The sequence below is a fragment of the Empidonax traillii genome, unplaced genomic scaffold (genome assembly GCF_003031625.1).
Source record: "Empidonax traillii isolate 1590-97213 ecotype Southwest subspecies unplaced genomic scaffold, ASM303162v1 scaffold547:size421747, whole genome shotgun sequence".
NCBI lineage: Eukaryota > Metazoa > Chordata > Aves > Passeriformes > Tyrannidae > Empidonax > Empidonax traillii.
In genome coordinates, this window is record NW_020955740.1 from 235863 (window position 1) to 380041 (window position 144179).

Consider the following 144179-nt stretch of genomic DNA (forward strand, 5'->3'; position numbering starts at 1 on the left):
GTAATTGTCCTTCTCTGGCACTTTGTGGGACTATATTTTGTGTTATGAGTAGATTTGTATATTTGTATATTTGTATTCTCAGCATCTTTAACAAGCAGTGCCTGCATTCAACTGTTTACCTTGTTAGAAATGGCAAGATGGCAAACAGGCACAACACGACATCCCCGCAGGTGAAAAGAACTTGCCTCTTCCCAAAGGACCTTGATCCAGCCACAGTATCCTATTAAATGTATTGATTGACGAGCTGCCACCTGGGTTTCAATATGATCAGATACGATCCTTCCATGCTGTCCTTGTGCCACGGCTTGATTTGGTTTCCTGAGAACACAGGTATTTCCGCACCTCCCTGGACTGTCCTCAGGAAAACGGATGATCAGTGCTTGCACACTGACAGTGCAGTGACAAAATGGCCTCTCAACTCCCTCACTTTCCCTTGTATCATTTGTTACTGTCCTTGTCTGTTTAGCGATGCATTTTATAGTGGCAGCTGATTCATTCAAGCTTAATAATGCAGCCAAGCTGCTTTCTGACATTATCCCAGCATAATCACTATAATTTCTTCTGTTTCCAATATAGGTCAAGTTCTGCCTGATTTAATAAAATATCATTTTTAAGTAAGCATCATTCATCTTAGGGTGCATTAGTTTGTTTCATTTTGGTAACTGGTCTTTATATTTTATTTTTTTTTTTTACTTTTTCAGATTTTCTTTGCTCTTTAATTCTCTAATCACACCATGGATTATTAAAAAGCTGAATCCCTGTTAAATAAGATGACCATATATACAGAAATTTCTCTGCAGTTTAATTTCCATTCTTTCAGGCTTCAGCATTATTGGGCTTGAGCAAAGAAGTGAGTTCTGATTTTCAATTAGAGGCATAGAAAAGAATAGGAAAGAAAGGGTCTAGTTGCAGTCGAATCTGAAATTGAATAGAAGTGGAAGTCATTTTAAAAATAGTTGGATTAACAGAGATGGTGTAGGGGTTACTTTATTCTATGGCATAACTTTTGGAATGTAGAAAACATCATCAGTGTTGGAGAAGGAAACAGACAGCTGTAGGTGTAGGGGATTGTACTTCTCTATTATTAGATGTGTCTGAGCCGTCTCCAAAATGACAGACTTGCAAGTCAAAAGGATTTGTAATGAACAAATTATAAAAAAATACTAACAGTTTTTGTTACTATAAGTGGCTTCAGCCTAAAAGGGGCCTCTTGGCCGCAGGCAAACGCTCCTCAGCAGATGAGGGTCCTAAATGTAAAAAGTTAGTTCAGAAGAAGCAGTTTTTCAGCAAGCTCCCAATATCTGAGGAAAGGATGAATAATAAAAATTTGGCCAGATCTTCAGCATCTTTTTGTGGGCAATAAAGTGCTGCAAAAAGATGTTGTATTTTGTATCCAAAAAAGAAATTCACTTCAAATAATAAAAACTAAAATTCTGAATTTAAATTAATTTAAATGTTAAATACTTTATTCTGATTCTACTGAAATATTTAATAAAGTGTAAATACAAAATATAAATATATTTAGTAGGTGTACTAATAAATATAACATTCTATGTAGTATAGTATTAATATTTTAATATGAGTCAAAATTATGTGAATGAGAACAATGCAATTTAAATTAAATTATCAAAACAAGACAAAACCAAGCTATTTATGACTGTCCCTTTTTGAACATGGGAAAGAAATTGGCATATTTCTGTGAAATATGGGGAGGGGGAAATCACTTTTTATGGAAAATGGATATATATATATTATTTGGCAGCTGTTTCCAGCAGGCACTTTTAAATAACACTCTGCTTACTATCTGATGACAATTGGAAGTTTAGCTTATACCATGCAAACAGATGAATACTGAAAGTAATTATTATATATTATTTATTCTTACTTGTGTGCCTGGTGCTCTTAGAGCTCCATAGACCCAGCAGAAGGTGTGGCACCCTCCCAAGAGAGTAGCTGGAAGACTTTGGTCTGTGACAAGCTTCCTATTCCTTCCAATAAAGTAAATGTAGAGCAGAGGTCTAACTCCTTATATTCTGCAGAGAACTGCCAAATAAAATTAATACAACCCTTGTCTGATCTGACATTTTCGTCCAGGGCTGGTCTGGAAGAAACTTTTGCCACACTGAAGAGCAATTCAAGATGATGTGATTTCTTACGCTGATTAAGTATTTGACATGACTACTTCAGAGAGCTACGCTTTTGAATATAATAACTATTTTATGTAAGTGTACTGTGCTTTCCAAGTGCATCCATGTGGAAAAAAAAAAAAGGGCAAACTCCTTACTATCAGGGACAGCAATCAGGGTTGTTCCTGAAACAGCAGCCACTAGCTTTTTAGTTGCCTTAGAAGATGACTGAAATCAGAATATGAGACAAGATTGCTGTGCAAGAGGTGATTTTAAAAGTAGTCAAGGCATGATTCAAATAACAAGTGGAGTGGAAACAGAGCTGTGTTATGAAAAAGAAAACCTTGAACTTTAGATTTTCCCTAGCATTTTATTTTATGCACTCCAATTCATGGAGGCCCAAGAGACTTCATAATTTCTCCAGAGTGTTAGTAAGTGGTAATAGTCCCTTGGTCTGGACACAGGCAGGAGTCTGACCTCCAGCACTGGAGGAGATGGAGGCAGGCTTCTGCTGTTTAATTGGCATTCGTAACAGTGTGCATGCAAATAGTGCTACGAGGTATCAGAAATATTTGTGTACAACATCAGTTAAATATAGAAGCCAGCCAGGTTTCTAGGTCAGACTCAACTAGCATAGACATCTATATATATTGGCCATATATATCCATATATATATATATATCCATATATATATATATATATATATATATATATATGTATGTATGTATGTATACATGCAGATATATATGTCTCGACCTGAAGATGTCCCCACTGGCAGGATGACAGGGCACTCTGAACGGGAAGCAAAAATACTCAGGCTTGCTGAGTGCCTTTGCCTGTACCCAACATCTCTTTTGTGTAGACCGTGTGGCGTCAGGCCTGTCAGAGCTGCGCACACACCAGCCAGGTACACCCATCCTGCGTGGAGCTCTGCTGAAGCCTGAGGAGAAGCTCCCATCCACGGCCAGCCATGTAGACTGCTACCCTGGTGCGGAATGATGTTTCTCAATGCTTAGGGACAAGATCCACTGAGTTGTCTTTGCTGTTCTCACCTGAGGAAAAGGAGAAAAGGGCCAGCAAGGCACAATAAGTTTTCCTCTTCTAAGATTTTCTGTCTCTGGTGCCCAGGGGATATCACCAGAGGACTGTAAGGGCCATTCATTATCTCTGTGCAAGACCTCTAGTGAAGTAGTGGGACAAATCAGATATTCTCCAAACCCTGGGGAAAGCTGCTGTAATTCTGCTTTTTTTTCTAGACAATGGTGTGGTCTTTGCTTTTGTTTGGAAGAAGCTGTCTCTTTCCACTCTGACCTGTTCATAAAAGGGGACAGAATAAACCAGTTTCAAAAGATGCTATTATTTTCGTCTTTTCCCCATTTAGGTCTGCTTTTAATATGCTTTTTAAGTCTGATAATGAGTACACTTATCACACTTCCTGAATATTTTTTTTTATAATTCACTGATTTGACCATTCTGAAAATTGCAACATTAACAATTATTTTAAAGCAAAGATAGCTGGAAAAAAATCCTGATCCATAAAACTGTTCATTTTTCTTCAGACTTTCAAGATTTTTTTTTTCCTTAGATCTCCAAGTTACCTAAAGCAACTAACTGAAGCCAAATCAATTAGTCTATTAAAAATAATAAATGAGGAAAGATCAGATTTATAACTAAATAGGCAGAAACTGTATAGCCTTCATCCCGTCTAGTAACAATTTTTCCTAAAGTAATCAGGATAAATCAAGTGAATTTAGACTTTCTTGGGGTGAACAGAGAAGTATAAATATCACTTAGACCAATGGTCATCTCCTTGTAAGGGACTGAAATGATCAAACTATTCAGACAGCGTAAAGCAAACATGTGTGCACCATAATCCCCTAAGTGCAATAAAGTGTAATAATGCTTGGAGCATATGAATTTTCACATGGAATATTCTAAGTAAGACAGAGCTGCCAGAAGCCTCTTAAGTTTAGGAGCAGTAATGGCTCCAAATTTGTATGCAATTTATTAACAGAGATACTATATTACATGTAAAAAACCTTACTGACAATAAGAACAGGGAAAATTTTAATCAAAATAATTATTTTCATCTTTTCACCATTTAAAAAAACAACAGAAGAGAAACTTGGGACTTGTCTGCTAGTTTTGCATTCATTGTCAGTGGTATTGTGGGCTCAGGCAGCGCTCAGGCAGCAGGGATTAATCAAAATGAGGCTGTTTATCCCACCAGCTGCTGAGACTCAGCCCTTGCCTCCCCCATCTTCCTAGCCTGCATCTGGACCCCTCTGACAACTGGTCCCTGGTGCAGTTGCGTGCTGAATAGCCACATGATTTCTTCTCTCATCCTTTCATCTCCTCCTGTCACTACTGAAATGCCATCATTTTTGCAATTGTGGCATTATGATTACTTTCTGTCCTCGTCGAGAATTACACTAAATGTTATTATTCCTTTGTGATAATGTCTCCTTCATCCAATTCTGAAAAGAGAGGTTGTATGGTCCACATCTTGGCCGTCTCTTATCTCTCACTGCAACTTGGTTCTCTGTAGCTTCCTCTCATCCAGCTACCTCTTCTTTCTGAAGATGGGCTAAGGAAGAAAAAGTCTGTATTGTTTTTCTTACAATTAATTCCTGAATCCTTTTTTCCTTTTCCACACTTTTGTCTCTGTTTTTGCAAAAGATTAAAGCATCTTCATTCTGAAGTTCTGCACCTCATTATGTTCTAATCAGCAACTATTATCCATGAAAGAGAAACTGGATTTTTTTCTGACTAGCTCCAAAAAACATCAGTTCACTATGCATCATCCATAAAATAGGAAGAGAAAAGCTAAAAACTAGTAAGAAAGGAGTAGAAAATAGAAAACATCAATAACTGATAGTCAAGTCACATCTAGCAAAACTTCATGCAGTTTTGATTAATCTGTGTTTAAAAGGATATGGTAAAACTTGAAAAAGTACAAAATAATATAAAATAATATTTTTAAAATCATATATATCTATAGATTCATGAATGTCACAGAGAAAATAAATGAGGAATGATTGTGGACTGTCTTTCATAGTACAGGTACTGAGGGATATCAAATGAAATGGATGTGTGGCCAGTTAAAAAAAAGGAAATACTTCACAAACTGTTCTTAAATTGTGGAATTCATTGTCACATCATGCTGAGAAGGGTGTTCAGAAAGCTGAAAGTACAAGTTTGCCGAAAAAGGAATTAGAAAAAGGATTGGAAATAAAACCTACCAAGACCATTAGACAGAAAGATGTAGTTACATCTGTCTATGAACATTCCTATGCATTATCATTCTTATTTTCTTTCCTTCTGTCTTGTTGGGATTGTTTCTCTTTTGCTCCTCTTCTCCTGCAGGTCACAGTTCCCATTGTAAACCTTCTTCACCTCTTTCTCAAAAATTCCTGGGTATTGCTTTGTCCTGAAAACTCATCATGACAGGCCTTATAATTTTAGTGTGCATGTCATAACCTGAACTGAAACATCAACCAATTTTCCTAAAGTGTCATTCTTTTTTAGCATTTGCAGATTGCTGAGAATGCCCTCAGGGATGAAGAAATGTCACTGTAACTTCCAGCTTCATAATATTATACCTACATCTCACAGACTTTCTTGTGGTGATCAATATGAAAACAGAGATAGGAGAAAGAAATAAGACATGGATGGGTGCGCTCTGTATTCAGCCTTGATCAAGGGAATAAGTTTTGCTTCTGAGTTAAAGCAGAAAAAGTAAGATGGTTATGGAAACATCTGAAATCCTGCCCAGAAAAACCTTCCTGGAGAGGAGGCTCCATGCTCATGCCAGAAAGGGATGCTTCTGATGAAGGATGCGACAACGTGGCCCAACATCTGTCTTGCGACAGGACATTCATGTGGCATCTGAGCATGACATCTGGCACTCTCCATTAAGCAGCCTGACGTACCCATCACCCAGTGACAGCACTGATCTCTTAATTAATGTGATGGGCATACATCCAGTCACTCTGAGCTAGCTGTCACTGCTAGAACAGTTCATCCAGCCAGCAGCTGGCTCTCTGCTGTGTCTGAAGTGCCTTTCTTAAAGAATACGTCAGAGCCTTCGTGAAGGAAAAAGTGGGAGAGATAAGGTGGACCTTGTCAGTGTCTCATGGGATCCAGGCTATGAGCCTGGTGAGCCTGCATTTTTGTTTTGTTTCCCATTCTATGCACAGGGCAGAGCAGGGGAAAAACTGCAAGGGCAAGCACTGACAAAAGGAGGCTTCCTTGATGTGATCAGTGAGTATCTTATGGCCAGGTAAGGCTCATAGGGTGCAATATTATTGAATCACAGTTCCCACCTCAGATTATTTGGCCTAACTTCCTGATTGATCTCGGTACCTGCTGCAAACGCATATCCTCATAAACGAGGCAAGTTATAAATATGTTTATGTGGTGAAGGAGTAGACAAACTGTCATTAGTACATGAGTGCATTGGTGGCAGAATCTTTTTGGTGGTGTCCAGCAACAGGACAAGGAGCAATGGCCACAAACTAAAACACAGGAAATTTCAACTCAACATGATGAAGAACTTAACATTGATGGTGGCATAGCACTGGAACAGGCTGCCCAGGGAGAATGACTGGAGACATTCAAAACCCACCTAGACGTGTTCCTGTGTAACCTGCTCTAGGTGACCCTGCCTTGGAAGGGGGCTTGGACTAGATGATCTCCAAAGGCTCCTTCCGAACCTTACTATTATGTGATTCTGTGATTTTTCACAATTACAGAAATTCAGATATATGCCCTTATTCCTAAGGAAGTGCAGGTATATAGTCAGCTATTTTGTTAGTAGTCTTTACTTATTATTTTCTCTCAGTGGAATCAATGTCTCTCTTACTTAAACCACCAGACAAAAGGCGCCCAGTACTGAACAAAACTGTTTAACAAGCTTTGTGAGAGAAATCTTGCAGAATATATATTTAGAAGTACACTTCCAAGATATCTAAATGCCTGGGCTTTTCTTTTAGCTTTCAGTGTGCTTTTGTGTATTTCAAGATCAAGGAGATTTACGGGATCTGAGCTCACTGAACTAGAAGAAAGGGGACAGTGTTACAGCCAACAGATGATGATTTGACTTCTGCTCATCTTTGTAGAGTCTCTGCTTGGAAAAAATGAGTTGAAATTAAACAAAGATTACTTAAAAGTATAAATTCAGCTACTTTCATCATACAGTACATTTTAAGGCCATGAAATGACTGAACATTCAAAAATAACCCTAATAAGTGCCCTTGGAAAATAATTGTATCAAATTATTAATCTACACTAAATAAATTGGTTTGACTTGTACTGCATCTGCCTGCAGCAAATGCCTACTTTACTAAGAAATTCAAGACTCCAGAGAAATGTAGCTGACATACCAGTCTTTAAGTACTGCTAAGACTACTTGCTTTTGGGAGGGTGGTATAATAGTGTCAGTGTGTTCCTGAGGTACCACCTTGCCAAAAGGTGTTGAAGCCTATTGCATCCTGATATCCAGGATACAAAAGCAGTTGAGAAATTTTCCTGGGGAAGACAGAGCTCAGAACAGACACGTAGGAGCAGTAACTGAGAATGGGAAGAAATCATGAACTAGATTTTGCCTTCTTTCTGGAAGGCAATGACATGGGTTATGCAGGAAAATCCAGGAAAACAGAATCACGGGAATGGCAGGTACAGGTTTACCCAGGGAGGAAGGAGAAAAGCATCAGGGACTATAGCCACACCATCAGGTTAGCAGCATACCCATGACATTTCTTGGTGGCTCTGAAGCTATTCAGTCCATGCCTTTGAGAAGGGCAAGCTGTTCCAAAGTACAGCTTGTGAAGGAAGGCTGAGTCTACAGAGCAGCATGATTTTCCCTCTTTAACGGGTAAGGAATTGTACTCAGAAGAGAATGTTCCCTCTGCAATTGTAGCAATCTACTAATAAGGATGACCAGGGGGAAATCAAGCCATGGAATCTTTTTTTTAAGAGTAATTACTATAAATCCAAACCCCCACAAGATATTTTTGTGTCAGTTAAGTCAGTCAGTTACTTATTCCTCATTACTTCCCAAACAGATACCAGAGAGTGATATTAATTTTTAATTTCTTTTCTATATTTTGAGCATGGAGAAGAGAATTTAAAACAAACCAAAACAAAACAACAGCAACAGCAGCAACAACAACAACAAAACAAAAAAACCCCCAACCCAACCCAAACGAAACCCAAACCCCACAAAACCTAAAACCAAACAGAAACAGCAAGGCAATGCAGGAAAATACTTCTAAAACAAAAAATGCTAATTAAATCAATAACAAAAACCCCTACTGGTCCTGATGAGACAGGTAGGCCAAATGGGAGACAGACCAATTCAGGCTATGTGTAAGGGAAATGCAGGGAACCAGTGTGTCCTCAGCCTACAGGCAGCAAAGGAAGCTCTCATCTGTGACAGCAGACTTCTCAAAGGAAAAAACAATAGTTGTATAAAATGGAGAAGAAGAAGAAAGATGAAAATGTTGTCTAAATCAGGAGAATAACACCGTATTTCCTTATGTTATTTGTGCAATCTTCTCTAGGACCAATCTTACATGTAAAGTGCTTTGAAAAGGCAGGTGGCCCAGGTGAGGAAAAGTTAAGTGGGCACTGCGGTGTACAAATGAATGGTTTGACAGCATGCAGCTAGATTATTTTGCATAATGTCTATTTTAAGCTTCAATAACTAAACTGGCCTTAAGAAGAGTTTCTCTTCTTTAGATTTCTTTTATACTAGACTCCATGTTACAGCACAACTTTGTGGGTGTAATAATTAAGTATCTTACAAATATCAATATCCCTCCAGAATTTAGTGAAGACCCAGTGCCTTTATGCCTTGTGGTTTTTCATTTACTTCATGAAATAAAGCAGACTAGGACATGACACATGAACCACTGACAGATTTACTGTGGTAGCTGAATTTCTATGAACATTCTGCTGCTTTCAGCATACACAGCTTTGCCAAAAAACCAATATCAGCAAAACAGTGCTCACCTAGCAGGATTTTTTAAATACATATATTAAAAAGAACATGTAAAAGTTGTGTTTTCTTATCCCTTTTCTGAGAAAACAGACAACAGGGAAGGCTGATACTCTGAGGTAGGAGCAGGTGCCTGTTCAAATCCAAGCCAATATACTCTGCCCAATTTTTGTAGAGTTCTGGTAACTGGATGATGCTCTGATGGAAAAAGAGTGGTAAATCTTCAGACAAACTACAACTTGAGTGTCTGACCAGTGACAGAACAAAGTACAAAGATGGAATTGATCTCTAGAAGCAGTCTCAGACAATTTAAAAAGAGCAATCCCCAAGCAAAGCCACTACAAAACGTTCCAAGGTTTGAGGAATGGACTGCCGTGAAGTCCAGTGAGCAACAAGCAGCTTTACACCGTGTAACCATGTTCTGCAGTAAACTGAGATACAACAAGAAACAGTGGCTTTATAGCTCCTGTTGGATTTAATCTCTAGGCTGGTACTGTTAGGAAGAAGACAATGCAGTAGCTGGGGCACTGATGGCAGACCTCTGCAGTGGTGATTCATTCAATGATCCACCATGTGGCAATGACACGGCATACACTGAAGAGCAGTGCTCTGGCTTGAGTTGCTGCATCTTGTCACCAGCATTGCTTTAATGCCTCTCAGGCCACATCATCTCCCTGCAAAAAAAAAAAAAAAAGGCTCAGAATAGGATTCTATCACATAAGAATGTTCTCATGTTTTCTCAGATGAGTTGGAACAGGCTTTTTAAAGAAAATGTTAAGCTTCTCTTGAAATGTAATCAACACAACACACAACAAGGTCACCTAACAATGAAAAAAAAAAGGAGTTTGACAGGGTATGCCCATCTGAATGGAAGTAACACCCATCAACCAAATTATATAAGCTACACAAAAGAAAAAACACCAAAAGGAGAACATAAATCTGACATAAAAGCTGATTTGTATTATTTTTTCATTTTTGTAAAATTGTTTTCAGCGTTACATAGAGGGAGCTTCAAAAATTCATTTCAGTTATTAGTTTTCTGTGTCTCTCTGTAGCAAGAAATCTGATTTTTATTTTGACAATGTTCTTTGGAAATGTTCCTCTTTCGAATCACGACTGCATATTTGGAGAAAAACTGGCATGCAACTAAGCTGTTTCTGACAGAGGTTCACAAACATTTTTTTCCAGATGTCTTTTAAATATCCTATTTCTAACAACATTACAAGCTATTTAGAGACTTCATCCACTGGAATTGGTCGCTTTCAGTGGTGCATCTCAGAACAGAAATTAAGTGTGCTGAGCCAGCAGCCAGTGACGTGTCCTGAAAGGGCCACTTGATGGGCCAAATCCTGAGAGCTGGAAAGCGTTTCTACATTTCATTCACTGCTGCAACTGTTCAATTACCCTCAAGTGCAAAGCCCACTTATTTTGTGATGGCTGGACTTTCAGCCTCTGCTGGGGAAAAGAAATTATATCCTATGGGATAGCAGATGTCAAACAGAAGGTATTTTTGAGATTAACCATTATTTTTGTTAATGAAAAGAGTCTGTCTCTCCTTTTCCCTGTCCCCTCAGAGGAGAGGGGAGTTTTCAGTATTGCCCCCTTTTATGATCAGATTTTGACTTCTGAAAGCCTTCTTTCGCTGCAGCTAATTGGGAACTGATCTATCTCATGTTTGTATTGATTGAATAGAGTGGGTAAACTTTCTTAATTTAATGGTGACTAAGAGACATCTGCCACACTCTATGACTAACATTATTCTGTCTTGTGAGAAGATGTGATTCCATTTCTGATCCTTAAGTAATTCAAAATACCCTATGCAGAAGATAATTTTGCCTTTTCAGTTTCTTTTTTTTCCCCTCTGGAGAGTAGCTGAATCCCTTCAAAAATGTGATCAAGGGGGCTACTTTTAACCAAAACTTAAATGAATCTGTCTGGTATCTCATGAAATGCAACAGACTATGAGTTTAAATTTACTTTGCTAACCTGTACTGCTTTGCAAGGACTACCTATTTAATAGGATTAAAATTGTCTGATACGTTACTATCACAAAAAAAAAAAAAAAAAAGAGAAAAGAGGTAAAATCTTATGAGAAGGTTTAAAATAGGTTATTGATGGGTTGGAGCCTATTCAGATAACACTAATCAATGAATCTTGGCAACTGCCAGATGGGGTACTGTATTTCCTGGTGGCTTCAAAGGGCATTTTAGGAAAAGATGCTAGAAACCAGGATGCATTTCCATAGAAAAGAAAATTATGATAGAACACAAAGATAAACAACTTGAGGAACTGTTTTTGAGCATTGTGGCTCTTCTACCTACTCATGGGCTATGTTTTCTGTCTCCCAGAAGGGGTATTCATAATCTTAGTGTATATTTGCGGCTTCTCAACAGCACCTCATATTATTATTATGATGATGTTTAATGGTTTAATAATAATATACATCAAAAATATACATAAAAATTACATCATATGGTAATTTTTAACTAATAATTCATTATAAAATATTTATTATCAAAGTTTAATCTAATATTTAATGAATTTACCACTCTTGTGTTGGAAAGGTAAATTTACAAGCTGAGACACAGAAAGAATGAGCACATTCTGCAGCTGAAGAGCCTTCCAGTTTGCACTGCAATGGGAAGATGCCAGTATGGTCTGTGGAGTAAATAGACAGAATATGGCTGTACCCATGCACTCAGGAAGGCAGGCAGGCAGGCACCTGGCTTGGCAGCTGAAGCATCCTTCGAGAAAGATCTCAAGAAAGTGAACTTGGAAATCTGCAACTCCTTACAGACCCAATTGTGAGTTGTAGGTCCTGAGCAGCAAAGTTCCTATCACTAAGTTTGGCCATCAAGCTCTGCAAACTTAATAATCTGTAATATGTTTTAATAGAATTAGCTAGCTAAACAAAGAGCCTCCAGATGGTACCACACTCCCAGTCCCAGGGACTTTCTAGGTTCAGCTCCCATGCTGATCAAAAGCTGAACATGATTTACACTCCACAGGAGACACAGGCTCTTGTAGAGCATTGGCTTAAGGACTGCAGCCTTTAACAGTGCTCCCCTGAGGTTTTAACTTACTGGATTAGGTCTTACTTGGAAGCGTGTGTGGGGTCAGCCCTTTAAAAAGTGCATTTCAAAACTGAATGGTTTTCAATCAAAAAATAAGTACAGCATGAGAGCACTCTGATTTTTGAGTGACAGCACAGCTCTGTGCTTCTGGCCTGCTGCACACATAGTTTCTGCTTCATGCCCACACCAGAGAGCAAGGCAGGACTTTTGCAGACCGTTGCAAGCATACTTTATGGACCCTCCATAAATTATTGATGAAACAGCTAGTTTTCCATGCATGCATGAGCAACACACCTTATCTTTCCCTTTGGAGCTTAGGTGAGACTTGTTCATAATACACCTTCTGCTAAAAATGTACTGGGCACGCACAAAACATGGTTTCCAAAGGTCCTTTGGCCAAAAATCAAGTGTTCATCATGGAAACACTGAGATTGTTCTGCTAAATTTTAAAATTCAGCCCACTCCTGCTTCAGTATTAGAAGTGTCAAAAATCAGCTGAAAAAAAAAATCATATTTATTTCCTTTCTCTCACGTGAAAACAACAGCTTGCTTTTTTCCTTGAGTTATGGGTTAATGTCATATTTGGGGAATGTTAAATACAAATCCAAGAAATACAGGCTTCAAACACTATAAAGCTGTTGGAAAACAGACAGCAAAAAGGAAATACCTAGGCAAGCATTTTTATTGCATCCAACATTCCAAATGCGGTAAATACTTGATGAGTTTCAAATTAAAAAAGAACAAAACTCATCTATTGTCAATGTTACTTATCAAGTTTTAGGGAGGACAAGAAAGAGCCCCACAACAACCTGCATGGAGCACTATATTATAAAGGGCAGTGCAGTGGCAAATCAATCCCTACAGAGCTGCTTTTCCCTGTGTCCTGCTGCAAGGCACATAACAGAAATCTTTACATAACAGTGTGGAGAGCAATGTAACCGGACTGGTTGTGGTCTCATAGGTTTCTTCCCTGCGAAGTAGGGGCATCACATGGGGGATATGCTTGAGAATCAGCTTGAACCATGGTCTCTCCCAGGGATGGGCCAGCCCCTCCTTGCCCTCCCCTCAGGGACTTTGGAGAAAACAGTCCACTGGCTCCAAGTCATTTTTGTCTTAAGTCTTGATGAAGCCTTTTCCCCAAGTTTTCCTGCTTACACAAGGCAGTACAATAACGGAAGAAGGAACTGGAGCCTATTGGCCTCATGCTGGATGAACAACTTGATTCTGACACTACGGATTCCTTTTAGGGGGGCATTGAGATGGAAGACAGTTTGAAATTCAGATTCTGGGCTGCACTTTCAGAGCAGAGGATTAGAAAAGAATAATTTTGAAACCTGATTAAATATTATTCCATCTCAATGTATTTGTGTTATGAAAGGACCAGGCACACACCAGAGCTTAGGTCTACAAACTCTGTGAAATCAATAGGAAGTGAGGAAGCTTAGGTAGGAGACAGAAATGTCAATATTCTGTTGGAGATAGGCCATGGTTTGATAGGGTAAAATATGGTGCAAGATGGCACAAGACCCTTCCTCGAAGACCTAACTATGACGAATAAATTACTGAGAAGTGAGAAATACAGGACTTCCCACTATCATAGTCTTAACCTTACAGATTAGCAGGGTCTGAAGAAGTGTACAGAAGGCACCTTTGCTGTAGCAATAAAAACAGAAAACTTGAAGGAAAAATAACTCAAACATTTTCTCTGTAGGCAAATTAAAAGTGGATCCACAGGTTGCCATGGCTACAAAAGTCCATTTACTCTAGTAGTGTTTTGTAGCAGCTACACACAAGTTTAAGTGACTAAGGGGAAAACAGGGCTCTGTTTATACTATTCCGTTAGGTTTATATAATTAGATCTTTCAACTGCAAACCACCAGTGGTGACTGTTGTCTGAATTGTTCATAAAAACTCAGTGGACTGATGAAACCACTTTTAGAACCACCCCGTCATATCTCTGTGCTTCTGCAATCATTTGGGATCAAATGACTACTAGCATGTCACACATGGCACTTTGCAGAATCCAGAACCCTCGTTTTGGGTTACGGTAATCTAATCAGCAGTTTCCATGGCTGGTCTGAGGGGAGCATGTATAAAGCAAGCTCTGTCTTAGACCATAAGGCAAGCAAAAACCTTAGGCACTCGGCCCTGTGGGGGAGCCTCCATAGTCCTGTCTCAGAAAAGTGATCTTACCTTCCCATGCCTGCAGAAAGTTTCTCTGCTTGTGGGACAGGCAGAAGAGTGACTTGTCTTTGTATAGACTAAGCTGAAAGAGGGGAAAGTTCCACCAACAAAAATTGAATGTGTGTGTAGGGCAGGAGACTTCATCATTAAAATGTCATGTTGGATTGGTAGATGCAAGGGTCAGTCCTGCCCCTCTCTATCAGTGCAGTAGTCTCCTCTCACAGTTTTTGTGTCCAATGTTCTCTTTAAAAAAAATGAAAACTGCACTTCTGACATCTGGCATGCCATTAGGAGGGAAGGTCTCGGCAGTGTGCATCAGGCAGCTGTGATGGGAACCTGGTTTTGGTGTAAAGTGTGCAGGAGTTGGGAGAAATTGTCTTTGCTACAACCAGCAGATAGAGATGGCTATATGGGTTTCTTCAGTCTCTGGACTTCTCCCACGAATACTTTTGCTGGGAGCCCATTGTGATAAATCTTGTTCTGTCCTGGGCTTCAGAGCACTCCTTCCAGCTATTGCGTTTTACAGAAAAAAAACCCAGCAAATTTAAAGACATCTGAGTGTCTATGGGCACTTTCATAGAATCTGGATGCTGAAGTGAATTATATGTCACCTGGGTGAACACCTCCAGCCTTCCACAAATCAAAAGTTTATTTCAATGTGTCTAGTATGAAGAACCTGTCAACATATTTAAAGTGGGGTTTTTGCAGTCTTAAAAACCATTGTGTGAGAAGGTCCACACAGGGCATTTGTATTTTTTTTTGTTTCATGGGAACTGCATATAAAACAGGTAACATTTGTGGTTTCCTACATGCCAACCAAGCAAATTGGATTCTTGAGGTTCAAGCTGGTCACTTGTCATTACCAACAGGAAAAGTTCTGCATATCCAGTCATGCCTTCCCATCAGGGTATTCTGAAGACACAGAGTGGCAAGGATCAATTAAAATCATAGCTTGGCCTATAGAGCTATGATTTCTGGTGACTAGTGAGATGAAACAAACCCATTGCAATGCCAAATTACTGGCTAAATTGGCAGAGCTTGCAATAAAATAAAAAAAAAATCAAAAATTCATTTGTATATAAGCTTAGTAATATTTTAATATAATCAGTAAGACACTTTTGAGATTTTTCAAAGCAGAAATACAGCTTAAATCTCATCCCTCAAATTACACTGGGCTGTTCTGTTTGCTTAAGGATGCACGGGAGATGGATTCTTCTCTCTGTATTTGGCTGTATGCACTGTATAGAACTTTAAAGTTTTAGTGAAGTCATTGCAATTTAAAAACACCTGAATAGAACATAAGATTGGTCTTTTAAATACCTACAGAATCCAGCTTTTATAATTTTCCATGTTGTGCTAAAGTCCTTGAGAACCATGAGAAGGACATTAACCTTCCTTTTTTTAAAGAGATAAACATTCAGTGTTATAAAACTTGTTAAATCTCTAGCACTACCAGATCTTCAGATCAACCTACCCTGAAAGTTTGCATCAAAAAATGCAAATAATATGCCGGGCCCTGCTCCTCCCCTCCCCCCCCCAGTTGCATATGATAGGTCCACAGAATCCGATTACTGTTTATTTTGAAAGCGCTGCTGTGAAAGGGTGGGCTCAATAGATGCTATCGCTGTTGGCAAGAAGGGAGGCAGGGACTGTCACCTTAATGAGTGTTTGTACAGTAACCACCACAGTGGGATGCCCAATAGCAATAATAATAAACCTTGATCAGAGATTTCAAACATTCCTGTAACATCAGACAGACCGTTCTGACTGCTGTACAACCAGGGGCCTCAGCTCTTGTATGAAATCCTTAGATTACTCCAGAGATACTTCTGAATCATGTTTAACTAACCCAGCTAGGGCACGGGTGTTTTCACTTCCCTCATTTTACTTGTGCCACGATATTGCTTTTAAATCAGTGGCAATTTTGGAAGATTGGTTACTTCACACTGTAATCACTTCAGAAACCAACCTATACGCCACGGGTGCTCACCCTGCAGAGAGCAGGGTGGACAGGAATATGTGCATCACCCCAGACCGGTGCAAAGCCTCCCCGGAGCCCAAGCCGGGTGGAAGGCCCAGCAGCCAGCGAGCATCTGATGCCGGGTGTCCCACAGTCCTGTGCTCCAGCACCTTCCCCACTTTCCTTCAGGGGCCGCCCCAGCGCCGCAGCTCTGTGCCCTATTTTGGGGCAGCGACATCAGGGCCCCGACTCCTCACTCTCTCGGGCATGATGCGCTGTGCGGCCCCGGCCGCGCCGTCGGGAGTCGGACCCGGTGGGGCAGGTCAACACCTCAGCGCCTTTCTGTTCCCAGCCGTCGGCATCCCTTCGCCACCTTCCCCCGGACAGCGGGAGCTACTGACGGACCCGCAGGCACCGAGGCCAGCGCTCCTGTCTGTGCCCTGCGCGGCTGCAGCACCGCGGCGGCGGACAGCTCCGGCCAGGGCCGGGAGCGCGTCCCCCCCAGGGCGGCGAGGCGCAGCGACGGCCCCGCGGCAGCCGGCGCTGTGGTTTTAAATGGGCGGAGCGGCGGCGGGCGGCGGGGCGGGCGGTGGGCGGCCCGCGCTGGCCCGCGGCGCCCATATAACCCCACCTCCCGGGCGCGGAGTGCCGCGGCAATTGGCTGGATGTGGTACTTGGAGATGTTGAGCTGGCTCCTTCCCCCCATGTCCCTGCACACACACAGGGGCGGGTGGTGCGGGCGGGAGCGGGAGGCAGGGCTCAGCCCCGGCGGCGGCGGCGGGGCTTCCCCGACTCGCTGCCTGCCCGCCGCCGTGCCCGAGCCGCTCCTGCTGCTGGGCTGCTGCCTGCGGCCGCAGGACCCGACCGAGCCGGGCCGAGGGGAGCGCGGGCGGCTGCTGGCGGCGGCCGAGATGATGGCGGAGGGCGGCGGCGGGCCGGCGCGCAGGAAGGCGCTGTCGCTGCTGGAGGCGGCCCGATCCCGCTACGAGAGCCTGCAGATCTCCGACGACGTCTTCGGGGAGTCGGGCCAGGATAGCAGCGGGAACCCCTTCTACAGCACCTCGGCTGACTCCCGCTCCGCCGCCTCTTCTCAGGACGAGGAGGACGACGAGGAGGACGAGGGGCGCCCGGGCGCGCCGAGCCCGCGGGGCAGGGCGGCCCGGCGTCGCTCTCCCCGGGCGTCGGCCACCCCGGCGGAGCGGCGGCGGCAGCGGCAGGTCTGCGGCGGCAGCGCCGTCCAGGGCGGCCCCGGCCCTATGGAGGAGGAGGAGGAGGAGGAGGAAGCGGAGAAGGGGGGCTGGACCCGGTCGCTGCGAGACGTCCCACCCCCTCCCTTCAAGGATGGCAGCGGTACGAGGAGGGCAAGCTGCCGGGGCCGGGGGCGGCGGGCCTGGGCGGCCATGGGGGTGCCCGTGCGGGATGCCCGGAGCGCGGCCCCCGGGCTCGGGTCGCGGCGCAGCCTTGGGACGGCAAGTCCCGCGGGCCCGGCTGCCGGCCTGGGCTGCTGCCTAGACCTGAGGGCGGGAGACGGCAGGTGCCTGCTGCCCGGTCCCTTCCAGGGAGCGGCCCCGCCGTCCGGCCGCTGGTGCCCGCGCGAGTGGGAGGGCGATGGGAGGCCGCATGTGCTTAGTCACAGGCATCGCTTCCCCGGCGGTGCCCCGAGCCCGGCAGCGCCGGCTCCGCCGCGGGAAGCAGAGAGGATGGGGTGCCCAGGCCCCCGCTGTGGTTGTGCTTCGGTGCGCGGGTGGCTCCTCGTCCCCACTCCCGGGTGGGGAAAGCCGCTGGTCAGGGCGCTGCAGCTGACCTGCCCTGCGCTGTGCAGAAGGGCTCTAGGAATGGGACTGGGATTCCCCCCTGGCTGCAAGGTTTTCTGTGCAGCCGTCCCTAACCTTAACCCTTCTGGCGTGGCTTTCGGGCAGAGCGAATACCAAGAGAGTGGTGAAATGACACGGCGCGGCGTGCAGGAGCAGTGCACAGCACGGAGATCTCCGTGGACTGACTGGTGTGGCGAGTTGCACCACTGGTTTGCCGGTAGAGCCATTATAACATATCTCTCTGCAGGCCTCGACAGCCAGGTTGACTGTGCAGTAGAGCAGCAAGGCATTGTAAAAAAAGATTAATGGTTATGAAGAGCTGGGATGTGAAATTCAGCATTTGCGTCTGAGAATAGGTCGTGATGATTGCTGTCAATTGAGTTGACAGTTTACCTGGCCTAAGGTTCCTTGTCTTTTCCTTTTTTTTTTTTTTTTGGTAGTGTTTAATTCCCTCATTTTGCTGTTAAAAATTAATGCCGATGAGTACTGTGCTAAAATTTGTGCAATGGGACAGGCAGAAGCCTATCAGAGGAAGCAGTTTGAGATTAGAGAGGAAGGTGGAGCTAGCACTGGAGCCCAGAGAAAGTTCAGTTGTGTTTCTGACCAGTGTGCAAATAAAAGCTGTCTACCTCTAGAAATGACATCTAGGAACATAAAACGTTTAGAAATCACTATTAGATACTTCTGTAAAGAGCTCCTAGGTTTTACTGAAGGGTCTTATTCATAAGCATATCTGAGGTTCTGGACAATAAGCTTCATGGTGTTATGCTATTTCATCGTCGGTTTTCATTTAATTTCTCTGCCTTTGATGGCTTATTTCTTCATATCATTACCTTATAGTAATATCCTTTTTAACACAGAACTGGGATTACTGTTTTAATACTGGTTTGGAAAAGAATTGAGTTGGTGACCTGTTAATCCAGGAATTCATATTTCCTTTGACATAAAGGAGTCAGATTTATGGTTGATGGAAATAATATAGATGTCTCTTGAGGAAGGTGTATGTATATTGCTGTAAATATTTCCCCTGGTAATAATAGATGGAGAGGAGGTTGCTGCTGCCCTTTCATTCTGTTGATCGCGATGATAGATGCTGCATGTTCTTCATAGCATGGTGATTTGGTTTGGCAGAAGTTCGGTTAGTGTCATGATTTGATATGTGTGAAACATGTACTCTTTGTGATATGTTTATTTCTGACTACTCGAATTTTAAGCTGTGGAAACTACTGCAGTGCATATAACTAAGCTCTTGTAATTCCACTTTGTAGATTGACTGCTTTAGGCCATGCGGATATCATCAATGGAGTCATGCTAAACATACTTGTACCAGCACTCTTATTGCTTCATTGGACACTGTTGTGACCCAAAAGTTTGGATCCATACCTCTTGAGGAAAAGGTCTCCACTGAAGTGAAGATAGCTGTCCTTTGCAGTGACAGCATGTCTTTCAGTCCCTAATGGGGTCAGACAAAGCACTGACAAGTCATATTCTCAGTTCAAATATGCTGGATGTAAAATGCTTTCTTTCTAGGTTCTGAGTTTAAAAGGAAGAGATTTACTTGAAACTGAGATAAAAAATATCTTTGGTTAGAACCAAAATTTCAGTGTGTTGCCTTTTGGTCAAAATCTCAAGGTTTGCCTAGTAGCAAGTACTTGACATCATCTGATGCCAGAAGACAAATGTCTCGTGAGACTTCAGCCCCACTGATGCTGGAAATAAATCCTTGAATCAGACTGGCATCAAACCCAGTGTCAACCTCTGGTTTGGGAGATTGCCCCTTCATGAGAGGGACAGTGTGGGGGAAGAAAAGATTTAAGTTAGTTAATGACAATGAGCTAAAGCTCCCATGAGAAAAAACAAAGACCCACTTAGAAAACTCATGGTCTTTTTAACTACAAGTAGGAAATATTATCACTTTTTTACCTTTTGAATAAATTACTAAATACTGCCTCTCCCTTCCAAGCCTCAATATTAAACTTATGTCTTTAAAAAGGATTATATCCATCCCTAGATTTAATCTTGAGCACAGACAAGGCTAACTGATACTTCATCCCAGAAATATACTAGAGACCCACATGTGCTGGGGGCTGCTGGCAGTGTGTTAGATGGTTCAGTATGTCCTCAATCTGCAGTCAGTCACTGCGTATATTCATGGTGATGCCTGCCTTCCTTGTGTGTCAGATTCTGACAAACTGGGAAAGGTCTGGCTTGACTTATGTGTGAGGAGGTAAGTGACTGTCATTGCAATGCAACACAGTACTGTTTGTGTCCCAGATTTTTGTTTTCTGCCCTTTCTTCGGGGGTCTCCAGTTACTGTTGTTCCGGTTCCATTTAATAAAAATAGTGGGTGCGTAGATTCCACGGGTGAAAAAAACCAAACAACAAAAACCAACGAAACAAACCAGCATTAATAGCTGTAGCTGACTTCCTTTGTTGAAATCCGAAATAGCTGTTAACTTTAACACAGAGGTTAGAACAGATGGCTTGCTGGCACTTTGTGTTATTTCAAGTTAAGCTATTCTGCGAAATCATTCTTTTAGTTGCTAAGAAAAATCCCAACCATATTGTGGTGCCCTGATTTTTAAACTGGTTACTTGTGGCACTGTGTAGTTCTAATTAAAACAGGTTGAGGAAACAATTGCCTGTCACAAATATCAAAGCAGTAATGAGAGCTCTGACATACTGGGATATCAGTAATGGATAGGAGATCTTGGAGGCAGTTACTGAAATGCCTTTCCTTCACAAAGAGCCCCTGGCTACAGTAGATCCGTGGATAGGTCACTGTGTGTGTTTGAAAGGCTGATGGCATCCATGATCTAATGTTGGATCCAAGCTTATTGATCTGGTTGTAGAGTGTGGAAAGAAGAAGAGAACAGTAATCTGACCAGAAACTGTTTGGTAACAAATAGAGGCACTATTGGTTCTGGTCTTTGGTCGTGGAGGGTCTTAGAAGGTGCAAATATTCTAGTATTGCTGCTCCTTGATTTTCGTGATTTGAATTAACTGGTCTTTTCTTCCTAGGATCCAATGCTTGCTATATCCATGTAGTTCAGTGACCAGAGAATTTGACCTCAGAGAGGTCAAAGAGCACTTCTTTATTGTTAGGATGTTATGTTATTGTTATGCTTTAAGGTGGCAACAATAGCAGGGAAGCCTAAGCAAAAGTTAATGTTGAAGTCTTGAAAGTTACAGGCAATTAGTGCTGTTGTTTTCTTCATTTTCTATGCCCTCCAAACCCTATTCTTAAGCCTATACCCAAGGATAAAAACTTAAGAATGTTCCTTGCTGAAAAAGCATAGCAGCTTCTCTTTGACTTGCATTTAGAGAGTGAAAGTAACTTTTATAGATCTCCAAAGTATTTCTCTGAAACATTAAATGTGCCGTAAGTTAGCACCTTTGAAGAATGTGTTCCAGTAGAACAGCATGCTCTCAGGAAGAGATCACATAGACCATGTTTGGCAGTCTTGCTACCTTGAAGAGGTTTAAGCAAATATTTAAATTAGATTTTAGACCAAGAGCTTGGACAGGCAGATGGAAAGGCAGTATTCCAGCAGCAGGGAACCTGGAGGAAGAGCTCTTGGGTCAGGCTGGGCCATAAAAGAGGGACATATACAGCTGCCACCTAACAGTGGTGGTGAATTGGTTCAAGTCCAGAATAGAATCTGAAGGTTTTAGTCTTACTAGATTGATGTCAATACTTAAAGATTCTAGAGGAAGAAAAGTATGAAAGCTACTTAGTCACTTAGGGCAGATTCTGCTTCAGAAATATCTGGGCCAAATTCTCTGGCTGTAAGTGGATAAAGTGACACAGATGTGACTTGTTCTTGCTTAATTATGTCGTCAGAGAACTTAGCTGCTTTTGACTTGCATAACCATTGAAAATACTGGGAAAAAAAGACATATCTGTGTAATCTGTTCTTACATTCTAATTACAAATTACTTATAATGACAGTATCACAACACTTTCAGGAGGATACAATAAATATGTCACAAAGTTGTACATTACTTTTGCAAAGCCTTTATAGGATGACTTAAAGGCCTGAAGTTTTGCTAAGTAAGTGAATTATGCAAAGGCTTAATATCTTATATGTCTTACATATAAGCCAGATGTGCTTTTCAGGAGGCTTTACTGACTTCAGAGCACATTTTCCTGCTTCCATCATGACTGAGGTGAACAAAGTATACATGACAGCCTTATTGATTCTAATATTTAGTGCAACTCAGCTATCTGTATTCCCTTTTTCCTTTTGCCCATACTCTGCCATTAAACATGCATTTGGGGAATACCCAAATGTATAGATAAACTTCACAGAAAAAAACCCCAACCCCGTTCTTCTCTGCTTTTATGACGAGAATGTGTTTTGGTCAGTACTTGAGACATGAAAGTCTGTAAGTACTGTAGATCAAGGTCTTCTCCATAGCCACCATCTAGCCTTTCACAGAGAAAAAGCATATTTACTCCTAGATCATAAAATGAGTCTTTTCTCCTTGCAGCTATTGATGGGGTCATTTAAAAGAAGTAGATCAGTTCCTACAGCCACTCATGTCCTTTTGTCAACATCCCAGAAACAGTACAGCAAACAGTTTCCTTGTCTGCATACCTTTAAGTCAATCTAGAGAGGAAATCAGCCTCTCTGTTGAGTCTAATAAGGATGCTAATAGTGGAATTCATTTGCTCACTCTACATAGACTGCTAGGTCACAGGAAGTTGTCCTGGATGCCACAGTCTTAGAAGAAGCTGGAAATGTCTTTTAGGTGTTCTTGTTCATAAGGTGTTTTGTTTTGCTCCTGTGTTCGAGCTTCTAAAACTTTGGAGTAGATGGATTTAGCAGTTTGGAAATACAAGGTACTTCCCAAAGGGAAGGTAATCATGGAAATAATTACACATCCTAACTAGAGGTCAATGGAGTATAATCACTGAAATACCTCATTCGTCTAAGTACTGTTAAAAATCGGGCATGTTATTAGAAAACAGAACAGATGGACTCAGACAAATGCATGAGAATACTATCATTTGACATCTCACTTCATTGTGGCAAGGCATCATTTTTAGGAGCTTATCCAAGATCCCACTTCATATTCCTTAAAGAACAGCATGTTAATCAGTCACTGGCTCTGTTTGAAAATGAACAAACACATAGCTGAGTAGGACTTTAAAATTAAACCAGAGTTCCTTGTTAAGTGATTGCAGGGAAATAGGCTTGAAAAGATCCTTAGCTTATTTTGGCTCTCTATAAATTACTCGTGGATTATCTTTGTATTTTCTGTGAAAACAACTAGTATTAATGTTACATGACAGAAAACATGCTCTTGGTTCTGCTTTCTTGTATAACATGAGGGATTCACATGACCTGTGTTGACAAACTATACTTACTGTTAGGAAGGGCAGAGAATAAAACCAAGCAACTTCTATTCAGCAAGCAATACAAAGCTGTAACTGTGCAGCTGCAAACTGAGCAAGTTGATGGGGCACACTGTAAGGATGCAAAAATCATGTCAGAGGAGGATAAACAGGAGATACAAAAGTGAAGAATACCATGTACTTCTGTATGGATGGGGGAATTAGCTGTGCATTGGACGGGAAGATTACTGGACTGACATAAAAGATACAGAGAGCCCGTCAGTGGGCACAAATGGAAGTGTTATTTCTAGTGAAGAAAAAGCAGAAAAAAGATGTAAAGCAGCTGCTGTTATAACTGTGATTCATTTCTGATTACATATGGCAGGGAGGTGGGTGTGTATGAAAGATTAAACTGAAGCAAAAAATGAGAATATCTTTCTCTTCTTCAGTTGCTTACAAAATTCACCTCTGTGGAAAGTCTGATCATCTTTACTTTTTTTGGAAAGGTAGATGCTGGTTAACTTCCAAGTGGGTAGCACTTGTAGGTGTGCAGTCTGGGGCCGCAGAGTAGCTGGGGTAGCTGTGAATGTGCAGCTGTTCCCATTGATGTTATGGTGCTGTCTGCTCGTGGATGTATCCTGCTGTTACAGGGCTTGGGAAATGGTAATCATGTCAGTTCATGCCCAGAAAAACTACTTTGAAAAGGTTGTATATATTGAAACTCATACATATATGCACATAGGCATATACAGTCATAGATTTTTTATGGTTGGAAATTAGCTTTAAAATTATCAAGTCTAACTGTCAACCCAGTACCATGACTATGTTCACCATTAAAGCATGTTTCAAGTGCCATATTCACAAGTTTTTTTGGTGCTTCCAGGGATGGTGACTCCACCACTTCCCTGGGCAGTCTGTTCCAATGCTTTACAACACTTTCCATGAAAAAAAAATTCATAATGTCTAATCTAAACCTCCCCTGCTGCAACTTGAGGTCACTTCCTCTCATCCTGTCAGTAGTTACGTGGGAGAAGAGACCAACCCCCACCTGGCTACATCCTCCTTTTAGGTAGTTGTAGAGACTGATAAGGTAACCCTGAGCCTCATTTTCTCCAGGCTAAACAACTCCAGCTCCCTCAGCTGCTCCTCACAGGACTTGTGCTCCAGACCCTTTTCCAGCTCCATTACCGTTTTCTGGACACACTCCAGCACCTCAGTGTCCTTCTTATATTGAGGAGACTGAAGCTGAACACAGGACTTAAGGTGAGGCCTCACCAGTGCCGAGTATAGAGGGACAACCACTGCCCTGGTCCTGCTGGCCACACTGTTGCTTATACAAGCCAGGATGCCATTGGCTGTCTTGGCTACCTAGGCACACTGCTGGATCATGCTCAGCCAACTGTTGACCAGCAGTCCCAGGTCCTTTTCCATCAGACAGTTTTCGAACCACTCTGCCCCCAGCCTGGGGTTGTTGTGACTCAAGTGCAGGACCCAGCTCTTGGCCTTGTTGAACCTCATACGGTTGGTCTCATCCTCTTGATCCTGTCCAGATCCTTCTGCAGAGCTTTCCAACTCTCCTACCCACTTGGGAACTTGCTGAGGGTGCACTCGATCCATTGTCCAGGTTGTTGATGAAGATATTAAACAGGACTGGCCCCAGTACTGAGTCCTGGGAAAGCCCACTTGGGACTGGCCATCAGCTGGATGTAATTCCAGTCACCAGCACTCTCTGGGTCCAATCATCCAGGCAGTTTTTTGCTCAGTGAAGAGTATGCCCATCCACAGCATAGGAAACCAGTTTCTCAAAGAGAATGCTATGGGAAATAATTACAAAGGCTTCAATAAAGTCTAGGTATATGACATTCACAGCCTTTCTCTCATCTACTTAGCAGGTCACCTGGCCACAGGAGGAGATCAGGTTGATCAAGCAGGACCTGCTTTTCATAAAGCCACATGGCTTACAGTGTTGGGAAAGGGGATCTAGTTTTACTTTTTCTGGCCCAGTACAGGGTAAATAGATCAACTGGACTGCAAGGTAAGAGGAGGTCAGCCCTTCCCAGAGTCAGGGTGGTGGTTTGTAAACCTCTTACTGTAGCAGATGAGTGAAAATGGACTACGTTTGGTTTGAGGTGAGAGATTCCCAAGATGATCTTGAAAAATGCAAGATGCTCTTCGATCTGTCTTGCTGGCCATGTTGCATTATGGATATAAATACATAAGTGGATATAAATTCTTATTTACCTTTTCAAAGGGCTTGTGGCTTGCTGGACTGTATTCCTGAACAGGCTCACTAAATGAGAAGACCTTAAATTGAAGACTTTCTCTCGTTTTTGGGTATCATAGTTACTCCTTAATTCTAAACTTGTCCTTTTACATTGTTTTTGGTTGGTTTGAGATGAAGCAAAATACTGTTTGAAGGTTTACACTTGTGAGATCTGCATGAATTCCCTCTTGTCACTGGCTTTGAGATTAAAAGAAATTAGGCACTAAAATTTGGGATGTGTTTAAGTGATATGTAGCTATTTTCATGGGGCTAATGTTGCAAATAGTTTCAGTCTTTTCTTTTAAGGGCCTTTAAAGAAGGAATGTGGCTTTAAGCGTATCATAAACCTCCCCCATTGGGTAAAGAGTGATGGGTTTTGGAGTAAATGACGTCCTGCTCTTTCCACTTGATGGGGTTGTAGTTGATGAATAAGGGATGACCTCTCAGAAAAGGCCTTTCTGCATCTGCTTCTGTACTACTGGGTAATGACTCACAATTAAGCTGACATTAGAGGTGATCTAAAATAGCCTGTCAAACCTCTACAGCCGCCCCCTGTCACTGTGCCCTGTGGAGTGTGAGGGCTCCCTACAGGCAGGGTGCTATGGGGGCTCCCCTGGGGGGTCTGTCAGAGCAGGGCTTGGCAGCCAGGGCCCCTCCCACCACCCCAGCAGGACAATTTCAATTGAGGGCACTGAGGCAGCCCCTGGCACTGGGTGCCTCCCTGGGGACAGGCTGAGGCTGGCTCAGGATGTGGGCACGGGTGGGCCTGGCTTGGCTGGATGCATGGCTGGGCAAGGCTGTGCCAAACTGCAGCCTGGCCCTCATGGGGTGGGCCTGATGCCCTGGGGGGTTGACGTGGGGACCTGGGCCAGGTAGGGACAGTCGGGCATGGTGGTGACCCTGGGGCACCGGCAGCAGCTCCTTGGAGCAAACTCCTTGGCAAAAGCCATTACTTTCTGTAATGTCTTTTCAACAAAAAAGGTGTTCAGAAGGAATTTGGCAGTGCTCAGTTGGACTGGCCTTCCATCCTACTTCCCAATGGCTCTGGGTTCCCCATACCCTGTCTGTGCAACTCAGGCTGTTGGTAGCCAGCTGTTCTCTCAGCTGTGGAGAATCTGGCTGGTTCCACAGAGCGACTGGGAGGTAGTGCAGTCTTTCTGTCTCATAGGTGCCCTGCAAGCTCCTTTTGGTTGAAATTACCTTCGGTGTTTATTTCTCATGTAGGAAACAAAGTACCACCTTGTGGTGGTTTTGGTGTGTGAAGCAGTTGTACAAAATTAGGATCTGGCTGAGCCTTGCGGAGGCCCACCATGGTCACTGCATTCCATGACAGACTTACTGCCTTGTTTTCTGTGCTGAATTCTTGAGGCAGCAATCATCTCTGCAGTACCTGCTCTGAGTTTCACACTGTGCTTTGTGTTACACTACATCTGTTGCAACAAACCTTGCAGAGATTAAAATATATAGCGGGGAGAAGCCTGCAGTTGCAGAAACCTCTGATTAAATAAATACCATCTAGTCCCTGTCAGGTATTCTCCTTAAAATTTTCAGAACTGCAAATGCCTTTTTGTCTCCATTTGAATTGCGTACGTCTGGCCTAGCATCTCCAGAAATGTGTTGCATAAGAATCTGGCAAAAGCTTAAATGTTCCAATGGAAGAATTTTTATTTTTATTTGAGAATTTGGAAGTTCCTTCCTGAGTGAAGCTGGGGTTATTGAATTTGTTTATTAAATGTTTTGATAGCATGAGGTTCGAAGTGACTCCATGTACACTGGAGAACAAGCTGGGAATTTCCAAGGTTCCTTATAGCCTGGAATAACCTGGTATGGTGGGCATGAGGGCATGATGCAAGAGGGAAATGCTTAGTGTGAAGGCAGCAGTAACTAACAGCAGAAATGGAAAATGGAGGGGAAGAATTGTCTAGGAGAGAAAAGAACTAGAGGTTGAAGCTGGACACCAGACAAATGTGATTCAGTGTCGTGTTGTTATGATAAGACAAACATCTTCCCCAGCTGTTTAAATGGAGTGCACAAGACTTGAAACGAGGCTGGTTTGCCATTTAGGAGAGAAAGTGTGGGTCAGCAGCCCAGGAGAGAAACACACAGTTAAATGTGAAGAGAAAGGACTGAGAAGCAGAAACTCAACTAACCTGGCCACCTTTTAGTATTCAGGTTTTAAACTAAGGGGCTGTATGGATAAGTAAGGGCTATTATAGGAAAGGGAATTATCCACCTTACCTGCTCTGAAAACTGAATATAAGGAATAATGGGTATAAATTGATGGATAATTAAATCAGACATGATAGAAACTCTTAAAAGACAATGCAGGGCTGCAGAAGATGAAATGTGTCACTGAAAACTTAAGAAGAAGTGTCATTAACCTGTTATATCTGTTGTAATAGACTGACAACCAGTATGTGTGCTCAATGGGGATAGAGGCCTTGGGCTAAAGGACTTCCTGAGGTCCCCTCTAGCACTCTTTTCCTTTGTTTTAGGTTGGTTAAGATAAATGCAAACACTAGGGAAGCTGCTGTAGTGGCAAGTTGTATGTTGGAATGTTGTAGCTTGTGAGAAAGAGCTGTGTGCTTGCAAAAGGCCGCCTGATGTGTCAAGGTGAATCTCCCTCCTGTGCTTTGCCCTGGTAAAGTGGCCCAGGCACACCTGATGGTTACTTAGGGTATTGTTTCCACCCTCACTTCTATGGTAATGAGTTGTGTGTCCATGAACCTTGTGTCTCTACTCAAAAGACTATTATGAGGCTCCTTCTTTATGTTAAAAGCACTAATCTTCTTATGATAGGGATGCCTGATATGAGACTGTACAAATACTTGTGAGATTAGCAATGCTACACTTTGGACGCAGTTACTGCGTCATCCTCTGGTGTCTAGGTTTGTACATGTCTTTGTTTATGACACTTTTTTGAGCTGTAAAGAGCTTATCTGCAACTGAATCCCAACACAAACCTCTGCAGACCATGAGAATGGATATTTGGAGGAAGACAAGCGCAAGTCTGGAAAAGACCCAGCTAAATCCTAGTCCTGCAATAACTGATGACCATGTAACTGATGTCTTAGCAAGAAAGCACAACAGAATGTCTACTCCACATTCATGTGTCTTCACTTCATGGGCTGGGTATAAGAAGGTTGTTTCTTCACTTCTTTGTGAGCATTACAAAATTATTTAATCTTCAAAGGCTGCTATTGGCACTTAGGTCTTCTTTTTTTTCCTTATATTTACCTCAAGTATATTTAAAGACATTTGATTTTTTTTTTTTTTTTTTTTTTTTTTTTTTTTTTTTTTTTTTTTTTTTTTTTTTTTTTTTTTTTTTTTTTTTTTTTTTTTTTTTTTTTTTTTTTTTTTTTTTTTTTTTTTTTTTTTTTTTTTTTTAGCTTTTCCTCTTATCTCTTTTTTCTTTCTTCTCCCCCTCCTAGGCTAAAAATAAGAGATTAACAGATTTGTTCACAATCTTTCCTTACAAGAATACACTCTTCCTCCTTCTAGTAGTATTTCTCCGTCTTTTCCAGTGTAGGCTCAACTCTGCGTTGACAAATTGCACAAGTTTCTAAGTAAGGTCTTATAGTTCCTTTTTCAGAGGTACTAATATGTCACTATCTCTACAAAAGTTAACTACTAATCTACTTAATGTTACCTAGAAAAACACTGTTTTAGAAGTCAGATGTGTATCACTTTTCTGCAGAGTAAGAGATTGTGTCTTATTAGATAATTAGAGAAAAAAACTTTCAATACTGGTTTGTAAGATTTATTTTGGCCAACAAATCCAGATATTATCTAGTAGGATGATCAGCCTAGTGTCCCTTGTTTGTGCTTTGAGCATATACTTGGTTCTAGTTCTGTGCCTTGGTAAAAAAGGAAATAAAATCTCTCCCAAAGTCACCCAGCTTTAGCCAGACATTTCCTTTAGCAGTCAAGGATCTGGATAACAGGCAACATTAATACTCTTACTTGTCCCTGCTGCTGCCAATTAACAAGTATCTAGCTAGAACAGATAAATTCAACTTTGCTGGAAGTCATATCTCAGAAGCTTACCCACTAAAAATGATTTTAAGGTAACCTGAATATGATACAAATACTATGCATTTGTCTTGATGTCCTTGATGAGTCTTCCCTCCAAAACCTGTTAAGCCTTTGAGGAGTATTGGGATGAGAGTAACAAGTCAAAATCACCAAGGCTCTTATTTCTCTTTGAAAGTCTTTGTTTTCACAGCTTAACATGTTACCTTGAACATGGATTCATTTAAGTTCTTGCTATGGGGCTCCAAGTATTTGAGAAACAAAAATATATACTACACTGCAAGATTTGAATTTTTTTATGTCTTTGTCTGTGCTACAGCTTCTGGTATCCTGTCCTCAGACTTGTGAAACTTACTCTCTTATAAACCTCAGCACTTGCTTTGAGAATGAAGCCAAAATCCTTGCCCTAACAGCTGAAACACACCTAGGTTATCATGAATCTGTCTGTCACGAAAATTGCTCTGGTTTCACTTCCTCCTTCTTTCCCTTCATCTCCCTTTTATTTGGTTAAAGAGCGTTTCGATCTTTGTGTACAAGGCACGGCTGTTTCTGGTTAAGAGGTGTGTGAGTACAGCCAGAAGTACCTAAACCTACAATCCTACTTAGACCTGGGTAAATTCAAAACACATTGAACTATGTTAAGAGCAAACAGTAGTACAAGCACCTACCTGCTTTCTGGGACAGATGGTGGATGTAAAATATTCAGCTATGGATATTTTTGAATTGGTACTGTCAAAGTGGGTACTGAATATGAAATGGTTCTAGAAATACAAAATGGACTTGACACTGTTAATGCTGTTGTTGAGATTGTAGCCGTTTTTAACTTTTTTTTTTTTCTTTTGGCTATCTCTCCCTGAATGAATGAAAATAAACTAAGTAAGCATTAGTTTCTTTCTAAAAAGAACCATTTATATTGTATGGTGAAACAGAAACATTTGATAGCATTCTATGGGCAGATATTGTAGTAGAGTGAGAGAGATATTAAAATAAAAACTGTGCCTTTTCTTCAGGTCTTTTTCTGAAAGGTTGACTCAGAAGGGGTCTGGTTATTGACCTGGAGCAGCTTGACATCGAGCAGTGCACTGCCAATTGTTCTAATGTCAGCTTTCTTCCTAAAATAAAATGGAAATGGGATTCTTTCTTTTTAAGCTGAAATGGGCAGCTAAATGGAGAATCCCTAAGCACAATACTTTTATCACAGAGGGAGCAAGAAATAGGTGTAACAAAAGCTGTTCAAAACTTTACTTCCAAGCTTTCAATTTCTACTGAATTCTTTTAATCTGTACAATAACCTCCTTCTAACCTGTTCCTCTCTGCTACAGCATTTAGTTTCTTTAATTGTATTTTGCTTCCTAGAATTCTCTGCTGTCATAAAAATGAATGTTTCTCTTATATCTTCATACAGATTCTACCAATACTTCACATTTTAACATCTTGTTCTCAGTCATTATGAAACTTCTTTTTTTTTATTCTTCTGGGCTCTGCTGGACATCATGTCTCCACTATTCCTGTTAGAATTGTGGCCAGTCAGGAGCAGGGGTCCATCAGATTTTGCTGCTTAGTAAGCCAAGCTTTTTACAATTGTGCTCTGCCCCATGTGTCAAGGAGAAGGTAAGGGTGTTCCAGATTTTAAGTTCTCACCTAACTTATGCAAAAGTAGCTGTTAGGGGTGACAGCCTTTTGAACTGCCCTTGCTGAAAGATGGCTTGCTTGAGTTCAATCCTTATTAGACACCACATTTGTAGTGAGAAGAGCCTGTAGGCTCCAACAGCATTTCCTGTGATGAAAAAGCTAGTTGGTGTTGGGAAGCAAGGTCACGTGAAACCAGACTCTGCCTGTTCTTTCCTTCATAGCGTCACATCAAGGTGACATCTGGTGCTTCTAATATAGCAAAATTATGGCTGAATGCCCCTGACCCCACTGCTCACGCCGTCCTGCTACAGCTGATGATCCAGATCTGTTTTTGTGGGAGATGCTATGTGTGAACAACTGTCACGCTCACTACAACATCAAACTTCTCTCTGAAAAGCTGGAAGGAATGCAACATGCAGCCCAACAACATCTGAGCTCAGATCTAAAAGTGATGTTTATCTGTGGGTTTGGATATCCCAGGATTATTCAATCTCCTTTTTGCATGAAGGTTGCACTTCGTGGGTGTCAGCTGCCCCTGCACAGAGTTTTGAGTTAGCATTTTGTTGTGTCTGAGGTGTGAATGCGTCTGTGCTCCTGCTGCCTAGTAGAAGAGACCAGTGGAAGTTTAGAGGCTAATGCACTAAGTAATGGGCCAAATTCTTTACAGCAAGCATTTAAGGGATATTCTCCCTTTTCCCTCACCTCTATAAGTGGGAGGGGAGATTGGGTCTCCTGTGTCTGGTTCTCTCTTGTTTTGCTCAGTGTACTGCGGAGTCCCTTATTTCCCACACACTGGTTCTAGAGGCAGGGGGAAGTGGCCAAAACCAAGTGATAATATCTATAAAGAAAACAAAATGTTATATTTGTTTAAGCAGTTTTGGTGTGGCTGTTGTTTTTCTTTTCTGCTTTGAGACTAGCTGAGCACATTTCTGCATACTGGTGGAGCTTGAATGCTTCCTTAAGAAAGGAGACAACACAGATACATTTTGTTTTGCTTAAAACAGCTATTGTAAGTTGCCTTGTTTGTAATTTAGAAGAGGGAAGAGAAAATAAGCAAGCTTTTAAACTGAAGTTAAAAAAAAAGTAAGCTTTTTTCTAAGCATAGCCTTTAAGCACATCTTTTGCTAGTCTATTGTCTACTAGTCATTACCCACTTTTTTGGAGTTATTTCTGTTTTTTCTTCAGATTACATCACTTGGCATTGTAATGATTATATCACTAAGTCATTTTTTTTGAGCAACCCTTGGCCAGAAGAAGTATGCCTAATCTCACTTTAAAAACTTGCACTCCAGTGTAGGGTTGCACTGATACCTAAGAATAATTTGATTGTTGTAGTTTAAGGTTAAATATCTGCCTCAGATGTTTTCTGCTGGGCTGGAGCTGAAAAGACCTTAGAAGAGATTACTGTTGTCAACTGACTCCCAAACTGTAGCCTCAAAAATTTCTTAGAAGAGATCCCTTTTGATGTTTATTGAAAATGCAACCTGTTTGCTTTAAATCCTTACAACAGTAAAAAGTTTGGTATCAGGTCTGAGTGGTAGAAACAAACATTAAGTTCCGTGATCAAAAAGAAAAGTCTGTGTTTCCTGAACACCACGAGTTTCAATTTACTTGCCAAGGTTTGCAAAGAGTGGCCATAATCTATGGAGTGGTAGTTGTAAGGCTCAGAACAGGGACAACAGGACTGCAGGATAAACTACAGAGCATTTTTGTAGTAAAAAGACATTCCACTCTTTTCCTACCACTATGCATATTGCAGCCTCAGTCTTGCTTTTAAGATTAATAATTTGCATGGCTGACTGCAAAATGAGTGTGTGCTCTGGAAACCTGTTTCCACTAGAGAAAAACACGAGGCTGTTACACGTCCTTTTGATTTGTGAGTGATGCAAATTAAAAAGGTGAACGTTGAGGGATGTGAACGTTGTACATTATTCTTTGAATCCAGACAAGCATATAAGCATGTGCTTAAATAAATGCATTTGTGGTGCTACTTTAGGGATAGAGTATAGTGACATGAAAACGTATACCAACGCAGAAATACTTCTGACTGATAACACCACTCCCCCGTTCTTACTAGACGTTTTCTAGTGGGACAAAGGGAAATGGCTCCCTTTTATACTAGTTTAAAACCGACAGTAGATCAGCTGAAGCTTACAGGATTTGAGCACACACTCAGCTCTCTCCTGAAGGGAGGGTGAACTGTATCTGCTAAGCTGCTTTAGTCCTGAGTGCAATTACTGAAGAACTCTAGGGCAGTGTTCTCCGAACATTTTTGATCATTCACCCATATCAGCAGAAGTCTTTTCAGCACATACTCCCAATCTATTTATATTTATTTATTTATAGATTATATACATACACCACTGAACTAATATACTTATGTGCATTATAAAGCATACACAAAAATAGAAATTAAACCGAGATGAGATAAAATTGAAATAAACAAAATGCAATTTATTTATTTTGTGTTTGTTAACAATACAAAAAAATACTTTCTTCCAGCACCCCAGTAGATTGTCTTGTGCAGCACCTCATATTGGAAACCACTGTGCTAGGGCCTATGAAAGGATCCTGATACAAAGCTCATGTATGGCCAAGCAGACAGTGCCTGGCAAGCAGGACTGTGGTCATTTGTGTCCTGCTCTGGCAGACTGCTTCAGTCCAGACTCAGAATGATAATTTCTGCAAAGTGGCTTGAATCTCTCTGCCAGGGGTACTACCAGACTCAGATGTAGCTGTGATGATGTCTTCTCTCTTCTCCCCAGATAAAATAACATTCTAGCTTGCCTAGCAGGCTTGAGGTTTTGATCACACAAGGTTATAAAAACTCCAGGCCCAGCTTTGCTGATAATCTGAAGGCTTTTTTATTCCCTGCTAAAACATCAGTGGGGGTTGTAGCATTTCAGACTCAGTAGAGTCTGGCCCTTAAGGGAGGAATGCAATAAATTCATCATATGGAAGGTAGAATTCACCTATTCAGGGCCATTCACAATAAGTAGGAAAGGAGCTGCATCAGAGATGATGGAAGAAACTGATGGGGTTGAATGAGATGCAGCAGGTCTCTTAATTTTATTTTATGAGGCATTCAACATACAGAATGAATTTGAAAGTAAAATAAAAATAAAAGAATTAAATGCTGCTTAAATTAGAGCTTTGTGAACATAAAAACAAGTGGCCAAGGAACTGGAAGGACCATGTAAAGGAGCAAATCTGTCTAAAACCAACTTTAGCAATTGGGTCCAGAAGGCTTAGGAAGCGGGAGACTCCCTGTGGAGATGTATATTCTTCTGTATTGGCCTTACTGTTTCTACACACAGAGCCAAGGGAACAATGAGAGACTTAGCAATGAAAACTTGAGGTTCTTGGATACTCCGTTCCCTGGGAGATTCCATATGCAAAAAAAGTGCTTAAAAAAGCAAATCAGGAAATGAAAGAAGGTTTGAAAGCAGGTGCAGTGCTGTTATTCTGACTGGAGCAGCAGCGTACACTGATCTCTCCCAGAAAGCAAGTTCACACCAGGGCTTCTGATGGATGAACACTGGCTAAGGCATTGTCTTAATGAGGGCATGAAGGGAGTTCTTAACTTTCTATAAAATGCAGTGGTAAAGAGACAGAGATGTTTGGATGTCAGTAGCAATAAAGGAAAAAGAATTTTGCCTTGTGAGAACAGTGACTTGCTTAAATAATCCTCAATAGTTACATAAGTGGAGGCTGTGAGACATCTAGGGAATTGAGTTTTCCTCGTAGAAAATGTTGTGGTGCTGGATGAACTCTGATGTGCTCCACACAGATGTTGGGCTCTTCCTTGCCAGCAGCAACTGGCCAAGGCAAGGAGACTTGCAAGAGCAGCTCCATGTGAGTCGTTTTACATCTACTGTGTAATTGAATTGATTTTGGTGGCCTGGCTGTCTGAGCTATACAGAAGATTACATTTCTGCCTTTAATCACTTAAAGAAATATGGATGTCACCTAACTGGTGTTTTGGTTTGAAGCCTATAGATTTAAATCCATGCTTTAAGGTTTTCAGTGCTTTCATTATGTTGAGGATGATTGAAGAGGGTGTAGGTGTGGCATGCTCATACCTGTGGATTGTAGGAATAGAGGCAGGGAATACAAATTTCAACACTTTCATATAACTGTCTTCAAAGTAAGAGAAGAGAAGCAGATCTCCCTCCCCAGTAGTTATGACATTTGATCTGTGCTTACCTATTAATTAAGTGTTCCTTGACAGAAAAAGTTTAATGGAAGAATGGTTTATAAAAGTATGACTGCGGATGCCAATGCTATGTAAATTCACACGGGTCAGTGCTTGGGAGCAAGGGAGAGAAGTGAAACAGAAACCAGAAGGGGGTTGGGACATCTAATCTTCCTTTTTGAACAGGCACAGGCTGGTTGGGCACAGGTGTGGATCTTTATTCTGTGACTTAAAACTGAATATCATACAGATGGACACACTGCTAACCAATGCTGGCCCACCCTGTGCTATCTGACAGCTATTCCTTGTCTCAGAACGTGTGGCCTTAGAAACAGCAGCTGCAAACTTGAAAAATTCATGCTAACATAAACCTCATCTCATTACTTCATTGCAAAGCCAATGGAATGGGAAACTTCGAGGTATGGCTGTGTCTCAAAAAATGCAGGAGGAAGGATGGAGAAAGCAGCAGAGAAGTGGAGCCTGGTGAAGGTCAGGGTCCGATAGCAGCAAGCAGCTGTGAAGGCTGAGAATGTGCAGAATGGAGCAAAGGAGAGCAGGACATAGGAAAATATTTTCTATAGCTTGATGGGCAGGCAGTTTGGAAGGGAAGCACCACTTCTGTCTGAGTGGCAGTCAAAATTCACAGCCTGTATTTAAATGAAAACTTTTCCAGTTATTTGTCACTGAGTAAATACACTCCATCATATCGTGAAATCATAAGCCAACCTGACACGAAAACAGCAGCTTACATCCTTTCACTTTAAGAAAATCAATCTTTAAGTAGATAAGAGCATGTAGGGCAGGACGTGGGGCCAGGATTTACAGAGCAAAAAACATACTGTGAGCTTCCTTATTGCTATGTTAGTAAAACTTTACCTTAAACATGCAGTTGACTCTGCCTGTCTGTGTCGCTGTCTATGGCCTCTAATTGTCATTGGCTTTTTTTCAGGCAGATTTTTTCAAATTATGGAGGATCTAGCTCTGGTATAGTCATCCAAAGATCTGTTCTGAACCCTACTGTGAAGACTGTGTGCTTCTTCTGTAAGAGAAACATTATAGCAGGGAAATGTGAAGTGCCAGTCACTGAGGTCTCAAGCTATAAATGTCCTAATCTGTGGTTACAGAGTGGGAAGCTATTATTTCTGTTGTGATAATGCCCAGAAGCCTCTGTAGGAATCCTTAATGTGAAGTGCTTGGCACTTTGCAAACAGAAGGACACACTTTGCAGTAGTTATTCCCATGTTACTAATTTAAATTTACCTTGCAGGTGCATGCTTTATAATTACATTTGCAGATTTAAAGAACTGATGTTTGTTTCTGTTTTATATATAGCAGAAAAATTTGTTGGCTTTGTCTTCCACTTCACTATTTAATATGACCCAGATTTCATCACCAACAACCATTTTTAAATTTTTTTTTAAATGTGAGCACACCATGAAGTTCTTTGAAACTCTCTGCTGTATGAAATCTCTGTTGCTGCTAGGTCCAAAACGAGAAATAGAAACTACTTTCTCCTTTTTTAACCTGAAATATGTTCTTACAGCAACTAATTGTTACTATATGTTTCAGCTTTTATTGTTTCACATGTTGACAGCCTCCAAGAAGTCTTGACAACATGACCTCCAAGTATAGCTGTGATCTGGGTTTCTGGATGACTACCAGTAAACAATACCAGTCCCGTGACCTCAAATCTTTTACCTGCCTAATCTCAGAATACAGCCTCTTAAGCCTGTGTTTGAAGAGGTAGACTTTGCATCAAAGCACCCCACCTGGAAGGCTGTGGGGGAAGGCATGCAATGCTTTTCTTTGCAAACCTAGTTCCATGACCTGGTTCCAGCTCCACTTGCACCCCGACAGCTGTGCAGCACGGCGTGGGCCGTGGTGGGAGCTGGCTGACGGTGCCAAGCAGCTCCACAGGCTGCACACAGCAGCTGGGCAGAGGGTGCAGGAGCCTGGGGTTGCTGAGGGACTGCTGAGGATGAGTGGTGCTGTGCCACTGAGGATCACACTCTGACTTCATGCACTATTTAGCTCCGAGTTGTGCTTCTGGCTTGCTCTCTGCAGATACAACTCCCTGAAAGCCTTCCCTGGGGGTGCAGTGGCTTGTAAACACATTGGTGTCACCCCGAAGTTAACACAGGCAGTACAGGTAATAAATCCATCTCTTTCACAGGTGATTGCCTTTTTTCTTCAGTCTTCGTTGTTGAAGAAATGCACTGATTTCTTAAAACTGACGAATTGTAGATTTAGAAGACTTATTAGGAAGTCTAAGCAGTTGGAGTGCTGTGGAGTGTGTCATGTATCCCGCGTGTGGTAAGAGGATTAGGGATGTTGATGTACACAGTATAATAGAAGTCATTTATTGAACTTTCCAGCTGCTTGCCTATTTTGAGTTGAGATGTTCAGACAGCCTGTAGCACTGGTCACTTCTAAGGGCGGGCAGAATAAGGATGGAAAAAGGCAGACTAACAACAGGGGCAGGAGTAAAAGAGCAAAAATAAAACAGAAAGAACACAAATGGATACTCTGTGTGTGTAAAGGAGCCCTGACTCTACCAAGGATTGCACATATGTGACCTCCACTTGTACCTTTTTTGTCCTAAGAAAATATTTAGACTTTCATCTCTCCCTAAGCCTAATGCACCAGCAGAGAGATGTGGCTTGTAACTCCTCGTCTCAAGGTTTTTGAAGGTGTTGGGGAGAAAACATGGAGAATATAAAGTGAGTAAATCGCAAGTTTAAAAGCAGATGTGTAATGTAGATGCATTGTGGAATGACAAGAGCTCCTTTGCCTCCTAGTCTGGGGTGATAGCAGCAGAAAAATCTTGTCTTACTGGTCAGTTCAGGAATCACAGAATCAATGAGGTTGGAAAAGACCTTTGAGGTCATTGAGTCCAACCTATGAATACAACCAGGTCAACTAGACCATGGCACTAAGTGCCACATCCAGTCTTTCTTTAAACACCTTTGGGTATGGTGACTCCTCCACCTCCCTGGGCAGTCCCTTCCAATGTCTAATTCCTTCTGTGAAAAAATTCTTTCCAATGTCCAATCTAAACCTCCCCTGGCACAGCTTGAGGCTGTGTCCTCCTTTCCTATTGCTGATTGTCTGTGAGAAGATGCTGACCCCCACCTGGCTACAACCTCCATTCAGGGAGTTGTAGCTGAGCCTCCTTTGCTCCAGGCTCTCTCATCTAGATGAAGCTCACCTAAAAATGCATGTGCACACTTTCCTACAGAGAGCAGTAAAATTTGCGGGAAGCTGGTACAACCCAAAAGAAGCAGGTTTGAAAAAGAGCCTGAATATTATTCCCAGGCAGCTTCTGTTACCAGTCGCCTTGGAAGATTCTAGGTTTTGAGCTCTTCTAGCAGGGCAGCAGCAAGAGCACCCTGCTCATCACCCTATACCAGGTGAGTGCAGCAGTACATGCTTCATTCTCTTTATGGGAAGTAGCATCGAACACACTGGGAACTATGTGCTTACCCTAACAACTACTCTCTGTCTTCTCCAGGAGGAGCCTGTTGCTGCTGGGAAGCAATTGCAGAGATCAGTACTGTAGCTACCTTAGCTCAGTTGGGATGGAAATGAATGATTGGGAGGTTCTGTACCAAAATGAATGTTCTTGCATGATAAGGTTGTCTCTAATGCTTTTCTGAACTGTCTGGATTTCTGGTTGATTTTTTTTTTTTTTTTTAAGTAATCAATTTTTGAGCAAAGCAGAAAAACATCTCCTCATGAGACTTGCTCAGAAACGGGATGTTTCAGTGGCATATGTGTGTGTTGCATGTAAATGTAGGAGCTGTGATGTGAGGGCTTTGAGCATCTCATTAGTTGGGTCATTTGCTTATTGACTTTTTTTACATAAGTGAAATGTTCTGGTGATTTGCTTGGAATGCATACTAGGCTATTTTCCCTCCTTCAAACACAAAAGCTCTGCCTTTTATGGCAGGGTCCTGGCATCAAATATTGCCAACACTTATAGAGGTGGATTTTTATTTTAAATTTCTGGGAAGGAGCAAGTTGTATATGGGTAATGGTATTTGTGAACAGTGCACTAGAACAGACCAGGAGCCTGGGACAGAAAGATGTGATGATGGATTGCACCTGCAAGAGTTGCCAGTGCAGCAGGGGACTCCCCCATGGAACCATCCCAAAGCAGCCTTCTGGGATTTAGTTATGAAGGTCACCCCGCTGGTAATGGAAGTTGTGCTGACATAAAACAATCCATTCTGCTTTGTAGAGTTATTTCGTAAATGTGCCCAGCTCTGCTTCCAGCCAGATGTGTGGCTACTGTGTGATCTACTAAAAGCTGTATTACAGATGATGGATGAAGTCAGCACGTTGATGGCTGTCTCTAATCTGCTGGGTATGCTCTGTGTCGTCTGGGCTGCCAGGAGCAGCGAGTCTGCTCTGATTGTTGAGTGCAGTAAAATGTTAATAAAAAACTACAGTGGCAAAAGAAAGTGCGCTGGACTATTTCCAAGGGAGCTGCTGCAGCAGGAGTCCCCCTGATGAGGGACAAGCATATTCAGTCTCACAGCCAAATGAATAATGTGAAAAGCATTATGTAAACTGACATAATACAGTGCTGGTTTAGCATTGACTGTGCTACTTAAAGGTGTTTGGCTTTTTGAAATTATTTTAACCATAAGACTTGTACCAGTGTTTTGGGAGGTTCTGTTGATATTGGTGGTAGGTAGGTTGCAAGATCTCACCGGAGAAATTAAGTATATAATTAAAGATGTCAACATTAGCTGCAGCGGGCTTTTTATTCTTTGTACTTGTCGCAGCTTGAAAGCTTTGTAGCTTTAAAACGTGATGGTAAACACAAAGAAATACTTTCTTAATTAAATGGTTTTTTACCACGGCTTAAATCTACAACAAGCCACACTTCCATGGAACACTGCCACAGCATGCCTCACACGTTCTCATTTTCAGACCAATGCTGTTGGTGGTACAACATACATTTGGTCAATGGGAAAGGTATAAGACCTGGCTGCTTGGTCCACTGGAAAAGCCCAGAAGTTCAATTGTTTTCTACAGTGTCTTATCACACACGGTGATCTACTGAGTGATACCTAAAATTCGTTACCCTTGGCATCCCAGTCTTCTTCTTGGGTGCCCCACTGAAGCTCTTCACCTTTTCCAGGCTGAACTGCCAGCTAGCACACAGCAGTATGGGGAAGGAGGAATGGGCAGGAGGCCTTGGTTATGACTGCGGGCCTTGGGAGGTCACCATCACACTGAATGGGAAGGTTGTCTGGTGTTGGGTAAATTATTTGTCCCTGACCTATGCCAGGTTGACCTGCTTAGACTTGACTCTCAAGGGGTTTTGCTGTAATGCTGAAGAAAGCTGGATGACAGTCTTGATTCAGTACACAGCAGGAAAACAAGCTGAATTGCAGGAAGTTCCGTGGTTTGTTAAATACTTTGTTGAATTTTACCATTTAATTTAAATTTTGCTGTTTGATTTACTAAATAAGTTCTCTATTTAATTTGTCATTAACTTAACACTGTCCGCTGTGGAAGCCAGGGACTCTTTTGACCAGAGTCAGCACATAGCAGCTGTGTGCTGGTTTTCAGTCCTCTTTCATTTGTCCTTGGATTGCTTTGAGACACAGCTCCTAATGCTCTCTATGGATAGAAGTCAGACTGCAGTGTGTGGATCGCTTTATTGCTGACGCTGTGAGGAAAACAATCCTTTTTAATGCCGGGGAGGGAAGAGAAAGTGGCCTTTCACAGAAGCTGTTTGGAACAATTTTTTTGACTACGGTTATTAGGTGCAGACGTGGAGGCATTGTCAAAGGCTTACTTATAAGGTTGGAAGGGTGCAGTTAAATCACACTTTGCTAAATAGCTTGGAATAAACTTAACTGAACCCAAATGAGGAGCAGAAGTGTCTCTACTGAGCGCCCCCGCAAAAGTGCAAAGTAAGTTTCCAGGGGAAGGTGACCTTGTAAAAACTTTACCGGAAGCTTGGACTGCTGAGAGAGAGCCCTTATGGTCCAAGAAGAGAATCAGCTTTATAAAGAGTATGTTCAGTTTCTTCTTTCTAAGCCAGTATCGTGTCTGGGAGTTGTTGGCATTTTTATGGCATCCTCATAGGTTGGCTCTCAGCTTTAAGCAACGTGACAGTATGGATCATGTTTTCATCATTTAGATTAAATTTTTGTGCTAGGCAGTCCTAAAGGAGATTAAGATTCATCTACCACAATAACAGAGGAAGACATCTACTTGCCCTGAAATACTGGTCAGAACCACAGCTGGTATAAACTAGGATGACTCCTCTGACTTAGCAAAGCAGGCCTGTCACTGAAGCTTTTGTAGCTTTTTCTAACGAAAATGAACAAAAAAATACATACAGCTTAATATCCTGAATATCCTGGATACTGCTCTCCTGTAGGAACTGGGCAGCAAGTAGCAAGTATCTGAAATAAACTGGAATAAAACTCAGAAGAGAACTGTTACGTGCACTTACTTTAAGCTGTCTTGACAGGCTTGTCATAAGGCTGTCAAACTGGCTATGGCTTGAGGATGGTCTGATACACATTTCTTCCAGGCCATTAAGAATAGAGCTTATAAAAACTGATATTCTGGAAAGTCAGATAAGCTCCAGTGCTTCCAAAGCTTACGTGAGGGAACTTAGCGTGAACAGAAATTCTGAAAAATCTCACTTGGAAAATATTAGAACATAGTTTTTGATTTTGTTGCTATTTTTTTAGCTCTTTGTATTCCTCTCTACACATTGAAAAAGATAAGTTGTTTTAACTGTCTGTCATATTTGATCAACCAACACTCTCTGTGAAGACATCATGATTTTTTTTTTGATGAATGTGTATTTTCTGACAGAGCTCTTCTGTCAGCACTTTTTAATGTTCTCTAAATAAGACCCAAAAATCCTATTGTAATTTTGCAAAGGTAACTTCTCAGGAATATAAAACAGTCTCTAATTGCCTGGACTTAGGAAGGAGAAGTTAATTGGCTTTTCAAGCCTTGGTCTTTGAAGGCTGTGCCATATGTTGGAGGAGAAAGTACCTCGCCATGGCCAAAAAATAACAGTTTCTGCATCGATTTTTCTTAGGTACGTATCTGTGTGTGATATACTTAAATGTGCTATCTTTATGGGTGACTATAAATTTTTAGATTTTTCCTCAAAGAAGGCAATAAAATTACTTTTGGATTCTCAAACTGATGCTTCTACCACTCCCGTGCATGATTTGGGAGTATTGGGATCTGCCAAGTTGCAAATGAAGTTACATTAATTTCAAAGTCAGCCCTGATTAGCTCTACACAAGGTTTGTTTCCAAACCATGCAATTTGGATTATCATACATAAGGTAATACCTGGGCTTATCAACGTAATGGGATATTTTATCATGAACCTCCACTGCATTTTGAATAAGAACAGAGTCTTTTGCACAGCAGAGCAAAAGGAGAATTTTCTTTCACTATGTTATCTTCTTACAGATCTGATTTATCTTGCCCGAAGTGACAATGCTTTTGACCTCCTTCAGAATTATATACTATGTTGTAAGCACCGATAGCTTTCCATCTTTTTATCCATCCTGTATTCTGAGTCTGTCAACTCTGAGCTACTAAATTACACGTTGGTAATCAGAACAGAAAAAGTGGAAAAGGGTAGATGAACTTGTTAAAAATGCATTCAAATTACCTAGTTCTGCAAACCAGCTAAGTAAGAAAAAAGCTGTTAATTCACTTGGAGTTCTATTTTTTTGGTATCATGTTGCTCAGTGAGGAAGACTAGAAACACTGGTGGGATTGAAGTGAGGGCAAGAATGTGACTGGTGGGGACCCACCCAAGAGAGAAGACCAGAGACTGTAGGAGGATATGGAGGGGCTGCCTGAAGGATGGTCACACAGAAGTTTCTCCTGAACCTTTTCCTAAATCTTTCTGGTCTTCCTGCAATGTCTTTGTTTGCTGAGAAGTTGAGCATGCAACCTTCTCTCGGACCCAGCAAGGATGGTGCAATTTGCCCTGAGCTGAGTTGGGCCGAAATGGGCTCTGCAATGCACGCAGCCTGACAGGGAGGTGCCAGCCTCTGCTTCACAGTCCTGTTTCCAATATGGAAACACAAATGGCTTTTCCTGTTAGGTTTTTTTTTTTTTCATTTATTTTGAGTCTGTTCTTACAATTTGAAATAGCTATGGCCCTATGGGAGACATTCCAAGTGCAAAATAGAAGATGGAGCCGACTAGTCACAGTAGCAGTAATGACTTGCAAGCTGGTTGCTGAGCACTGCGCATGCAACTTTTTGCTGGCAGACAGGGTGAGAAGGAGGAAGAGCTTGAGTCTGCACGTTGTATCATAACAGAAGTTGTTTGTTATTTTCCATGTTCTACAAGGTCACATAAAGCAAGCCCAAAGTGGTAGTGCTGGCGTGTGTGCTGCCCAGTCGGAGATTACTCAGTGGAGCTCTGACCCTGTCCTGACTGTATACAGAATACCGGGTCTAGCTGCATGTTCGGGCACTCCAAGAATGCTTTTGCACTCTGACTCTATAACTTGTATTGAAAACCCTGATTGGCTTTTAGAGCAAAAAACCCTGTGTAAGTAAATATATTCTCCATGCGTACCCTTTATGGCAGAGGAGAGAGAAAAATCTGAATTTTATGTACAGTCATAATTGTATAATCATTCTGAGAATAGGAAACTAGGCAAAGCCACTCTTTCATTTGACTGAGTAAAGCTTTGAAAAGTAAATAGTGCATGTATGGAACACTGAACTCTTTTCATATCAGTATTTTCTGGGTAAGTGTAATTTAAGTCAATGTAAAAATCTTTAAAAAGTACAAATTTGCTATTTAAGTTTCCTATGCAGACAGTTGGCTCTCTATATGGGATATATTTGTGTACTTAGATAGAAAGTCATATTTAAATAATTTATTTTCGGCTGGTCATTAACTATGCATAACCCAATTCATGTTAAAATTCAGTTCTTTCAGTGTCGTTCTTGTTATATTGCATATCAGTAAATTATGAATCAGTTGTGCTCACTTTGCCAATAAAGGCTATTTTTTAAGACAATGAGATTATACAGGGGCTTTCATACTTTTATTTAATCAACAATTAGATTGATGTTTGAGTCAGAAAGTGATTCAGCTTGCTTTTTTAGAGCTCTGTGGGTTCTGCATGACCAATGGGACACAAAGCCTGAATATTTATTTCAGGAAGGAGAGGAGGTAGCAGGTTCTGTGTGGCTGGAACAGGACTGCTGGGTAAGAAAGGATTGTCCTATCCAGTATACCTGGCAGTTTTCCATAATCACTTATCAAAATAAACTTGTGCAGCTACTGAAAATTTAATTACACCAAACTACTTTTCTGTGCTTCTGACTGCTCTTGTCTCTCTAGAGATGGAGTCCAGCATGTACCTTTTGTCCTTATCCACGTGTCTCAAGACCAGCATATTTCACGTCATAGGACTTAATGCTTTATGAATTCCTGTTTGCTATAGACAAGATTTAAAATGTTACTCCCACTCCCAGCTTCTGCTTCTGAAGGCAGGATTTAAAAACTATCTCTGCGCTCTACCTGGAAGGTTGCCTGAGCACTGGAGTTGAATTCACTAGCTGCTCAAGATTCCATAACTAGGAATACAGTCTGTGCTTTGTGTTGTTATCAGAAAGCCGTTACTGCTGTAGAATATAAAAACCTGATTAAGTTGTGGGGAAGAAGGAAGTGAGGTGCTATAAGTTGTTCATACAGAATCATTTGTAGAGCATTTTATGTCAGCTGTAACACTCAGTTGGATGCTAGCAGAACATAAATCTCCTGATCAGAATAAGAGAACTTTTTGTTAAGAGGCCTTATTATTGCACTAGCAGTTAAGGTTAAGTTAGTATATCTACTCTAGCCCCATAGTTTTCACTTGATAATGAAAACCTTCTACCGTTTAAACTGAAATTTTCTTCTCTGTCCTTACTGAAACATGGTTTGTATGGGGCTCTTTACTCTGATCTTATTATGTAGAGGAATGTACTTTCAACCAAAGTGTTTCAGTTCCATTTTCTCAATCTCACTGATTAAAATTTGAAAGTAATCTTTAAATAGATATTTTTCACCACCACACCTGTAAAAGAAAAACAAAAAAAACTCCACTTTTGTTTGCTTTTTTGGCATTCTTTGCAATCTGAAGGTTTGTTTTACTGTTTCAATGTCTTGATGCTATCTTTCTGTCCTTCTAATAGCTTGAGTTCACCGGGGTGCCCCCAAACATTAAGTCTTAAGAGCAAGTCCAACCACAGTATTTGTGTAGTTCCTCATAGTACTGTTTCATGGAAAATTTCTGCAAGCTATAGTTGTTGCTGTAACTAAGAATGTGAGCTGAGACACAGGGCTACTGGAGAATGAGACCTGGCTGACACGGTAGTGGATCTTTGGAGAGCCAGACTGTAGAATGACAAATCCCATGCTCTGATCCAATGGGAGAGCTGATGCTGAGATCCAAGCAGCCATGCAGTGCAAGGAAGACTTGCTTGAACTAAGGTGCAGTATTTACTGGTTCAGCTCTTGGTTTGGGATTATAGTCATGTCACTGTTCTTTTCACAGGGAGGTAGAACTGCTCTGAAATGCTCCCCTGTCCACTGGGTTTGTCCATGCTGCTCTTCTCACGTGTATTGGTTTTCGCTGCTTCTCTAGAAGAATAGAGAATGTCCCCTGCCCTGGTGACTAAGACACTGCCATGAGGTGGAAGCATGAACTACCACTTTTAAAATGGAGCTTAATTAGCTTATGGAAGGGATTACGGGAGAGAGGGCTGCAAGGACTGGTGTCTGTGTCCCTGGTATTGCAGGCTCAATGTTCCTAATTTGGCTTAATGTAATCTGATGTTTGACTGGCTAACCTCATTACACAGATACAATGCTGCCAATCCTTAGAGCCTTCCCCTTTTTTTTTTTTACTCCTCCTCTTATGGAATAGTTGAAACTGGCAGAGAACATGCACGATCAGTGTAAAGCTAGAGTAATGACAGTGTGGGACTGCAAGGCTTATTACATTATGGGAGGAAGAGGACCACTGTATATGTGCCTTGTACTGCTAAAATTATTCCCTGTGACGTGGGACAGTTGCACTAGCCACATGGTAGCTGTGACTTCTTCTGGTAATGTGCTTTCTTTGGAGTATCAGAGTGCAGGATAAGGTTCCAATGTGGTGGCAGACACACAAAACTCAAAACCACATAGACGTGACCTCTGTGTGACTCTGTGTGGAGCAGAGGCAGATTTGAGAGTCATGGAATTAATGAAAATGAACTGGGCAGGGATTAGAGCTGCAAGAGAAAAGGTGGGATCAGGTTCTAGTGCCTAGGAATCATGTCATCTGGGATGAGAGCAACACTGGAGAACTCAGGCACCGTCCTTCTGGGACATGTTGAGGAAGGCACTGTTTCAACAAGGGTATAGACAAATAAAAGACTATCCAGAAAAAGCTGCTGAGGATAAAAGGTGCAGACAGTGTATAAGTGGAGAAATTAAATGCATGCTGGCCAACAGGCCTGTGTGCTACAAACTAATGAGTGTGCAGAGCAGAGGAAGAAACTTTTCAGAGTGTGTTGTATCATATAGGAGGAAGACATAGAATATGGGGGGAATTTTCCTGGTGAAGTCTGTCAGGCAGTGAGTACAGGCCTTGTTTTCCTGCTCTAGGACAGTTAATAATGCTTTAAATTTCTGGTGTTAGACATGCCTTGTGGTGATCAGGAGCATGCCTATCTTCCCTTCTTGTTTTTATTCTAGGTCCAACACGAAAAATGCCCCTGACTGCCAGTGCCATGGACTTCTTTCAGCTCTTTGTCCCTGACAATGTACTAAAGAATATGGTGGTCCAAACCAACATGTATGCCAAGAAGTACCAGGAGAGGTTCGGTAGTGACGATGCCTGGATTGACGTCACCTTGACAGAAATGAAGGCCTTCTTAGGCTACATGATATCAACCAGCATCCACCACTGTGAGTCTGTTCTCAGTATCTGGAGCAGCGGCTTCTACAGCAACAAGAGCATTGCACTTATCATGACACAATCACGGTTTGAGAAGATCCTGAAGTACTTCCACATTGTGGCCTTCCGCTCGAGCCAGACAACGCATGGCCTCTACAAAATCCAGCCTTTTCTGGACTCTCTGCAGAACGGCTTTGACTCTGCTTTTAGACCTTCACAAGCCCAGGTAAGAGTTAACCTGTTGTCAGGGAACATCCAATCTGTGCGCTCTTGGTTGTCTATCCGTAATGGATAACGCAGAGCACAGCTGCCTGAAGAAGAGCTGGGGCTTCACAGTGTGAAGCCATGCTGTGGTGCTGCCATGAAAGAAGAGAGAAAGCAGCAGTGTCCTGTGTGAGTGCTCATCAGTGTCTGACTGCAGCGCTGCAGTGCATGCACTAAGCATGTTTCAGTGGGAATAGTGCTCCCTGAGCTGGAGCTGTTTGCTTTAGTGGCCTAAACATGCCTGGAGATAGTGATGCTGGTGCCACTAGGTTTTGCTATCCTGAGGATGGGAGCATGCAGGCTTTGCCTGTGAGGCAGAGTGGAAAGGGCAGAGCTGGTGCAGCTGGGCTGGAAGCTGGCAGCTGCTCCTGCTACAGGCTGAGGGTTGGATGGAGGAACTGAGTTTGCTAGGAATGACTGTCCCTGACCTTAGCACAAGGTGCTTGCTGTATGTTCCAGTAGCACAGCTACCTCCTCACAACTGGGCACAAGGGAAGATAAGCAGGGGGAGAGGTGAAAATATTTTCTTAATATTCATCATACACTATTTACACTTTGTTCCAGTATAAGTGATCTGCTTTTGGAGCTGTTGCTACTGGTCATGTTCAGAAATCTGAAAAGAAAATGGAATAAGCATGAAATATATTACTGTTTGAAATAACTTGTCAATGAGCTCTCTGTTTTCAGAATATAAATATTTCACTTAGATGTTTGGAAAGGATATTGTGCCCATAGTCATTTTTCTTCCTGTTTCCCTTTTGAAGCATAACATTTTTGCCCACTGCACAAAATTAATGAAGCTATAGATGCATCATATCCATTGAAGTGTGCCTAAAATAAATGGGGAGTGATTGCAGTTTATTTTATAGACAATTAAAATCATACCTATGTAACTCATGAGAACACAGCTGCCTAAAAAGCTGTTAAGGTAGAGAGGGGAGGAGCAGGTGTTCTCACTAAGCCATGTCAGCAAGGTACGTTTCCATTAAGACAAAACAGACAGTGAGAGACAAGGTATTGTTGGGACTGAGCTCTCATTAAGGTATGAAATCTAATCTTTATGGCCGCTGACTTCAGTGGGCAGAAGATAAAGGCTTCAGAAATGTGATCGCTGTGTCTAGTGTAAATGCTGATAATGGTGTGCTGTGGGACATGCTGTGAGTGAAAATCCATTAAAGGATAAATTTGATTTGCATATATATCCCTTTCTCCCATTCCCAGTCCTGAGCAAGGTTTGAGAACTGAATTGACAGAAAAAATCACAGCATCCTGTTTGCAGTGGCTAAGTATCTAAATCTCCTCAAGCAAAATATATGCTTGTCCTGAGCTTGGTAAGGAGATGCTACTTAAAAAATATGGGGGAAGAAGTAGAGACAGCCAGTTCTCTTCCTTTCCCTTCCACTTCTCTGCTCCCTTGTCAGTGTTTACGTCAGTGAATTCTATGCAGCATGTTTCAGTGGTATTGAGTGGAATAAAAAGCACTAAAATACAGCTGTAAAAATAACCCTGTGAGAAAGAATAAGGGTTTGAATCTGTTGTTAAAAATACCCTAGTGTACCTCCAGTAGCCTACTGGGGGATGGTCCAGGCCTCCTCCTGAAGGGAGCCTTATGCATAGCATCCTCCTGGGTGCCATCAATCAGGGCTGCACACTACCTGTCTCAAGAAATGAGGACCCCATCTGCTTAGAACAGCAGGAAAGACCTCTCCCTGCAAATTTCTTGAGTCTGCAGGTTAGCAGACTGCAGTAAACGTAAAACCCAGATTGTAAGGTCCAGTGCAAAATAATAGAAATAATTAAAATTAGTAACCCAGTTGCACAGAAACAAATGGAAAAGATGAGGGGAAGGACCCATTTAGATGGGCTTTTGGATGCACTGCCTCTGAAAGCAGTTTGGAAAGAGTAGCCCAGGTTTCTATAATCAGGGATCCCTGAAATCCCACGTTCAAAATGGGATTGTTGCTTAAGGTACACCTGTATCTTAAACATGAGGCTTGTGCTACCTGGGTGGCTTGTGTTCAAGCTTTATGCTACTATCTTGTTAGCAGCATCAAGCAGCAGAATGACGTGTGTTCGTTGCTGTGGAATGCAAGGGCAGTGCAACATCTGCCCTCACAGTTGTTTCTTCCATGGATTTTATCTTTTCTTTTTGGAGTGCTAGAGAAAATTCCTCAAGTGAAATTTCTGTCAGAAAATGTTTATGGTTTTTTTTCCTCATCTGTGACCCTCCCCCCCCCCCCAAAGTGCCTGTAAAAATAACACCACTGTTGCTATGAAAAGAGACAGGGAGAGAGAGAACTATATGCCACTATACCAAAACAAAGAAAACAATCTAGTGAATTATAATTATTTTGCTAAATATACCAAGCAAACAAAAGGAAATAATTACTCTTCAGCTTACGAAGGAATTGAAAGCCCAGAACATTATAATTGTGTATCAGCAATGCTAGCTTCACTTTCTGAAGTTAAAAGATGGTGTTCTGACCTAGATTGAATAAAAAATGACAGGAGTATTCTCTGCATCTTATCTCTCCACAACATCTTCTGTGTAAATAAGTGCTGCCTCTACCTGAGCAACAAGAGGTGGAGCTTTGGGTCTGCTCCTGTAATCAGTGTTGTTTCTCCGCTGCTTAGCTTGGTAGCTGGGCTGCTGCTGTCTGCAAGCCTGAAGGCAGGGAAGATGCCCTGCCTGCGCTCAGGAGGTATACTGCACCAAATTCAAGGGTACTCACCTGCCAAGGATATGCACTGGATTCCAGAAACCAGAGGAGTTCGGGGAAAATAACATCACTGCTCAAATATCCTTCTGTGCCTGCTGAGTGTTTATATGCTTGACATCAGGATGCGACTAGACAGGACTGCTGTCTTTGGCTGCCCCTGACTGGTGTGGGAGGGGTCAGGAGCACAACTCCAGGTGTTCTCCCATTCCCTACCCCTCCAACGTACCTTCTCTTTGGTGTCTTCGAACCAAACAGTTTTGTAGCTGGCCAGTGAAATGTCAGCTGGAAGCAGTGGGCTTAAGTTCTTATCTCTAGCTGGAGTGAAAGAGAGGTGTAACTCAACCTCTTGCTCCACGGGCATGGTGCTAAACTTTGGCTTATTACTAGGCAGCTTGTTTGTGTTTCACTCTTGGTGGTATCATAGGATACAGCAATTTCAACATATTTCTTCCAAACCAGCTCACAGATTGGATGACAGCTTCTTTGAAAACATAGAGTGGAATAAACAGGCTGATCAACTTGCTTTTATGTCCTCATGAATAAAGTTCATTTGACATTGAGTGTTTCCAAATTATAAGATCTTGCTCACGTCATACCTCTGTGTTTCAGATTTGCTGTTTTCAAAATGATTCTGTAGGAGTTGAGGGGGCTGGTTCCAAACCAGAACCTTTCTGTCTTAGGGCTTTTGTGAGTGTGACACAGATACATAAATATTCAGAGAACATTGGCCAGGCATAAGATGTGGAGCAACAGAAAGACAGACTGAGGAGCAATAAGAATACTGAACAGGAAGGTAAATTTCTGATGTTCTGTAACTCTTGGCCGGTTGACCTTTTGGTGAAGCCAGATTTTAGGGAGAGTTCAGCAAGAGAAAATGATGAAAATTCATTGCTATTTTGAAATTACCTAATGGTAATGGAGTGCTGTAAAAACTGAGTTTTTGTTTTTTAAAAGGGTTGATAAAGACTGAACAAATGGGCAGAGGAGCATGTAATTATGGCTTCACTGGAGGTGGGAGTTAACCTTTGAATGAGGGCAAAAAGGATCCATACAATGTGGATAGGCCAGTCAAGACTTTGAAAGTGAGAAGAGAAAGAATCTTTCTGATATATTGGAGAAGAACTATCAGAGAGAAATAAAGAAAAACTATGTGGTCAGAGTGATGGACTAGGAAAATGGCTTTCCAGCAGCAGTCTGTAGGGCAGGATTGCTTTATGGTAAGGCCAAAACTAAAACTGTTGCAGGGTGGTTGTGGGCTTGAATGTTAACTTGGCTGGGTGGGTGAGTTGTTACTCCAAAATGAGTAACATTTTAGAGCTCTTAGTCAGAAAGAATGGAAAACACAGGCATTGCCTGGGTGAAAAGACTTTTCAAGAAGTAGGAGGTAAAGACTGACATTCAGATTCACTGACCAGTGATATCTGCAGCAGGAAGAGAGGGAGGTCAGCAATGACCAAAAAAGGAGATAGTAAAGGGTTCAAAAGGGGAGGAGATGTTCTCAAATGCAGCATAATGAAATCAGAACTGACAGCTAGATGTGCAAGCAGAGATGTCAGATACCAGCAAGAGAATTTAGTTTAGACGGGAGGAGCTTTGGAGCAAAGAAGCAGAAAGCTATTGCAGAAGCAGTGAGTGACTCTGTGCATAAAGGTGCAGTTACCCAGAGGACTCTGTTTGCAACTGGATGGTACCCACCAAAAGCCAGAGAGAAGGCAATCTGAGGCAGTTTCTCCAGGAGACAGGCTGAAGAGACAGCCTGTGCTGTGGATGGCCATGGAACTGAGGAGATGATGAGCTGTCTCAAGGACATGTTGGTTTATTATCTAAGTAAATGGAGTGCAGGAATTCCAAGTACAAGGCTTAGTGGTCCTGGGGCTTTGTCTATAAGCCTGTTTGGGCTGTGGTGAGAGCAAGATGGGTGGAACTTTGGTGTGGAAAGAATGTTGGAAATTATGTAAAATGGAGGAGAAAGAAAGGCACTCCTGACAGTGGCTATCTGTTTTGCTCCATGAATGAAAGATGTTGTGAGGGGGAGAAATTTCTGGAGTCCCATCTTGGAGTCTTATCTCTCCAACACTTGGAGTGTATGTACATATTAAGAGGAAAACAAAGAGTGAGAGTTTAGCAAGTAGATCTAGCATGATCTACTGAGGATGATGAGGATGACTATAAAGCAGAGGGAAAAAAATTAAAAACCAGTGTGATAGCTGTGGGGAAGCAAAGCAACTATATGTGGAGCTTCTTAGACCTGAACAGAACTGGGAATTTGAGGGAAGAAAATGGGGATGATTTGTATTAAGAAATCCATAAGATTTTCTTGCATCAAAGGAAGTCAGGAAGAGGGAAGGGCTTGGGGAGTGAGTCAAAGATGGTGAAGAGGCGGCCAGGAATATGTGTAGGAGTCAATTAAGCCTGAATGTAGATTTTTATCAAGATGAGGAGCAGGAAAGAATATGCCATGGGGGCAGTAAGCTCACTCCTGTAAAAGTGTATATTTCAGCAAGAAAGTGGAGTAGGGAAGGAGCAAATATCACTTTGCATGAGGATTGGGCAAGTAGATGTATTTAAAATTACAGGAGGAGCAAGGAGACTGAGAATGCAGGAGGGTGAGCAAACTGATAGGACTGGCCAGTGGCAACAGGGCTAACTTCTGTTGTAATAAAACCATATCAGTACCAGAAGGAACAAATTTCTCCCTTTGAAAACAAGATGGGGATCAGCTGTTCCACCAGCAGGCACAGCCCATACAGTGCTCTGCTTGCAAAGTTCTTTACATCTGTTGAAGCAGTGGTTGCATGTGGAGGGGTGACAACACTTGTCTCCCCACCCTCTCTAACAAAAGCAGGAAGAGCAAGCTCCATGGTTTTCATTTAATTTTCCTTGCCTGTCCACATTCCTTCTTTGAAGCAACAGCAAGTCTTGCCCTACTCTGTTTACATTGTTGTTCCCTCTTCACAGCTGTTCAGTAGGGACTTCAGTGGAACATTAGTCTTCTTATGGAGAAATGACTTAAACATTCAGTATAGGGAAACAAAGGAGGGGAAGCTCTGGGTCCTGGAGGAAGGCAGGGCTGAGCATGGGCAGGGAGAAGAAGAAGATGGGGAGAGGTTTTAAAAATTCAGATTAGCTTTCTAAATGTAAGACTGACAGGCCTTACTGTGTCACAGAGGGCAGAAAGAGTGTGAAGGGTAAGCAGGATGCAGTAGAGCTGCTGCAGAGAGTTGATGCTGTGGTGCAGTGGAGGGAGAGAAGCTAGATGGAGGGTAAAAGATGTCCTAAAGTGATGCTTATACAGTCTTTTCTTTATGCTGCTCTCCATCCTACAGCAGGGGAGATTATAAGAGTGGAACAACATGACTCAGTGGGATCTGGCAGGTAGAAGGCCTTTCCAGAAGTGAGAAATTCTTAACCGTGTATCTGACCCCATCCCAAGGGATGTGCTCCCTCTCTCTGCACCAGAGAGGTAGAAAGGCAAAAATGTGAATGAGGGCATGTTTAATATTTGCAAAATGCTGTCAGAATCTTCTGGGGTGGAAGTGGGAAATGCCCCAGGTGGCCTTTAGAAGAGAAGGGCTCTGTTCTGTGTGGACCTTGAGAGAGGAAGAAGATTTGGCTCCAGTGGGGAAATGGGGCAGCTGCAGCTATAAGAATAAATAGCTTTGTGTGCAGCAATCCTTGTTCACATCTGCGTTTTGGTGTATAATTTGAACATTTCACAAGAGTGCTTTCAGATGGTCCTGTGAATGTTTTATGAGTCGTTAAGAAGTGGAGTGCCTGTATAAATGACAGTGTGCAGCCATCACTTTGTGGGGAGGGCACGGGTGCTTATTTTGGGTTGACAGTAATGTTCAACAAACATCTTGTATTCAGGAGACCAGCAGCTGCTCATCACTGGTGCTTAACTGCTTGCCCTTCACATCTCTCCTGAAAGCATTTAACAGGTTTAATGCAACTTTGTCTTCATTTTCGCCACTGTGCACAGATGTGCACAAAAGCAGCACACACACAGGTGTGGAAAGGATTGGTCTGGGGCTGAGAGCCTCTGATTCTGTCTCCTGGAGGGATGGCCACTAGAAAAGAATGGGCTCCTTTAGATATATATAACTCATCTGACTTAATTTACACCCCATTTACACCGCTCCCCTCATGTATTAGGAGGGGATCCTGAAAGTTACTCGCTCTGATTTGGATATAGATGTCTGAATTTGGTCAGCATTCATCAGCTGAGATCTTTCAACAGTTTGCAAGCCCTTACCTTTTCAAAAGTGACTTGCTAGACAACTCGCATGTCGTGCAGTCAGGTATGTGTGTGTTATGAACAGCTACCTTGTGAGCTGTGAGGAGGTACAAGTAATTTTCTACCTAACAGTTTTGCTACTGATTTAATGGAGAGAAGTGTAACAAAACTGTTAGAATGTTCAGGGAACTTATATCATTTGGATGCAGAATGCAGATTGCTACTTGCTCCAGTCTATCTTGTCTTTTTCTATTCTTGCCTCTGGTGTTTTATCTTTGTCTCCTTTTGTCAAATTTTTCAGCTCCTGAGGCAAGAGAGACTTCCCTGAAGCTGCCACCACCAGGAGATCACCACCTCCTTAAGTGGCAGCAGAAAATATCTTTTTCTCCCGTAATTTCTCCCTCTCTTTGTTGTATATTTTCCTTTGCTGTAACCAAGGAATGTACTTTACAATATATTTTAGGGGATGTTCGGGAGGAAGATATTCTGCCAAACAAGATGAAGCTTATGATGAAGCTTGGAGAAGGATGCTGCTAACAATCCATTCTCCCTGCCCCATCCCTTGCATCATTTTGGAGGGATGTTGAACTGTAGCTGATAGTAAGAAGTGAGAGCCGTGCATTGCAGTGTTTGCAGACCACATGTAGGGCAGCTATCCTGAATGGAGTGTGCTTGGCTAGGCTTTGGTTTTTGTTGGATGGCAGCATGGAACAAAAGTGAGTTTACTTCTTTGTATGGGGTGATGTGCACAAGCACAGTGCAAGGTTGTATTTCCTTGAAGGGAGTTAAAGAAGTCATGTATTCTTCTGTTTCTTTCCCCATCTTTTTTCTTGTCAATTGCAGGTACTACATGAGCCCCTCATTGATGAGGATCCTGTTTTCATTGCTACATGCACAGAGAGGGAGCTGCGCAAGAGGAAAAAGAGGAAATTCAGTCTCTGGGTTCGGCAGTGCTCATCCACTGGGTTCATCTGCCAGGTGGGTTTTACCTCTTCAAATGTCTTGATTCAGTTCCAGCAGACCCTTAAATGTATTGCAGGAGCAAAGGTAACAGTCACTTCTCTTCATTACGTTGCTGGGGGCTACAGTCTGAATGCAGCTGGTCTCTGACTCCCACAGATAGATCCTGATGCTCTGTTTGCTGTATGATTTAACTGAGAGTGTCTGTCTCTACTACTGTCCATCTGGCTGCCAGCCCTAAGGTAATTAAATTGAAATGCAGTTAAAAGGTCTATGTGTTTGTACATCCTAAGTTTATCTAAATGACTAGGTACTGTGACTTCTGTCATTTTTAATGAGTCATCTTCCCTCTCTCTAAGTATAACACTGCATCTGCAAGAGCCAGTGGTGTCCAGCAGACTAAATCAATATGGTATCAAGATGTCAATTTTTCTGTGAGAAACATGTTAATGGGGATTCCTATTACATATCTTTTCACACATCTACTTCTCCATCAAAGAAATAAAATCTGATGTGACTTCGAGGTGAAATATGAGCTGGAGTGGGTGACATGCTAAAAGGCTTTTTAGTGTTGTGAAGCAATGGGAACATCTTTTTAAATTCTCAGATTGCAGAATTGCTGATTTATTTTCAGAGATTTTGAAAAATCTGGTCATTTATTTTGAAACCTAGAGGTCAGGTGGCAGATGTTCTCTGATACTTCTTTTTCCCAAGTGCTTCTGTGAAAATGTTTCAGAGTGGTGGTTCAGAGGTGCAGGTAGCACATGCACATTGCTTGCTCAGGCTGGGTGCATATCAAAACTGCAGGGCCTGTGAATTTGCTACACTTGGACATTTGTTCATAGTAAAGTTTGGTCAGTGAATCATTACAACCGTTTGAGTAGCCGTGCAAGAAAGGAGGCTCAGTGGGAACAGGGGTTTGCATTTCCAGCAGTGCTGTTCACTCTGAGAAGAAACTTGGGATCGTACATCTTCCATTCAGGTTTTAAAGCAGCTGTTTTGTCTGATACAAAACGGACTGACCTTGTGGAGCATCCTTTAAAGTTTCTGCTCTCAAGGCTCTTGGAAAGTCATTTGCTATATAGAGGCAGTGTTTCTGATCTCCAAGGAGAACTCCACCAGTCCCACACACAGTTTATTACTGAAGCATGCTGGGTATAGGGAGCACAAAGTCTGCTGCTCACCTCTCTTGCCATGCACCTCTCAGCCAACTGCCACCAAACTAATGAGTCTTCAGACGTTCCAGACACTTCAGATTCTGAGCTATAATTATGTTGCACCTCCATCCTGTCTTATTGAGAGAGTAAATTATTGGAATGTAAAATTAAACAGAATAGATGCTCAGCACCACCCTAATTCTCCTGCTCCCTTAATGAATTAGATATGCATGCTTCACTTGCATCCGGATGACGTCCAGGATTATCTTACCAGCTGCCTTCTGTTTTCATTCCATGACTTGGCTGTCATTACCAACATGCTAAAATGATTGGGTGAAGAGTACCTTAGAGAAGGGTGAAAAAGAATATATGGGAACATGAACATTCACGCTAAATGGAAAAACCTAGTCTGGGGAGGATGGGCATCTTCAGCTTTATATGCTGGAAATACTGTGTTCATTTTTGTGTCACACTTACAAGGGATCTTGCAGAATCCAAAGCACTTATTTGATGGTTGTTTGGTTTATTTACAGTATTGAAACAGAGGGATTATTTTGCTGTGTTTAACATATGGAGAGAATTGATCTAAACCAGTAAAAAATTCAGTGTTTTCCCCTTCATGTGCACACTCTCCCCTTCATCTCTTGTGAAGCTGCCATCATGAAGGAAAGACTAGTTGCCTGTTAGTTAAGGACTGGCTGGTCTAGCACCTGTCTGCTGTTACAAAAACATTACAGGACCCACTTGGAAATACGCAGAAATTCTATTATACTATACTACCTGGATGAATTCCCTCCCTCATTGTTTCCACATGGTGACATTGGGGTCCTTTCGTTCAAGATACAGTAGGACTATCAATACTTCAGAAATCAGGCTAATACAATTTCTAAGGTCTGAATAATATATATCTATAAGAAAGTGAGACAGCCCAAGCAAAAGAGAAAAGTGAGCTACCTATGAGTGTTTCTCAGGAATGCAAGGAACCTCAAGAGGTCTATGATGCTCCTTGCCAAAAACAAGGTCCTCTGAACCTGATTGATAAGCCTGATGTTAAAAAAATCTCCATTTGAGGAGACATCCTAGGTTTCCCACTGTTCTGCTTTTTCTACAATGAAAAGAGTTGGTTGGTTTGTTTTGCTAATTTAAAATAGTTATCAGTGTTTTGAAGCCACATGCCGAGCTACTCTGAGAACTCTGGTTGGCAGCTCACAGGTCAGTTGTTCATGTCAGGAATTTCAGCTGTTTGATTCCCCAAATTCCTCTTTCTGCTAATTCTCATGAACAAAACTGAATCATGTTTTTGGGTGTGAGTAAATACTCCTGTTTGATGAGTAATCCTTAATTTTTTTAAGCAAATGGTGTTTGGTTAAAAATCCAGCCCAATAAGCCATAGATGGAACGGAAGTGGCATAAGACCCAAGTGCTGCTTGTGGATATAGGAAGGTGCATGGACTTATATATGCATAATGCAAATAATGTATATATATATTAGACTGCTTTTCTGTAGTACAGGTAACCTGACTCCACCCTGACAGTTAAGTCTCTGTTTTAAGATGGGTGCACAATTTCAGACCGTACCTCTGCTTTGGAATTTCTCAAGCAAAGCATCCTGTTGCAGTGAATAGCTTTGTTGCTGAGTATCTTTTCACGGTCAGCTGGTCAAGTGGGAACATGCAGGAAGGACACATCATTCAGACGATGTAAATGTATGTCTACTGCAGTTGGGAACGTGAACAAAACCTTTCAGAAGGTTCGGAAGGGCTCCAGGAGAGCTGACTTTGGAAAAGTAGATGGCAAAACTGCCCTGATACTATTGCCTTTTTCATCTGCCCTTGATACTGGACATCAAGGTGTCAGCAGCTCCTGCTGCAGGAGAGGGCTTGGGCCAGCTTGCAGACCTCAGGTGTCCCTCTCTGCTCCATCTTCTCTTTGCTTTCCTTGCTTCCCTCCGATCTATTTCCCTATATACTGGTTAGCACTTACATTTCTTTACTTACCACTAAGGCGCTTTTCAAGCCAATATTTTTATGTCTTGATTGCAGTTTAAATGGTTCCAGTACCTAAGAAGTCTCTCTTTCTTAGAGCATTTGCTGAGTAATTCATCCTATTTAAATCAAAACTCCAGTTGTGTCAGGTTTTTATCAGTTTTTATTTCTCTCTTTCTCTGGAACTCTTGCTTGTAAAAGATGTTCATAAATATGATTTGTAAGAATCTTTTTCATTTTATATATAGCAGTATTGCTCATCAAAAAATGATGAAGTGAGCAGACAAATATCTATCTGGTCAGGGCTAGTTCATCCTTCGTAGGGCGCACCGTGCTCTCTCTTTGCATTTCTTGTGTGGCTCAAAAGGAATGAGCGTGGTTATGAGTAATTGTTACTAAGTGATGCCTAGTCCTTGCATAGCTCCTCTTGCACAAGAAGGTTTTCTGATGATTTTGCAGGAGAAGGAAGCATGGGATGTTGGTGAACCTCAGCACTGAACCCCTTGGAGAGTCAGGCAGAACAAGCTATTCCCATAGTGCCTCATACTGAACCACAGACACTTAGCGCAAATGTAACCCTAAGACAGTCCTTGACCCAAAGAGCCATCAATCAGCAAAATGGAAGGCAGTGTATAGATGGCAGAGAGCACTGCAAAGCGACAATCAGGCAATATTAATCACTGTGATAGGCGGTAATGGAATTTGCTCATCAATGTAATTATTCACTTAAAAAACCTGATATAATGGTGAGAAAGAAATCACTTTATGGATGTGTATATGCTTCCTTATTCATTGAGATGAATTTTATTCTCTGAGGCTATACTGTACACTTTTCCCTTTCCACACCCCCTTCCCTGCCCCCAAATATATGGGCTCTGCACTTGCTTTTATTCCCTGGCAGAAAATTCTTGCAATAATGCATTTCATTTTCACTAATATCCTTGTGAAACATGTTGCTCAGATTTATGAAGTCCTTCAGGTCCTTGTGCTGGGACCGAGTTTCCATATTCCACTGCTTACCCTGAAAAAGTGATGAGTCAGAACAGATTAAGGAAAAGTACTGTGCATCTGCAGCTTGAGTCTTTCCATGTTGCTGAAGGATCAGTGACTTGCATGACAACTATGTTTAAAGAGTGAAACTTGGATAAGGGTGGCCCCTGCCTAAGAGGGTAAAAAAGGGCTCTCACCAAAGAACAGCATTCTTGGTGAAGGGAGATGTTTGAGATAACTTCACAGATCAGTGGCAGAGCTCTCAGTTGCAGCAAAAAAAAAGCCCAAACAATGAAAACACCATGCTTTTATAATAAATGCTATAGTTCATTTCAGACAGGGTAAGTACAGTCAGTTTGAATGCTTCATAACATTGTTGATTTTATAGAATAAGAATTTACTTCCAGAATTTAAAGAAACTGAGATTGTGCCCCAAAGAATTTATAATTTCACAACACACCGTGTAAGTGCATTTAGTCAGTGGGAAAGGGAGGGGTAAATAAACCTGGAATGAGTTTTGTTTTCAAGGTCAGAGTTGCAGAAGAGTTAACCATCTGTGCATTTTTTTTAATAAAGCTGCTCAGAAATGTTGGTGTTTCAGCCTATTTAAGTTCTGTTTAGAGATTAGTCTGAGCCCTTGTGTATATATTCTTTAAACAGTGCACTGATAATTCCTCTGCTGCTGGAACAGTTGCATCTGGAACACACAGATGTAGCAGCTACTTTGAGGAGGTTCTCAAGGTCAGACTTTGGCTGGAAGGGGATCCCAGGAAATCTAATTGCCCTCATTTCTCGCTCATTGTTAGCTGGAAAATCCTATCTGGTTTCTTCCTCTGGCACCCACTGAGCTCTGGCTTTTTAATGCATGTGGTTCTGTATCATCAACATCTGAGAATCCCAGATCTCAGTTAAAGGTCAGTTATCCTCTTGATCACCGGTGTTAAGTGGGAAGGTAGTTTTGCAGATGTGTGATGAGCCAGCTCTATTCATTTTTTGGAGTTTACAATCTTACCATGTTTCTAGATGAATGGGAAAACCAAACATCTAAATGTGTCCTAATGCAAAGATCTCTCACAGAGTTTACATGCAGTCCTAGTGTCTATTTTCAGGTGGGAATGAAGGTTATTTTTCAGTTCCTGTCTGAGGTGCTTGGAGTTTATGGCAATAAAACTACCTTTATAGTTGTGTCCTTTCTGCAGATGTTCTCAGTCAGTGCAGCTCTGCCAAGGGGAGGATAAAAGCTCCAGAACCCCCTCTCTTCCGTACCTAATTTGTTTGCCATAGGAATGCCCCTCATGGATCCCATCCCTTTGTGCTAGGTGCTGTAAGCAGAACAAAAAGATGATCCCTGCCCTAGCAAGTTTAGCATCTAAGTGCAAGATGGAAGCTTAAGCTTCCCACAGCAAATCACTTTAGTTCAGATACATTTTGGCTGCCCAGAGAACTCTGGAAGCAGGCTGAGTGCAGCAGTATTTCTTGGCTAATGCACGCAGCAGAGTTGGGACTGACACACTTCTAGGCATCAGTATATATCCCACTCCCACTGAGCCTGCATGGGCCAGGTAGTCATCAGCCTTTCTGGAAATGAGCTGGGTCCTGGATGTTACTGATTTGTCATCTACTGGTTGTATCTTATAATTTTACACCTTTTTTATGTAAGTATATTCCTCCTTGAGCTACTATGTGTTATCCTCTCAACAGTTACAGCACTTCTGATTGTTTATACTTTTCTTTACTTACATACCTTCTCACATCTCCTCACTTACACACCTTCTCACAGCTCAACAGTAATTTTCTTAGAAAAACTGAGTCAGTGTTGTGCAATTGTGTGGCACCAGAGTGAAGCCTCAACCGTGGACCTGAGCTGGGCTGCCAGTTACGTGGAGGGAGCCTGGAAAAGCATCACTGAGAAGCAGCAGGACCAATGCATTGATTAGCAATTGACTTGTAGGGATTGCATCCTTTATAGGAAAGGTTTTGAAGATCAGAAATGCTCTGCCAAGCTTAGTGGTGATTCCCAACCAGGCAGGAGAAGGGCAGCATGGAAAGAGGCAAATGTGGGCTTCTTTGACATTACTGGTTGGATGCCTGGCTTCATGGGGCAGATGTGGGCAGGAATCAGTATACTGACAAGGTATGGGAGGAGATCAATAGGGAAGCCTAAACCATAAGGGCCTGTCTCTCTTTTCCAGCCCCATTTTCATTTAAAGACGCAAAGAAAAGGGAACTGGCAGAAGGCTGACGGGGTTGAAGCAAAGGGTTAGGCAAGTGATTTGAGAGACAGAGCACTGTCTGGATGTCAAGATACATTTCAGCAGGGTCAACAGAAAGAAGGATGATTGCAGTAATTGAGAGGAGAGCCAGTCAGTTCTTAGGTATTTGAAAGAACAGGAAATGATTATATTCATAATAATGAATCTGCCTGACCTAGATGTGGCTGCCTGGGAGAAGGTACAGAGAGAAATCTGTGTTTGGTGATCCGTGGGTTGTTGGTCTGCCATACAGGTAAGATGTCGTAGTGCCCTCAGTAGTTATAACAGAGGAAATAACATGGAAGAGGGATGTCATGGCCTTAAGCCATACTGAACTTGCATTGTCAACTCTACCAGCATCTTTTTGCCAGTCTCACTAAGATCTTTTTAAAAAACTTTGAAGAACATATGGAGGCAAAACAGACATTTGTCAGGTCTCAGAACAGAGATGTTAGCTGGATCTTTATGCTCATGCAGGTTGAAATAATTCAAAATAGGATGCAGAGGGAGAAAAGAAAGGGACCAAGGAAAGAGCTTTGTTAAGGAACACCAGGAGCTAGCTGGGAACAGATTGGGAAAACTGTGTCTCTCTTGCATACTATTTTGAAAGTAGCCATTGGAATAGTAGGAACAGAATGAAGAGAGACTCAAAAAAGTGAAAATATATGTTCTCGGTAGGGCACCATTACTGATGCCAACAGCTGCTAGACCTAAGAGCTGTCTGGGTAGAGATGATTAAAGAAGGGAAATATGCAGCAGGTTTAGGGTGAAATTAGACGGGAGAATCTCCCAACAGTCTTGTTGGCAGCAGTCTAATGGCAGCCATTAGAGATGAGGTTTAGAATGAGGAAGATGGAGTGAGGTAGGATCTAGAAAGTAGTGCTAGGAATGAGCAGTTGTACAGTTGGCTGTGAAATCTGTAGAAAAAAAATAAAATTATTTTTTCAATAGCTATTTAGGATCCAAAAAGTGTGACTGCTTTTCTTTGTTCTCTTGCTTTTATAACTGTTTTGTGGTTGTTTGGGATCTGCCCTTTGTGAGATATTTTTGCACAATGTAGCTTTCAAAATCTTCCTTCTGTTTATTACTACCTTCGCCCTTTTTTTTCTTTCAAATGCCATCTATTTCATTTGAGAATTGTACCCTGGGGTGCTTCAATTATTTATGAAGGTGGAATATTTGGGATGTGCTATTCACAAGTGCTTTCAATATGCCATCTGAGCTTTGAATATGAGCAGAATCACTAATATTCTAGTTTCTAGGGCACATTCTCTTAAATGAGCAGTCAAGATGCAGCTTTTGTTCCGAAGTGTTCAGTATTTTACTCAGTCTCCGTGAGACCTTAAGAACCTTCCACATGAGGATGATGAAAATATGTTGGATTGAACGTATCTGGTGCCGTAGGGCTGCCATAGATAGAGAATTGACCATGTTGCTGTTCTGATAAGAAACAAATAATTGAGGGATGACTAGATAAAGCTCCGTTTCTCTCCCAGTACTGAGGGTTAAAGATCTTCAGCCTGTAGTTGCCTCCTAAGACATACCATGTCGTATCTATAGAAGTTATTCTATTTGGTGTTGTAGATTAAATGGATCGGTAGCCACTACAAAAAGATATACAGTGAAAGAGATCTCTGCAGATATTCAAGAAGTATTGCTTTGACTGTCACCTGCAGAAGCAGAAGGTATTGGCTGCCAGAATCTCCATCTGTTATCCAGCAAGAGTTGTTCAGCCTGCACTCCTGATGATATTGTGCTGTTGGTGCACATGGAAAGGGCACAAAGCTCTAACACTGTCCCAGGGCAAACCAGAAAGTCTAGTGAGTGGTTTAACAAACATTTTTGGGGGACAGCTTCCAACTGTGACTGTGAAGGTCTTGTAGCCAATTTCTGGCAATTCGTGCTTTTTCTGCAGGCTACTGACTCTTAAATACTACTAATGCATCACAGAAAAGGGAAAGCTATGGGCTTCTGTAGGCAGGATCTTAATGATTTGAGGTAGAATGAAATAATCTGGAGATTAATCCCTGAGAGGACAGGCAGCGGGGAAAGTAAAGGCCATGTGGGATCTTAGGCATTTGCAAAGATATTTGAAGTTATGCCTTTGTCAGTTGTCTGTACCTAACCACTGTTTCACAGCAGCCTTTATGCCTTCCAACATTGTGCTGCTGTCATCCATCTTCCCAATAGAGCTGGACATGAGAAAGCTTTGAATGATGCTTCTCCAAAGCAAGAAATACTGTGCCAAGAACAAAGGCTGTTGTTGGATAGGCAAAAAAGTGCCCAAGGAGAAAAAAAAAGGAGTATATTTAACATTGAAGAAGGAGGGAAGGTTTAGCAGTGGGTGTGGATGTTTGAGTAAAGGGCACTGGGGAGGTGAACAGAACAGAGATAAGAATCACAGCCAGGTGCACAGGGAATTTTGCTAACAAAACCTATGGAGTATGTAGCATCCTAATATGAAAATAGGGTTACATCAGCAGACAGTTGCATGGTGGGCATGCTCTTTAAAGTAGCTGCTTGCAGACACATACCAGCCCACAGCGAGGGACCAGTTGGCACACCAGCAGTGCCAGAAGTCTGTCTCATGCCTTAGAGGGACAGCACTCTGTAAGGAACATGGAGTGAAAATGGTGCAGCAGATTCCTGGTTGGCTAAGATTTACTGGATTAAGGGAGTTAAGGTGTAGGGCACTTTTATAGACTTGGAGAGATTCCTGCTTTGTTGTCAGCTCAACTGCTAATCCAAGGTCAAAGCTAATCTGCCCACATCTTCTGTCTCCACTACCTTGTCTGTAGATTTTGAAAGTTTGATGTGTGGTCTCTGTGCTGATATAGTACCCTAATCTTAATTTAGTTGCCAATAATCATGAAATAACTTTGCTGTAAATTTGGAACAATCTGCTATTTGAATGCATTCCACTGTTAAGCTGCTCTCTGAATTCCTGATTAATAACCTAAATGATTTATCATAATTAGCTACTCCTCAGCCTTAGAATTGGGGAACATACAAATTTGACAGCTTTCAAAGTAAGTAGAGCAGGATCAGAGAGTCTACAAACATTGCTGCCTTTGTCCTCATCTGGAAGCTGTTTCTATCAAAAAGGGGTTTAATTTTTTTTTCCTTTTTAAAGCAACGTAGATTTAAGACTTCTTTTTAATACATACTGTATTTCTTTTTGGAATTTGTGTGCACTTGTCCTTGCACCAACTTTGTTCTTTAGCATGTCAGTACCTTCAAACTACAAATTATGTCTCATTTCTCAGAGATTTCATACATAACACACTCTGATGAAGTCTATTCCACAATGCATGAATTGCTAGGGAATTTAACATAAAATATATAGAGAGTATCAGTGCTGGCAGAGGCACCACCTAAAATAGGGAGATGCTGTTCAATTGAATTTTGTTCCTCTCTAAGATCATTGAGTTACAAATTCTTGGGAGCTCTACTGCAAAGACGAGCATTTTTGTTCTCTGAGCATTGCAGTGAACTTTCATTTGTAACAAGGTGTGTGTAAGAGAAATATGCTATACAGGAAAGTAATGCTGCATGCTTTGCATTGTTGAAGTCTCAAACAAATTTAGCAAAGTTGTTGTGGATACAACACTCCAAAGAACAAGGCAAAATTCCTTTTTCCTGCCCGTGAATACTGAATAAGTTTCAGCTTTTTCTCTGACAAGTAAAATTTTCGGGAATTCATAAAACTTGAGTATTTCAGAGCCAAAGTCACAGAGGCACACCTAAGCCATTTTTTCTCCCAAAATTTGCATTTACGTGTGCTCTTAAATCTTTCTAAGTTCCATGGTGTTAGAGTACTGTTTGAACGACAGAGCAGTGTCTGCTTCATCTAATTTTTCTTTCCCGCAGGTTATTTCTGCTGATTCTTAGAACAAGATGAAGGTTGGATGCCTAGTTGACTTTATTGGGTGTTGAACTTCGGTGAAAGTTATGCTTGTAAAATACTGTCAATGAAATAAAATGAGAGTACAAATGTGTACAAATTTGTATACAAATGTAGGAGACTCCTACCCTGGAGGGGTCTCTGGTAGTAATGAAGCAATAGCTTGACTTCAGTGCTCTTTCAGTTGTTGGGACTGTGTTTGGTTAATTATAGTCACATTACTGAGGGGTTAGTGTTCCTGCACTCCAACACAAACACGTGTGTCCACCTACAGAGGATGGTGACAGTTGTCTTGAAATGCATAGCCCCGCAGACTGACTGTAGCAGGGTATGTGCTAAAGCTCCTGCAGCCTGCTGCAAGTGAGACCGGCATTTCCCTACTAACCACAGCGTGTGGTGCTGTACCCAGCTTCTGGTTCAGTCTGGTTTGGTGGGTTGTCTCCAAATCGTGATCTAAGTAAAGGATCTAAGAACCAGCACTATGCCTGGAGAGTTTGATGAGGATGTTGTGGCTGGTTGGGTATGCGTTTAGCTGGCTCCTCTCATTTATGGGGATGCAGGCACACTTTCATCACAGCCTGACAGTTGCTGCCAATGGGAAATAAATCTGAATATTAATGCAGTGAAGGTAATGGGCCATTTCCTTCTGGTCATCTTGTACTGGCCTTTCTTGAAACTGAAGTTCCCATGCTCTCCTTTTGCTGTCAGCATTGAAGCCTACACAGATTCAGTACAACACATAATCTCAGTTATGACTGGAGTCTTTTTCTGCCAAGCAAACAATTTTCAAACTGCGCAACAGTGAGCGGAGCCTTAGGAAGTCCTTAAGATGAGGTGAAGGATGGTGCATTTATTGGTAACTGTGCCAGCTAATCTGAGGTGGTTTTAAAGCAACAGCCCTTTAAAAGGGACTTCAATCAGCATTTTATAAAAAGTGTCTGCTGCCTTGATTTTCAGCTTGTCTCAACATAGAGCTGTATAAGTGTGTTGAGAGTTGCATGTGCTCTCTCTGGATTCATTATAACCTTCTGACTTTTCTTACAATTTCTTATTTAAGATTTATGTCCATCTCAAAGAAGGGAGTGGTGCAGATGGGCTGGATGCTTTAAAGAACAAACCGCAGCTTCACAGTATGGTGGCTAAAAGCCTTTGTCAGAATGCCTCTGGGAAGAACTACATCATCTTCACAGGCCCAAGCATTACCAGCCTGAATCTCTTTGAAGAATTCGAGAAGCAAGGTGTGTATTGGGTGACTGACTGGGTTTTGATGGTGACAGACCTAGGTATCTCCTGCCACTGAATTAAAAAAAAATTCCAAAAGTCTTCACTGATATTTCGATTCCTTTAATAGATAAGTTGTTGATCTCTGAGAAATGTTCTCATTCATGAGAAGGTACTATACAGAGAACTTCCTAAGTTGGTCTTGAAGTCTTATGCTTTAAATCTTCAAAATGGGGATGTAAAACACATTTTAAATAAGGTTATTTAAAGCCCTTGCTTTTGTCCTTTGCCTTAGAAATGGGAAGTCAAATCTATATGGCCTGGGGGACTTTTCCGGGGATTTCCTATCTGCTTGTGATTTTTCTGTTCCCATGTTGAAAGACTATGGGTGGGATGAATCCTTAGGAATGTACCTTAGAAGTCTTTGTTGCTTTAATATCTGTTGAAGATGTGACTTCTCCAGATGATATACTGATATTCTGTACCACTGCAAAAGCCCTAGAAATGTTTGCCTTTTTTTTTTTCTTCTTTTTCTGGAGGCTGCCAGTATGCATCACGGCAAGGCCATTTCCTGTTTCAGCACACCACTGATGTCCAAGTTTTGCTTTTGGCATTGCAGAAAATTAAACCCACGCAAACCATTATATTAATGAAACATGGCCCAAAGCCAGGGGAAGGTCTGGGAATTGAGACAGTATGTTGATTCTTATTTAAAATGAGAACACCAGTGAGCTGCACCACTGCTGTAGTTGAGTGCTTCAGACTGTGCTGGCACTGAGGGTTCTCTGTGTTGAGTTCCATGCAGGACTTAGCTCCTACGTTGTTTTAGGTAAGCTGAAAGCTCACTAAGTACAGTGGAATACCTGCATTTTCTTGTAAAAGAGCCATGGTTTCCCAAAGGCTGCAAACAGCCAAATGGGAAAGAAGTCAAGCATATTTGTAGTGCACTGCAGTTTTTCCTCTGAGCAGAGACTGATCTTTAATAAATAGTCTTTTACAGCTGATTATAAGCATTACATTTTTAAAACTACTAAATCAGTGATGCAAAATGTGGGTTTAAAAAACAGAGAGGATAACGTACATACTCATAGTACCTGAGATTAAATTTTAGGGTTTAAATACAAAGACTGACAGACAAAAACTGGACTGTTGAGTTGCGCCCTTTATGCTCAGCTAGGAAAGAATAAAGACAATCTGGTGTGATCTAGCTGATCTGTAACCCTGGTGAAAACGATGCATGGCTACTAAACCAGCTGAGTGTTTATTACTTGCAGATAATTCAAATTGTTCACAGGGTTGAATTATTCATGGGCTATACACTGCCCAGATCGTTCAAATTAATGGTTTCTAGCAGGTAACGAATTCAGTAATGTCCTTTTAAAGCATGTAATTTTTACTTACTATCTGATCAACTATGCTAATGCAATACTGAGATTTTTAGTTTGGTTCATGATTTGTTATATAGCTTCATGAGACTTTATGATCCTTGCCACCTGCCTCCAAAATTAAATTTCAGATCTGGTACACACTATTGCCTTCCTAGGGGTGAAGCAAGGAGGTGGGTGGGGGGTGAACAGTAAGATAGCAGGTTTATTGACTTTGCAAAATAGCATGGCACTCCTATATCAAGAAGATCACGGGGAACAAAGCATTTTGTTTAATAAGGTGATGAGATTGTCTGCATCTGCCAGGAGTTACAAGGGGCTAGCTCAGAGGTTTTGCAGGGGGATGTTGAACTGGAAAGACTGTGAGACACTGGGAGAGGTGAGATGCTTGAGGTGCCAAGCTGGGCTGAAGTCAGTAAGAGCCTTGGAGGAGATGGTGTTTACTGACTCTGCTGCAAAGCAGATGGTGTATTGCCAGCACCTGCTGGGATCCTACTGCATTGGCAGGACACTTGGGAAGAGGTGAGCAAAGAAGCCTGGACTTGACAGAGAAATCTCTCCTGATCTATCAGAGTAAGTCAATGTTGGGATTTTCTGGTAGGTGGCTTAGCCAGCTCAATCTGAAAAGTGCCACACCGTGACCAAGAGGTGTCATGAGAGCCTGCTGAAAAGCAACTATGCTCAGGTGCTCATGACAGTTCACGACCCATTCTTAAACTGATCAATTTACTTTTTTTGTTAAAGAAAATTTAGTTTCTGAGCTAAAGCACAATCAGCAGTAGATAGATCTCATGGGGAACTGAAAAAAAATAGGTATTAACTGCTTTATTGTGTGGGGGTTTTGTGGCTTTTTCTTGTGACTATCAACAGAGAAATAGGGAAAGATTTAAATAAACTCATGCTTGGAAGCTATAAACTTTCTGGGAACATAAAAGTTTAAGGAAAAAAAGGGAATTCTGGAAAATCTAGAAAGAATCACCCACTAAAACTCTGTTAGTTCCTCTCAAAATTCTTGGTGAAAAAGAACCTGGGGTCTTGGTAGCAAGTGAGCTGAACATGAGTCATCAGTGTGCCCTGACAGCAAAGTTGTTCAACACTGTCCCGGGCCGTGTTAACAGGAGTATAGCCTGTAGACCAAGGGAGCTGATTATTGTCTCCTACAGTTTTAGACAACATGCCCCCCAGTACAAGACAGGCATTGATAAACTGGAGTAAGTTCAGCACAGAGACACCCACCTGACCAGGGGCTGTGCTACAGGCTCTGCTGTGGGGAGGGAGCTGTTCTTGTTCTGCTTGGGAAGAGGCTTTGTGGGGATGCAACAGCAGCCTTATGCTACCCAATTGAGAGAACAGAGCTGTCTCTTCACAGTGGTGCATTGTGGAAGGACAAAAAACCAACAAACATAGGCTAAAACAAAAGATGTTCAGGCTAGATGCAAGGTTTTTTCCTGAGGACAGTGAAACAGGATGTCCAGACAGGTTGTACAATCTCTGTCCTTGGAAGTTTTCAAGCCCAGACAACATGAAGCCCTGAGCAGCGCTGTCTGGCCTCAGAGCTGATCCTGCTCTGACAGGGGATGGGATTAGAGACCTCCCAAGTTGCTTTTCAACCTGAATTGTGCTTTAATCGACTGGATTCTGTGATCCTGTAAAAGCTTTTGTAGAATCTTAACTATCATTCACTTTCCCTAACCCTAGCTCCTACATGCTAAAACCACTGTGTTCTTTATTGAGAGCCTGCTGTGTAGCATCTTCACTGTACCACACTAGACAATAATGTGCCTAGTAATATAAAGAGATGTTGGTGAACATAAGATCTATAAAGATACCAAGAACTGGGAAAACTTCAGAAAATAAGACAGAACACTTTGATCTTCTTCCAAATCAAAAACCTGAATAGACCTCTTTTTTGTTTTTCAAGGGATGCACAAAGAATTAATTTCTTTCTCTGGCTGCTGAATAGAACTGGAAACCTGCACTGAAATGCCCCAGATTGTCTGTTCTGCAAGCAGAGAGCTGTCATTGCTATTTGCTGTGACATTCATTCATAGTGCATGTACCTTTTTCCCTCTCTAACCATTGGTGGTGTCCTTTGTAGAGGACAGAACCTCCTAAAGCCCTGTGTCCCATGTTTCCCTTAAACATATGATTCCCGGAAGTCCCTTTTTCACATTCCGAACCGGGAGAAACAGCTGGCTTTATCCTGCAGAGGGGCTGGTGTTGGCAAAGCTGCAAGTGCTGCTGTCCTGAGTGACCATGGCATTCCCACAAGCTTTGCAGGATCCTCCAACTCCAGCACATGGACTAAAGCAAGCTCATTTCTCCACTCCTCAACAGCCCCCTCCCCAGTTTCTGACTTGATGCAGTGTTTCATGCAGAATAAATGATTGCAGAATGTTTATTTTTGCCAGAATTAGCTTGAGCCTGGTGGCCTTTGGGAATGGTACTAGTGAAGGTGTGGTGAAACAGGCTTCAGAACAAGCTCTGGGGACTGGTGACTCTGGGAATGAGTTTTGCTGACTACACCTACATTTCTTCTTCTTTGCTAAACTGTCTTAGGTTTATTCATTTATATTGCACTTCTACAGTTTAGAGGTCCAGAGAAGGACGAGCTGTCTCCACTGACTCCCATGTGTGTGGCAAACACCTGTTGTTATTCTGATTTAATTACACACAAAAACTTCATTGAGCCAGATGGGCATAATTTTTATTGCTTCTATTGCCATAGTAACTGGGTAGTTTTAAAAAACTCTACAGATTAAGGGTGTCATCCATGATGAGAGACGCTAGTAAATCTGTAGAAGTGCTGCACTTTTCTAGGCTATACAGCAGGAAGGTTACAGGATGTGTTCCTGAGAGAGAAAGTAGTTCCCATTACTCTGTATGAGGAGTGAAACATCTGCTGGAGGCTTTCTGCAGGCTTATTGCGACAATAAAAGGAAAGGCTACAATTAATTATTATGGGCTCTCAGAGGTGGCTGTTGCTATTTTGAAAATCTAGCACAATAATTTTGTAGTTATTAGCTTGGTTTTATACCATTGCAGTATGCTGGAGAAAGTATCACATTTTAGTGAATCATAAACTTTAGGCAGCTAAAGAAATTATTCTCAGGCTCACTTGTTATCAGAGCAGGGAGATCTTAATATTGGCTAGAAGAAAGCTTTCTAAAAGTTAGCTACGTTAATGGCAAAGTTTGCAGGTACGTGCCCTGCTGTTTGGGTACCTCAGCAACAGAAGACATTAAAAAACCCCCAAACCTCTATATTGATTGTAAGCCTGTTGTCATCAAGCTTTTCTCACTGTCTTCTGTGGAAGTAACTTACTGATTTCCAGGGACTGATTCGTTCATTAGAAAGAACCAACGGAGGGCAGGTTTCCTCCTTGAGGATGAAGTTTCCCCATTGCCGTGTTAGCTACCACCTTCTGACTTAAATGGCTTAAATTTCTGATGGAAGAGCTGTAGCTCCTTGTAGATATGCCCACAGCAACTGGACTAATTAATGAGTATTTTCAATTATTTTATTAGTATTCCTGTAGTAACTGTGAGCTGTTGAGGGAATGCTCAGCATGCCAGTCAGTGTATGAACCAAGGACAAAGGCTTCACCTGCACTCAAGAGCTTAGGTTATTCCAGAAAGACAGAGGCAGAAGAGCCACATAAAAGGAAACCCAAGAACAGAGGTAATATGTTTAGGGGAAGCCAGACATTGTATTCTGACTTTCTGCATTTCCTCTGTAAGGATACCGTGCAAAATTTGGCATGATGGAAAATTTGATCAGACTTAGCTGACAGATGAGCTTTAAACCACCACAAGATGTGCACAGATGTCACCTGCTTCCATGCCCATTGTTTTTTTCCACTCAAGTGGGTTAACATAAAACCGAGGGAGACCATGGAAATTTCCATCCAAGATTTCCTTGGAAAAATTGGATCAAGAAGATCTGTTTCTCTTGGACAAACAGAAAGAGGTGGTTATTATTTCACAGCCTAATGACAAATTCAAGCATTGTTATTAATGTTGTTTCCAAATCTTGTTTGTGCCCACCACTGAGGTGTGTTTTGTGGTGTTAGATTTTATTCATTGCCTGTTTCCCAGGCCAAGAAGCTGTGAGCAGCAGACTGTGTCGCCTGCAGGGCCTCTGATGTCTGTGCAGGACAAGATCAGTCTGCGCTCAACTAAGGCACACTGTGTGGTTTATCTCCTTTGCCTAAAATCAGTTTTCACTGAACTTGTATTTCCATCTTCTCCACCCTTCTGGCATATGCAATTTTTAAATCAGCCAGAGGTTTCACTGTTTTTTAACTGCTTAAGCAGAATTTCCTTAGTAAACCAGATGATGCAGGCACAAGAAGTAGTGAACTGAAAATGAGGAACTTGGCAGCACAATGGAAGCAGTAGATTAAACCAGAGTTTGTCACCTATGTATATTGTGATTAGAAGCATAATGGGAGTCATGTAGGAGAATTTATTTCAGTTATCATGTAAGATGCTATAGCTTTCCCTACTTCTCTGCTCCCTCCACAATTTATTCTCTTAGCTAAACATCAAAGACTGGCTGGGATAATAAATTCTGATTTGCCCCATAATGCGTATTACTGTTGGGGTTTTTTTTCAGGCCAATTTTAAACATGTTGTGAAGACTATTACACAGATTGAAGATGTTATTGCTAGGAAGATACCCAGAATTGTTTTTCTTGTCATTTCATCATAACTGTGCAGGAGGCGTGAATACATTTAATCAAGAGAGCAGACCTTCTGCACTTGTCTCTGTTTCCAGAGACATTACTATAGGACACAAATCTTTGGTATTACAGAGGAAAACCAGTTGGCTGACATATCTGTTGGACTAGGAGGTTGCAGGGCAAGTTCTTTCTCTACTCAGGTCACTCAGACTTGCTCTTCTGTTTTTGCTCTCTGGGTCCATGCAATGGGTTGCTGATAGGGAATATGTTTGTTCATATGCAGAGATTTACTGCTGTGGGTTGCTGAGCACCAGGAAGAGTGACTGCACAGGCCTACCTCCATCCATGCTGAACAATTCCGAAACTCCACAGTCCAGAGGGCAGTACAGAATAAGAATGAAGGGAAACATGTCCTTGATCTGCTGGTACAATAAAGGGCACTTTCGTTTTCTGACCAACGCCTATTCACCGGTTCAACAAGGTAAGCAATATTCCAACTTCTCATCTCAAAAGTGCACATACTTTATGTCACAAGGCAAAGTGAGTCACTGAGTTTGATAATAAGCCTGAACAAGGAGCTTGATCGTAGTTGATCGTAACATTCTGGATAAACAGTAACAGTAGTGATTCTCCTTTGTGTCTTCCTACAGCTGTTCTTTAATGCAGCCTCCTTTGCCTGAGCTGGTGGAGGCAGTATCCTTTTAGGTATAAAGATTATATCTTTCCTGATGGTCAGAGAAGGGAAGATGATTATTGTATAAGACTATACTAGCCCCATTTGCAAAGCATCTTGTAGGATTGCTGCTAAAGAAAAATTAATAAATATGATGATGTATTTAGAACTCTGAGCAGAGCCTACAATTAATTTATCTTACCCAGTAAAAACTTAGTCACAAACTAATGTCTTTTTGCCAGAAGCAAATATGATTAAGGTTTCCTGTTCTATGTTAAATTGATTTTAGCAGTTGATGAAAAGAAACCAAAACAGATAATTTGGATAGTTCAAATAATGGCAAGAGAACTTCTTGCTAGTGAAATCTTTTCCTTTTTGAAAGTATACAGATGGTATTAAGAACGTTTGGAAACTTCTGTTAAATGCAATATGACTAGCTAACTCCTTGAAAATGGTTTTTCAGTGAAAATATTGTTTCAGTTTCTTATAATTTCTGTTATTCAGATCTATGTATAACTGCCAGAAACAAATAAGAATAACCTAAACCTTTAACTGTAAAGCCACCAATTCAAAGACACCTTCTACACTCATTTTCTGAGTCCCAAGCAACTCTCACATGCGTGTACAGACTACGTAAGCAAAGTTAATGCCAAAAATTACTGTATGGTAAGCTGAGAAGCTGACTTAGTGTGTTGTTCAATGCCTTGCCAGAAGGCTTATTTCCTTAGCAAAGAGTGGTTCATCCAGAGGAATTCTGCTGGGCACCCCAGTGGAGTGACAACTTGGTGACTCAGATGGGCTGCTGTCTGAGCACAAATGCTGAAAATATGAGAAGGAAATACTACACTTTAAAGACCCTGTTAAAGTCAGTCCCTGGAACAGTGTTGCTTCCCATGAGGGGCATTCACCATCAGGATTTGTGCTGTTTTCCTTGTGCACTTTGCTGGATTTAGATTATTCAGCTGCACTAACTGGACAAGAGTTATCACTACATGTTTTTTATAGACAACCATGGAGCATTTGGTTATAATTTGCAAATATTATTAGAGAAATACTCTGTAAACATCGATGTTAACTGCCCCATTAAAAGGGGGAGCAAAAGCAGGCTGTCCTTAGAAGGAGCACATGGAGGTGTGAGCTGTTGTGCTTGTGACTGACCTCGGGTCTGTTTTGGCATGGATGGGATTTAGGTAGTGTGTGTGAGGTACTTTAACATCCACCAATTAGGACCTCTGTGTGTGAAGGCCAAGGCCTGCCCAACACATTGCTCACCAAATGCTGGCTGGGACAGCTGACACAGTTCACGGTGAATCAGAGCAGAAAACAGAGACTGGCTTTTTAAAGAGTGATGCTGGGGAAAGAGAGTCTCTAGTGAAGACCTGGGAACAGATGGAGACTCAGTGGGAAGGCAAGAGACCAGATTGCCTGCCTCTGATTTGGCATCTCTAAAGTCAGTGCAGCAGAGCTAGTTTAAGCCAACTTGAAGCTGGACCACCAAAGTCTCCTCTAAAGCGTGTAAATATAGAGGAGGAAGAGGAGGAGTGTGTGCTCCTTGAGGCAAGCCTCTAGCATAGACCTGCTGAGCACACGTGTGCTCAGATGGGAGAGGAGGTAGGGACAAAGGGGATTAAAACCCATGCAGGGTACTTGAACCGAGAGTGGTGCCAGTGGGATTGCCTGGTGATGCATGGTGTGTGTTTGCACTTGGTTGAGCGTAAATGTTTACAGGCTGCAGGAGTCCATGAGGAGAAAACCTTAAAAACAGAAGGTGAGAGATGGTCAAAAGAACACTTAGGATAAGAAAAGAGATGGACATAGCTAATAATTAGCTATTTATTGCAATTTAGAGGAAAAGCAAGAAGGTACTTGCCTGTATTAGGAGTGCAAATCCCACCCTAACCAAAGCCATCAGGAGGGCAGTACACTTGTCAGAGCTGATCTAGGAATACTATTCTTAGATGCAGCAGGTTATTTATTATGGATGTTTTAAACCCACATGTCATAATGCATTATCTCAGATACTAAAGGATGAGTCTCTTTAGTCTTACAAAAATGTCCTCCTTTCTCTGCTATCAGGTATGCAGTTTCTGCTTAGGACAAAGTCTGGTTGGGTTGTTAATTTCCCTTAAGCTTTAACTTGAGTTTAATTTTGAGTTGTGCTTGTATTGTAGAAACACTGAGAAGTCAAAAGAGATTGGGACTCCCAGAGAATAAAAAATTACCCTTATTCTAAAACTGGTGATGTATGTGCTGGCCCAAACCTCCCCATCTGTGGGACAAGGCTGCATTTTTGTTTTTTCACTCCAAATCTTGTGCCCACTTCCCTAGCATCTCCATTAGTATCTTCTAGAAATGTCTACAATATTTTCTATTTTTCATATGTAGCAGGATGGAGCAGGCAGCAGCCTCGCTGCACAGCAGGATGACCGAAATAACAAGTATCTTCTTTCTGAGAACTTTCACAGGTGCTCTTCACCAACTAGCTCTACTTAAAAGCTAAACAGACAATAACTGAGGGTAGAAAACAAAGCTTGGGCCACATATGCAAGGACTAAAGAGCTGCAAATGGAGTGTTGGCATCTCACAAGTGACCTGTGAGAAGATGGGAGATGCTGTGGAGCCATCACAGTTGTATGAAGCAGTTTTTTAAGTCCCTGTGTGGTTCTTAGCCCAGGAGAACTTGGAGTGACGGGTGTCTGGTGACAGTTTAGTTTCCTGAAAAAATCAGCCTGTAAGATTGGCCCAGAATTGGGAAGTCTGGGGAAAGAAGTGTAATGTTAAAAGGTAATGTTTCAGGATGGATGAGCTTAGTGTTTCAACTTTACATTTCCATGTGGCCTTTGTGAGCCTACAGCTTGTGCCCAAGTATGCTGAGAATGGGGATGGGGCCAGAGGACCCTGATGGGAAGACCTTGAACAATCAGACATTGTACAATGCTGACTGTCTGCAATTCTGATCGAGAACTGTAACAAATCAAAGTCCTGATAAAAAGCCATATAGCACTTGGATTATGCAGTGTTATATTGTTATGAAATCTCAGTGTTTGCCAAGTTGGATGCAAGTGCTGGTATTAATGAGACTCACATTTAAAAAAAAAAACAACCCATGGTTCTAGCTTGTAAAATCACAGATAGGCTTAGAAGTGTTTTGAGGAAACAAACATATGTCTCAGCAAACCTTTGTCTTTCTGCTTGTTTCATTTGGGTTGGTATTTCTCAAGCTTTGCTCGATGAGCATACAGTTTAAAATTTTAAATAAGAAAGAAAAAAGGTTTAAAAAAAACCCCAAAGCTGTTGCCTTCCTAAGGTGACAGCATGGAAGCCGGAAGCTGGCAGTCCTTCCAGCATGGAGGCAAAGGCAGGCTGTAGCTGCAGTGCAGGCGGTGCATTCCCTGGAGTGCTTCCAGGGATGGGAACATAGCGATGCTGGGGGAGGACCAGGAGGGGAAACAGCTCATCAGATGTGCTGGTGAGTCAGCTGGCTTGGGACTGGCTTTGGACTGCTTGCCATAGAGACCTGCAGCCAGGAATGACCCAGCTCCAGCAGTTGTTTTCTGTGGGGAGGTGGCCTATGGCTACAAAACAAGGCTAGGAAAGGCCAAAAAATAGTGTGCCTATAAAGCTATTTATATTCTCAAAACAAAGAAATATTATGTGGAATATAATAGAAAGTGAGAGGGAATATATGCTACTGCAGTGCATTCTTTTAAGGATAATAAATACTAAGCAAATTACAAAGGAAAGAGAAAGGGGAGAAAGAGAGGAGAGCAACAGAAGAAAGAAGGGAATTTTTTTTTTTTTTTTAAACACTGGTATCAGAACATACTTATCCTTTCCTGAACTGCCCTGGTGGGATGGCAAGAGATTTTGCAGTACTGATGCAGCAGGCTGGTGATATATCAGTCCTCTTTACCTCGTGCTGGTCAGATTTTGTAGTACTCATTAAAAGGATCAAAAACACACTATAATAATTATGTGAATGTAATGAAGGATTTATTTATGTGATTGTTCCTTCCTCCTTCCTCCCCCCCAACATGGGCTACATTTACACCCAGCTTGGGTGAGGCGGAGGAGATAGGAGAGTGCACTGAAAAATTTAGAGGTGATAACATTTTGGACTCTTGAAAAATGAGACTTTAAAGACCCCAAATAAGTTGCTGCATGGCTCAGCTGTAGCATGACATTTAGTATGTGTCACAAGTCTTGCTTCAAAATAGAGTCTGCCAACTAGGACAGCACAGGGGGCTTGGCAGAGATAATGGATGGAATGAGACTTCCAGCTGAAGGAATGAAATGGTGAAGTCTGTAATCAAAACGTGAGTAGCATTTTAGGGATGACTGTAAAAGAGTTGATAGAAAGAAGGCAATGGAAGTTTTTTTTGAAGGCTTGAGTTAAGAGAAAGCCCAGAATTGTACCTGTACTAAAACAATGCTGAGAAAGGATGCAATGAAGCCTATGCTTCTCTAGACCTGGAGAAAATAGTGTTGTCCTGGTATATATAGGGAGAGAGTAGGGATCCTCGCTAGACAGTGCCACAGAGATGGAGCGAGGGTGGTCCATACCTTGGAGAGCTGACCACTGAACCCTGTGGAGACATAAAGTCAAAAGTTAAGGAGGAGACTCCTATACTGTAAGTTCGTTTTAATCACCCTTCCCTCCTACAAGGAGCGTCCCCCAGGAGTGGGGAAGGAGAACAGGAGCAATAAATCAGAAAATAGTTAGGAGAGTTTCTTAGGAGAGCACTGGACTTACAAATACTGCTGTAGTGTTGAATAAGGCCAGGTCAAAGATAGATCATGTGAGCGAAAGGGGCCTGTTTTTGGAGTAATCTGCTCTAGGCATCACATTTTTGTCAATGCAGAGAGTGGTTCGTTGACTTCTGCAGTAGGCAGCATAGTTGTCCCCCATGATGAGCTGAATTACCAAGCCAGCTGACCAGGCAGGGCAGGGAGCATCACTCACAGGCAGAGAAATCTGTGCTTAGCTCCACCAAGCAACCTAAGTGTACATCTGAGCTCTGGCTGCCCACAGCAGGATTTAGACTGCTTTCCATTTCAGAGATACCGCCTGGCTCATTCAACTCACACACAGCATCACCTCTGTCTTGACTGAGTTTATCCAGTTGGCTCCTTCTTATTGTATTTTCTCTTCTGTGTCAATTAGCCCCTAGAAAAGTGGAGGTAATATTGCTCTTGGCCCCCGTGGGGGGGATTTAATTTCAAGGTACTCATTTGGGACTTCAGAATCCAAAGCACATAACAGCAAGTCACCACTCTAGAGGTGTCCAAAACTTATTGTGAACCAAAAAAGGAGAGACTAATACTGTCTATAACGGGCTACTGTGGGACTAGAGCAATGCATGCTTTTTTCTGAATGTATGGCAGAGATGTTTGTGTCTAACATCTCTTTATTTCCAGCTGAAAAATGATCCCTCTTCTTCCCCTTCCACTTGCTCAAGGTACTACCAATGGGGAAAAAAAAAATCAAGTGAGCATCTCTGTTACAGATAACTAACTTCTCAGTATTAGGGCAAAAACTGTCAATAAGGTTTATTTTATACAAAACTGTATATAGAAACCATATCGTTTAATTGCTAGACTTATGATGTTAATTTGTAATGTTTCTAATTGATGCAGGAGTTATAATTAAGAGAAAAAGTGGAGAAATTCCATGCCCATTGGCAGTTGAAGCCTTTGCTGCTCACCTCAGCTATATCTGCAAATATGATGACAAATACAGCAAGTAAGTAAGAATACGTGCATGCGTGTGTGTGTTCCTTTCACAGCTTCTCTGTTGCTGCAATGTTTGAGTCCTCCATGTTGAGCTGCAGCTAGGGCCCAACCCTGCTTTCACCAAGTCTTGGACAAAACTTCAGTTTAATTCAGAGATCAGAAGCTGGCTCTGTACAAGGCTGTTGTTTTGACTCTATCATCATCTCCACATCCACCAGTCAAAAAGAGATGTTGAGAAATAGGTCCGTAGCATCTCGTAAATGACTTCTGAGAAGTGTTGGGAGGATAAGCTAGCAAGCTGATGCTCTTGGCCACGTCAAATTGAAGGCTAAATAAAGAATTCAGCAAGAGCCTACCAGCCCCACAAGTCTCTCAGGCTAGCTCAGCTCTCCACCTCTAGCAATAGATGGTGTTTACTTGATTATCCATCCTGGTGATATTAGTGTCACCTGGAGCCAGACAAAAAAAGACATTCAGTTGTGTCTGTAAACCTGATCTACATGATCTGAGAGGTCAGAATGTAGAACTTTTGTCTTCTGAATTCCAGTTGGGGTCTTCAGTGTTAGCTCTTAATGTAGCAAGGAGAAACAGAAATGAGTAAGAATAGCAGTGGTAAGGCTTGGTTGTGGGAATAGCGATGAGGTGCAGAAGATTTCCAGAACTAAAAACTGAGGAGAGAGAAAAAGCAGCACAGATTTTTAATGCCAGTTCTGGGCAAGGCTGCAAGAATTCAGTAGAATGTATGAAAGAGGAGGAGGTGGTTGCTGGAGAACGGTACTGGGATCTGATCTGAGGAAATCGATATGGAAAAGAGCTGAGGTAGTAGATTTAAATGGATACTAAAAAAATTAAAGTAGGAAAGTGGGAAATCTTATGACTGAAGAGTGAATATTCTGGCAGTCTTAGAATGAGTCAGAACCTAAATATAAGGATGTCAGTCCTTTCTAGTTCTGCCTTATAGAGCAGTGCTGCACATACCACCACTGTACGCTCTGGCTCTACCCCCACATCCTCCCACCTACTGTTGACAGCAGCAGAAATCATTCTTTGCTCACAATAAACATGAAGAGAAGCATCAGCAAGCTTCCAAAAACTGTAACATAATGTACCTGAAGCGTTTTTTTAGTTGCAAATTGGAGGGATTCAGACCCACAGCTCCATTCACATGGATGTTTGTCATGGGTAAGCTCTAGGAATCTTTATCAGTACTCTTATTTAAATGGAGTGGTAGAGAGGTGAGAGTGTTGCTGAAGCAAGCTACTTGCAACTCCTTCAAGCTCAGAAGAGCTTCTGAGAGCAAGGAAGTCTGTTCTTTTAGACACTACTAGAAATTTCCAAAATTGTGAAAATTAGCTGTAAATGACTGCCGAGTACATTGTACAAAATTTCTTAAAAAGATACTTGAACTAAGTATGAAGTCCCAGGTCTGCTTCTCCTTTCTGACTGCAGGATGTTTGTCTTAGGTTATTTCTTGCATCCCAGCTGCAATCGTTTGGCTGAACAGTGCTTTTCCCTCCTCTCTTGGCTTTTTAGGTATTTCATTTCTCACAAACCAAACAAGACCTGGCAACAAGTATTCTGGTTTGCCATCAGCATCGCCATAAATAATGCCTACATCCTCTACAAAATGTCAGAGGCCTACCATGTGACAAGGTACAGCCGCGCACAGTTTGGTGAGAGACTTGTAAAGGAGCTTCTGGGCTTGGAAGACACCTCACCCTCCCATTGATGCATTGTTCCTGGTGGCGTAGGCAGGGGCTGAAGGGTAAGCAGAAGAAACCACACCTGGAGCAGCAAAGCAAGGAACTTGTGACACCACCAGTGCTGTCATCCGAAAATGCCAAGTGATGCCACTAGAGAGGTGGAAATTTTGTTTCCCAGTAGCAGCTGGATGTAAACATGTCATGCAGAAAGTGCCACTGGAAAAGCTGACACAAAATTGCATATGTGAATGCCCTGTGGGAATCTGTACACCCAAAACCGACTTAAACTAGTTGTCATCTCAGTACTATTTGTTGAACGGGGTCATCTTGTAAAGTTACTCTTGGGCCAAGAGCTTGTCATAAGCTGGCATAGCTCAGCAGTCCTAGACCGGTATTATGGAAAACTCTATACCGTACTTGGAGTTACTAAATTCTGGGGCAAGCGATGTAAGTCTGCACCGTGGGCTGTGGCTGGGAGTGCCGGCCATCCCAGGGCGTCGCTGCCGTCTTCCCAGTGTGATAAACAGAGCAGTTCAGATACATGATCACTGAAGCAAGCATATTGACAAACAAAACCTTCACAGGCAGACAGCCAGGAACCGAGGACCAGTCGAGATTTTTTTCTTTCTGTGTTTTGTTTTTTTTTTTTTCCTGTTTCTATTAATGTTATGTCAGGCAATTTGATCCCAATTAGTACACAGAAAAGTTAGGAGAAACCAAATACATTAGTGAATTTAAAATGAAAACACATTATATTGGTTTTCTTTTTTAACCAGGACAAAACATTTTATACACAAACACACAGTGATTAATACTGTAAGTATTTACAGGGAGTAAAGCATTAAGTAATACTGCCTCACATCTTAACTGCCACGGTCAGTGTACAGGTGAGAAATCAGAGTACAACATCTATATTTGTTTCTTGATTTCAACTCTATCTTAAATGTTGCTTAAAAAGATAATGTAATGGACTGTTAAGGTTTTAGGAACAACAATTTCTTGCTTTTTCCTTTTTAACTTTCAAGACTTTTTTGGTCAACTTTAGAACTCCATTTGACACACAGTTGGCAGGAAAAAATAAGTCACTAATAGCTGTGTGTTTCCCATTATCACTGTGGTGTGTTCTGTAGGAATTCTTTCTATTAGAATTCAGGGGTTGTTATGGTAGCTTAATTGAGCAGATTACATGTTTAGCAAAATAACATAACATAGCATTGTGTTTTACAAAAAGAAGTCCAGTTGCAACCAGACCTTAAACCTCACTAAAACAGAGCAAGCCCAAAGAGTTCTTCTGTTCTTTGTAACACTGTAGAGGACAAGCATCGTCGTGAGCTGGTGGCCAAGGCTGAAATGCCACGTTTTGGTGCTGGTGGAATCTGAAGGCCACTGGAGCTTCAGAAAACAATACCAAGAGAGAGGGGTGTGATTGAAACAAGGGAGAATCGATACTGAAGTGAAATGCTACCCTGCCCTCCACACTTCATTGATTTCAGTCCACAACTCAATCAGCAAAAAACTCCATGTTCTAAAGGTTAGCAGATGAACACAAACAGATGAACACAAACAGAATTGCATTAACTTATGGGGCAGAAACCATGTTGCTTAGAGGACCAACTGGTTTTAGGTCCCCAAGCCTGAAAAGTTTTACTGAAGAATGACTTGAGTTGATTCAAGAGGAATGGAGTGATCAATTGATTTACTGATTTATGATTGTAAATCTCACCGGGTTATATGTATCTATCTGGCAAGAGGCAATAGAGGGTAACCAACATGAATTTGAAAACTCCTCAGATTTCATCATTATGCGATGTGCAAATGCATAGCATGTAAATAATAACAGAGAGAGAATCCAGCAGGGGTTAGTTAGTAAATTAACGACTAGCCCATAGAGTATCCTTGCACTGATACCTTTCTGTTTCCACCAAAGTCTTATTTTTTGGAGTAGACTTAGAGGCAGATCTCACCTGGTTGCAGGAAGAGTAAGGGAATGGCCAGCTCCTCAGTGGTTTTGCTTGTGATAAAGCCTGGAGCCTGTCCCACACGTCCTGCTCTGCCTTCCAGCTGCACAGTGTACGAGAGCGGGATTCCTAAGGATCCCTTTTCGCTTCTCAGTCCACAAGGTCTACTCCCAGGAAACACGGGAGAAAGGACAAAACCTTGTGCACTGAGGCCTCCTAGCCTCAAAAGGAGGGAGAAGGTTTGTACCACTCTAGTCCTTGGCAATGCCAAGCTGCATAGGAACCCAGGGATGAGTTCAAAACTTCTTAGCCCCAAAGAGAACTGAGACCTCCCCTCTTTAGACTGTGTGTGATAGCTGGTTCTTGTCAGTCTTGTAAGTATTCAAACAGAGAGAGGAGCTAGCCCGAAGCATGAAAAACAAATGTTCAGCAATGTAAGCCCACAGTTTCCTTTGTTCAGGAAATTTCACAGAGGTACCAAAAGGCAAATGGTGTTCTTATTGCTCTCTGCATCAGACAATGCCAGCTGATATTGGATGAGGAAAAGCAGCAAATAGTTCATTATATCCCATAAATTTATATGGTAGTCAAAACTAGGGCTGTAGGGAAAGGTCTCTGACTGCAACATTGCTGATGGGATGGCTTGAATGAACAGTATCTGCTTCCTTGCATTCCCCTGCCATACTGGAGCTTTTGCAGGGTACCTGTACCTGCAGCAGAGATGGGGCGGTTTGCAAGGCCGCCTCGGAGCCACTTGGCATTTCTGAGGAGTAGGCAGAGCACTCTCCAGCTGTATTGTGGGCCCCTGGGATAAATCTGGAGCCTTTGACCAATTAAATTACTATGTATGCTTAAAGGCCTGGATCTAGGCCATCCCATACAGAAAATGCCTTTTCTTTTTCAGGTGAAAGTAGGCCTGAGGCCTTGGAATATTTAATTTTTCACTAATGTATGCTGTTAATTATGTGGATCACTTGAGCTCAAATCATGAGGTCCTAGCTTTTTGCCTCAGGGACTGGGTCCTGAGTAGTTTTCCCTAGAATTGGTGTTGACGGGGGATTACGCAGCGGCTGACTATTACAGGGAAGATGCTTAGGCTCCTTTGTAAAGGAGAAAAATGAAAACAAAATTATAGCTTTGCAATGAATTTCATTTTCTTAGCCTTAATCATCCCTTATCATTTTGAACTGGTGTCCTAAACATGCACAAACATTCCATAAGTAAGCAAAAATATTTATATATATTTATATGTACAAAATGCCTGAATTTTGGCTCTTGAAGCCAACAAGCAAAAGCCACCAAAGCATAGCGTAGATCCACAGATGACTCTTCCCCCTCATCTTTTCCTTTTGTTGACTGGAAGTGGAGAGGGTTGGGGAAAGTTAGGATTTCTGCTTGTTGAAAAAGCATCTTGCACTTTCTCTGTTACTACAACAAAGGCAAAGTAATTAAGGAAGAAACTGAATAATTTTTAGAAGGCTAATGTTTGTTAACTGCAGCTCAGCCTCTGTAGCATTTCCTTTACTGCAAACTGGCTTTCTCAGATTTGGTTCCCCACCTGCTCATAATATTAAAGCTTCTCCCTAGTTAAAGGGCGGGGGGAGGGAGGGGAAGTTAGTCTCAAAGTAGTGCAAGGATGCTAGTTATAGTGTGTGTGTCTAATTGTGCAGTGACTTGTGAAATGATAGTTTGGTTTGTTTGGGGGGCATTTTTGTAGCCTTAAGACAATCTGGGTAAGATGGTAAAACTCAGCAGTAGATGAAATGCAGTGGAAATGCCAGCCAGGTCACAGAGGAATGCCACTAAACTTTCTCAAAAAAAAAAAAAAGGTTTGTTGCTGAAGGAGCCAAGAGAGCATAGCATGGCTCGTTTCTCTCCTGCTGAATTGAATTTTCATTCACAGGTACTTCTGAAAACTGATAATGACTTATTTATGGTATGCAAACTTTGTTTCAAAGAACTGAGACCATCGGTAAGACATACTGATCACCTTCTGTGCACAGTGCTTTCAAGAAATGTCTGTCATGCCACGATCCATTCTTGGAAAACATTTCTTTTCCCAGTGTTTAATATAACACTCACTAGAGCTTGGAAGCCACTGTGAAGTGGTTTTCACTGTTGTCTCAGTTGAAAAATGCTTCAAGGGCTTGCAGAAACTCTGCCACTTTTAACTTCAGCCCATCTGTGCACTTGACTCTAGGGCACAATATAAAGAAATCTCATCTCCATTTTCTGTTTCTATTCTATAGAAACCCTTCTACATTTACAAGTAGTCCAAGAATTCTTATTTGTAGAAGTACAACTGTTTTCTTCGGGTAATTCCAAGAGAAAAATGAATTCAGCTGTTTCCAGACTGACATTAAGGACAGCAACTCAAAAAGAGCATTCTCATTCTTTACCTCCAGCTGTATTTCTGTGGCCTTTTTTGGGGTTATTTGTTTTTTGTCTAGAGAGGTTACTTTTTACTTTCCTTCTAATATTTATTTAGGAGTCTGTCTTTAACTGGTGAGTAGTGAAAGAAGCCTCCAATATCTTATTCTTACATGCCTTAGTCCCCTAGTCCTAGAGCTGATTTTAGGGATTATGCTGCACTGATAATTCTGCGCATCTGTGGTACTTTCCAAGCAAGGATTGCAAAGTGCTGTAACAACCTCAGCACTCATGAGACATCATTAGCTTCTCAAACAGGAGCTTCCCCTTTCTTAATCAGACACCAAGGCACAGCACAGATAAGGGGGGGGTGATGAAATTGTAAAGTTGAGTTTGCACTTCCATGATTCAGGTCATGTTCTATGTTTTCAGCGACTTGGTTCTTGTTCAAATGCACTTTTCCAAACTAGAAATGAAAGCATGCCAAATTCATTCTCCCCCTGAAGTAAGGGCTGGAGGACTTAGCACAGGTTCCTTCATACAGGCCAACATGTATGAGTCAAAACCAAGTTGCACTGCAGGTAAGAAGAAATGTGATAAAACATAGGAGGGCAACCAGTCCAGAGGAACTTAAAGGAGATAAATGGAAAATCTGAAGCTCTACAATAGTCCAGTCATCAGTATGAAATTCAGACAAAGAATTACTGAGTTGAGAAAAGTCAGTGAGGCTTAGATGGAATATGAAGTCTTCCGTCCATCTCTGTTGTGGAGTTTGCCATGGCACTTTCTTCTTGGTAGGATTGGTGTAAGATTAGTTGAGAAAAACATTCAAGTCTTGAAGGGCTGTTGTTTCACAGAGGCAAGGAACTCTTAAGCTCAAAACAGGTATATATTTGGCCAGCTATTAACTAGGATATTCGCACTGACAGATCACATCATCTCCTCAAATGCAAGCCTGTCACCTGGGTTACTTGATATATATTCATTCTTGTAACAATTCTTCCCTAAGCTACCTTTGTTTCCAGAAGCATTATGAACTGGAAGCACCCCTGTATCATAATCATCATCATCATCTCACTTCCTCAGTTAGGGACAACTGTGCTTTGTTCAGAAAGGGTATCTTCCTCTTCTTTTGAGCAAAAGCTCTGTCTCTTCAGAAATGTAGCCCTGGAGAAGTTTCCTGCGCTGTGCTTTCCTTTGCTTCCCTCATTCCATGCATTTAAAGCACATCCAAGTCATCCTGCAGGTTCTTGGTCAGTCTGGAAGAGTTGACAACACAGAGTTGGCCCTTCAGTTTACATTTATAGCATTTCTTTGCTGGTCCTTTTTTGCTATTTTGAAAAATTTCAGATGAAACAGGGTATTGTTTCTGAAGCCTGTACTGATTGCAATCACTGTGAGGGTGTTGCCTGCTTTGCCCCATTAGTGCTGCCCCATCCGTGTGGACACAAACCAGTTATCAGCACCATCACACCCGCTGCTCCAGCTGGAATGGCTGTAACACTCCTCAGCTCTGGATCATTGTCAGAGAGGGGCCTTGACAGGGTCTGGGGAGCCTTTTTGTGTTTTGTTTTGTTTTTAAACCCTTCCACTCTGATGGGTCTGATGGACAGCTTTTAGGCATCACAAAAAGGCCTTAAGTGGTAAACCCCTTTTGTATCACTTTTATTAAGTAATAATTACTTGTATGAGATGTCAAGGTGGTCCACATGATCTGTAGTGCAAAAATCCTACCCATGAAAGCATCATTTGCTCTAACTGAACAACCCTGAATGCCTGGGTGACCTGGATCAAGCACCTAGTGGGAGAGGACCATCATGCCGTGCTGTAGGACCACAATGTGTACAACCTGACCAGATACACAAACGGGGGAAGAGATAAGTTTAATTTGGGATCCAAGCTCCTTGGACAAACAGATTTCATAGTCAAGATAGTCTCAGAAGTTTTTCTAAGGAAGGCAAGATGCCAGGTCTATGCAGTTTGCTCCCAGCCCTGGCAACTCTGTTTCAAAAATAAAGAATCTGGCAAATACTTTCACCCTTCAAGTATTTTACAGTGTGCTCTGTACTTCAGAGTATTTTGGCCTATTTCCAGTAGTTCCCAAAAAAAGCCTAGAAACTGAAAAGCAAAGCACAGTACACTAGGTTCAGCTGTCCAGAACCTCAACCTGCTGGTGTCAAAGTAAATTTATGGTCTTGTTCTCAATCTGTGTCAAGGTGTATGCAAAACATGACTGCTGAACAATATGCACGTCTCTGTGAAATGGAGTTACTCGTTTGATGGAAAACAGTTTGCAGGTGCCTTGGACTTACTTTTGCAACCCGGATTTTTCTTCTAGTTATTAACCAAATCTTTGCCTGGCGTTTTAGTCCCGAAATAGAAAAATAGCTTGACCCCGTGGTCAGGGTGTGAGATTAGAGATAACAAAACTCAGGTTTAATCCAGAGATTAATCTGATCCTGTAAAGGTGAGGCCAGTCAGCATGGTCTGACATAAGGAGGCATTCAAGAGGAACAGTGAGTTTGAGGAAGCAGAGGAAACTTCAGAGGCTGGGTATGTGGAGGGAGAGGAGCCAGGTGATCCCTTTAACTCTCATCATTCCAGCATGTGTACCCCCCTCCCCTGCCACCTTTGAATTAAAAAGAAAAGGCTGATGTTCAACACAAACAGTCCTGCACAGCTGCTTTAGCAACATAAACCCTGCTTCAGCTACATCCCTGGCCTCACTCTATGCCTTTCCTTATACTATCCATGATCAGTAGTCATCAGCCTTGGAGTCACAGCGCTGCTGCATGTCAGCACAGCATGGAAGCAACAGACTGTGGAAGTACCACAGTAGAAACAGGAACAATGGGGATTCTGGAGAAGGAATCTCCCCTTCAATATTTTGTTTTCATTTATTTTCAATGTGTGCAACTTACATTCCATCAAGTGCAGTGACAGTACCAGACGTGAGGATGGGCCTTAGCTGGCCAAGGGCTTTCAAGACCACTGGGCTGTGCTCACACCATCAGCAACTGCAGTTCTGTTGCAAAGCTCCATATTCTTTATAATTCTAGAGATTCCTGTTGAAAGCATAAATTCCAGAGGTAAACCATACACTGCAAATTGCTTTTTCTTTTTTCCTTTTTTTTCTTTTTTAAAACCTTCTCAGAGCAATTTTATAACAGCCAAGTCTTTAAGGAAATGCAGGTGTGTGACCTCTTTCCAGTAAGAGATACACAACTGTATTTCTGCACGGGACAGGGAACTACTTTTGTGACACCGGTTTTGTTCTACACAAAGGCACGCTTGCAATAAATTTTTACAAGTTTTGTACACCATGAGCTAAATTCTGAGTTCCAAAAATGTGAAGTGTGGCAACAATAACAAAATGGATTTATAGTATCACTCTGATATCTTGTCATGTGATTTTATTTCTTCGACAAAGTTTGTTTACAATCAACAACTTTGAAATACAGTCAGATATATTATCGGTTGCTTTTCTGTCTTGTTCTTTTCTGAAATAGATGGGGGAGATGTTTGGTTGTGCTCTAGGTGTGTAGGTGAAGGCGTGTAGAGAAGATACTGCAAGATAAGTTACAGGTTCACACTCTAAGACCATTAGAGGCAAAAGCCTAGAAAATCTTTATACAGCCGTTGAGTATTGAGGCATTTTCTTTAGAAAGATCTGAACTTCGAAAGCCCTTCAACGTAGTCTGCACACAGGCGTAGGAAAGGGAGCCACTGTCCCCACCATGCCCCCCAACACCCACAAGCAATGCTACCCAGCCACCTCAGGGCAGGGCGGACACAAGGACACGGGTGGCTGTCCCAGCTTTCTGATATCTCTGCTGAACAGGACCAGCCCTTTGTGCTTACTGCTCCGGCCCTTCCTGGCAAGGTTTGTCTCTACCACTAGTGGTACTCACCGAAACCATGACCTGCACGCCAAATAGGTGGCATTTGCAGGCAAAACCAGACATGTGATCCGTGGATGGCCACTGTTTCACAGCTCCAAGTCAGCAGGACCTGGTTTAAACCTTAATCACTTAGGGAGCAGAAGTCTCGCAGGAGAACACGTAAATGGGGGTACACAGTGGGTCTCCGTCAACAACCACAATAAAGATGCCCTCCCCACCTTGGGCCTGTGTCCCTCATTTCCCTGTGGCTGCAAAGCCTCTGATGGGGACCAGGCTGCCCGGCACCTCCAGGTGTGTACAAGTGTGGCTCAACACTGACCTCTTGCCTTGGTCTGTCGGGCAGCTGCCATGTCTGATTTGCTCAGGGTGTTTCTTCATATCATCTTGTGTTTTCCACATGAAGAAATTTAGTTTTGTGCCTAAGTTGTCCTAAGAAAAAGCCAGATTTTCAGGGAAAACAAAACATCAAAAGAAGCAACCAGTAGCAAGCTCCTTGAGCTATTTGACATCTCTATGGACCCAGTCCCCAGGAGGGGACTATTCTTCTGAAGTTGCTCAGTATCAAAAAAGGGGAGGGCAAGCTGTTCAACACAGCCAACATCTCAGAAATCTTTTCAATGTGTAAGCAGCTGCATTGACAACTCTTAATATGCTGGTCTGAAAGACAATCTGGACCCTTCATACAATCAGCTCCTTCAACAAACAGGTTCCTTTTCTCCTTTTCTGTGGATTTTTCGCACAGTCCATACTGAGTAGCAGGGGAGAGACCCACAGGTTTCTGCTTTGAGACGTCACATCCAAGATCAAGAAGTGATCAAACCACAGTGCTTGCCTGCAGCACAGAGTGGAGGTTGCTCATCCCAAACGAGTGCAGAGGCTGGGAACATGGATGTGCGTCACCAGGGTGATGCATTGGCATGAACATGCCCAGGGAGGGTGTCAGGGCTCCCCGGGATGTGAACAGCCACAAATGGCACAGCACCTGCACTGCAGGTGGCTCCACACATCAATCCATAGGCTTGCACAGCAGGAGGGACCTGAGATGATTACAAGCCCCTGCAGTGAGACCAACCACACACCAGTCGGGATGTTCAGCTGTGCCACAAACCGAGCGAGAATTTCTCTGAGTTCTCTGTCATGGTTGGAGTTGCCCCCCGTAGCACAGCGCTTTGCTCCCTGGACGTGCCCGTGACCAGAGCTAATGCTGCATGTAATCAGGCCAGATGATCAGAGTTGCAATAAGCAATGCCAATCATCTTTAACACACTAATTGAATAAAAGAAGGAATTTAATTTGTGAAATCATGGAATCCAGGATCTGACTGACACAGAGACACACACACACAGACGCATAACCTCAACGCTGTCATTGAAAACACTGCCATCCATTCAGATCAGGCCAGGGCCTGCAGTAACTCAATCTCCCACGAAATTATTCTCAAGCGAATTTGCAATTAATAACTCCAACAACGTGGCCTTTCTTAATTAAGCCAAACTTAACATTTCCTTTTGCAGTGTTTTCTAATATCCTGTTCCACTTGTACCTCCATCCCTAGAGAGGAACAAAGAGAAAAAAAATGCCAAGTTGCAGACACTGCAGAGGAGGACATCCCCAGCTGTTACTAAGTCAAAGCACGGGCTCTCTTAAAGCACCTTCACTCAAGCCTTGATAAAGCACTTTACAGGCAGTAATGAATGGCATCTCATCAGACCCCTGCAAAGCAAAGCCATCTCCACTCTCTTCAGAGACTGTCTCCAGTTTCCTTAGATTACAGCACAGCCACAGTTTTGTCTTTAGTAATGAGAGTTTAAGAAATCAAAATGCAAAAGGTGATGAGAATTGAGGGGCCAGAAACCTCTCTCCCTCCTCCAATGTTCACAGTTCCCCAGGTGAGGGCTTGGGCAGGATCCTTCAGGGACACTTGCACCAGAGATACTGGCATGGGATTCATGAACTTTTCCAGGGTTTTTTTTTTGTAGAATATGTTTCCTGTTACAGGTTTTACCTGGGAACCTGCAGTCCTTCCTTCCTGCAAGAAGCAAGAGCAGCAGCAAAGCAGGTTTTCAGACTCCTGGGAATGGGCAATGCACAAACTTGGGTGGGAATCACCTCCCCTGAGCAGAGAGGCTCACCTCCTGCAGTGCAGTCCTTGTCCCACACTGGCCTGCAGGTGGCTGGTACCAACTGTGATGTGAACACACAGAGGTGCAACAAGCCAAAATATGCCCTTTTTTTTTATTCCATGACTCAGGACTGGATTGCAACCTCACCCTGAGAGCAGCTCAGTTGCTTAAAACTTGGTGCTAATAGCGCCAAGGTCAAAGGTTCAATCCCTGTATGGGCCATCCACTTAAGAGTTAAGACTCGATGACCCTTGTGGGTCCTTTCCAACTCAGAATATTCTGTGACTCTGTAAAAGAAGGGTTAGATGCTCCTTCTGCCAGATTCACACCCCCTAAGAACGACAAGGCAGGATTTAAGATGGCACACTTTGGGGAAATGGCAAAGTAAACCTCTTCAATCTCTCCTGAACAGACACAAAATTTAAAAACAGCCAGAGGCAACGATGCCAAATAGTATTCCCCAAAAATGTAATGTTATGAAGGAAAGTGGGGGAGAGAAGAGATTTATTTGCTGTGAATAGGATTAGCATCTGCAGGCAGACATACCAGAATAAATTGCAAATCACCCTCAGGAACTGGAGAAGTTCACTGCCGACTAGTCTGTCTGTATCTCAAAGCCTTTTAACATTGAAACTGTTGGAGACAGGCAAATACATGAATTACTGTACATAGTCATCTCAAACATTTGGGCTGAAAAAGCTGGTCTCCAAACATAAGTAACTGTATCTCCACACAGCTACAGAAGAGCATCCCCATCCAACACTCACAAATTAAAATGTTGTTCTGTACCTGTCAGTGTCCCTCCACTGTGTGTCTGCTGTTCTTCTTCACACTGACCCTCCAATTCATCTCTTTTTCAGTCCTCTCCATGACTCTGCCCAACAACCCACTATCACCTGGCTCAGAGCTACTTCTGAGATCGGATGGAGGAGACACATCTCACCAAGTAGCTCAGCATAAAATCAACATAGCATTTTTGTGTTCAAATAATCACCTTTTTTTCTGGCTCCTATCCCATGATTAATATCAAGCAGATAGAGCACTGCTCTGTTCAAAAAAGCAATTTCAAAAGTGCCACTGCAGAGTTCCACGGTTTGTCTTTTCAGACACCAGATAATGTCAGGTATTTACTAAACCGAACACGGATGATCACCCACAGTTTGCAGCCAGACTGAGCAATCAGTGCTATTAAATACTGCAGGTTGGGGTTAATAAACTTACTAAAATAGGATAAATACTTGCACTTTTAATGAAGAAAACCTGCTACTGCAGCCAGGGGCTTGGTCTGTGTGATCCTGGACTAGAGAAGTACTGAAGTATCTGAAAGATACTGAAGTATCTGATACTTCAGTAGGACTCAGACAGCTGCTAAACATCTGTAGCCCTTATAGGGGTCTTGGCTAGTGCAATAAACTGACTATACTAGACAATTATATGTAGATAATTATTATACATAATCATCCATATCCAGCAGCATTCTCTTGCCTGGGATGACAGCAGCCAATTTCAAGGCATGGTGCGCTAAAGTGATTTTAGAAGCTGCTTTTACATTGAATAAAATATATCTGCCTTCCTCCTGGCCTGGAGTGAGTACACACACAGCAAGCACAGACACTCAAGTGGACTCAGTGTGTGCCAGCAAGACCTTTCCATTGCTCATGTAATAAGCAAAAGAAACCCAGGAACTTTTTTCCAGTGGCCACTACACATGATCCATTTCTCGTGATGTGTCCAATAACGTCACCACCAAATTGCAATGGAAACATCTATAGAGCAGTGGTTCAGCAGGCAAGTGGTAAATCACATATCATGAACAGCTTGCAAAGCACTAGGATGGAGTGCTTTGATTGCTTTGCAGTGCACTGATTGCTTCCCAAAAGAGCAGCCTGCAGCAGGGGATGACCAGGCACCCACTGAGCAAGGGAGACCAGGTTCCAAACAAAACTGGGCTGCAAGGGAGCTGCCCTGCTACAGCCCAAACCCTGGTGGTGCTGGCAACCCTGTCCTGTGCTGTGTAGGTGGGGACCCAGCCTCACGCCTGTGCATCAGGTTTAACCACCAGAGATAGGCTAGATCAGCCAGACTGTACTCTTCCCCCCATGTGCTTTCCCTACCTGTTGTCTCCTTGGTTTTATGTCCACTGGTCCCAAGCAGCTCTGCTTTTGTGCTGCAAATAACCAAATCACTCTTATGCTACCCAAGAGGGAGAAAACTGGAACAGAAAAGAGACTAAGAAAGAACTTCCTCTTACTGTTTCTTTTCGAACAACGAGGAGCTATTTATAACATGGTTAGGATCATTGTTGCGCGACAGCAGTGCCCTTTCCCAGCTGACAGAGCCTCTCTAGCAATGACAGCCTCGCAGTAGCCTGCAGGATTTTATTGCCTGAGGTAGCTTAACCCAGTTTCTCATGTGGATAATGAAAATCAGCAGTGGATGAGATTTAATGTGGCTGCTGTTCTTCAGAATCCTACGCAAAGGTCGAAGCACCCAGGAACACATGAGCATCTCTATCTACTTAGGACAGATTTACTCAAAAACGGGTGGTTGCAAAGCTCTCTTCCCTCACTGAAAACAAAGCATAACACCTTATCCGGAGTCTGGGGGATTTACAATTAGGTTCAAAAGCTGCCCTTCCCTCCTGTCAGCACCTCAGGACTGTGTGACTGAGGCAGTTAGCAGAGAGCAAACTGCTCCATAGGCAGGTGACCTAAATCCCGCTTTGCCCAATGATGCTGCAGGGCACTGAGGGGGTCTGTGTGCTGCCTCCCCTCCCCAAGAGTTAGGTGCTCCAGGATGCTTTCACCCCCAGGCAGGCCATCCTCTCAATCTGGAGTAATGCAACTATTCCACAGTCCCCAGGGCTGAGGAGAAATCTCCCCCAGAGAGGGACAGCCTGCAGAGGCACCGGTAACATGGCCAGATGTAACATGGTAACATGGGTCATGTCCACACAGCATGGCTGAAGGGCCCAACTCTCCCCTTCTCATTGTCCCCCACAGTGCCAGGAAAGGGACCTGGGGGTCCTGGTCAATGGCAAGTTGAATATGAGTCAGCAGTGCCCTGGCAGCCAGGAGGGCCAATCGTGTCCTGGGGGTGATACTGTCAGGCACATGGTGTGACTCTTGGGGATGGTCCTGTACAGGGCTGAGGGCTGGACTCAGTGATCCTTATGGGTCCCTTCTAAGTCAGCACATTCTGTCATTCTGAGTGTCCCAAAGAAGCAGCAAGAACAGCAAATCTGTAGGTCTCTGAGCTGCTCAAAGCAGTGGGGAGAAGATAGAGCAGGAGTGTTTTAGGAAAAGGTGATAAATCATCACTACTGTGGGACGTTTTAGACCTTTGACAGCTTCACACAGGCCTTGAGTTTCATGGGACGCTCCTTGGATGGACCCGAGCCTCCCAAATCAAGCTATAGCCAAAGAACTTTGCTGTAACACTGCAGCAGTGGTTGGAAAAAGATGCAGGAGTTGTGTTTGGCATGGCTGCCAAAAGTTAATTAAAACAACAAAAACAAACTGAGGAGAGGGCTGTGCATATGACAGAGTTCATCAGTCGAATCAGGTAGAGCTTGTGCTTATTACATGCGTCAGACCAAACTCCCCGCAGCGAGCTTCCTCTACCTTTCCACCTCCTCAGGGCTAATTTAAGAGCTGTTCTTTGCAGCCCATAATAATAGCGAGAGAGAAAATCAAATTCTGTTCTGCCACAAAGAGGAAACTGGAACAAGGGAACCAGCAGGAAACTTGTCTTGCTGCCATCTCTGGCTTTCCTAAAGAAACTTGTGCTCCAGGGCACCCAGTCACAGAAAACAGAGCTGCCAACAGGATGCACGACTCCAATTCTCCTCCCCACGAGGGAAGCCAAGCTTATATGCTGGAAAAGAAAATGACATTTCTCACAGATGAAAAAGCAGTGGAGTGGTATTTATAGGTGAACACAGAAATAACCATACGGTCCAGACAAGTATTTTCTCTGGGAATGCCTTATGCTCAGAGAGCCTCTTTTGTACGTACAGCCCCTCCCAAATCATCCCTGCAAGGGGCAAGCAAACCTCCCCTGCCCTAAAGGGCCGCCCCTGACAAACCAGAAAGCATCATCACACTAACAGAGCTCTTCATACATTACACCCCCAGCTCAACAACACACGTAATACACATTTGGGGCTACTCTTGCTCCAGCCTGTACGGGCACAGGGAGCAAGGCTGATGTTAGTGCCATCTCTGAAGCAAATATTCAGGCAAAGCCTGAATGGAGCAAGCAAAAGGGATTTGGGCCCATCCTTTGTGTCCCCCATGAAACGACCTTTTAGTTGGCCAGATCTAAATAAGTGAATGGTTTCCTTTATTGTTAATCTTTCTGGAAAGCCATTTGATGGTGCTCACTAGAAGGATATCACTCACTTCTGCCAGGCTCAGCTCTGCTCCCCACAGGCTGGGCATGTCTTCAGCCTCATTACCAGAAAATATTTTAATCCATACAAAATGGATCACAGAAATACAGTAGCACTGGCACTACCAGACCAATGGGGCTGGTTCCCAGTAATACCACAGTGCAGGGTTTCTCGGGGCAAAAGCCACTTGCCCTTTTTGTCATAATGTGTCTAGAGATGGAGCCCAGGGTGCCCCATTTCGAACCAAGACCCCCTTTGTGCCAGCTGAAGATATTTAGAAGCTCATACAAGCCATTCTACAGGCACCGCTAACAAAGGTCAAAATTTAGATGCAGCATGAAGATCTTTGTATCCAGGCTAATTGCAAATCTCATGGCATGCTTTCAGAACTCTACATAACTTGTTTTCTTCAGAAGCTCTCAAAGACTGTCCTTAGGGACTTGTACAACGAAGAGACACCAGAATGTCAGATGCCATCTTCTATCTAAGAAGCTATTGAGAACGCAAACACTTATGGGTTTATATCTGTGGCAGTTTTGAATAGGAATAAAATTCTTAAAATGGTGTATGGAATTTGATCCCCTATTCACAACAAAATTCAAAATTATTTTCCTAATCTTTTCTAGACTCATTTTTTTCCCCATATTTCCCCTTTCTTTGTGCAAGCCTGAAATCTAAAAACTTTCTGCAGACAGTTTTCATTATAACATAAAAATCAACCACAAACCTTTTCACATTTTGTGCAAGAGGTTAAAGGACACTACTTTGTAAGTAAGCTGTAGCAAGAAAGGCAATTCGAAATGAGAGCTGTTAAATACCAGCTGCTTGGACATTACTTACCGTTGCTTACACAGCCTGCTGTCCGTCAAGGTGCTCTGTGCATCCATCCGTGTGTTTGTCCAGCCTCTGGTATGAACTACCCAGCATACTTCAGCTGGAAACAGTTAGCCAGCATGGGCCAAAGGATCAGATAACCCTTTAACCAATTGCCTAAGGAAAAAACACAGGAATGGGATTAAGACCAAGTAGTATTTCCCCCACCTGCCCTTCAAGCTCCTATCAATCTCTGACTTAGAGCCTTCCTCTGGTGCATGTTTACATATTTGCATGTTTTACAGTCCTGTTTTACACTGAAAGGGCTGTCACATCCATGGCATAATTCTCAACAATATTAAGTGCTTTTGTCTTCAGCCTCGTACCTGAAAATATGGTTTTTTTCACCTTCTCCTTCACTATTTGCTAAGAGCAACCGCACATTAAGTCCCTATCCATATAGTCCTTACTGTTCATGATCTAACCTCTTCTTGTCAGTCACCATGTCTTTCCAGCCCAAATCAGGTGTAGCAAGACATTTCCTGCTATTTGCTGATAAAGAATTTCAAATTAAAAGGGAAAGGAAGTGGGCCATGGCATCCACTCTGTGCCACTGGCTTGTAGCTGAGCTAAGTTTGCCTTAATTATTCCATTTTCTCTGTCTCTCAAGATTTAACCAGCACGCTGTGCAAATACTTTGGAATATTCCAGCACGTAATCCTGCTCTGAAAACAAGGAATCACAACAGAGATTCCCAGGTGGACAACCAATTTCTGGAATGTTCCCTGAGCAAGCTGACAGACCCTCAAGAGCATCAGTTCAGAACAGCAACCTGCAAGCACTGCTCGTGGACACCTAGCAGTGTTTTCTTTATTGATTTAATCCAGGAAAAAAAACACCTACAAGCCCAGCATTATTTACCTTGCCTTGCTGGATCCCTCCTCAGGATCATAGAGCACTGCCTGGCTGTCACTGCCAGAAAGCCCCAACTACAATGTAAGGGGCAAGCATCAGCAGGAATCTTGCACAAGTAACAACCATAAGGGCCTCAACCTATTTTTACTGGGTTTGAGAGGAGGACCTTCATACCTCACCATCCCTCCATCTGCCTTGAGGACAGAGCTCAGGGAACAGCTGTAGCAATGCATGGTCTGAAAAGCCTGCTTCTCACCTAGTTTAAAAGGCTCAGTCTATAAGGGGAAAAGTAAAGAAATGACAATCATATTCCAGAAGCTCTGATTCTGTGAAGAATATTTTAAGGAATCAAACATAATTAGCAGACAAAATGGCTGGGAGCTGAAGCTAGACATTCAGCCTGGAAACAATTATTCATGAAAACAAAGGTTTACTGGAAGAGCTAACGAAAGAATTAGATCAGATGAAGAGTAAGATTTCCTAATTCTCAAATTCATCTGTTTATTAAGATTTTAACTTCCTAAATTTTATTTTTGAAAGCTAAATGCCCTAAAAACTTCTTAAATTGTATCCAGTCTTACACCTGGATATAGAAGCTGAGGACTTGTCACAGATATCACTGTTGAAGATGTTACAACTTATGCTGTAGAGCACAGGACAGATAGATCTCCTTTTACCTAAAACTATGAATTTACTGACTTTGAAATACATTCTAAGCTGCACCTCTGCAGCTGCTTCTCGACATCCTCTCACCTTTGCACCTCTTTCTCTTCCACTTCACTTCCCCCCCCCATCTTTTCTACCTAGACATCAAGAGTAGGTGTGCCATTTTCTTTTGTATCTCCTGCCATGACAGAAGCTCTGAGCCTCATCAGTGACCTAAAGATGACACCCTCTCTCACATAACTCATTCAGCAGTAAAAAGCAAAAGAAACACCTTCATACAATTCTGAAACCAGCCAGCAGAGAGCCTAACACTAGTACGGTGTGCTCCCTACCACACAAACTACATGTAAGGTAGAGCATTTTCTTTTTCCATACTGTCCGAACAAAAGCGTTAAATCCCCTTCTAGTAGGAAACTCCCTATTCAACATTAGCTTGATGCTGAAACAAAGACCTTCATGCAACTTTTTGTGTCTCTTGCCCCATTTCTCCTCTCTTGACAGGATAGGTGTTGCTGGCTTTAGACTCAGATATCAGCAGTGAGGCTGTTTTGGTATAAGTAATAATAATAACTATTCTTACTAAAGGGATGTTAATAGAAAAGTAAACTAGAACATCCCTCAGCTCAGGTTCTGTGGTAAAAACATAAGGCTTGATTTTATGGTCTAGTTAAGCCAAGCTCAAAGGGCTTTCAGCTACTGAAAGTAACACTTTCCAAGTTGTTCTTTATTGGGCTTTTATGCCAACCTTCCTTACAACCCCCACTGCCTCACCACAAGGCATTCCCAGTGCTCCTTTACCTGCTGCTAGCTCACAGATGAGCACATGACAGTGACAAAACTGTACCCAAAACCTCACAGTGACAAGTAGGGAGTAGGGATACCTGAACAGATGCTATATCCCATTGCTCCACAGGATGGACAAATGGCCTTTACATTCCACAGGTGCTACAGGGAAGGGAAGTTGAACGTCTTCCCCACCTTGGCTACTTCTGATTACGACACTCTGCCACTTTGTGCCAACTCCAGCTCTCTTCAAAAAGGCCACCTCAACTTTCCAAGACTGACTTTTTTCCTGTCTATCTTGGCCTGCTGCTTTATTCACTTAATAACCTTGTGGATTTGGCACCAATGCTAGCCCAAGGGAGGAGGCAGGATCAGCATTCCTTTCCCTCTCAGCAGCAACAGGTAGACTGGCTCAGCTGAGCACGTTCTCTTCAAAAACAACCTGCTGGACAGGTGGCATAAAAGAAAACTGTTTCGCACAAATGGTGCTCACCACACTACCAGAGCATTTTTGGCAGAAAGCATAGCTATTTGCTAGTTCCAGATCCTTTTTAAGTAAATTTAAAAAACAAAACAAAACAAAAACCATCAAGAAACACCACACTCAAAAAATCCTTGGATTAAAAACACCTGCTGGCTAGAAATAGGAACTTGAAATCCAACAGGTCCCTCTTCCTGTATACAGAGCAACAACATGCTGCTGTGCTGCAAGAAATCAAATCAAATTAAAAGAGTATTTTGCACCCATTCAGACAACCTATTGGAGAGCTCTACAGAGAGAACATCTGTGGACTGACTTTATTCCAAATTTTTTAGCTTGATTACTAGCAGATCTTAAAATAGCTACTGGGTGCTAAGCTGTAAATAAAATGTGCAGTCTAACAAAAAATGCAACCCTGACATTTGTGCTCATTCTGTAATCATGGCTTATTATCCCAGACTTTTTTTCAGTGGCTTCTATTCATTTGAAATCACTCTGTACAGGAACAAGCCTCCTGCTAGAGTGTTCTGTAACGAGCTATTGCTATAAAATTATTCATTGTGTTTCAGGCATGAATGAGGACACAGGTGACGCACACGTGCTACTCAGGGCAATGTAAATTTTAGAGAGAACCTACATTTAAAATTGAAGTAAGGCAAAGTAGATGACAGAATTTAGATACAAAAATTAAACAAAACAAAAGGTTATGGCTGTAACAACCCAGAAAGGAACTGAACAATGCTCTACAGAATCCACTTCAAACAAGACAACAGTCCTTACCTCAAGCAGATTACAGCCTTTTAATATCTCCCAATGTTCACCTTCCTTTCCAAACACACACAGGCATCTTCTTAAAAATTCAGGACTTAAAATATGGGGGTTTTAATCCATGAAGAGTAAAGATTAAACACTCCCTGATAAAAGGGATATAAACACATCTGCTTTTATGCACAGTGACAAGCAAGCAGAGTAAACCCACGCAGAAAAAACAGCTAAGGAAAGCATGACCTGAAATTCCAGAAAACGAACGGGGAAAATTTTTTTCAGGGAAATTTACCAGAGTGAAAAGCAAACAATGGAGTTCTGGTCAGCAGTAATGCAAAACTTGCTGGATGGTTCATTCAGTCCCACTACTATACTTAAGCTGAGCGAGAACAGCGGACACAGGAAATATGTAAGACTCCAGGCAGAGACATTAGAGATAGACTTCTACATTTCACATTGGATTAGATTAAAAGCTTCTATTGCCAGAAGCCTGTTGCAATTATCTTTTAGTATCACCTGTCAACTCCTGGGTGTAAAAGGGCATTTAAGATGGAGAACCCTCATTTAAATTCTCAGATAAAATCGGCAGATGCAAAGGTGTTTCTTTTGTTTACCACAGCTTGACAAGGCCTTTTTATTTTTGCCAACCATAAATATTAAAGACCTATTTCCTTCATTTAATTTAGATCTTGAAAGTCACTGACTTCTGCTACACAGAGAGGGTAAGTTTGTATCCAAGACCTCTACTTTCCCACAGCTTGATAGGTAAAAATTTCCTGTCAGTACAACTAAAAGAGTGGAAGTGTTTAAATCTTTCCTGCAGATGCTCCTGCAGGCTATGCTAGCTGACCATGTCCTTGGGGCCAACCGTAAAGCTAAGTTTGTTAGACCAGGAGCAAAGATCCTAGTCCCTGTATGCCACAGAGTGGAAAAGAATGATGTGCCCTAAAAACTGACCTGAGGCATCTCTGAGGCTGGACAGATCACAGATTTTTTGAGCATCGTACCATCCCCATCCCCTTTACAGCCTGCAGCTTCCACCTTTGCCAAGGTGATGCTGAGGTTGAGCATCAAGCCCCGGCTGCAGCCCCGCTCACTCTTAGGGCAGCAGGAGAACCTTGCACTTTCACAGCTGCCCATCACCTCCTGAGGACGATTTGCTCCCTCTCCAGCTGTGCTGGTGCAGGATCATTTGCCAGCTCTCTAAATTAGATGTGTGGAATCACTGGCACAGTGATTTCTGGCAGCAGAGAGAGGGATGGTGGAAGTCTCAAGAAGATTAGGCCTAAAGGGGCAGGAGGGGGAGTGCCTTGACAGTATATTTTCAGGAGTCTGTACAGTGGCATTAACCCACTCCTCAATGTAACACAGCTTCCAGAGTAAGACAATTACCTCAAAGCTACAATATTACATACAAACAAAATCTCTTTTCATAAATAGATATATACACCCATATGTACACACTTCCAGAACAGCAACTTTATGAAACAACCAAGTGAACTGAAGCATTCAAAAACTACTTGAATGTACAAGCTCCAGCCAGTCTTTTACTGGTTTTACTCAGTTGTAGCAACCAGCACACATTTATCTATAAAGCGTTCTTCTTTATTTAAGTTAAACAAATTTTCAAGGATGGTTTCCATCTATAAAATGAACAAGTACAAGCTCTGTACAGCAGACTTTTCAAACCAACTGAAAAAAAAACAGTTTTCAAACTATGTTTTGAAAATCTGCAAAATAAACAGTATCACCATTCTTGTTCTGAAGACGGTAAGAAAAGTTCTCAGGAGACTCCATCGCAATTTGCTTCAAGGGCTCTTAATTTATCTTTCAAATGGGTGAATTTCTTCAACATTAAAAACCCCTAAAATCACAGTAAGTAACTTTGGCACACTGTCATGTAAACATAACAAAAGGATACCTCTTCTTGGCCGTTCTCTCAAAGAAAAGCGACACACAGCTCCTATATTGAAACCCCTATGCACAGCATCCATGGGGAATTACTGCAAAAATATTCCTGCTTTATGATTGCTGTTCTCATTGAAGACTAAAGAGATGAAATATGGACTTTATTTCTTTTTAAGCTAGCAATTCTGATTGAGAGACAAGAGGCAGGTCAATGTTTAGAGTTGCAATTACTCATGTCAGTTAGTGCTACCCTTACTTTGATCAAAGTTGCAAATGGAAATACCTCCATGGTTGAAGCTGAGTGGCTGGGCTGTTTTTTTTTTTTTCCTCTTAAATTCTATTTTTCAAAACCTGAAACAATTGACTTGCTGTTGAACCCATATTTCAGCATTTGTATTTCCAAATCATGAAGGAATCTACTGCTATGTTTACAAAACATCTTCAAGTTCTCAGCTAGGTTAAAAGGCTACGGGGAGAGACTAAAGGCTGAAAATAGTTCAACCATTGCCTGGCCTCTAAACAGGCAAGTTTTTGAGAAAGTGGATTGTGAATGATAAGGGAAAAAAGTATTAATTTTTCATAAAAAGAGATAGATGATGGATGGGTAAAACTGGATTTAATGCCCCCATCCAAATCCACACCCCCATGCAGGTACTTGCAAGTCTTAACTTCAGACACACAAGGTGTCTGTGGGCTCACTGACTGGCACTGCTAAAGCCAGAAGAGTACCATCTCTACACCTAATGCACAGGAACAGCCAAAGGAAAAGGGAAAATCAGGAACTACTCTACTCCTAGGACAAAGAAAGAGGAGGACTGTACCAGCATTCTACAGTACAGCACCTGTTCTTCATCTCCTTAAGATCAACCTTTACATTTTTCCAAGATCATCATCTTTCCAAAACCACTTCCTGGCACTTCATGTCTGCACTAATTTTTGTCAATACTGTCTCACTTATTAGTACTTATTTACCTTGCCTTCTCATTTTAAAAGCTCATTGAAGCATTTGCTTTTAATAAAAAAGTATATAGTCTATGCAAACATAAGAAAGGACACGTCAAAGTTCGGGTTAACTTTGACAGTATTATTTTATAAAAATGACATCAGCTGGACTGAAGCTGCAAAATGCACAAGTTCTATGGTTAAAAACACAAAGGCTATGCAGGCATCCAGGCTGACTCCCAGAGCCAAGCCTGAATCCACTCAAAAGCTCCATTTAAAGAAACAAAATGGAAGAAAATTCCCCAGTAGCAGGTCTAGAGATTAAGCAAGTGCAATTCAGAGATATTACACAGCTGCTCACCCTTGCAAATTAAAATTCAGATCTTGTGCTGTCATCAGTGATGTAACTTATTTAAACAGCTCAAAAGGGGAGTTTGAGACAAATTTTTCTCATTAGGGCCCAGAATAAAACTGTGCTGAACCAACATGGCTGCACAAAAAAATCTGTGCTGTTTATATAATTTTATAACAAAGGAAGAAGTATTTTAAAGACAAAGTACTACAGAAATGATCAACACAAATATCAAGTACAAGTTTAACATTATCCAGAGCACATGTAATGAATTTTCAAGTTGGAATAAACAATTCGAGCGATCATCTGGGCAGAGGCATTGACTTTTTCTGCTATTTTCTTTTTCCTCCTGAGTTTCATGATCTCTCCAGTAAGGGTGAAGTGTTAAGAAGTAGATCCACTTTGCAAAGCAAAAGCATCCAGTGTTAGCACGGACATCATACCCAGCAGCACAAAATCCGCACCTTCATAAAGTTTCTCTCTCCTAGCACTCCGATCCAATTTCTGGTTATACATATGTCAATCACTTCGTTGATAATTGTAGGATGATGAAAACTGATATAAATCATTGGGAGCTGACAATATATATACTTTCATATATTTATATTTAGAGTCCATCATAGAAAAGTTCATATTCAAATTACCAAGTACACACAGGAGAAAAAAAACAACTTCAAAATGACACTTCTGTTTCTGGAAATAACAAACCATGACTTCTATGCAAATGGAGTTTTCAAATGACCTTCTCCTAGTAATTTTTCCCACCCTCCCTCCCACGCCCTGTTCCCCACAGGTGTTTCTTCAGATCCTTTTGTTTATCATACGTCAGTTGTTCCTAGAGTTAATTATCTGCTGTGCAAGTAGTAACTGAAGACAGAAAGGAACCTTGAAGTTTGTAGCACAATTCCTTCTTGGTGTGAAGTGATGCTCAGTGCCATCTTTGCAGTGCTCTGAGTTTCCTGGATCCCTGGTGTCTGCTTCAGCGCTCTACTTTCAGATAAAGGTGGAATACTGAGGTATATAAGTTCCATGGAAAGTTTTAAGAAATACATCAGTAATTCAATCAAAACTTTGCCCAATGTTTTTCAGTTGAAACAGCATTTTGCTTGTAAGTCCTTCTACTGCTGCAGATTAAGTGTGAATTTCCACTGTTGTGACAAAGAAGGATTGCAGATCTCAACGGTGAGACCACCATTTTTGGCATTTCGGCTGTCTAGGCAGAGGTTGCTGCCAACGTGCCTCAGTTTAGAATTGCTTTCAATTTGTTCCCATTTCTGAAAGAGAAAACACAGTTACTGAGCTGGAAAGGTGGGAAAAGGAAGAATTCTACATCCTGTCCTTTCAAGTCTTCATAAGCTTCCCTGGCCTGTGCCTAGAAAAGCTCTGAAAACTGCAACAATAGTAGCAGTTTAGATGATTCTTGAATAAGAGTATGTAAGTTATGGCAAGCCTTGCCAAAACAGCTGTTCATTAAGCTAACACTCTGCAAGACATGCAGAATACACCACCAAGCCATTCTCCTCTACTTCAGAACTTCTCAAATATCCTGTTACCTGCATGAAACCTTTGGTCTGAAGAAAAAAATAAAAATCATAAAATCCGTGCACATATCACTACAATACTGAGCACAGAGAAGCAAGAAGCACAATCAATATAAACAACTTCACAGAAATCCAGAAATGTGTCAGACACCTTTCAGTAATGCAGAAGACAACCAGTCAATCTGTGTGCTGTCAGAAGCTCTTTGCCTAACGTGATGTCAAAGGACAGAGTAAATCCCAGAAATGTGTTAAAAATAGAAAGTTTTTGTCTTATATTTCTAATGTACTGTGCCCTGTAAACCTTATCAGGAAAATCTTGCTTCTGTAGTTTTCTGTTCTGAAAAGTGTCAAGAATACTCTTCTCTCATCAAGGACAGAGTTTCAGTTAACTGTGTGTAAAGACAGAGATGCAGAAGCAAGGAAGCTGGCAGATGATCAGAACTGATGACTTAGCAGAAAGAGAGGAATTGTTAGATGAGTAGATCAAAAAGATGGTATGACTCTGCAAATGTGATTTTCCTCAGGCATGGGAAAGAGATGAAGTTACAATACTGCATAAATAAAAATGAATTTAAGGAGTCTAGTACTGTTATAAACAGGTAACCACTGAATAGAAGGAAGGCCAAAGAACACTATTCTGACACACAGAACACATAATCTTCAAACTTCACTTAGTAATACCTTTCAAAAATACACTGTGGAATAAAGAATCTATTTCAGAAAACAGACATGGCAGTTGAAGACTTACACATCAGTGCTGTTGGGTAAAACCTTTACAATAAGGCCCCTGTTGGGACAGAACCTCTACATGACACAAGTGACCAAAAATTATCACTGGCTATGAAAGGACAAGCTCAACACACAAGCTTATTCCTGCTGCTCTGTTTAGATATCACACGTCCTTAACTTTACCCACATAAACAACAGTGTGAAGAGTAGAAGCTATAGAAGAGATGATCACCAGTGCATGTTCTTGCAGTCTCATTCCCAGCCCTTGTTTCCCCTCACGACATACTGACCTGTCTGCTGTCATTTTCCCTACAGCCCTGAAGTTTTATTAGTGAACCAGGTGCTCTGTCCACAACAGTAAGGCACAAATCCATGTGTTTCACTGACTTGTCCTTTGTTAAGGCCCATTCCTACAAAAAGGAAGAAAAAAACAGTGTACAAAATTGTGTACATTAACAGATGCACATGCTATCTCTGCATATACAGCACAGGCTAAAATCCCATAAATATCTATGTGTGAGCATTAGAACAATTCATTGTTTCCCACAGGACAGGAGAGGAAAAACGTCCTTTCCAAACACAGTAATTCCAATTGTTTCAGTATCCCCACGTCAGATCAGGGTTGAGCTGGCTGTTTGCTCCCTCTGCTGGCTTCCCACAGCTGCAGCAGGCAGTCACACCGGGCTTCAGATGTAGAAATATTTGTCCAAATATTTATTTAGCTCTAAGTTTATTTATGTGTATATATACATATGTGTGTGTTACACCTTCCACATATCTTCTTTATGTATATGTATAGATATTTTAAAAAAGGACGTAATCACATACATAAAACCCCTAAAAGCTTGGCCTGCAGCATTACTGGCCACGCTACTCACACGCTGAACAAAGCACATGGACCACAGTGAGGAAACAGTAGTTCTTAATACAATAGAGACCACCAGAAAGCAATACACAAGAGGGCTAAACTCGAAGGTAGAGGGAAAATGTTCCTTCCTATCCAAGGTGTGATGTACAAAAGACTTTCCATTAAATGCATTTAAATAGGCAACTCTTCAATGAGCAAAGAAAAGCTGTTCTGTATGTAACTGTTGCCCAGTTTGTTTGATCTCAGCATCTTCTTACACAGAGCCTGATCTTGCACTGATGTTCAGACTCTCTCCTCATGCCTTTATCCTTCAAATTTGATCTCCAAGATCCCCACTGGTCTTCAGTTGTCTAACTATGCTTTGAGGAAAGCAGCCACTTGATTAAAGCCACACTAATTATCCAAATCATGCTTGTAACTACTTAAAATGGCACAATTAGCTTCTCTCAAACAACTAAAGAGGATTTAGTTGTATAATACAAAATCCTAGATATATGACTCCAAGCCTGGTTACATTTAAATGTTATTTTGGAAGCAATCAGTGTTTCAGAAATAAATTACATTACTAATCCCACCTCTTTTTTTTTTTTTTTTAACCTAGCCCTTCCTGATGTGAAACAGATACTTTCCTCCAGTGACCAGAAACTAAGACTAGCTATAATGGAGATAAGATGAAGCAAGTTCCACTACACCAGAGGAGAAGAAAAGTTGCAAATGGTGTATATGCTCAGGGCACAGGCACAGGATAGCTCTACGTAGCACTTTGAAAATCAGGACATCTGAGAAAGCCTTCTATACAAGTCCAAAATTCCCAGGAAGGAAGCTACTGGCCTCTAGTGTAAAAGCAAGTATTAATAGTGACAAAGGAAGGGGATAATGTGATGCACACTGAATCTTTGGGAGACGGTATTTAGTCCATCTGTTATAACAACTGATCTGCTAATTTGGGTTCATCTTCCTATCACCAGTACATAGTAACTGCTTGAGTTAAAAAGCTTAGGCTCACTTTCACTTTTTTAAAAGACTTTTACTTTGGAAAACAGAAATTAATGGCATACAGACCTGGTTTCCCCCGGCATTATGACATTCATAAACTCCAACAACACCATCTGCGAAATGGCCCAAAGTGTCAAGGCAATTGGTACCCTGCTGCAAAGCCCCAAAAGCTATATCTTGATGATCAGGTACCCTAAAACAAAACCAGAAATAGATGCTTAATTCACTTGGGGGTTTTGTTGGGTTTTAATTTTTTTTTTTAAACTCCTTGGTTTTACTCAGAGTAAAAGATAAGATGTTAAGGATGAGTGATGACTATCATCTGGAAATCTCAATCATCTTTTGAGAGGCGGCAATTATCCGATCATGAACTGATCAAACACAAGTAAACTTGCAAGTTTAGGATGCAATATGAAACGACTTGTGCCAGAGAATGAGGATAAACATATAAACTCAGCATAATAATCAAGTTAAAGATGACTTATTATTTAAGGTGACTCAAAGCTTAATGCTGTCATTAAAGGTCACCAGATCCTTTTGTCTTTTCAGGTAAGGTAGCTTGTGGCAGAAATAGGACATTCTACATTTTTCTCAGACTATTTTTACTGAAATGTTAAAAAAGGGGTTAGGAATATAGAAAAAAAAATCAAAGTTTTTCTGATATCTATTTTCTAACACACATAAAATATACTCGTAGTATGGAAATACCTAGGCAAGCCCATTCAGCAAAGTACAGTTGAGGGGTAGAGCCCATGAGTTCATGTCAAACAGTAAAACAAGGGTATATCAGAACATTTAAAAACTTCAGACTAATATGAGTATAATAATTCAATCCAGCAGAATAAGCACATGAGGTATGACACAGAGTAAGATGACATTACACTTCAGTAACATTTATGGTAGCACATTTTCCAGGAGAGCTTGCAAGACACATTTTTTCTGACAAATTAAACAAAACCAAATATCCTCTGGCACTTTTAAGAGAAAATAAAGGAAACCTCAGCATCACCCTGGTTTATGAGACTCCTTAGTGTGTGTGGCACTGCACATGTTTCACTGGGGCTGTAATAGCTGGTGCTTTTGCATCTCAAGCCTATATATCTATCACTAGCAATTACCTGACTCCACTGACATGAAGTGCCATCAGGGAAAAAACACCATGTATTCTTACAAGCTACACACAGTATCTTTTACCATTACAGTACTAACAGCTGGTCAGAATCAGATGCGACCAACACACTTATTAATGGGTTCTTTAACCACAAACTTTTTATGCTTTCAAAAAGCGTTTCTCTTCAAGGATTTTTCACCAGTTAGGATGCATTCATGTTAGAGAAGCTGCTAGCAATATTATCCCTCACTTCCCTCTTCTCACCCCCATCCAAAAGTCAGTGATTATCCAGTGACAAGAGACTCAGTTTCTTAGGAGTCTTAGGCATTCGCCTTTGTCTGCCAAACATACAAGTCTGCTGACTCCTGTTACTTGTACTGTATTGAGATTCAGTCTCCTTACTCAACTAGGCATGTGCTTAGGCAAAGGCACAAGCTTTAAAGGGATGACAACAGGATACAGAACAGTGTGGTTTTGAGCAAATAGCTTGTGTAGGAGACTTACTTCTAGGTAAGTGAAGTCCTTTGGACACTGTTCTCTAAAATATCTGCTACTGCAGCTGTAGTTGCAGTAAGTAGAAAAAGAAAAAGCAGCTTACTAGGGAAAAGTTACTCTTAAGGAACAGAACTAATAAAAACAAAAAGCACATAAACATGCATGAGGCATTGCATTCACAGATAAAATAAAAAGTATCCTTCACATTCAAGGTAGAAGAAAGAGAAACTGATAATTTCTGGGGAAGCCAGAAAAGAGAATTGCATACTAGTGTCAGCCAAAACTCACCGTAACTCAGGATAAACATTTTCAAGATACCACTTGAAGGGTTTGCAGCTAAGTCTCTTTCTGAGTTCCATTCGGCTTTGAATACTAGAGGAGAAAAAAAAAAAAAAGCAGTTTTCAAAGTCAGGCTGTTGTCTTCATATATGTTATGGAATACACAGAAAACTCAAGAACAGCTGAATTGTTGAAATAAACTGTAAAGTGACAACATGAGAGCCAGCACTGCTTTCACCTCAGAAGGCGCTGTCTCATGAAGAATGAACAAATAGGGCAAAGAAGCACTTGTGACTTACTTGCCATAAGGTACATTCCTGGCTGAAGGCACTGCTGCATAATAGAAATTTTTATATTCATCCATCCAGACTTCTGCTGCCCTGCGTGTATTTCTAGGAATAATCATATGAAACACATCGTTTATATTTTCTCGAAGTGCAATTAAACCACGTAATTTATCCTCAGGTTGATTTCAATCCTTCCTAGTACCACATAGTTATCTGCCTCAAGCCAGGCAGAATAGTCCCTATAAAGAACCCAAGTAATAGAAAACCATTAGAGACTAACATAACTGAAATAAATTCATTCAGGACAAATTTTATGTCTTTTCCACACTCATCACTGCTTTGGGTTTTCATCCAGAATTTAATACACATTTTGGAGTTCTTCCTTCAAACTTCCTGGAATTTGTTACATTGGTGTTTGGTTGGTTTTTTTTTAATAAGAGTAATTTAACAGAAGCCATATTTAATGAGTGTTCACCTGGATAAAGCAAGCTAATTGGAAACATAGAAATCTCAACAATTTTGAGCAATAATTAATAATATCTTTTACCTTTTTGAAAACAGATACGCTAACATAGGCAAGACATGTTCTAATCTTCATCCTATTCCTACTAGCACAGCATTCAAGTTCCAAAAAACATTGGGGTAGTGTTCCTGTACTTATGTATGTCTTTAAATCTCCTTTTGGATTACAAAAGGACAATTGTTTTTTCCATTCCCTTGGTTCCATGTAAAACTCATTTACTTCTATTGTTCACAATTTTTTTTTTTAGGAAATTAAGTCTCATTTCACTCGAAACTTCCATGTTCTGAAGCTTATTTTACATTTGGCAGCAAGTTCATCTAAAACAACTGGAGTAAACTCAGTCAGCCAATAGTTTCTTTAATATGGTTTTCCAATTCAAAAGACAGAAGGAGTCAGGATAAAGTGAGAAACCTTGCAGGTTGCTGAGAAAGAATAAAAAATGAGGGGAATAAAAATGTCACAATGAAGACCTGAATAATTTTTTTGTTTGAGGGCTGATTTTTTTCTTGCTAAGATTCCTTTAAATTTTTGTAAGCAAAATCCCAGTCAATTTAAACTAGAAGCTATGTCAGCTTATCTTCACTTGCAGTCTCTCAGACCTGTGTCAGTGTCAACCATTTAGCACCTGCACCTTTTGCTTGCTCAGCAAGCAGCTTGGCTGCCCACAAGCCAAACAGATTTTGGTGGTTAGAGAGGAACTATTTGGTTTGCCAGGATTTAATGACTCCAAAGGCACTTGCAAGGCCACAATACATGCCTGCATTATGCTTCCCCACACTCAGGGATGAACAGTTCAGGCTTAGTGTGACACGAATACGGGCACTGTGTAGATGCTGAGAACTGCCTAAACTAGTAAGGTCCCAAATAAGGCACAGGTGCTGAGGAGCACAGAGTGCACTGAACACTGAGCCAAAGTTAATGAAACCAAGCACCAAGCAATGAGGGAGCTTTGCAAGGAGCAGATTGGGGTCTGCAAGTCTTACAATGCTTGTTGAAGTGGTGTATTGAAGCAGTGCATACTGGTCTAGCAAATCCTGCCAGACACAAGCTGTATCTGCCCACACCACACAGCCAGGATGTGGTCTCCCCTCTCATGAAACATGACTCCCAGTCTCTCATCCAGAATTACCAATTTGTTTTGGCTGCCAAAAAGCAGTGCGTACTGACTAGCCAGCTAAAAATAGGATGCTTACCCAGAGCAGTCCAGAACAAATTGCATATAATCAAGGGACAGATGATGGCATAAGCCAACAAGTCCCAAGGGCAAGATCAGAACAGACTCCATGCACCAAGTTTCTTGGCAGCATGGTCCTACATATATCTGATAATATCTGTATTCCAAGGATATCCCTTTACCCTAGGTTTGTCATTCTCTTATTGCTTAAATTGATTTTAAGGCATTTTGTTTTATAGGTCTGACATGCAAAAAAGCTAAGTAAGGAGGAAATCTTCAAATATACAACCTGTCAATCTTGCTTTTAAGTAATATACAACTCTTCTAGGTCAATTACAAAATAATTCCATAGAAACAAAGAATTTTGATGGTATTTTGGAATTTGAGACAGCTGGACAGATAAGGACAAAGGTAATAAGCCACTTTCAAGAAAGGCAGAACTGGAGAGGGATCTGGAAAGGTAAGAGTTGGCAGGCTTTAGCTGTTCCTCAAGTGGGATCTCTTTGCAAAGTGGGATCTCTTTGCAAAGTTATTTTGAACACAAATGACTTAAAAAATTTGTCACAGTAATTGTGAAGACATCTGAGAGATGATGATTTGACTTCACAACAAAATCAGAAAGCTTTAATCCCAGTATGAATGCAGAATTTTCAACCCCTGCCACTGTGATGCATTTCTGGTGTCTGCCCTATCCCTGTGTGCATACAGCCTCACCTTTCCCCTATTTTTCCACTGAGCTACATTTAAGTACCTATTTACATCACAAGGAAAGCAGCATCTTGGCAACACCCCGAAGACGGAAAAGCTGCAGGAGTGGGAAAGCTGCACATTATATTTATATATTTATTCACTTTTATTAACCATGCTCCTTTTTATGATGTCCACTTCAAAGCCTCATGAAACTAAAACAGCTTTATCCTAAGCCTACATAATGCAGTTTAATTGGTAGATCTTCCTGCTCTCCTGATGCACATGATAAATGCTGGAAAAGAGATGTGATGTACTGAGAATGTTTCATTGCTAGCTTTTGTTTTGCCATAAGTACTATTATTAATTTTTCACTGCAGCATAAAATACAGATCTCAAAAAACAGGGAGCGACAAAAAAAAAAAAAAAAAACTATAACTACTGGAAGAAAGAGGACAGGGACTTTATTTTAGCAGACTATTGAATTCATTAAAGTCACCTTGGTGGTATAATCAGCATGGAAGGGAAGAACTACACCCTAAGGAGATTCCTCAGTCTAAAGTGAATCATGAGTCCAAAAATATCAGCAGCTTAGAACATTCTTACGAATTTAAGAACATCTTCACTCTCTGTGTTGCTTCATGTTAAACAGAGTTTGGGCTCCATGTCCCTTCAGGGGTAAAGAAACAATTTTATTTCCAGCTCTTAACCTACAGAACCTTTAGCAGAGGGTGTACTTCTTCACCCTCTGAGCACTGAGCATTCTCTAAACCAAAACCTACAGTGATTCTTCAGCTACAGCTGATACAGCCTTGATCAAAATGTCCACCACAGTCCCAAAATATTTTTATCCACATTAATTAAAAACCACTGTGAACATAAATCAGCACTGCTATTCTCACTATAAAGAAGAGAAATGGAGGAGATAGCTCAGTATTTCAGCTACTGCTGCGCATTGTACCAACAGCAAAATTAACCAGCATAATAATCTAAGCCCTTAAAATTGCAGTTTCTTTGGTCTATAGAAAAAGTGTCTCTAAACATAGCACAGGAAAGGCAAATGAGAGAGAATGAAGTTGCCAACAGACTGGCACAAATACCAGAATCAGTCTACATAACCATTTGCATCTCACATACATGCATTAACAAAAAGCAAGCATGTTCATAACTTAGTGTATTCTGGCTCTCAATGAACAGTGAAACTGTTTCTATAAAATGAAGTTTTATGATGCAGTTCTGAAAATAAAGGCTTCTTTAAAACAAGATAAACACAAAGTGTTCAATAGTGATGGAATGCCAAGCTAAGCATTTCCTTCTTTTACAGATTCTCAGTCTGTGTCCACCAGAAGTTTTCCTCTTTCAACTCTCAGGTTCTTCTCCCAGTCTATAATAGCTTCCTCAAAGTCATTAATTTATTTTAAATTAATATTTTTCTATGATAGATAATATTGCAAATATTTCTAAAGATGAGCTCCCTAAAATGAAATTACTGCCACCTGCTGATCACCTGAAGAAATCCAAAACTTCACTGTTTAGCTGAAGCCTGAGCAGTTACCTTGCAAACACGGTACCACTCCCACCAGGAAATGTGTAAGGATGCTGTTTGCGGAATACATGACCCACTCTGCTGCAAGGGATGATTTCTAGGCTCCCACCACATTGCCAAACTCTGAATGAGATCTCTGAAATAAAAACACGAATGAAAGACCAAGATCATAAAACACTGTAATTTTGTGGCATACTGTTTACAGAGAAGGTTTTTAGTGATTCTTGCTGAGAAGATCAGTAAGGCAGTTTTCTGATAAATTCTAGGATAAACAAAGGCATACCTAAGCATTTCTTGTTCTGCAAGGTCATGAGAAATAACCATATTAACTTGGAAGCAAAACTGTATGTTTTCTCCTATCTGAAGTTACCAGCATTCCCCAAATCCATAAACCATGATGTGATTTGCCAGAGTGAGTTAAGTGCATGTGTGCTATTACTATGCTCTGTCTGAAGGGTAAACAACAGCAGCTACACTTAACAGATAAATTAACCATCTAGCTTATAATAAAATTTTTCAGCTGAAGATAGAATAACACAGTGGACAAAAATCAGGGCATAATAAAACAATCAATAGATTCAAGCTCCTAATTTACTATAGTACATAAGCAAAAACTCCCAAACATTGGCTGTGGAAGGAGTTATTTTGAGTCAATCTCGACTTGAAGATAGACCAAATAAAGACAAAACAGCCATAAATTGAAGGTTATGGACAGTACACTTCTAAGCCCATCCAGTGATCTGAGCCAACTAATGATGACAAGAAGGTCTAGAAATATTTATACACTTTTCTCAACTTCGGCCTTTGATAGCAGAAGTCTCCTACTACTGAGAGAGAACTTTTCCTCATTCATTCTGCAGTAAGAAGGGTGCTTCCCATAGCACTGTTTCAATTTTGATGATTCCCCCTTTAGTCCAGCAGCTGTTACTAGATAGCTTAGTTTCAAGCCTCTTCATAATAACTATTTTACCACAGATTTTAGAAAAATAGTCTGCCGAGAGAAATAAAAATAAAAAAATAAATATATAAAAGAGGCGCTGTGATTTCAGCTGCTGACAGTGCAAGTCAACCGCCATTATTCTTAATGGTCTCTGTTTTTACAAGGATCACTTCGTATTTGTTTTACTTCAGTGATAAATTCTGGTGCATAGGGGCCAATTAGGCATATTCATGTATGCTTGACAGTCAACATAGTCCAATCTATAGAAAGATCCTCCAAAATATGAATGACAATATTGCCCTTGACAGTAACTTACAGCCTTGATTTTCTAGTTGAATTTACGTGGGAGAACAGGCAAAACTAATTTTTAGAGGAAAAATTATATTCTCTCTGAATGTTTTTCAGAGCACTGACTTCAGTATTGCACCTCTTATTTTGAAAAAAAAGAATCACAGTAAATGACTGGTTGCTGCTAAAGAAGTTAGAAACATAGAAGTGCTTTTGTTACTACAAGATTAAATTACGCATGGATAGAAGACTTTAGGCTTCTCCACATCTAGCTCAAATTTGGCCCCATATTGCTCAAATTGTGAAAGCAAAGGAGTAATAGCTTTCTTGCACTGTTTTGAAGCATTATTTATGGAGTTCTGCTATAAAGTTCATACAGTTATTAGCCCAACATGAGGGGATGCTGCACTCAGAACAACCTAGCGAAAGAAGACAAAGATATGATCAAAGACAAAGGCTTTTGCATTAGACAAGCAAGTGCAGACTAAATGCCTGAAATATAGTATCAAACTTATTTAAGTATTAGTAAATACATGCCTCTGAAAGAGATGGACTGAAATTCTGGTTAAAAATAAAGGTCAATGCAGTATACCTCAAGCTCACTTTTAAAAATTATTCATCTGAAGGTTTAATCCAAAAAGTCACTGTCATCTATTAAATGTATGTAGACACTGAAATAGTATTTTTGTTTTACAGGTAAGTGTTTTGTCATTTTTTTTCATTATTCATAGCTTCCTTTACCGTGTACATTAATTTCATTAGTTCTCCCTCTAAATTCCCAGAAATGTAAGCAGCCTACACACGTATACTTTCCAGCACCTTAAATTGTGAAGAATCTCAAAAGAAGTAAAAATTACGACAAATAGCTCTATGGGAAAGGCAGTAAAGGAGTATAAGGAGAAGTAAACTAATTCTTATTTACACCAACATAGCTTCTAAAGCCTGCATGAATTTTAAAAGATAAAAAGAATGTACCACATCTAAAATATACCCCATATCTGAAATCCAAAAGAACTCCACAATCCCAAGGACAGGCTGGATGGGGCTCTGAGCAACCTGGTCGGGTGGAAGATTTCCCTATCCCATGGCAGGGGGGTTGAAACTAGATGACCTTAAAGGTCCCTTCCAAACCAAACCATTCCATTATTCTATGAAGCTCCCTTAAAGCATCTTTGTCATACCCCAACAGTCGGAGAAGAAATGCTACTATTGTAACAATTTCAGCAGATGTAGTTTTTAATTGAAAAGGCATAAACAGCATGTAAAAAATTCTCTGAGATTATGTTACACCTCTCTAACAGATTTGTTCTGCGTCTCCTAGTGTGTCATCAGTAGAGAAGGCAGGGAATGTCTTAAGAAAAATTAATATGAAAATTAATTACAAAATTAATTAATAAGAAAAGCATAGATTCTCAAATTAGACCCAAACCTTCTAATGGACCAACCAGTTCTCCAGCGTACTCCTATTCCCCTAGGCTTAACAAAAAGCATCAATAAAGATGGTAAGAATTAGAGTTTATGAATTCAAGACAAGCTGAACTAACCTTGATCCACATTTCATACAGCAGGCACATGTTACCAGTCACATTTAGCAACAGTCTGAAAATGCACATATCCTCATGGTAATTTGGCCAATTAGGCAAAATACTGAAGGCTCATCTTAAAATTTGTCAAATTTAGACTGCACTAACGTGAACAAAACCTCATATAAAAGCTGCTCCGTACATGCTTGAAAAAAAAAAGCTAACTTTTATAAAATGAATAAAGTGTGCAGAATTATTTTGCAAGTCGATTTAGCAGTTTATTTGCATGATCCACTGATGATTAACACTGATCCACTGATCCAGAGAGGCCGGAGGCCTGACAAGTGTGCATGTTAAATTTTAAACTGCACATCACAGATTTCCAGTATCTGGTGTATGTGCCATTTATTGCCAATTAAATCATATGCCATGCGGTTTTTACTTGTCTTCAGTTAGTCTGACAGCTAGGAAAAAATAATTAGCTGCCTTCTGCCTGCTTTTCAGGAATCCTTAAGTCTCCATCTCTTCCTTCCTGTGGAGGAAGGGGATCAGAATGCAGCAGGAGCAACATAAACAGCTTTTTGCACCCTTGAGTGAGGAGCCGTTGCTTGTGCCCTTTCCTGCTATCAAGGTCTCAATTACCAAAGCAAAAAAGCAGTTGATAAATGTTCAGAAAAAATTCAGTTGCTCAAGTACATGCTTGCAGCTAATCAAATATTTAAGTGCTCTAGCGGTAAGAGTGGTTTTCAGAGTGAACAGGAGTATTGTTGTAGGAAATTTATCCAATGACTTGGCAGGACATTTAGAAAATGACAAATTATCATATTTATATTAATACAATTTAGCAATTCACAGCCAGAATAGCGAGAATACAGAAACATGGAATGTAATTGTTCAGAATACCCAAAAGGATTCTTCGAGTACTGCATAGGATGGTCAGAGACAGGACTGTAGGGATTCCTCTTCCAACCTTGGTGTGTTCCAGTAGTGTTAAACATTTGATTACTGTGTCTCCATACTTAGTGTGCTGCATACAGCAGAAATTTCCTTGTAGACCAAGCATATGCTTAATGCATATGCAGATTTCAGTAACTCAAAATACTCATGGGTTTTTACAAGTTCAAGGTATTTTAGGATTTTGTAGCTGGCACGTGTAGTAGAGAAGCTTCTATCATTACAACTGTTCCTAAAACACACTACTTGGAACGTTTGAGATGTATCTCTACCTGGAAAAACTACACTAATGACAGACTGGAAGTCTCGAGAAGTTTTAGAATTCTGCTCCTTCCAAATCTTTTTTTGTTTTCACACAATTATACCAGTCTTAACTGGAGAGAAACTTTGTTCAATACTGTAAAGCAAATAGACAAAAAAACCACTCCTAATGCCAGATTTAACCACCAGATCAAAGCAGAAGTGGCTAAAGCACAAGTTCTCTCAGGCCCTCCTCCCTCTTGCCTAAACCCCACTCACTTAAACATCTGAAAATAAGGAATTACAGGAAAAATGCCTTCTCAACCATCATTATCTCATAGGGCTAAAGCAGTGGCATAAAACTACAAAACTCACAAAGTTTAGATGCCAGGCAATACTCTATTGCAAAGGTTAAGGAACAGAATCAGGAAAACCATGACTCTGTGACCGTAAAGGCAATGATGAAACCTGCTTTCTTTCAAGACTGATCAGAAGGTAAATAATATACATACCTAAGTTTTCTCCACCCCAAACATCCATCATCATGTCATACTTTCCTAGTTCTTCAAAATAGGATTTGTCCATCACAAATAACCCACCAGCTATCATAGGTGTCCTAAACAAACAAGAAAAATTCAATTAAATACTTACAGAACCATGAACTGGGAGATCACTATTATTTGCACATCAAGGTTAATATCTCCTTGAAAAAACTGGCAATGCTCTTCAATGCAACTCATTTTGTATCTATCACATCAAATGTTGTCTGCACACATTTCTATGGCACATACAGTGCTATGACCACTTTCTGAGGCAGCTTCAAAATCTCCCTTTGGTTCACAAGTTCCTTATGTAAAGGGTGGCAATTTGTGCTAACAATAAAACATTAAAACCGATGCTGTATTTTTAGTCCTCAAAACATACCAACCTTAAACAAAGTGACATCTACTTTTTCTTAAGGGTAAATAATTTACCAGTGTGTTTTAAACTATTTTTTAAAATACAATTAATTTCCGTGAGTCTCACAAGACTTCATAAATATGAATGAAGTTTCAATATTGATGAAAGCTATAGTAAAGATCCTCTTTCAGATTCAGAGAAGATGATTTCTAACTATGCTTAGTTGCAAAAAAAATTATTCAAAAAGCGGTGGTACAGACATACTTTATGGGAGCAACTGGATTTCCTTGTCGTGCTCTTCTTTGCTCTGGTGTCATGTAATCCCACTTGAATACAAGGTTCCAGTCAAAGCCTTCAAGAAGAAAAGTAGGATGTTAAAAAGACTGCGGTTGCCATTCAACTTCAAGTAACAATGTTGACTGAAAACACTGGGAATTAAAAATTTAAACTTGTACAAATTTCTGGATAGAAAACAAATAGGATACCAAATGAAAGGTAAGTAAGTTGACAGGAAAACAAAAAAAGAGTAATCTCAATTACCAAATGACTTTGATTTCTCGTCATCATCTATTACACAAAATAAGAAACGCAGTCAACAAGTGACATCCTGACATCAAATAGAACATCATATGAAGATCTTCCAATCTTTACAAATGCTCCCAACAGTTTTTACTGCACAACTGCATTTCCACTCTTAATAAGTGATCACATATTTATGTTTGAACAGGCTTTATGCAGTACTCTTGGTACTCTATCAGTAAGAGCTCTCTATCATAAAGGTCACAACAAGTTATATAGGTCCCACTTACCTTCTTAACATTCATTCAGCTTCTTACTTTCCCACTGTCTTTTTAAGCGCATAATTTTTTAAACCTAAGGCAAGTGCTAGAGCACCCAAATATTACTTAGCTTATGCGTGTACATAAAAATGTGTGCACACAGCAACAGCCAGTCTGGTCCTGTCGTGAGTTAAGCACAGAAGCCCATAAAGGTTACTAGAACAGACACGACCAGTAGGTCACCTACAGCAGCTTCCTGCCTAACAACCATTAAATTAACTCCTTTAGGCAATGATACAGAGCTGGTATAAGACAAAGTTCTTATAGAAAACACTTCCATAACAGTTTTTGTGCTGGGTTATGCCTATAAGCGTGAACATCCATTAAAAAAACCGTACAAGGTCCATAGCCCTCTCCCAGTACACCTAGAAAAGCAGCCTTGCAGAGTCTGCCTGACGCCAAACACATTTAGATCCTGTGAGGTCATATAATGAATGATTTCCAGATTTCTGGTGCACAGATGTCAATACTTTTCTTTCTCCAGTATAAAGATAAAGAAATTACTTTGTGGGGAAGTGGAGAAAAAGTTGAAGTAAACAGGCAACAATTGCAGTCAAAAAAACCCTATCTGTTTGCATCTGTAAAGGTGCCTACTGATGTAGAAAGTTGAAAATTAAGTAGTTTTTGTTGTAACTCACAAGATTCTTATCACACACAATACAGAAATTATCCTCAACAGTCTTTACAACATGCATGCCAACCCTTTCTCTACATGTTTGAGTATTTCATGAAGTGTTGCACTGTAAAAAACCAAAGATCGTTTAACTACTTCCAAACTCCAAGTAGCAAAACAGTAAAATGGTTACAACCTACAGTACTGCAAAGCCTCCAGCAAGAAGAGTAAAATGAGTTCCAATATTTCCATGTGGTTAAAAAGTCGCATTTCATCACATACCCAGCAAAATTACTTGCATCTGGGAAAACTTGAAAACCCTACTGTTCTCCAGCAGAAGCGGAGAGATGGAGTTACCATATGCTCCAGTGAACACAAGGGGTCTCTTTTGGAACACAGCACTTTCACAAACTGAACAAGTGTATTAATTCTCTGCCCATTAAAAACTGGTTTTCCGTCTCCATTTTCACAGACTCTGGGAAAAATCTGCACTCAATGAGATAGTATCAGTAACTCTGTAAAAGGAATATTTTTAAACACAAGTGCATACCTAATATGAAATTCTATCCAGTGTAAACTGCATCACAGGCATAGTCTAAATTATCAGATCTCAGTTAACTACAGTTTATTCCAGTAATTGCAGTATTTCTCAGTGTGGCATAAACACCTTGCAAATCTCGCCCTCAAAAAAATGGGAAAAAAAAAGTGTAATACAAAATGCATGGATTTAGCATTGGCCAGACCTGGGAATTATTCCAGACGTCCACTTAAAAAAACAAGTGTGTACCATTTGCTAGGTTGCTTGTCTTGGGTGATTAAATCCTTTTAAAACAGACCAGGCACAAATGCTGTCCCAGCTGTTTCAGCTCTCCATGCTTCAGCCACACAGACATTGTATCTAAGGTTGAAAGCATAGTTCGGTTTCCATGTTTAGACTTGGCCTCAGCGAAAGTGTTTCTCTGATGCCAAATGCTGTAGTGTCTCTAACATGGCAATCTGAACTCTGGCAACTGACAAGAAATATATTGTTCGTATTTCGACTGACCCTCAAAAAGCCCGAAAGGCTGGTATGTGCAAAAATATCTATTATTGTTTCGTAAAAAAAACCAACCGAGTTTCTCTCTCCTCACTCCACAAGTACATAGGCTTCATTCACTTAAAAAAAAATATTAAAAACCTAATCTATTTCTATTGTGTACAAGGAGAGAAAATGAGTACTGAAAAGAAAGAGATAAATGAATGAATTGGGAGACACAGTTTCAAAGATAAAGTGTGAAGAGCAGTAACAAGAGAAACAATCTCTCAGTCTTCTCGCACTTCACTTGGGAAGAACTTAAAGGCCATGAACCCAGCAGCAACCTATCTATGGCTTCAAGGAAAGAATTCCTCCTCCTACTGCAGACAACAGTAAAAGCCACATAATGGTACAGAGATTTCTGTACTCAAGGTTTAATTAATAGATTGGGTAAAGGCCTCAAGGTTTAGTAATGCTGGCAGACAGATAATAGCACAGAACTATACATTAACATAATGTGAATATATGCACCATACAGGTGTCATTTCAAAACATTAATAAGAAGGATATAGTACCTCTCACCTCCACATCACTGATGAACTTCTAGTATATGCAACATTATGCAAATATTGCTTTTATTTTAGTTAACTGGAACAACACTTGGTGGCCAGTTAGAAACAAGAACACAAAACAAATAGACTTGAAAATGGTTTTTTCCTTCCTCATTCAAGAATGGTCCTTCAGAAAAAGCTGAAACACTGTGAGAAGAGCACTCTAATTTTTATACCATGGCTCATCTCATATCTTTATGCAAACAGTTCAGTTTCCAGGGTTGTGGGAACACTTATTTAAAAAAAATAGGAAAAAAAAGGATAAGCGGGTAGAGAACAACTGTTTTAAATACTAGATCCTTATTAGCAGTGAAAGAAGTTTTAAAAACCTGTAATAACTACGGATTTTAGCGTGTAGTTGCCTTCTCCCTCTTTGGAAAAGGAGAGGAGAGGAATGTTGTGTATTTATTTTTATTTAGAGCTTTATAAGTCTTTTTATTATTTGCTATCAACAGTTTATACTAGCTACACATGTCGAAACTGTAGTATTTCTAAACTCATTTTAACAGGGAATTTTTTAATGGCAAAGATATAAACACTACAAATTTTCATGGTATGTTAGTCTTTTCACAATTACAGATCATAGCTAACAAACACCTTTTTTTTTTAAACACATTCCAAAGCTTTCTGCTTATTCAGAAGAGCTGAACTTTTTAAGCAAACCAGCATCTTGAAACAAACCTCATACACACTGCATTGTTGATGGGCTTCTAAACTAGTGAGCAATTAAAGTCTATCTTACCTAAAAAGAGAATCATAAGCTCTGGCTATAAGCTTCTTCTGACATTTACACAACCCTACAAACATCGGAGCAAGACTTACAAAGTCTTACATACATACATACTTACTTAAAAGGTAGCATAAACTTACAAGAAATAGTATAACAAAGATGAACTGTTTTAAAGCAGAGAACAATAAGGCCAATTAAAATCCAAGCCAAGAAACAAGTGACCTACAGAACTTAAAACTAGATCTACAACAGGAAAGAGCGGTATGTTAATTGCCCATTCCACAGCTGCAGTGATTATGAGCTTTGGTTCTTGATGCTTGTTTTAAAATCTGTATTCCAGTACAGGTACATACCGCCTTTTAAATCAGCTGACGCCCCCACGTACTGGAAGTTGTCCATATTAATTACATCAATAATAGGAGACACAACTCTGGTCTTGTCCTAAAATAAATATTAGAAAGTAATATTGAAATAATGAAATCAATATATAAAGACTCAGACAGGATGTGATGTTGAACAGTTCAGCAGGATTTAATTAGCATGTCTCCCCCAGCTCTCCCTCCACTTCAGCTTACGGCTCTGAACAGTCACTGCTGTGAACAGCATTGCTTTAGAAAGCAGAAACCATATGATATGACTGGAAATCCTCTTTCTATTCTAGGTACTTATATTCAAGTAAGTCCCCTCTTCTGACTTGCTCTTGAAGAAGGCAGAGTAAACTTGTAGTTCTAAAAGCAGTCGAACAAGCAGCACTTCTATTCTTACTTTTAAAACCAGCTCAAAGAAAAGAAGCATCCAGGCAATTCATATTTTCCACAGCAAGTCTCCAGTCACGCAGTTTACTATGGTCCTATTATTTCAACCTTTAAGGGACACTTAGGCCTTTCTGCAATCAGAAAAGTCTTAGGTTAATGCCAACCCATTTCACACTAGAAGAATTACACTTCAATACTAGAGACTCAGACAGGAAAGAGAACCTAAAAATCACCTCAAACTAATGAATGCTGTTAATTTCCAGCAGCCAAGACTCCAGTGGTACAGATAACCACACTCCTCTGTCCAACCATGGTCTCGTATTCTATTCTGAGCCATGTTAATTTCTTTAGCTGATGTTTTTGCCAAAATAGTTTAAGAACAAAAATCTTTCCAACAACTCCACATGCATCATCAAGTAGGATCACAAGACCTCAGTACTCTAAAAAAAGACTCATCTAATGTTAGAAATGCAGTATCATGGTTAAGCCATTTTCTCTCCATGGCTTATTGCTTGAATTCAAAATAGAAGTTTTGAGCAATTTAACATCATTCAGAGAGCTGATAACTTCAGAACAGCGTATCACCATATCTGTGAATATAATAAAAATGCTTTGAACAAACAGAAGATATTTTGGTAACCCCTGCTATAGAGAAAGTGTTCTCAAGGTTAAAAAAACATCACCTAAATGTCTCAATTTTAAGAATTTTAAAGAACTTATTTTCTAAGTACATATTCAAACAATAACATATATATTCTAACCAGTGGTTCAGAAGTGTATCTCCCTTGCTAATCAGTATTATACAGAACAGACTGAGCCAAACTAGCATGAGAATAACTTGAGCTCATAAGAGCTTAAAAGCAAATCTTAGTCAAATGCTTTGCTTGGTCCAATAAGGACATTTAACACCCATTTTCTTTTATTGACCCTTAACTATTCAATCAGTGCTGATTTTAATAAACCCTCATTTTATAAATGGCATTTACTAGCTCATTCTGCCTGAGTAAGCAAAAGGTCATGAACTTCTGTATCAGCCAAAAGAAGAATCTGAGCAAACCCAAGAGAATCCAAGCTGAAGACTAAGCTAAAAGGTGAAGACACAGTATCCATGCCTACATTCCCTTTAAGTATCACAGCAGGTATACTACCCAGGCCCAGTATCTGTTTTTATGGAGATGGAATATAACACCTAATCTGGTCTGCTACTAAGTATTAGCTAGTTTGGTCTAAAGCAAAGTAGAAACACAAACAGAAAAGGCCAACCTGTTCTATTCCCCCATCAATCACATCTTTAGCTCCTGTTCCTGTTAGCAGTAGTCTCAAGCCCAAGTTTGCAACAGCAAGAACACAGTTTTGGTAACTGTTGTACGTGGGAGGCAATTACAATTTCCTGTGCCCTCACTGCAAAGTACTGCATATATGAACCTTCCTATACCACTGAAGTGCTTTGGCTGTACCCATACCCTTATTTTAGGCATTCTGTATACAGTGACAGAATTAATAAACTTCTTTAAGTAAAGACTGATGAGGCAGAACATATCCAACCTATTCAGTTATTCACAGTACCCATGAGCATAAAATACAGAAATGAAAGCATCCTTCCTTTCTTTCTCTCTTCCTTTAGCTGAAACTGAGACAGCTTATAAATCTATGCCCACCTCTAAAAACATTTTTTGACAAAAGTTTATGTTTCTCAAATGGTTCTACTTGGCAGGGTTGAATCTGATGGAAAAAAGTTGCCCAAGTCATCAGGTGACACATTAGGAAAAGATTCATTTAGGCTTCAACTTATCTCTACTGTAACAAGTAAGCAGGTAGCATGTTGTCTCTACACATTTGGGACTTCCTCAGGCTTTTACTTCTGGTCTGATTAGTTCTATCAATACCAGTGAGACACCACACTAACATTATTTGCTACCCCTAACATTATTTAAACAACTCCCAGTTGTTTCTCTGACAGCCAAATACCCAGGTTGTGTGCATTCAGTTCCACTTATAACCCCCACATTGTTGACTTGGAACCATGCTGTTCCTTCTATGACTTGAAATTACAGATTTGCTCAGTAGCAAAGCAGAGAAAAGATTTGCACATTCTTAAGTTGATGCTTTGCAGAGCATTACTAAGTTGTTAATGCCGAGACTGCTAAAAAAGAGCCTGTGGGTCTTCAAATTACAGAGAGTTCACTCGTTTAAAACACTAAAAAGCAGCTGCTCCTTCTAATCACACCATGGATAAATAAGTACCCTGCTTTAGGATAATTTAACATAGAAATCTTTTGTCTCCTAATGGAAGACACAATTGGAAAACCACATACTTCTTGGTGCGGATAATGAAAAGAAATAGCCTGCGAATGCTGCCAGTCTCTAGTGCCTGAAAATTTGTAGAAAGTTTTTTCATCTTAATATTTCATAAGGAATTTATGAATGCTCTAGAGTGTTAGACTTTATATATTGTTTCCATAAACCATCAGAAGTCATCCTCAAGATTCCGCACACATTTCTTCCCCCTCTAAAAATTTCAAGCTTCACAACACTCTTAAAAGAAAATATAAATATTTGTCTTTTAGCATTGTGCCAGTTAAAAAGTTGACTCATTCAAAGTCACAAAAATTTGAGATGGATACAAAACCAAAACCACATCTCATTTCTTGATCTAAGTTATTCCTTCCTTTTAAGATCTTCTTGTTTAAAAATATCTTCCAAAAAGTGGTAAAGGATTTACAGCTATTCTATGAAAACAGATGAGTTCAGTTCTCCACCAGAATCTTTCAATTTATTTTTGTTATATAATTACTGTATTATTAGAAAAAAGCAAAGTGTTTAGAAATCTGAAATGAAAAGAGCCAACTAGACAAGTGTCCATGAAATCACTAACAGTTACAGATGTTTTCAGGATTGTACATATTTATTACTCAGGTTGATATTTTTGAGGAATTAAAGGGTTAACCTTCACAGTCTCATCATTTAACACACACACACACACACACACACACACACACACACACACACACAAAATCTAGAGGGCATAAAAGGAAGCCTTAGGAAATCAGGCAGAAAACCATTCTCCAGGAAGGAGAAAAGAAGATATACCAGCTCCAGGTTACAGAAATACGTGTACACATGTTGAATTCTAAAATATTCGCCTTGTGTGTATGTTCTTTCTGCTTTAAGCTTTTGCTCAAATTGCTGAAGAAAAATCCCTAGCAGAGTCAGACTCCTCTAGGAATGCTAAGCAAGCATGGCCCATGAAAAAAAAAAAAAAGGTACTCTAACCAGAAAACTACCTTATGGAAGAAAACTGTGGGATAGATCATCCTCCAACTGAAGAGGAAAGCTCAATGTCTCAGATGTCAGAGGCACAGCTTTCTAAAGTGGTTATAGCACATCAGATAAGAGTACTGCTGAACTAACTCAATTCAGACTGTTTCTCTGAAGCTATAAATTTTTATATTGTAAAACACACACAACTTATCTCCCAGAACTCCAACAGAACTAAATGCCAAGCGGGCAATTCCGGAATAAAAGAAAAAAAGAAAACCAAAACACTTTCCACCAGATATATAACAGATGCAGCAGGGTATGAGAAAACACTGTATTAATGAACAGTAGCCCTGACCTGAAAAAAGTTACCCATGAGGCCAGAGCAGAAAGCAGTTCACATCTACTCAGCTTCTTATCACTGAGACTATCAAAAAAATGCTTCAATTAACATCAAGTAACATACTGTCTGCACTGTGAGTAAATAACGAACCATCAAATGCTATATGTAAACTATCATATGCTATATATCATACGCTATATTATCTATGCCTTAAGTATTTGAACAAGCAGAAAGCTTAGAAGCTACTTTATCAATCTCCATACCTACTGGTTGGAAATCTTGGCAGATGATAGTTAAGTGGAATTCTATACCAATTATTTATTTAACACTATATCAACTTTTAAGAATGGAAAAATATATACATGAAGCTGAAAACTATTCAATGGCACATATGATTACCGTGTATCACGATAACTGAGAAGAGCAAGTTTTGAAGGATCTAGTAATTCACGTACTACTAAAAAATAGCTGTTGCACAAAGCAAAATACGCATGAACTTCTCCAACCAAATGTACCATGTGCAGTGCTGGATCTTGACAAAATTGCCAGTAATTTAATTAGAGGGTTTACATTCTGTTACGATGAAAAGATAACACTTTTTCCAATACTTTCTCAGTTCCAGAAAGATAGATGAGTATACCCTGGAAAAAGTTACAGACAAGAGAAACAAGAAAATGACAAAATAGCTGTCAGCAAAAGCAGGATTTTGCTGACCAAAACTACCATTTGTCTTCTGATTTCTTGAATAGATAGATGCTTCAAACCATTTACACAAAAAGGTCTGAAAACTATTCCCATATCCTAGAATTCATTAGCGCTTTAGCTGCAAGCATTCTCCACTTCAAGATATTTAATGCCTTCAAGTTTATTTTCCTGGTTAATAATTAAATAGAAATTCCTCTAGCCCTTCTGAGGCAACATTTTAGATGGGTACAAAACTAGAGGGAAGTGCTATGTTACTCATGCTTCGTTGGTTTTAGGTACTTTTAATAGTGTCCAGGATTGACCTGATTAAAATTATTTTTACTCCAAAATAGGATTTCAACTGCTGATGTGTCTTGGGCAACTAGCAGTATCTTTGGAATACCCAGAAAGTATAATAGGCTGAAACCAATTGTAGGAGGTTCCGCAAGGCAAGGTGCAGGGTTCTGCAACTGGGTCACAACAACCCTGTGCAGTGCTACAGGTTTGGGAATGCTGGAAAGCTGCCTGGCAGAAAAGGGACCTGAGGCTGCTGTTTGACAGTGGCTGAACATGAGCCGGCAGTGTGCCCAGGTGACCAAGAAGGCCAATGACATCCTGTCCTGTATCAGCAATAGTGTAGGTAGCAGGACCAGGGCAGTGATTGTCCCTCTGCACTTTGCACCGGTGAGGACACATCTCGAGTCCTGTGTCCAATTTTGGGACTCTCACTACAAGAAGGACCTTGAGGTGCTGGAACGTGTCCAGAGAAGGGCAACAGAGCTGCTGAAGGGTCTGGAGCACAAATCTTCCGAGGAGCAGCTGAGGGAACTGGGGTTGTTACACTGGAGAAAAGGAGGCTCAGGGGACACCTTACTGGTCTCTACAACTACTGGAAAAAAAGGGTAGAGCCAGGTGGGGGTTGGTCTCTTCTTCAAAGTTAAAAACAAAAGAACAAGAGGAAAAGGCCTCAAGTTGCATCATGGAGGTTTAGATTGGTTTACTGAAAGGATTGTCAAGCATTGGAACAGACTGCCCAGGGAAATGGTGGAGTCACCATCCCTGGAGGTATTTAAAAGGAGATGTAGATGTGGTACCTTGGGACGTGATTTAGTGGTGGGCTTGCCAGTGCTAGGATAGCGGTTGAAAACAATGATCTTAAACACCTTTTCCAGCCTAAATGATTCCACGTTTCTAACGAGCATCATAGAACAAGCAGAATAAAGAATATCAGTCAATTCTTCGAGACAGCTTCTTCATTGTCATACTGAGTATATAGGGTTTACTTCCTTCCCCCTCCCACTTCCTATTTTTGCAGGAGAAATGCAAAATGAAGAATAGGGAGGATCAGAGAAGATCTGGGCATTAACAGAACAGAGTAGCTTAGCAAAACCATTTTGATTAGGAGCATTTTGGAACCAAGCCTCTCCTGGAAGACTAGCTTTACAGAAAGGGAATGCAATTAAGAAAGAATAAAACCCCTGTTGTCTTGAGTGTTCCTCAGTGCTTTTTGGGATCACAGTCCATTCACTTTCCATTTCAACTGAGTTCCTCCAGAGGAAGTTAACAAATATAACCAACCCCTGGAGAAAACAGTATACTTTCATTCTCAGTCCCATCAATTGCTTTTCCAGGACACAGACGAAGCACCATTTTCACAGAAGCCGAGCCCATAGTTCCTGCTAATTTCCATAAGAATTTTGGTTTCACAGCTCATCCTCTCTCCTACTATCATACTGCATCTTAATGAGGCATAAAGACTCAGGTAAACTGAATTACACTGAGATGATATTGGTTGAGGAGAAGTATACTTCACTCTAAAGATTTTCAACTTACTGAGGCATTCCCCAAAGAACCAAGGAAGCATATATATGAATTTTTGCAAAGATAATAAATATTCAGATTTCACGTTCCTGTGTTCACAGATTAAATGAACAAAAAATATGCTTCAATCACAGAACACTCCACTCATCTCCAGCATCTCCAAGTCAGAAAAAGCTTCCTTAGAAAAACGCATAAAATTAATCTAGTATAAACCAGATGGCTTTAAAATTTAAAACCTACTTCTTCAGGAAATCACTTTAAAACTCTTTACTAACCTCAGCTACTCTTTCCAAAAGCGGTTCCAGCCAGTGTTCATTGCACTCACAGTGACTATCCAGGAAGGTCAGCACTTTTGCTTGTGCTGCATCTGCCCCTCTGACACGGGAGCGCATCAGGCCTGAGAAGTAAAGACAAAAAGTTTTAATTACTTCCTGAGGAAAACAATCAACAGTAAAGTTTATCATGAGCTAAGTTGCTCTAACTCAAACAGGACAAACACAAAAGCTCCATTATCAAAACCAGATGCTAGTTAACAATTCAATGAAATGACTTCACACCAAACAACCTGCAAGCATCCAACCTACTGCACCCTACAGGTGGGGTTTTTTTGAGATTTCTTTAGGAAAAAACTTTTGGTAAAACCACAAGGTTCTTTTCTTCTATTTTTCCTAATTACACAGATAACCTTATTCATTTACCTTGCTCCTTTCTTTTTAGTATTCGTTCATTGGATGACTTCACCACTCCTTAAAGTTCCTTGCTATATATACACATCTAGCAAGCTTCCTTCCTTTTCTTTGCAAATTTTCTCCCCACGTTTTTCTACTGTATCGGTTTCATTAGCATTGAAGATCAAAACCAAGTCACTATTTTCTTTTTTCCCCCCTTCTTTTTGTTTCTACATTGTTTCTCACCAAATCTGTTCTGGTTTGGGTATTTTTTGCCCCCTAACTGAAACACTGTAAGAGAGTCAAGCCCACTTCTTACCATTCCCTTTACAAAATAAATACAAAAAATATGACTATGCCAAACAGAATATGAGATGCTTAAGAGGAAAGGCTTGTTTGCTGTGCCCAACATTCAGTAACAGCCTCATCAAGATCCTTTTACTATCTCTTACTTGAAGTGTGAGCACTTCACTGTTGTAGATGCGTGCTGTGCTAAGGCTCTCTGACAGTACCTTTTACACCTTCTCTGTGACACACTGTAACTAACTGTACCTCACTCATTTTATGCTGTTTCCCTGATTCCAGCCTTTGAATCTGTTCTGATTGGTCTTTCCACACCAAACCATTCCCCAATCACTCTTGCTATATGCTTTTTTAAAAAAATTTTTACATTTCAATTCCTCCTTCCACAGCTTATTATTTATAATTTACATTGTTGTAGAATCTACTGTCTTGCCCTAATTCCATAGAAAACACAAAACAGTGTTTCTAATTTCAGACTTAGTGGCAAAAAAACAGAGGTTCCCACTTGGGCCATTGAGTCCTTCACGATCACATTGAGGCTTACAACAAATAGAGCTGAAAAAGTTCCACTGAACATTTATTTTGTAGACTACCACACCCTTCAAAACACATCTGTTCCCGTAACAAACTCTGGTCCTACAGATGAGACTAAAAGCTACTAACATTTATTTCTGAATGAAAAGCATTAATGTCATCCCCTCCACCAATATCATCCCTTTATTTTAACTTTCATTTTAAAACATCCTGCTTTCCTCTATTGTTCATACTCCTGTGCCACTCTTAGCATCCTACAAATTGGCTGATTTTACCAATTCTCTTAAATTTTAATTTGTATGTGCAATATTTAATCTTAGTCTCACAAAAATACAAAGTAAACTAGTACTCTGCCTTCCATCTGCAAACATTTGTTCTTTTCTGACAGATAGATTTGTCAAGTTGTATTTCACTTTCAGATATATTGATGCGTATTTTTAAGTGTGAATCTGTATATGCATTACAAAGTTAACATTTAAAATTACTAAAAAATAAACATCAAAATGGTGTTACTTCCTTCTGGGTTTTTTCCATCACTACTATGTCTAAGTGCTGTACTGAAAAATGACATTAACTCACTCTGAACCTGGCAACCATAGCAAGCCATAAATGACATGCATTCCTAACAGGTCTTTGTTCACAAGTATATTCCAAAGAGAATATTTAAAGACTCAGAACCCATTAGTTATTGCAATTACTTGAATTATGGGACAACACAGGTTTTGTGCATGTCATTTCCAATTCCTGACAATCTAATGATTCCAGCTCCTCCCTAAGCCAGGCTGGCAGCCTAAAAGATACAGTGCTTATAAAAATTAACAAGCATATATCTGCTAAATAGTCGGCTATTTCAGCTGTCAAATCTCAGTTATTATTTCAAACAGCTCTAGAATAACAGTTCCTGTCAGGAAACTGCTGACTGAAGAGTTCAGTGACATGAGACCATAATTTACAAAGCAACACAGAAGAAAACAAAAATGTAAGACAAATTTGTTACAGGGCGCACTGGCTTCAGCAAAACTGGCATACTTGGTCCCAGCCCTCCTGGCTGCTCCAAACCTCTCAAGTCTGCCAAAACAAACTGTTTGTCAGGCTATCATTTTAATCCTTAAAATGATATCTAAAAAGGGAACCAGAGGGCTATTTTTAAGCTGGATCATTTCAAACATTGATACATAGATAGTTTACAGTGAAACCTTGCGTACAACAGGAACAGCTTAACTCAGGATTCAGTGGAGGAAGAGAGAAAAAGCTTGATGATTAAATGCAATTCCTAAAGGAAGCTTTCACTGTAAAAGTCAACAATGGGCAATTGTGGATATAATAGGAAAACAATCAGAATTACTGGTTTTTTATTCCTTCCACTGGTAGATTTATAAAGTAGAAAGTTCCTTTAAAAGACCTGATGAACACTAACAGCTAAGGAAGCACAGAGGAATTTGTATCTTCCTTCTCCAGATTACACTTACCTTCTCGGCGGTCATTTCGAAGAACTCGCACTTTTTCAATTTTTCCCAAGAGAGCACCATCCTCAGCTTTAAAAAATAAAATAATTAATAAAAAATAAAATCAAGTGATAAGAACCCATTGGATACCCAGCACTGTATACCAGAAGAGGGGTTGTCTTCAAAGAAAAGCAAAGGCTTTGTAGGTAAAAATGTCTGTGGTCATAAATGGTTAAATATAAGATATAAGCTTAAAAAAATCCAACATATCTCACCAGAAATAAAGAAAAGTTATTAGGCTAAGAAATAACTACTTTCATTATGTTATTTAAAGCTAACTTAATTTTACAGTCTTGAAACATTTTTATTTAAGTATATTGTCTTTGTTTATTTTAGACCATTTCTACATTGCAGAGAGAAAAACACTTTTATAGGATTAAATAAACTGTTTTCTTTTCATAGAGGAAAGCTCACTTTTTAACCAACATTAAGGCATAAACCTGCATTAAACTAGCTAAAAACTAGCAATGCAAATATAGACATTAGTTTCCTGAAGAAATGTTACTCAGAGGTCCATTTCTATTGCTCAAGTTTCTATCATGATACCCTAGTATTTATAAAACACTGAATTATTTTAGATTCAATAAGAATTTTTCCAAGAGACTGATGGAGACCAGCATTCATTTAAAACAGTGATACAAATATATTTGTTGCAGGAACCATGGGCTTTATTTTTACTTAAGATAACATACTATGGAAAGGCCCTTTTTAATGATACACTCTGGTCCTTCACCTAAAACGAAGTAATAAAATATACCTGAAATATTTACAGGAACTCTTCACATTTCCAAAGTTACAGATATGGAAGAATTAAGACCTGTTTTTTGGATCAGTCCCTGTCAACTCCTATTCAAGTACTCTGTTCTCAACCAAGTCACCTACTGGCATGTACAGAAAGCCTTACCAGAATAAGCACTTTAAGTTCGGATTGTAAAAGTACTTACGATCATTACTGTAGTCATCCACCAGTATGATTTCCTTAATAAGATGTGATGGACTTTTTTTAAGGACACTGCAACAGAAAAGAAATCAAAGCATTCAGTACTAAGCAGTCTTAGTTTTCCATAATGATGTCATAAAAGCAGTTACCTTGTTAAGCCACAGGATCCTAGCCTAGGATGTTACCTTCAACAACAGCTATTGACTTATTCTTACAGCAAGAGTGAAGAGGTGCACATGTAGAATTTGGGTGTTCCTTCCTCCCCACCACCTCTGCCTTCCCCACCCTCACTATTCCAGTCTCCAGAAATCAGAACATTAGATGGAAAACATGTAACACAGAAGTTTTGCAGATATCTTTGGTTCAAATATCCCCTGACAACCCATCTACCCTGACTTTGGCTTGAAACAGTCAACCTCCAAACATCACCTGGTAATTGGTTCCATACTTCAATTCATCTGTAGTTAAGGCAAGCGATTTTGTATAACATCACTATTTCAGAATGTAAGAAATGAAGACTCATCTTTTCCTCTGCAAATAGTTCAGAAGAACGTAACAGGTTGTCACTTTCCTTCTTTATCATAAGCCATTTTCTGACACAAATAAATGGCCCTTAGGGAAAAATTAAACTCTCTTATGTATACCTGACAACAGTTCGAAGCAAAGCAGATCTTGCCTCATTATGAAAGGTGATCACCACACTAGTAGCTGGCAAATCTATCCGCCATTGTTTTCGCTGACACCTGAAAGAAATAACACACTGTCATCTGAACGTAATTTTTACATCCTGGGCTTAGCAGGCAGCCTTCATTGTGAAGTATTTATCTATTAAACTCGTGTACACACTGCCTAGGAAGAATAAAATACCTTCTTTTCAAGTGAGATTATAATCAACTTGTCTTCTGACACTTTTGGTAGTTGCCTCAGTACATAAAAGACTAAGAAGTCAGTATCAAATATGGGGAGGTTCAGAAAAGCCACCAGGCATCCATCACTGCAGAATATCAGAAATATCTTTTTTCCAACTGAGTATGAAATCAGAGTGCTTCTTTTACATTAAAAGCATTCAATACACCTAAGGAAATAAGCATATTTTCATATGGATTTTCCACATGTTCACAGGCTACCATACACTTCTTCATTAGAATGGCATGTGTCCACTTCTCCCTTTTTAAATTTTTAAAGCTTTTGTAGAATCTCACTCACAGATAAAATTAGTTATCTACTCTAATGAGAATTGGTAGGGATCATAATTTTTGGAATTTGAAAAACAAAGCTAGCTGTGACAATGCTCAGCCAACTAAACACAGAACCACATCCTTTCAAACCATGAAGATGATAAAATATTCCATCTAATGTCAACTCAATTTTCATCACCTCTAGAAGCCTGAAATTAATATAATAAGAAAAAAGAAGCAAATCCTAAAATAATTCATGCAGCACTACATACACTTGAGATGTTTAATCCAATAAAATAAACCTAAAAAAGACACTACTCTTATTGCATTAGAGACTAACAGTACTAGAAAACAATGTATACTGAGTTTATGCTGAAAGCATTACAGTCTGACAGGTCGAGATACTGATTGCCATTCATACAGTGACATACACAAGTGATATATTTTGTCCACACTCTTAACCATTTTTAAGGGTAAAGTTTTAACAGGCCTAGTTGTCTTCAGAGGGGATAAACCCAGAGAGCGTACACTTGTAGCAAATTCAGGAAGCATTTTTGTACTCTGTGCAGTATTAATCTAACTAGCTTTTCAGGGAAGTTTGCCACCTACACTTCTAAAACGAGACCTCTGCCTGTATAAAAGCCCACTCCACACCTGATTAAACATCTGCAATGCACATCATAAACCATCAAACTTCTTGGAATCCATGAGTGAGCAGCAAGGCACTTCTTGCCCGTGCCCACTCTACAAAATCCCAGGAACCTGAGGTGTTTTCGATACAACACACCCATAATGTCAAACACATTAGCGCTTGCTGTCAAACAAAACATTATCCTGCTGCAATGACCTCACTTGCTCCGAATGAAAACAAAGCCCACGCCAACTCTACAATTGCCGTCTCAGATCAGCAAGGCCATGTCTAGCTTTATGGTGGGTGTACAAGACGGCTTTGTCGCTAGCACCCAGCACTGGAGCAATAAATCACAAATGTCTATATGTTCCTGAAAAATAAAGAATTAAGAGTTTCTCTAGTGTGAGCTTTTGGCAACTCGTCTAGACAGCTAAAAGACATGCAAATATACTCTGAAGCCTATGGTGCCAAAAAAGACATCCTTTTTTTTGCTAACTTCCAAATTGCCCACAGAGGACAAGGCTACTGTGCATGCAGTTATCACAGAAACACTTGCATTAGAATAATTAAAAACTCACATTAAACTTGTACTGATATCTTTGCCGAAGAGAGCACTTGAGCCAGAGTGCATATTAGAGGGAATTACTCAAGGCAATGGAGCCTCTCAATTTTAAGAAAACTCAAGAGAAGAGCACTATTGCCTATTTCTGAGGGAGAAATTAAGACTTTTAGACTTTCAAATAAAACCGGAGGAACGTTTTCCTGAGTATTTTTGTTCTCAGCTCTTCAAAAATACCTTCTTTAACTGACACAGTATCAGTCCTCTTGCTGTATCAACAGGGCCACAGTTAAAACTCAAACTGAAGAAAAAACATCACTACTTTTGGCATGGAGATTAGATGTTGTTTTCTCAAGCTGCAGCACTTAAATTTTAAAATTTTAAAATTTTAAATATGAAGAAAATGAAAATACATTTACTTAAAATAAACTTGAATGCAAAACTTCAATTTAGACCTTCAATATTTAGCATAGGTCATTAAAAACATGAGATTTGAACTGGTTCATATCATTAACAATTTCTCCTAAAATCTCAGTCGTTTGTTTGAAACCACTTTTGGACAAAAATATCTATTTTAACCAGTACAAGAGCATTCACTGGTACCAAAAGACACAGGAAAGTTTGTTTATTCTTTACTTAAGAATAAAGCTTGAGTGTGAGGTCAGAAGCTTTTAACAGGTGCCAAACAAGAAAGGAAAAACAGTTCAGCACAGCTAATGTACTCACCAGTAATTCTCAAGAATCATCACAACACATCAGTTACCAGATGTGATCAGAAACTGGTTCAAAGCATGCATGGTGGACACTGGTCCACAAAAAACATCGAGTATTTAATCCTTCATCCTCCCCTGGGAGCCTGTTTTACACTGACAGAAGAACCGCTCCGTGAGCTTTCTATTACAACTGTGACACTCACTTGTAACTTTCTCCAAAATCTATCATGACAGTGATAGCTCTCAGTTACACATTAAGCAGTAAGCAGACTGCAATGAAAGGAAACCCAGTGGTTTCTCAATGTTGTTGAAAGTAGTAGTTGTAAGCATCAGCTGGAGTGAAAATCTGCATTCCTGCTTCTCTCCACTTCCTTTCTCATGTTGTATCTGCCTGTTTCTCACTTCCTTTTGTTCAAAATGAAAGTAAGCAGCTTAAGCAAATAAATCAAGTGTTTTTCTAGTACAGCTGCCAGGCTTTCATAGAAAGCAAGTGGAATTCTTTGGTCTTAATGCTAGTAAAAGTTTGTATAATGTAAAAAAGACTATGTAATATAGTATTAAGAGATGTATAATTACACACAATTGTTTATTGAATAAATTACATCTAATGCAGAATACTGATAAACTGCTTCTCAACAGACAATTTTAGAAATTAAACAACGTTACTATGTAGTTATTCCAAAGTCAAACAGCCTCTTAGACACATCAGTACAATTAGCAGCAAGTTGCTTAAGGAGAAACAAAGTATTTCCTCATCTCAGTTTCTTTTCTTAAAGAAAAATATTACATCAGCTCCACAAGAGATCCTAATCTCAACCCAGTTGCCTCCAGTTTTGTTGAAAATAATATGCTTCTAAGTGTCATGTGATCAGATACTCTTCTTTCTATGGCTATTGCTCTTGTTCTTGCCATTGCACAGTTCCTAAATATTTCATGTGGCTTTTTCAGCTTCTGCAGGGAAAGTTCTTGCCAAAATAGAAGAAATATTGTTTGCACCATGGCAGGGACCTTATCATGGACAGTTTTTGTATGAATGATGGCTTCAGTTTGTTTTTTTGTTTGGTTGTTTTTTTCTTTTAAAAGATGATTATTTACAGTCTGATGGGCACTTAAGTCTGCTCAAGGCAAAGCCAAAGTAATAATCCCAGCTCAGACACAGCCTCTCCCCAGAAATATCTCTCTTCTCCATTGCAGGGTTCTTTTCCAGCTTCATTTTGTGAAAAAACTTACATATAATCACAAGACTGACAGATAAAACAAGCATGGCCATTGTAATGTGTCTCATCTCTTACTTACGTTCTTCTCAAAGCACAGCCTTTGTCTGTAAGACAGCCCCCCAACACAGAGGTTATTAAATATCTAAAAACTTCCAAATTCAGCATATCTGAATCACAGAGACTTCTAGAAGCTGGTAGCTGAGCTTTGATGTCATGGATAAGAATACCTGGTCTAAAAAGTTAGAATACATTTCTTGCGAAAAAAAAAAATACATGCTACAAAGAAAACTCAAAAGTCACTTCAAACTCCTCAGTACACCACAGGGATCACACTTTTTACTGCTTTCATTCCATCCAATTAACAGCAAATTATACAAGACTTCCTTAGTCTATCTACAAAGAGTTTGCCTAAAGAAACCTAAACCATCCTATTATTTAAGGGATTTAAAAAATGACATAGTAAATGTTCGAGTTTTTATACGAATCTCCTTTGCTATGCCATTCTTGATTAAAGAGATTTATGGAAAAAAACCAGGTGCCTTCCTTTTCCCTTTCTCCTTCTGGTATCTCCTCCAGCTTCTACCTACAAAGCTATGAACACACATTCATAATAACTGCAGAATTAGTTAGGCAAATTAACTATATACAGTTGGTTAATTTTATGTTTTGCAATTATGTCTGCCTACTTTTTAAAACCAAGTCAAATCTGCAAGTTTTTTTTTTTCAATGTTAATTCTGCTTAAATTTTATTAAGTGCAAGTTATTAAACCCCTTTTAAAATGAAAGTTTTCTCTAACCAGTAGTGAATAATGTATTTCCTTATTTTCACTATTTCCTGAATCTGCACAAGCAGCCTGACATAGCAGAAATTTTTAAGCATCTGAAGCATAATTCTCTCCTATGTTCACCAGGGTGTACATAAATTGACTCCTTTAGGTCTGGAGCTGACAATCATCACATACTTACAAGAAAAGAATCACAGAGCGTCTGAGATTGAAAGTGGCCCCTGGAGATCTTTCAATCCAAACTCCCTGCTCAAAGCAGGGCCAGCCACAGCATGCTCTGCAATGGGCTTTGCATATCCGTAAGCCTGGAGATTTCACACCCTTTCTGGGAAACCTGCTCCACTGTTTCATCACGGTCACATTGAAAGAGACTCACAAATGTAGAAAACAAGAAAAGCCATCAGATAAATGGAAAGAAATGGAGAGTGAAACGAGGCACCAGTTTGGATATATAATAGACACTGACTGAAGTCATGGAAACAGAACTCAGATAAGATTCCTTGTTCTTTAGCCCAAGGATCATGGAGTTTATTGTTCCTCTCTTCTCTAAGGCTGAAAGCTCCTGTTTCAGAAAAACCACCTGCAGCTCAAAAGCAATAAATACAGAAAGGTTAATCTAAGTCAAACATGGCTCAGTTTGGCACTTACTGATCATGCCTGGTGTCAGGAACGCTTCGGTCCATTCGCAGTTTGTCACTTTCTACCTGATTGAACTTATTGCGGGCATACGGATCCTGACCAGATCGCACCACAGTGGCACCCACATACGCATCTTGATCAAAGTCCTGCCACCGAACTTTTCCTACCATAGAAAAACAGGAAAACATCCAGATTAATCTTCACAATTTAAGGAGCAGCATTTAGCAACCCCAACGTAACTGAGGAAATATTTAAACTTTGCAACGAAGTAATTAAACTTCAACGCTATTGTTAACAGCGTAACATCAAAAGTCACTTTTGCACATTAAATTCCTCTAGAATATCCTGCAAATTAATATAAAATTGAACAATTTTAGAGATCGCAGTTTATACAAGTAATCACCAGACAATGCTTCATCTTGTCCACTTTGTGTTGTATTTTTTTAACCCCACAATTCCCACTTAAAAAAAAAAACCAAACATCCACATACCAACCAGCAATAAGATGGCAGATGATCTGACTATAATGTTATCTTAGAAACATTTTGTTTTTAAAGATCCAGTCCAGACTTCAAAGACATAATTTAATTTACTGTCTCATTACAGAAGTAAAAACACAGGCAGTTATAATCAAATCATTTGAGAAACAGGTCGTCTAGGAATACAAGAAAACCTTATTCCCAAAGAACGGCATTTCACGTAGGCAGAGCACTAGATCACTCTCCAGTATAACATAACTGCAAACTCCTTGACAATCAGAATTTATTCAGATTACTCCCTCTTTAACACAGACTGTGTTATTATGTGACTCGTTGTGACACTAACACAGAAAGGTAGATTAACATCCAACTACCAGGAACAAAATTTCAGGACTACCACCACTTTCAGGCTTACAACAACAGTATGGTATTTACCAAGTATACTAAAACTACCAGTTCTTACCTCTAATCAAACATTTACTCTTTACTTTTGACAGACAGACCTATGCCACCTATTGCAAATTTATACCGCATTTAACTCAAAATCAGAGCTCAAGTTCTAACGCAATACATTCTTGATTTAAACATGGATCTGTATGAGAATCTCCTGCAAGCAAGTTGTGGTGAACCAGCATGCCATTGGCACCAAAAATGATACAAAGCAAAAGCTGTCTTTTGTGATCACTCTTGATTATCGATGAGAGGATTTAAAATTCATTGTTTTCATAATTAATATCCAAAGTATTTGAGGTACTTTTAGTTAAGTGCAGTAAGTAGCAGGTTGCAAAGATATCATTTCATTCAAGTGCAGCTTTTAGGAAAATATCATACCTCAGGCATGCCCTAAATTAAGCTGATATGCATTCAGGAAATACCACTCTACCAGCTATTAACAAGAGTTAGAGGTTGCTCAGATTTTCCAAGGTTTGCCTTTGCTCAACCTCTCAACCAGCACAGCATGGAAATTAAGGCAGGCAGGCCTCAGCTACCACTTTCTATCCATAAGCTATGCCCCAACTACAGCATGTTATTTCCTGCCAGATTCTGATAATGAGAGAACACTTTCCATCATTAAACAAAGTAGCTGTCCGTTGTTCAACCAGACAATACCACCAACGTGATGAAACACTCTCTATAATCCCAGGATCATCCAAAGACCTCATCTACAAAAACAACTTGTGCCCAAGGTGGGATCTGGTTATCACATGGTAGTGGAGGTTGCAAGGCAAAAGTAGAAAGGCTGAGGAGGAGGTGGTCTGGGGTTGTTTGGCTTGTTTTTAAGTGAATTCCAACAGAATAAGAGAAAAGCACACATATTTCTGAATTACCCGGTTTAAGAACTAGCTAGCCAATACTAAGCAACTATTTTTCATAACTGAATTACCAACACACACACAAAATCCAGAACTAGAAAGTTAAAGATAAACAGACTGCAGAACATTTAATAGACACTTTGTGAAGCAACTCAGAAGGCAAACTATAAGAAAATCACTGGGGGTAGAAATAACAGTTTTTCAAATTCCCATTACTGAAAGAACTCTAAAAAGGAGACTTGCCAGCTGTTGTTGTTAGGCCACAGATTACAAGAGCTTTTCTAGGCCATTCAAGTTCTTTCTTCAAAATATTTCCAGGAACTTACTTTGAAAACAATTTTACACCTCAGCCAGCTAACACACTACAAACAGCCCAACACAGTTATTTACAAAAATTACACCAAACCTCACTTGAAAAAAAACTATCAAAAAGGTTAGAGTAGCTTGATTCAAGAAATTGGAAGAAACATCGGAGATCACAAGATGATTTTCCCCGTACAATTCTCTCCCTCAGCATTTCCCAAAGCTTTTGCAACCTCCTTGGTAACTAAACTATATTATCACCTTTGTTTCTAATTTATAATAGAGCTTTAATCTGAATCATTTGATGAATATTTTCTGAGATACAGGACATGTAATGTTGCTGCTTTTCTGGCCTAAAAATAAAGATTTTTAGTGCAATTTACAAAGTATCACAAACACTTGAAATGCATTCATATAAGATTTTCAAATTCCAAACACTCCAACTTTAAATGGGTTTTGAAGCTATGCGCATTTCAGGACTTCCAGCCCCGACTACTCTGCAGTTGCCTTCCATCCCCTGGAAAGAGCAGTTAAAACACACGAGGCCATGAGGGCATTCCATCGGTGATTAGTGTGATGCTGTTGGAAGCGTTCTTCTAAAACAGGTTGTGTCCTTTATGAAATACAACACGCAACATGGGCTGCCCACATGTTTATAAGTGACCATGGTTCAAGTTAACTGCTGGAAACTGAAAGGTTGATTCAAAGCTAACTCTACTGTCCAGCCTTACTTTTGCTGAAAGGTTTGCCTTTCTGAATCTATCAAGTAAATTTTGAAGTTAGAAGAGGTTTAGCAAATCTTTTCCAATAAGAGGTACTATTTCTGTTATATGCTTCCCTAGGGTACACAAATCAGAGCATGTTTGAATTAATTTCTTCTGGAGAGTTAGACAGCTCTGTATTTTCCTGCATTTCAATGACTTTGTCAGGTAGAATGAATATCAGAAAATGCAGCTACATTATTTCACACTTCAATTAAGTAAACTTGTAACTTCAAATTCAAGCAAAATATTGAGACCTAACATGACAATAAATTAGTCTTTTAAACAACAGTCAGTGAACTGCAAAGTTTGCTACCAGAGTCAAATAGAGCCAAAAAAAACTCCAAAACCACAATAACTGAACCAGCTAAGATCCTGGAGCAGGGTAGTGAACTTGGTTTTGACAAATGTTTATTTTACAAACAGTTCTAAGCCTGAGAAGTTGAGAAGAAGCCAGAAAAAGGTGAAGTCCAGTGAAGCTGCTTCTTTTTGTCCCAGTTCCCATCAAAGCTTGATATAAATAATTTAAAATGTACCATTTACCATTTTCCGACACTTTAAAAGTAAAAAATGCAAAATTAGTCCAGAAAGAATAAAGTAAACTTGAGAAGAAAGGAGAGCACTTTGTAGGGCTAAATTTACTGAAAAGCAGTAACAGTCCATGGAAGTAGTGAATTTGGCTTCAGAAGCCACAAAGGAGGTCACGCCCAGCTCTGACTCCAGCAGAAGGCCCTGTCAGCTATGTGCAATAGGAATCAGATCTATTAGAGATAAGCCAGGTAACAGTAAAAGCAGCTAGAAGTGAGAGAGAAGAGAAAAAAGCACATCAGATAAATCTGTAAGCACTCAAGCAGCAGGTAACAGAGAGTAGGAAGAGATGGATACAAAATCCCCTAAATAGTTTACACTCCCTCTTACAGACTCAAAACAGCTTAAAAGCAGTAGAATACTCAATATAAGTATGATTATTTTGATTTACGTGCATTAAGGGGTCCCAGATCTTCACTAACTACCAAAATAAAGAGTGTTTGAGTGACTGCTGAAACTCCTATCAATACAGGTAACCAGTGAGGCAGTTTTGTTTTAGTTATCCACGAAGACAATTCAGGGTTGCTCTTTCTAAATATAAGAGCTAAGATCACTATTTTTTTGCAGCATATAAAAGAAAGTCACCAGGAGACAAAGGATAGATACACTTTGGCAAACAAAAGATAAAAAAATGACAAGTCTAATTTTTATATAAAGACATTTTAAAAATAATAAGCATGTCTCTAATTCCAAGAAGTCATGAAAGATGCTACAGTGCATCATGCTGAAACCTAAACTATGGGTTCCCCAAGCACAGTGGAAAAGTGAGAAAGTTTTGAACCAGAGCCCTCCTAAAATTTGATCACTTTAAAACAATGCACACATGGACAGAATTATGCACTCTTCAGTTGCTATTTTCTTTATGGATTGAAAATAAAGAAAATAGCAACTGAAGAGTGCATAATTCTGTCCATGTAGTCTTTGATGTTTGATTCCAGACTCTCGCACTACTTTGCAGTAACAATTCTCCAGCCTGTTACATCCAGCCATAAGAGACTTGTAATCAACATATGAAATAAAAAAAGCCCTGACCTGCTCTACTTTACACTTCATCTTACTTCTGGTTTCAACCCTTCCAGCTTCTGATAGCTCTCCCTTTCAACCTGTGACACTTCCCACTTCTTTTTATAGTCAAACAATCTACTTAGGGCCACTGGGAAAGGAAGGTCTTCGAGGAAAAGTATAGGGTTTGTCTCAGAATACATAAACATCCAAAAAGGTGAAATAAGAAAAGCAGCTGGAAGGTGCAAAATTGGCTAACCTAACCCCAGTAACAAGATTTGTAGAGAGTTCTGTTAAGCACAAAAAATACTTGAAAAGATCTGCCAGAAACCAAGTTAAAAGGCCAGACTCTTCAGCTTTTTGGGATTTATTTCCCAACAAATACACAAAGTAAAGGCTTTGCCAAGAAAATATAGATACATAACCAGTCTTGTTTCCCCTCTCCAGAAAGCAGCTAAGACAAGGCAGGCCAAAGGATACAGGAAAAAAGCCA

At 40.7% G+C, this 144179-nt stretch overlaps 2 protein-coding genes across 2 annotated transcripts in view; one reads left to right on the plus strand and one right to left on the minus strand.

Moving 5' to 3' along the window:
- Nucleotides 1-17106: 17106 nt before the first annotated feature.
- Nucleotides 17107-85232, plus strand: PGBD5 (piggyBac transposable element derived 5). Its single transcript, XM_027897534.1, has 7 exons — nt 17107-17694; nt 47378-47805; nt 55644-55778; nt 67106-67286; nt 73622-73819; nt 79649-79754; nt 81278-85232. The coding sequence occupies exons 1-7, from the start codon at nt 17256-17258 to the stop codon at nt 81471-81473; spliced, it is 1683 nt and encodes a 560-aa protein (XP_027753335.1). The 5' UTR covers nt 17107-17255; the 3' UTR covers nt 81474-85232.
- Nucleotides 85233-102692: 17460 nt separating this feature from the next.
- Nucleotides 102693-144179, minus strand: part of GALNT2 (polypeptide N-acetylgalactosaminyltransferase 2) — a gene marked incomplete at its 5' end in the record, with an annotated part of 42525 nt that continues 1038 nt past the window's right edge. The window contains 14 exons of the mRNA XM_027897533.1: nt 102693-105092; nt 106379-106498; nt 108019-108145; nt 109847-109930; nt 110137-110229; nt 114064-114190; nt 118512-118615; nt 119164-119251; nt 123061-123148; nt 129844-129965; nt 132543-132608; nt 133523-133590; nt 134163-134261; nt 139250-139403. Of these exons, the coding sequence (XP_027753334.1) occupies nt 104937-105092; nt 106379-106498; nt 108019-108145; nt 109847-109930; nt 110137-110229; nt 114064-114190; nt 118512-118615; nt 119164-119251; nt 123061-123148; nt 129844-129965; nt 132543-132608; nt 133523-133590; nt 134163-134261; nt 139250-139403 (1496 nt within the window). The remainder of the gene's footprint in view (nt 105093-106378; nt 106499-108018; nt 108146-109846; nt 109931-110136; nt 110230-114063; nt 114191-118511; nt 118616-119163; nt 119252-123060; nt 123149-129843; nt 129966-132542; nt 132609-133522; nt 133591-134162; nt 134262-139249; nt 139404-144179) is intronic.

Coding starts and splice junctions, on each gene's coding strand:
- PGBD5 (XM_027897534.1), top strand. CDS start 17,256: ATGATGGCGGAGGGCGGCGGCGGGCCGGCGCGCAGGAAGGCGCTGTCG. Junction 55,779..67,105: donor CCACTGGGTTCATCTGCCAG/GTGGGTTTTACC, acceptor TTCTTATTTAAG/ATTTATGTCCATCTCAAAGA. Junction 67,287..73,621: donor TGAAGAATTCGAGAAGCAAG/GTGTGTATTGGG, acceptor GTTCATATGCAG/AGATTTACTGCTGTGGGTTG.